At 39.7% G+C, this 144,179-nt stretch overlaps 3 protein-coding genes across 6 annotated transcripts; 2 read left to right on the top strand and 1 right to left on the bottom strand.

Moving 5' to 3' along the window:
• Nucleotides 1-45,915: 45,915 nt before the first annotated feature.
• On the bottom strand, nt 45,916-107,414 carry brf1b (BRF1 general transcription factor IIIB subunit b). 2 transcript variants are annotated; one of them, XM_083561955.1, is made up of 19 exons: nt 107,193-107,414; nt 106,232-106,442; nt 103,814-103,894; nt 102,503-102,676; nt 98,667-98,698; nt 97,074-97,146; nt 87,471-87,620; nt 81,392-81,485; nt 79,924-80,050; nt 79,760-79,799; nt 78,422-78,514; nt 77,904-78,206; nt 69,177-69,238; nt 68,863-68,944; nt 66,253-66,305; nt 65,408-65,676; nt 49,613-49,664; nt 48,044-48,218; nt 45,916-46,774 (listed from the first exon to the last, which is right to left on the bottom strand). In XM_083561955.1, exons 2-19 carry the CDS (start codon nt 106,413-106,415, stop codon nt 46,737-46,739), a joined length of 2,082 nt encoding a protein of 693 aa, XP_083418081.1. In that variant the 5' UTR covers nt 106,416-106,442; nt 107,193-107,414; the 3' UTR covers nt 45,916-46,736. The 2 variants fall into 2 exon arrangements, with proteins under 2 accessions (XP_083418081.1, XP_083418080.1); XM_083561954.1 differs by having other exon boundaries at nt 102,479-102,676; nt 107,193-107,376.
• On the top strand, nt 90,536-94,284 carry btbd6b (BTB (POZ) domain containing 6b). 3 transcript variants are annotated; one of them, XM_083561983.1, is made up of 5 exons: nt 90,536-90,789; nt 91,992-92,286; nt 92,374-92,464; nt 92,549-92,667; nt 92,789-94,284. In XM_083561983.1, exons 2-5 carry the CDS (start codon nt 92,081-92,083, stop codon nt 93,819-93,821), a joined length of 1,449 nt encoding a protein of 482 aa, XP_083418109.1. In that variant the 5' UTR covers nt 90,536-90,789; nt 91,992-92,080; the 3' UTR covers nt 93,822-94,284. The 3 variants fall into 3 exon arrangements, with proteins under 3 accessions (XP_083418109.1, XP_083418110.1, XP_083418108.1); XM_083561984.1 differs by having other exon boundaries at nt 90,538-91,128; XM_083561982.1 differs by lacking the exon at nt 90,536-90,789 and having other exon boundaries at nt 91,176-92,286.
• A 326-nt stretch (nt 107,415-107,740) lies between the features above and the next one.
• xrcc3 (X-ray repair complementing defective repair in Chinese hamster cells 3) lies at nt 107,741-112,835 on the top strand. Its single transcript, XM_083562015.1, has 7 exons — nt 107,741-108,005; nt 108,121-108,258; nt 109,288-109,500; nt 109,939-110,093; nt 111,377-111,589; nt 112,344-112,390; nt 112,472-112,835. Exons 1-7 carry the CDS (start codon nt 107,951-107,953, stop codon nt 112,770-112,772), a joined length of 1,122 nt encoding a protein of 373 aa, XP_083418141.1. The 5' UTR covers nt 107,741-107,950; the 3' UTR covers nt 112,773-112,835.
• Nucleotides 112,836-144,179: the final 31,344 nt, after the last annotated feature.

The raw sequence follows: 144,179 nt of genomic DNA, 5'->3' as shown, positions 1-144,179 counted from the left end.
GAGGCGAGATTGAGATGGTTTGGACATGTGCAGAGAAGGGACATGAATTATATTGGTAGAAAAATGCTGAAGATGGAGCCACCAGGTAGGAGGAAAAGAGGAAGGCCAAGGAGGAGGTTCATGGATGTGGTGAGGGAAGACATGCAGGTAGTTGGTGTAAAAGAGGCAGATATAGAGGACAGGGTGGTATGGAGACGGATGATCCGCTGTGGCGACCCCTAATGGGAGCAGCCGAAAGAAGAAGAAGAAGAAGATTGTGTTACATTAGCCTCACTAATACCATAGTTTGTGCTAAGCCTTCATAGTTTCCAGTTACATAGAAACTGTGTTCTCAACATTAGAACTTTTGAAATAATAAGAGTTTTATATTGTGGTGGGTCGTCTCTTATCCCAGAGATCCCTCATGTTGGTGTTACCTTCTGGTTCTCCCTTTTAGCTATGCTGCTATAGAAAGTCTTGCCGGAGTCCAAACTGCACAGTAACATTTACTTCCATACAACAATAAAGATACATAATAATCCATATCTTTCTCTTCCTGTCTCGAGAGAGAGAGAGAGAGAGAGAGAGAGAGAGAGAGAGAGAGAGAGAGAGAGAGAGAGAGAGAGAAAAGAGAGAGAGAGAGAGAGAGAGAGAGAGAGAGAGAAAGAGAGAGAGAGAGAGAGAGAGAGAGAGAGAGAGAGAGTTAAACATGCTCCTGAGGTTCCAGTGACCACTGTTCCTGCCCCTCTCTCCTCTGTGGATCTTCCCACTTTGTCCAGGCCTGCCTCTGGATGGTGTTCTCTTCAATTGGAGGCCACTCTGTGCAGCTTGGGATGGTTTCTTATCAATGCCTTGGGTGGTTCCATGAAATTCCAAAGTAATCACCATCACTGTACCCCGCAACATTGTATATATCTGCTATAAATGGACATTCGGTGCAACCCAGATGAGGATGGCTTCCCTCTTGAGTCCTCTCAAGGTTTCTTCCTTATGCCATCTCGGCTAGTTTTTCCTTGCCACAGTCGCCACCGGCTCACTCATCAGGGACAAACTTACACTTATAAAGAACATATTCACTTTTAATCACTACATTATCTGTGTAAAGCTGCTTTGAGACAATGTTCATTGTTAAAAGTGCTATACAAATAAAAATTAATTGAATTAAATTGAATTATATTCACTTTCTCACACATAATTATAAATGATATTGTGTGAGAAAGTGAACATACAACATTATAAATGATCAACTTCCTTTTTAATCTATAGTGTAAAATCAGACCATTTAAGATGAACATGTACACAGAGTTATGCCTGGCAAGTTTTATACATCAACAATGCTTACATGGCTTTAAGAATGCAGTTTGTTCCTCTCAAAATATCTCTATTAAAAATGAAAAAGGAACATTTTGTGCAGATCTTTGGAACTAATCTAATATTGAATCAAATAACCCTAACATGTGCAACATCATAGAAATAGCCTGTGGACAGACAAAACACCATGCATCTCTTACTATGTTGTCTCACATGGTGACTCAATGAGTGAGTGTAGCTAGCTTACGTCATCCATCTGTATTATTTATTATGACATGTTGCAACAGATGCTCCCTTAAATCACAGTTTGATAGCAGATGATGCTTCAGCTCTGACATATTGACATGTCCAAACCTTCTTTCTCCCTCTTTGAGAGCCTTTCAGAAGAAGTCCAAGTGTACTCTTCCAAATGTTTTTTTATTTGTTTAAAAAAAAAAATAATAATATATATATATATATATATATATATATATATATATATATATATATATATATATATATATATATATATACAGTGAGGAAAATAAGTATTTGAACACCCTGCTATTTTGCAAGTTCTCCCACTTAGAAATCATGGAGGAGTCTGAAATTGTCATCGTAGGTGCATGTCCACTGTGAGAGACATAATCTAAAAAAAAAAATCCAGAAATCACAATATATGATTTTTAAACTATTTATTTGTATGATACAGCTGCAAATAAGTATTTGAACACCTGTCTATCAGCTAGAATTCTGACCCTCAAAGACCTGTTAGTCTGCCTTTAAAATGTCCACCTCCACTACATTTATTTTCCTAAATTAGATGCACCTGTTTGAGGTCGTTAGCTGCATAAAGACACCTGTCCACCCCATACAATCAGTAAGAATCCAACTACTAACATGGCCAAGACCAAAGAGCTGTCCAAAGACACTAGAGACAAAATTGTACACCTCCACAAGGCTGGAAAGGGCTACGGGGAAATTGCCAAGCAGCTTGGTGAAAAAAGGTCCACTGTTGAAGCAATCATTAGAAAATGGAAGAAGCTAAACATGACTGTCAATCTCCCTCGGACTGGGGCTGCATGCAAGATCTCACCTCGTGGGGTCTCAATGATCCTAAAGAAGGTGAGAAATCAGCCCAGAACTACACGGGAGGAGCTGGTCAATGACCTGAAAAGAGCTGAGACCACCGTTTCCAAGGTTACTGTTGGTAATACACCAAGACGTCATTGTTTGAAATCATGCATGGCACGGAAGGTTCCCCTGCTTAAACCAGCACATGTCCGTGCCTGGACATGTGCTGGTTTAAGCAGGGGAACCTTCCGTGCCATGCATGACATGTCTTAAGTTTGCCAATGACCATTTGGATGATCCAGAGGAGTCATGGGAGAAAGTCATGTGGTCAGATGAGACCAAAATAGAACCTTTGGGTCATAATTCCACTAAACGTGTTTGGAGGAGGAAGAATGATGAGTACCATCCCAAGAACACCACCCTACTGTGAAGCATGGGGGTGGTAGCATCATGCTTTGGGGGTGTTTTTCTGCACATGGGACAGGGCGACTGCACTGTATTAAGGAGAGGATGACTGGGGCCATGTATTGCGAGATTTTGGGGAACAACCTCCTTCCCTCAGTTAGAGCATTAAAGATGGGTCGAGGCTGGGTCTTCCAACATGACAATGACCCAAAGCACACAGCCAGAATAACCAAGGAGTGGCTCTGTAAGAAGCATATCAAGGTTCTGGCGTGGCCTAGCCAGTCTCCAGACCTTAACCCAATAGAGAATCTTTGGAGGGAGCTCAAACTCCATGTTTCTCAGCGACAGGCCAGAAACCTGACTGATCTAGAGAAGATCTGTGTGGAGGAGTGGGCCAAAATCCCTCCTGCAGTGTGTGCAAACCTGGTGAAAAACTACAGGAAACGTTTGACCTCTGTAATTGCAAACAAAGGCTACTGTACCAAATATTAACATTGACTTTCTCAGGTGTTCAAATACTTATTTGCAGCTGTATCATACAAATAAATAGTTTAAAAAATCATATATTGTGTTTTCTGGATTTTTTTTTTAGATTATGTCTCTCACAGTGGACATGCACCTACGATGACAATTTCAGACTCCTCCATGATTTCTAAGTGGGAGAACTTGCAAAATAGCAGGGTGTTCAAATACTTATTTTCCTCACTGTATATATATATATACACATACATATATACAGTGGGGCAAAAACTGTACTGAAAGCACCCGATTTGTACTGACTGTAACTAACCTATATGTACTTACACTACCCGATCTGTACTCACAATACCCGTTCTGTACTGAAACTACCCGAATTGTTCTCACACTACCCGATCTGCCACACTACCCGATCTGCCAGACTACCCGATCTGTACTCACATTACCCAATCTCCCACACTACTCGATCTGTACTCACACTACCCGAAACTGTACTCACACGCACACTACCCGATCTGTACCCACACTACCTGATCTGTACTTACAATACACAATCTGTACTCACAATACACAATCTGTACTCACAATACACAATATGTACTCACAATACACAATATGTACTCACAATACACAATCTGTACTCACAATCACAATACCCGATCTGTACTCAGACTACCCGATATGTAATGAAACAACCCAATCTGTTCTCACACTACTCGATCTGTACTCACACTCACACTACCCGATCTGTCCTCACACAACACGATCTGCACTCACACTAAACGATCTGTCCTAACACTACCCGATCTGTACTCACACTCACACTACCCGATCTCTACTCACACTACTAGTTCTGTACCCACACAACCCAATCTGTACTCACACTCACACTGCTATTATAGTCATACGCATGCCCTCAAAACAACAGTCCCTAATCTTGAGAGAAAATGAAGGAAAACTAACTTTTAGGTATTTACAATTGCGCATAATGACAGTATACTCAGCTACAGACAGGCACTAAAAGCTGCTAGAGCTGAACACCTCAGCAAACTCATAGAAAACAACAAAAACAATCCCAGGTTCCTTTTCAGTACAGTAGCTACATTTACAACAAATCAGGTATGTAGGACTTTATAAAAAAAAATCTATAGTATTAGAAAAACAATTGTGGTCGGTCCAACCTCTGACAGCATCTCCTGACCCAATCTTACCTAAAACTCCACAACTACACTGCTTTACATATATAGGACAGGAAGTGCTGTATGATATTATTACCAAAGTTATATCAACAACATGTCCGTTAGATCCCATTCCAACTAATCTATTGAAGGAAGTGTTACTTACAGCTGGTGAGCCTCTTCTCAATATTATTATTAACTCCTCACTATCTTTAGGTCATGTCCCTAAATCCCTCAAGTTAGCAGTTATCAAGCCCCTCGTTAAGAAACCGAACTTGGATCCAAACACGCTATCAAATTACAGACCCATTTCAAAAACCCATTTCAGGGACTCAAATCCTGCAGTGCCAGACGTGTCCCCCTGCTTAAGCCAGTACATGTCCGGGCCCGTCTGAAGTTTGCTAGAGAGCATTTGGATGATCCAGAAGAGGATTGAAACTTCCTGATTTGTACTCACACTACCTGATCTGCCACACTACCCAATCTTTACTGAAACTACCTGATTTGTTTTCACACACCCCGATCTGTACTCACACTCACACTACCCGATTTGTACTGAAAATACCCAATTTGTACTTGCACTACCCGATCTGTACCCACACTACCCAATCTGTACCAAAACTACCCAATCTGCACTCGATCTGTTCTTACATTCACACTACCCGATCTGTACTCACATTTACACTACCCGATCTGTACCCACACTACACACTCTGTACTCACACTACCCAATCTGTACCGAAACTACCCGATCTGTACCCACACTACCCGATTTGTACTCACACTTCCCGATTTGCCACACTACCTGATCTGTACTAAAACTACCTGATTTGTATTCACACACCCTGATCTGTACTCACACTTACAGTACCCGATCTGTACCCACACTACTCACACTCACACTACCCAATCTGTACCCACAATACCCGCTCTGTACTCACACTACCCACTCTGTACCGAAACAACCCGATCTGTAATCACACTACCCGATCTGCCACACTTCCCGATCTGCCAGACTACCTGATTTGTACTCACACTACCCAATCTGTACTTACACTACCGATCTGTACTCACACTTACACTACCCGATCTGTACTCACACTACCCGATATGTACCGAAAATACTTCCTGATCTGCCAGACTACCCGATCTGTACTCACACTACCCAATCTGCCACACTACTCGATCTGTACTCACATTCACACTACCAGATAGTCATGTCCCCACACACACTACCCGATCTGTACCCACACTACCCGATCTGTACTTACACTACCCAATCTGTACTCACACTCACAATACCCGATTTGTACTCACACTACCCGATCTGCCACACTACCTGACCTGTACTGAAACTACTTGATTTGTACTCGCACTACCCGTTCTGTACCAACATTCACACTACGTGATCTGTGCTCACACTCACACTACCCGATTAATATCCACACTAACAGTACCTGATCTGTGCCGAAACTTACCAATCTGTAGTCACACTACGCGGTCTGTACTCACACTACTCTATCTGTACCAAAACTACCCAATTTGTACTCACACAACCAGATCTGTACTGAAAATACCCGATTTGTACTCACACTACCCGATCTGCACTACCCGATCTGTACTGAAACTACACGATTTGTACTGACTGAAACTACCCGATCTGTAGTCACACTACCCGATCAGTACTCACACTACCCAATCTGTGCTGAAACTACCCGATCTGTACTCAAAAAACCCTATCTGTACCAAAAATACCCAATTTGAACTCACACTACCCGATCTGCACACACACTTCCCAATCTGCACTCTCACTCACACTGCCCGATATGTACCCACACTCCCCGATCTGTACTGAAATGACCCGAATTGGACTGACTGAATCTACCCAATCTGTATTCACACTACCCGATCTGTGCCGAAACTACCCGAGCTGTACTCACACTGCCCGAGCTGTACTCACACTACCCTATCTTTACTGAAACTACCCAATTGGTAGTCACACTACCAGATCTGTACTGAAAATATCCGATTTGTTCTCACACTACCAGATCTGTACTAACTATAGTCGATTTGTACTTACACTACCCAATCTGTACTCACACTACCAAATCTGTACTAAAACTACCCGAAGTGTTTTTACACTACCTGATCTGTTCTGAAACTACCCGATTTGTTTTCACACTACCTGTTCTGCCACACTACCCCATCTGTACTGAAACTACCCGATTTAAAATCACACTACCCGATCTGCCACACCACCCTATCTGCCACACTACCTGATCTGTACTGAACCTACCCGATTTGTACTCACACTACCCGATCTGTACTCACACTCACACTACCCGATCTGTACCAACACTCACACTACCTGATCTGTACCCACACTACCTGATCTGTACTTACACTACCCGATCTGTACCCACACTACCTGATTTGTACTGAAACTACCCAATTTGAACTGACTAAAAATACCCGATCTGTAGTCACACTACCCAATTTGTACTCACACTACCAGATCTGTACTCCCACTACCCGATTTGCAATCTCACTCACACTACCTGATCTGTACTGAAACTACATGATCTGTACTGAAACTACCCGATATGTACTCACACCACCTAATCTGTACTAACTGTAGCCGATCTGTACCAAAATTACCCAAATTGTTCTCACACTACCTAATCTGTTCTGAAACTTCCCTAATTGTACTCACACTACCTAATCTGCCACACTACCCGATCAGTACTCACAATACCCGATCTGCCACATTACTCGATTTGTACTCACACTACCTGATCTCTACCGAAACTACCCGATCTGTAATCACACTACCCAATCTGCCACACTACCCAATCTGTACTCACACTCACACTACCCGATCTTTACGCACACTCACACTACGAGATGTTCACTCTCACTCACGCTACCCGATCTGTACTGAATCTACATGATCTGTACCCACACTACCTGATCTGAACTAACACTACCCGATTTGTACTCACACTACCAGATATGTACCAAAAAATAACCGATGTGTGCTCACAGTACCCAATCTGTACTCACACTACCCGATCTGCCACACTACCCGAACTGCCACACTACCCGATCTGCCACACTACCTAATCTGCCACACTACCCGATCAGTACTCACACTACCCGATTTGTACTTATACTACCTGATCTGTACTCACCCTCACACTACCCGATCTGTACCCACATCTCCCAGATCTGTACTCACACTACCCGCTCTGTACTCACACTACCCAATAGGTTCTGAAACTACCCGATCTGTACTCACACTCACAATACCCGATCTATCCTCACACTACCCGATCTGCACTCACACTACCCGATCTATCCTCACACTACCCGATCTGCACTCAAAATACCCGATCTGTTCTCACACTACCCAATCTGTTCTCACACTACCCAATCTGTTCTCACACTACCCAATCTGTTCTCACACTCACACTACCTGATCTGTACTCACACTACCCGATCTGTACTGAAACTACCCAATCTGTACTGAGTGAAACTACCTGATCTGTAGTCACACTACCCGATCTGTACTCACACTACCAGATATGTACTAAAAAATAACCGATGTGTGCTCACACTACCCGATCTGCCACACTACCCGATCTGCCACACTACCCGATCTGCCACACTACCCGATCTGCCACACTACCTAATCTGCCACACTACCCGATCAGTACTCACACTACCCGATTTGTACTTATACTACCTGATCTGTACTCACCCTCACACTACCCGATCTGTACCCACACTCCCAGATCTGTACTCACACTACCCGCTCTGTACTCACACTACCCAATAGGTTCTGAAACTACCCGATCTGTACTCACACTCACAATACCCGATCTATCCTCACACTACCCGATCTGCACTCACACTACCCGATCTATCCTCACACTACCCAATCTGCACTCAAAATACCCGATCTGTTCTCACACTACCCGATCTGTTCTCACACTACCCAATCTGTTCTCACACTACCCAATCTGTTCTCACACTACCCAATCTGTTCTCACACTCACACTACCTGATCTGTACTCACACTACCCGATCTGTACTGAAACTACCCAATCTGTACTGAGTGAAACTACCTGATCTGTAGTCACACTACCCGATCTGTACTCACACTTCTCAATCTGCAGTCTCACTCACACTACCTAATCTGTACAGACACTAGATGATCTGTACTGAAACTACCCGATTTGTGCACACACTAACCCATCTGTACTGAAACTACCCGATTTAAAATCACACTACCCGATCTGCCACACTACCCAATCTGCCACACTACCTGATCTGTACTGAAACTACCCGATTTGTACTCACACTACCCGATCTGTACTCACACTCACACTACCCGATCTGTACCAACACTCACACTACCTGATCTGTACCACCACTACCCGATCTGTACCCACACTACCCGATCTGTACTGAAACTACCTAATTTGAACTGAATGAAAATACCCGATCTGTAGTCACACTACACAATTTGTACTCACACTACCAGATCTGTACTCACACTACCCGATCTGCAATCTCACTCACACTACCTGATCTGTACTGAAACTACATGATCTGTACTGAAACTACCTGATATGTACTCACACCACCTGATCTGTACTAACTCTACCAGATTTGTACTTACAATACCGGATCTGTACTCACACTAGCTGATCTGTACCAATTGTATCTGTACTACCCAAATTGTTCTCACACTACCTAATCTGTTCTGAAAGTACCCAATTTGTACTCACACTTCCCGATCTGCCACACTACCTGATCTGTACTAAAAGTACCTGATCTGTACCAAAACTACCCGATCTGTAATCACACTACCCAATCTGCCACACTAACCAATCTGCCACACTACCCTTTCTGTACTCACACACACACTCAAACTACCCGATATGTACTCAAAGTCACACTACCCGATTTATACGCACACTACCCGTCTATACTCACACTCACACTATGCAATCTTCACTCTCACTCACGCTACCCGATCTGTACTGAATCTACATGATCTGTACCCACACTACCCGATCTGAACTAACACTACCCGATTTGTACTCACACTACCAGATATGTACTAAAAAAAATACCCGATCTGTACTCACACTACCCGATCTGTACTCACACTAGCCGATCTGTACCAAAACTACCCAAATTGTTCTCACACTACCTAATCTGTTCTGAAAGTACCCAATTTATACTCACACTTCCCGATCTGCCACACTACCTGATCTGTACTAAAAGTACCCGATTTGTATACACACTACCCGATCTTTACTGAAACGACCCGATTTGTACTCACACTACCCGATCTGCCACATTACTTGATTTGTACTCACACTACCTGATCTGTACCAAAACTACCCGATCTGTACTCACACTACCCGATTTGTACTTATACTACCTGATCTGTACTCACCCTCACACTACCCGATCTGTACCCACATCTCCCAGATCTGTACTCACACTACCCGCTCTGTACTCACACTACCCAATAGGTTCTGAAACTACCCGATCTGTACTCACACTCACAATACCCGATCTATCCTCACACTACCCGATCTGCACTCACACTACCCGATCTATCCTCACACTACCCGATCTGCACTCAAAATACCCGATCTGTTCTCACACTACCCAATCTGTTCTCACACTACCCAATCTGTTCTCACACTACCCAATCTGTTCTCACACTCACACTACCTGATCTGTACTCACACTACCCGATCTGTACTGAAACTACCCAATCTGTACTGAGTGAAACTACCTGATCTGTAGTCACACTACCCGATCTGTACTCACACTACCAGATATGTACTAAAAAATAACCGATGTGTGCTCACACTACCCGATCTGCCACACTACCCGATCTGCCACACTACCCGATCTGCCACACTACCCGATCTGCCACACTACCTAATCTGCCACACTACCCGATCAGTACTCACACTACCCGATTTGTACTTATACTACCTGATCTGTACTCACCCTCACACTACCCGATCTGTACCCACACTCCCAGATCTGTACTCACACTACCCGCTCTGTACTCACACTACCCAATAGGTTCTGAAACTACCCGATCTGTACTCACACTCACAATACCCGATCTATCCTCACACTACCCGATCTGCACTCACACTACCCGATCTATCCTCACACTACCCAATCTGCACTCAAAATACCCGATCTGTTCTCACACTACCCAATCTGTTCTCACACTACCCAATCTGTTCTCACACTACCCAATCTGTTCTCACACTCACACTACCTGATCTGTACTCACACTACCCGATCTGTACTGAAACTACCCAATCTGTACTGAGTGAAACTACCTGATCTGTAGTCACACTACCCGATCTGTACTCACACTTCTCAATCTGCAGTCTCACTCACACTACCTAATCTGTACAGACACTAGATGATCTGTACTGAAACTACCCGATTTGTGCACACACTAACCCATCTGTACTGAAACTACCCGATTTAAAATCACACTACCCGATCTGCCACACTACCCAATCTGCCACACTACCTGATCTGTACTGAAACTACCCGATTTGTACTCACACTACCCGATCTGTACTCACACTCACACTACCCGATCTGTACCAACACTCACACTACCTGATCTGTACCACCACTACCCGATCTGTACCCACACTACCCGATCTGTACTGAAACTACCTAATTTGAACTGAATGAAAATACCCGATCTGTAGTCACACTACACAATTTGTACTCACACTACCAGATCTGTACTCACACTACCCGATCTGCAATCTCACTCACACTACCTGATCTGTACTGAAACTACATGATCTGTACTGAAACTACCTGATATGTACTCACACCACCTGATCTGTACTAACTCTACCAGATTTGTACTTACAATACCGGATCTGTACTCACACTAGCTGATCTGTACCAATTGTATCTGTACTACCCAAATTGTTCTCACACTACCTAATCTGTTCTGAAAGTACCCAATTTGTACTCACACTTCCCGATCTGCCACACTACCTGATCTGTACTAAAAGTACCTGATCTGTACCAAAACTACCCGATCTGTAATCACACTACCCAATCTGCCACACTAACCAATCTGCCACACTACCCTTTCTGTACTCACACACACACTCAAACTACCCGATATGTACTCAAAGTCACACTACCCGATTTATACGCACACTACCCGTCTATACTCACACTCACACTATGCAATCTTCACTCTCACTCACGCTACCCGATCTGTACTGAATCTACATGATCTGTACCCACACTACCCGATCTGAACTAACACTACCCGATTTGTACTCACACTACCAGATATGTACTAAAAAAAATACCCGATCTGTACTCACACTACCCGATCTGTACTCACACTAGCCGATCTGTACCAAAACTACCCAAATTGTTCTCACACTACCTAATCTGTTCTGAAAGTACCCAATTTATACTCACACTTCCCGATCTGCCACACTACCTGATCTGTACTAAAAGTACCCGATTTGTATACACACTACCCGATCTTTACTGAAACGACCCGATTTGTACTCACACTACCCGATCTGCCACATTACTTGATTTGTACTCACACTACCTGATCTGTACCAAAACTACCCGATCTGTAATCACACTACCCAATCTGCCACACTAACCAATCTGCCACACTACCCTTTCTGTACTTACACACACTCAAACTACCCGATATGTACTCAAAGTCACACTACCCGATTTATACGCACACTACCCGTCTATACTCACACTCACACTACGCAAACTTCACTCTCACTCACGCTACCCGATCTGTACTGAATCTACATGATCTGTACCCACACTACCCGATCTGAACTAACACTACCCGATTTGTACTCACACTACCAGATATGTACTGAAAATACCCGATCTGTACTCACACTACCCGATCTGCCAGACTACACGATCTGTACTCACACTACCCAATCTGCCACTCTACCTAATCTGCCACACTACCCGATCAGTACTCACACTACCCGATCTGTACTGAAACTACCCGATTTGTACTTATACTACCTGATCTGTACTCACCCTCACACTACTCGATCTGTACTTACACTCACACTACACGATCTGTACCCACACTACCCGATCTGTACTCACACTACCCGATCTGTACTCACACTACCCGATAGGTTCTGAAACTACCTGATCTGTACTCACACTCACAATACCTGATCTGTACACACACTACCCAATATGTACTGAAACTACCTGATCTGTACTTACCTTCCTCGATCTGTACTCACACTCACAGTACCTGAACTATCCTCACACTACCCATTCTGCACTCACAATACCCGATCTGTTCTCACACTACCCGATCTGTACTCACACTACCCAATCTGTACCCACACTACCCGATCTGAACTGAAACTACCCAAACTGTACTAAGTGAAACTACCTTATCTGTAGTCACACTACCCGATCTGTACTCACACTACTCGATCTGCAGTCTCACTCACACTACCCGATCTGTACAGACAATAGATGATCTGTACTGAAACTAACCAATTTGTATTCACACTACCTGATCTGTACCAAAACTAACCAAATTGTGCACACACTACCTGATCTGTACTAAAACTATCCGATTTGTACTCACACTTCCCGAACTGCCACACTACCTGATCTGTACTAAAAGTACCCGATTTGTATACACACTACCCGATCTTTACTGAAACGACCCGATTTGTACTTACACTACCCAATCTGCCACACTACCCTGTCTGAACACACTCACACTACCCAATCTGTACCGACACTACCCGATCTGTACTCACAATCACACTACCCGATCTGTACCCACACTACCCAATCTGTAATCACACTACCCAATCTGTACTCACACTACCCGATCTGTACCAAACTACCCAATCTGTAATCACACTACCCGATCTGTACTCACACTACCTGATCTGTACCAAAACTACCCGATTTGTACTCACACTACCAGACCTGTACTGAAACTACCCGATCCGTACTCACACTACCCTATCTGCCACACTACCCGATCTGCCAGACTACACGATCTGTACCGACACTACCCGATCTGTACTCACAATCACACTACCCGATCTGTACCCACACTTTCCAATCTGCCACACTACCCAAATTGTTCTCACACTTCCCGATCTGTACTGAAACTACCCGATCTGCACTCACAATACCCGATCTGTTCTCACACTACCCGATCTGTACTTACACTCACACTACCAGATCTGTACCCACTACCCAAACTGTACTGAAACTACACAATCTGTACTAAGTGAAACTACCCAAGCTGTACTGAAACTACCTGATCTGCACTCACACTACCCGATCTGTCCTCACACTGCCCGATTGGCAATCTCACTCACACTACCTGATATGTACTGAAACTACATGATCTGTACTGAAACTACCTGTTCTTAACTAAAAATACCCAATCTGAACTCACACTACCCAATCTGTACTGACACACACTACACGATCTGTTCTGACACTTTCCGATCTGTACAGAAACTACCCGATCTGTACAGAAACTACCCGATCCGTACTCACTCTACCATATGATCTGTACTAAAACTACTCAATCAGTACTAACACTACCCGAACTGTACCCACACTGCCCGATCTGAACTTACACTACTCGATCTTTACCCACACTACCCAATCTGTAATCACACTACCCGATCTGAACTGACACTACCCCATCTGTACTGACACTACCCCATCTGTACTGAAACTTCCCAATCTGTACTCACACTACCCAAACTGTACTGAAACTACCCGATCTTTACTCACACTACCAGACCTGTACTGAAACTACCCGAACCGTACTCACACTACTCAAACTGCCACACTACCCGATCTGCCAGACTACACGATCTGTACTTACAATTCCTAATCTCCCACACTACCAAATCTGCAACACTACCCGATTTGTTCTTACACTACCCGATCTGTACTGAAACTACCGATTTCTACTCACACTACCCGATCTGTACTCACACTAACCTTTCTGTACTGAAACTACCCGATCTGTACTCACACTACCCGATCTGCACTCACACTGCCCGATCTGTCCTCACACTGCCCGATCGGCAATCTCACTCACACTACCTGATATGTACTAAAACTACATGATCTGTACTGAAACTACCTGTTCTGAATTAAAAACACCCCATCTGAACAGAACACTTCCCAATCTGTAATGACACTCACACTACCCAATCTGTGCTGACACACACTACACGATCTGTTCGGACATTTCCCGATCTGTACAAAAACTACCCGATCCGTACTCACACTACCATATCTATACTGATCTGTATTGAAACTGCTCAATCAGTACTAACACTACCGGAACTGTACCCACACTGCCCGATCTGAACTTACACTACTCTATCTTTACTCAACTACCCGATCGGTACTCACACTCACACTACCCGATCTGTACTGACACTACCCGATCTGTACTCACAGTACCTGATCTGTACTGACACTACTCCATCCATACTAACACTACCCTATCTGTACTCACACTACCTGATCTCAACTCACTCTACCCAATCTGTGCTGACACTGCCCGATCTGACCTGACACTACTTGATTCATACTGAAACTACACCATCGCTCACACACACAAACACAAACAGGCCGTCACACACAGGCAATCACACTACCCAATCTGTACTAACAATACCCGATCTATATTTTAAAAATTAAAACAAGCCATTAAGTTTTGAACACATTTTTTTTTTGAGAATAAAGGGTTAGGGTTTGGTTAAATATATAGTGGAGTACAAAGTACATATGAATTGAATCACAATTGCAGTTGAATAGAGAGTAAAGTGGCAATTTAGCACGGACGATTAAGGAGAATTTAATGTCACAAAGAAGACAAACTATTCGATTTCAAAACAAAAAATTTTACTCGATGATGATGATTTTAGCTTGAACCGGCAACCTTGTGGGGACCTGCTGACCTGTAAACCAACAATTTAACCACTGAGCAACCATTTCCTGATTTGCAAGCAGAAAATGGACCTAATGAACCAACATGGCTTCTTATCCATACTTCCTGACAATCCTACTTGTGTAAAACTATCAAAACCTAACTGCAAAATGTATTCCATTACAAGTTATGTCACCAATTCTAGTAAGACGATTAAAATGTAAAGTATGTGATCTGAACAAAACTTGAGTATTTAACTCATATTAAACATAGGCCAAACACGTCTTTGAAAAAAGACAAAGAAACAAAGCACTCATTTAAACAGCTCTCTTTAATAAACAAATAGATGTACAGTTTAATGTCACGAAGTAGACAAACTATTAGATTTCAAAAGAGAAATAAAAGTTTACTTTAGTGTTGTCAGGGTTTGAACCCCCGACCTTGTGGGGACCTGCTGATCGATAAACCAACACCGTAACCACTGAGTTACCACTACCCCAATGCAAGCAGTCAAGGGACCTAATAAACCAACATGGCTTCTTATCCATACTTTTACACCATTTACTTCTGTCTGGACTGAGGCAACTTCACCACAACCTGTGCTGTAAAGCCTTCCTTTCAAATACTACTTGTGTAAAACTATTGAAACCTTACTGCAAAACTTACTCCATTACAAGTTATAAGTCACCAATTTCAGTATTACCTAAGTAAAATGTAGAGTATGTGATTTGAACAGTACTTAAGTATTTAACTCATATTTAATGTAAACATAAGTCTTTGGAAATAGACTAAGTAATGAAGTAACCTTTTAAACAGGTCCACTCAATTAACAAATAGATGTACAGTTTAATGTCACAAAGTAGACAAACTATTAGATTTCGAAGGAGAAATTAAAATTTAACGTTGGTGATGCTGGGGCTTGAACGCCTGACTTTGTGGGGATCTGCTGATCAGTAAACCAACACCTTTATCACTGAGTTACCACTCCCAACTTGTACAAACAGTCAATTGTCCTAATGGACCAACATGGCTTCCTTTCCATACTTTAACACCATGTAATTCTGTCTGCACTGAGGCAACCTTGTGAGGTATTTAACTGACAATGCCACACTACATGATCTGCCACATTACCTGATCTGCTTCACTACCCAATCTGTACTCACACTACCCTATCTGTACTGAAACCACCTGATTTGTACTGACTGTAACCTTCCTATCTGTACTCACACTACCTGATCTGCACTCTCACTCACACTACCCGATCTGCCACACTACCCTATCTGTACTGAAACCATCTGCGTCGCTACCTGATTTGCGTCGCTACCCGATCTGTGGCGTTGCCTGATCTGCGTCGCTGTACGATCTGTACTCACAAAACCCGATCTGTACTCACAAAACCCGATCTGTACCCACACTACCCAATCTGTACAGAAACGACCCGATTTGTACTCACACTACCCCAATCTGTACTCACATTACCTGAACTGTACCAATATTACCCAATCTGTAATCACACTACCTGATCTGCCACACTTCCCGATCTGTACTAACATTACCCGATTTGTACTTACACTACCCGATCTGTACTCATACTACCCGATCTTTACTGACACTCACAATACCCAATCTTTACTCACACTCCTCAATATGCACTAAAACTACCCGATCTGTTCTTACACTACTCGATCTGTCCTCACACTCACACTACCCAATCTGTCCTCACACTACCCGATCTGTCCTCACACAACCCAATCTGTACTCACACTCACACTGCTATTATAGTCATACGCATGCCCTCAAAACAACAGTCCCTAATCTTGAGAGAAAATGAAGGAAAACTAACTTTTAGGTATTTACAATTGCGTATAATGACAGTATACTCAGCTACAGACAGGCACTAAAAGCTGCTAGAGCTGAACACCTCAGCAAACTCATAGAAAACAACAAAACCAATCCCAGGTTCCTTTTCAGTACAGTAGCTACATTTACAACAAATCAGGTATGTAGGACTTTATAAAAAAAAATCTATAGTATTAGAAAAACAATTGTGGTCGGTCCAACCTCTGACAGCATCTCCTGACCCAATCTTACCTAAAACTCCACAACTAGACTGCTTTACATATATAGGACAGGAAGCGCTGTATGATATTATTACCAAAGTTATATCAACAACATGTCCATTAGATCCCATTCCAACTAATCTATTGAAGGAAGTGTTACTTACAGCTGGTGAGCCTCTTCTCAATATTATTATTAACTCCTCACTATCTTTAGGTCATGTCCCTAAATCCCTCAAGTTAGCAGTTATCAAGCCCCTCGTTAAGAAAACGAACTTGGATCCAAACACGCTATCAAATTACAGACCCATTTCAAAAACCCATTTCAGGGACTCAAATCCTGCAGTGCCAGACGTGTCCCCCTGCTTAAGCCAGTACATGTCTGGGCCCGTCTGAAGTTTGCTAGAGAGCATTTGGATGATCCAGAAGAGGATTGGGAGAATGTCATATGGTCAGATGAAACCAAAATAGAACTTTTAGGTAAAAACTGAACTTGTCGTGTTTGGACGAGAAAGAATGCTGAGTTACATCGAAAGAACACCATACCTACTGTGAAGCATGGGGGTGGAAACATCATGCTTTGGGGCTGTTTTTCTGCAAATGGACCAGGACTACTGATCCGTATTAAGGAAAGAATGAATGGGGCCATGTTTTGTGAGATTTTGAGTGAAAACCTCCTTCCATCAGCAAGGGCATTGAAGATGAAACGTGGCTGGGTCTTTCAGCATGACAATGATCCCAAACATACCGCCCAGGCAACGAAGGAGTGGTTTCATAAGAAGCATTTCAAGGTCCTGGAGTGGCCTAGCCAGTCTCCAGATCTCAACCCCAAAGAAAATCTTTGGAGAGAGTTGAAAATACGTGTTGCCCAGCAACAGCCCCAAAACATCACTGCTCTAGAGGAGATCTGCATGGAGGAATGGGCCAAACTACCAGCAACAGTGTGTAAAAACCTTGTGGAGACTTACAGAAAATGTTTGATCTCTGTCATTGCCAACAAAGGGTATATAACAAAGTATTGAGATGAACTTTTGTTATTGACCAAATACTTATTTTCCACCATCATTTGCAAATAAATTCTTTACAAAAATTATTTATTTATTTATTTTTTTTTTAAATGATATATATTTCTGGGAAATGACTCACTTTTTTTGCTGAACTCATTACATTATCAATGCAATCCAATATAGTAGACTGGCAGAAGAAAATGTTTGCTCGGCCAATTGGCCAAACAATTACATCACCAAACAATATCAGCAAAGCATACAGTCCTCCAGGACACCGAATGATTATAAATCAAGAGCTATTAAACTAATATGAGAAACTAGATGACAAGTGTTTCAGATCTGAACTGTGTTACACCAAAGTAGCGGTCCTTCAAGCAAAGATCTAAGCGAATTTGGATCCAGATGTCTAAAGAGCATGCAGCAGGTTAATTCGTGGGGTGGACTTGGCTCTGGATGGTAGTGTTTGCACTTTACCCTCCTCCCTCTCTGTGATCTGTGTACTTCTGGCTTGATTGCTTTGTCATGTGCACTCCCACTCCCTGATCGATGCATGCATTTTTCATTTATCGTATGAAGTCACAGGCATTCATTATGAAAGGGATTTCTCCTGCATGACGGCTCACTCAAAATAATTACGAATCTCATTATGTTTTGCTTATAACTTAAGTTACAAATCATTACCTAAAAAGTCAATATTGATCTATGCTAGCTTATAAGGATAATAGTACCAGATGTTCAGAGCTATAAAGACACTGCATTTAGTGTCTTAATATCATTAACCTGTTTTAATAGCATTGCCCACACACACACACACACACACACACACACAAATGCTAGTTATGTTTTAGCAATTTATACAGAATTAAAGATTATTTTATTCATAATGTGAAAGCTTTATGCAAATAACTGGACATTTTTGTCATGCAACAATTATATCTGTATAAAAAACAATGATAGCCAGTGTTCATAATATAAATAGTCACCTTTAAGGTAAACATGTTGACAGAAAATAAGGATGTAAGAGTAAACTTTATTTGAGATGCTGAAGCGAAAATTAACTTATGGAGATGTGATTTACTGGTATTGCTTGGACTCAACTCTATTTAATCATAAGTTAGCGCATCTACATAGATTATCTGTACAAGCTAATTTAATATTTAGATTTCTTGTATATTTATTATACAAATTGATATATTGGTTTCAGAAACAGTAACGTAAAGGTGTTATTTTTGTAATATAGATCGGCATGTAATGCGGACATTTTTATATTTATTTTTGTTTATTTATATATATCTTTTTTATTGTTATTCTGACATTATTGATATCTGTTCTGTTTCTCGGTTAGCCACTTCTACATATTTAAATATTGGCCTGTTGAGACTTGCGCAAACAGGAGACGAAGAAACAGTTTACTTACGGTCATTCGTAGGCTTTTAAGAATAAAAACTTCTGTTACATTTTTAAGGTAACACAAGAAAAGTATGTACTGTATATGTTTGTATAGTTTTATATTTTATGACTAAAGAAGAACTTTTGCACGGACTCATTGGTTTTGTGACGATGTAAGAAAATATTCCCTGCGTTAATGTTTTAAAGAAAGGTAATCCAGGACCTTTTTTCTATATTATCTATCAAGCACACTGATCTCTTTTTGTCTCTCTCTGAAGCCTTTCACAAAACGATGCCTGACAGTCCTCTGAGTTTAGAAACTCTGTCTGTATCTTCCCTATCATCAACAGCTCCAATTTTATTTCAGACACATTTGTCCACCTTTCGCTTTTTTTTTTACCCTGAGGCCTCTCAGCCACTCGATTAGTCCAGCCATCAGTCACTCCCCCTGGAGCATCTGACCCAACAACTCAACTCTATACCCAGCATCACCGCACGCACACACACACACACACACACACACACACACACACACACACACACACAGACACACACACACTAGAGTTATATACCCATGCCAATCCTTAAAGGAAAAATCATCCCTTAATATTTTGTACAGTATATAATTATTATATGATATTCAGTGACATTTGGGATTTATTTATGTAATAGCTTTTTTCATGGACATAATACTCTATTCTCAGTTTTACCCACAATGCTATTCAGCTACCTGCTGATAGTGGAGCCAGAGGGATTATTTTATCTCTACCACAGGACTGGTCTGGTGGATGCTGGAACAAAAAAAAAATATTTGTGTGAGACACAGGCTTTCATGAATTCTTTAGTCGCTTGTTGAAATTTCCCAATAAATCTGCAAACTCCAGTCATCCAGAGATTTTACAGAGGAAAGAATTTGTAGCTGTGAATTACCAGTAGTGTAGTTTGTGGGTCTGACACAAAGCCTTAAGAAAAGTATAAATAAAATTTTATACTGCATTGTGCCAGTGTTTGGTTGTTAGATAAATTATAATAGAGTTAATAATTATACTGTGCACATGAGTATATTCAAGCCACCCATGTAACTTAAGGCAGCTACTCATGGTGGAGTTTATTGTCACTACAAATGAATACAATGAAAGCGACATCTTGGTAATGTAGCTTGTGGATGCAATTGACTAATGGTGTGTTCTATCGGATAAGAATTTATATACTTGAAGATGGCACTTTTTCTGTGACTGATTTGCCTCAGTAGCCAAACTAAACAATGCCTGACGGAGCTCCAGCATAAAACCATATTTTAATCTGGTCTGAAATTTACAAAAGATTAAGAATAAAATGTTTTTATTTATAGGGCCACCTCTCCATAACTTATAGTCCACACACTGTGCACAGGGCAACAAATCTCTACTGGGTCTATTTGATAAATTTCAAAAATGTACATTTTTTGCATGTAAATAACCATAGTCATCATTATTAAATGAAAACCTTGCTGACATTTTTTTATTTACTTTATAGTTTATCAAGGAGTAAATTTTGATGTACAAGTACTGTATGTACAACACACTTTTAAATTAATGTTGAATTAAACAAACATTCGATCAAAATCTTGCCAGAAAGTTCCCCATGCAGTCTGATTATAAACTTATAAAGTTTAAAATAAAATTAAAGTTTTAAATAAAGTTTTAAAAAGAAATCTGTTTTAGAGTGTGTCCAAGGCAAATAAGATGTAGATCACTGCGACATCGTATACACTACAACTGATTAGTGATTTAGAACATTGTGGCTATAAAAGTGTAAAAAGTGCTATGTTACAGTATAAAAAAAAAAAAAAAAAAAGGTTCTATGCAAAATTTCAATTAGGACTATTAATATATCAGTACTATGTCAATATACTCTTAAAAGCTATTTACATGCTTACTATACTTTTCTGTTACACTGTATAATTGCATTTCTTTTCTTTTCTTTCTTATCTTTTGTCCTTAGTTGACAGAATCAGTTTTGTCGATAAAAGTGTCACTAAAATCACAATGCAGTCTTATTCAATGTGGTGACAGATTATTCCTGGTGCCTGCATATCTCCTGTGACTTTGGGCATACAGGGGATGTGGGAACAAAAGAAGACAGACAGAGGGTAGGTGGACACTCGTGTTTTGGGGAGACTTGATCTGATTAGAGTGACAGTCAGTCCCACTGGAGCCAGGGCCTTTATGGGATCCACATGTGGGAGATGTGATGTCCCCACTACAGGCCAGATGGAGCAGTAGATCCATCAGTGCAGAGCTGGACAAGGTCGTTTTATTTCTCCTTGGGGAAAGGAAGTGCTGTCAGTTGTGGAGAGGGAGCAGGAAGGAAGAAGGAGTTTGACCACACTTTACCCTCAGATCTAGCTGTTTTTTCCTGAACAGCAGAAACTAGGATGTCTTGTGTGTCTACATACAAAATGCAGGGTATCGTTTATAGGAGTTAAACACCCAGCCACTGCAACATGCTTGTAGTTGTTTAATTTAAAGTAGCTTCATAAAACAAATGCTTTATTCATTAAATATAGCATTCAGTTTGGAGCATGGGTAATTTTCTATACAGAAAGATATGAAAACAAGCAATCAAACGTTTTTTTTTTTGTTTGTTTTGTTTTGTTTGAAATAGCATTTACTTTTTCCTGATCCACCCATTTCCACTGTCTTGTTTATGTTGCATGAATGTCTTATAGTGTTTGATACTTTGCCAAGGAGATCAAGCTCATTATGTTACACAGGCTTTCATGTTTATGTTAAAAGAAATCATATTAAATGGTTTCCTTTGTTTTATAAAGAAATGGAAATTGTTATTTATGTTCTACTTCCTGCTACATATGGTATATTACTGGCACGCCCAAAATATAATGTGAGGGAAAAGGACGACTACATCAATATATAGGACTATATTAACAATTTCTTTTAAACTGAAGGAGTGTGAGTTGGAAGTCAATTGCATGATTTTTATTACCATTTTATTTGTATCTCACTTTTAACAAATGGATTTTTGTCAAAAAAAACAAAAAAAAACAGCTTTACAGAAATATATATCGATTAATAATATGCATTTTTAATTAAAAAAATATATATATATAAGATTAGACTCAACAAAAGCAGCTAATTAGGTGTGCTTTAAACAGATACTGTATAAGGCTCAAAAGACAAAAGAAAAAGGACTTTAATGATAAACATGGACATGTCCTACACCTGTAGTGGTGCTGTATGAGGCTCACAAGACAGAAAAAGGACTTTAATTTATTCATCTTCAACAAAATCTATATTCTGGTGAGCATGTCTATAGTAGAAAACATTTATTTTTATCTTGGGAATGAGTAAGCTGTAGAGTAGTCATTACTGTGCAATTTATTATGATTTATACTAAAAATATAGATATTTCTATCTGGATTTTCTATCATAATTTGTTTCAAAATGGTCCATTTTAAAGGCAACACTTCAAGTGTATGAAGTCCAGTTCACTATACCACACTAACATTGTAGACCAGATTTTTGGTGTGGAAAAAAAAAAGAGTACATATACAGTACAAGCATAAGTAAAAGATATAACCATTGCTAAAGTGAAGTGATGGCATGAGATCATTCTTTGTGCCAGTGTTTATTTTTGGGTAACAAGCTGCTCAGTGGTGCAGTTACCCTCAAAGGATAAAAGTCATAAAAGGTGATTAAAGTGTGAAACTCGACTAATATTTCTAATGGAATAGATTCTGGTCTTTTCCTAAAACAGAACCACATTACATTTAGCAAAGGGACATCCGTCACATCGGACCTTACTATTTGAATGTGGTTTTACAAGTCTGTGGTGTCTTTTTTTCTAGCTTTTTTAACTGCAATAATGACAACAGATAAATGACTAGTTTTCACTGTGCATGCTAAACTTATATAGTATACAGTATAACCATTATCTGTGTCATAAAGCTCAACATCCAGATTATTTTCCGTAATCCTAATTTGATTTTAAATATGTCCTGAAATCGACTTATACCGGGCAAAAATAATATGCAGTTAAGAAAGAGCAATGTCAGTGTTCATGAAAATTTTTTAATCATTTATGCATTCATCTTCAGAAAGCACTTTACTGGTCAAGGCTGAGCCTATTCCAGGAACACAGGATGTAAGGCAGGTATACACCCTGAATGGGACAAGCGTCTGTTGGCCATCATATATACTGACATTCACACCTACAATTTTAGGTTTATTGGTTTTTCTACATGAAAAAGGGTCCAAAGGAAGTTCACAATGACCCCCACCAGCGGAGAAAACAAACTTGCAACACAAGCTGAACAAACAGCACCATGTCACCAGTGAGAGAAAACACCAGTCAGCACCTTGCGGGATACATGCATCATCGTGTGAGGCCTCTGTTCTTTACTTCCTGGACCTATGAAAGGATCTAAAAGGAGAAGAGGACAGGGGGTTGTGAGGAGGTTGTATCAGCGGGCAGCAGGATTAGAGGGTGGAGTTGTAGGGACTGCTGGCATTAGTCTGGCAGCTTGTCGTCGTGCCTGAAAGCAACCCCATATTGCTGCCTGGCAGTGTCTCGGCAGCAGACGGCAGCATGCAAACACACTCGCCACTCCACTCAAAGCAGACAGATGTCTTCATTATCATGAAGATTAGTAATGAAGGATATGGATTATGATCTGGCAGATACATTGGGAAAATACAGATGGATATTAAGAGGGGAACCCTCTAAAACATACAGTCGTTTGTCAGTGTTGCTGTGCTTTACGCTATTTAATGATATACTGATGACCACTGCAACCAAACACAGCCGAAAATTGTTTGGATAAATGGATAGGCTAGTTTTCTCTTCAAAATTTGTAGTTCATGAATTACTGTAGCAAACAGTGTGCCATATATAGTTTTTAGAAATCAGCAACAAAAGGAAACTATAACTTCACATGCTTTTACTTCCTGCTGATTGTAAAGTCACTGAAAAACAAAATTGCTAATCTTGTCGTTAAACCTATTAAAATAAAAAAAAAACACTTTGTACATTATTTTCTCAATGAAAATTACAGCCATCACTCAGGCCATCAATGGATGAGAAGAAACTACATCAAATGCAAGCCACAATTTGAAGCAAATACACATGATTGTGTTGATGCAATAAACCTGCTCCCTTGCTACCTTTTGGATTGTTCTGATATCATTTACCCAGCACCTGAGTCGCTGTCTCCCTGGTGACAGAGCAATAGGACCTTTTGCAGAGAGCAGCACAAAACAAATCAAACTGCCACCTGACAGCTCGCCACCTGCGATGAAAATGGCTTTCTGTTCTCCTCTCAAACCTGTACACAGCCTTGTCTGTCTGTGCCACTGAATTCCCAGTCTCCTCTGTCTAAGCTGCAATGACACCACTGCAGGGGAGAGACCATCTGCTTCTGCTGTCCTCCAGCAGCCCCAATTAATCGTCCACTGCCAATACACACCTTTACTGTCAGCAGAGAAAATCTGGAAACCACTGACCCTAACAGCGACACAGTTCAGCACAATTACTGATGCCAGTCAGTCGGCCACTATGTGATTCCCATGAGCTACTCACAGCATTAATGAGTGCTATCACAACCTGAGGACTCACTTTGACTAAAGACTAAAATGACCTTTCTGACTCTGCATATTCATATTACATACATAAAACCATTCTTTTACTAAGGTGAAAAAGAAGGTGCTGGATCATTATAAATAACTCCTAGACATACCAAAGTCAGTAGGTTCAGGCTATGCTCTTATTTATAGGTCTATCTGGTTTTGAGGTATTAAGGTTTAGATTAGAATTGTTACATTCGTTAAACAGGTAAATAATTAGAATAATTTAATCATAAACATAATAAGCTATTACAACTATGGCATTATGATTTCCTTTGCAGGCAGTTCATCTTAGCTTTCAGACTATTCATAAATGTAACAATTGCTTTGCTTCCACCAGTCTTTCACTTCTAATACTTTTTTTTTTTAATGGCGGTAATATAAAGACGCACTCACTCATGGATTTACAGCTAATGTGTTTCCATCATAAAAGGTTTTTTTTGTCTCTAATAATTACCAGGGAATTCTCAATTTCCTGGCAGCCTAGACATGAAAGATAACACTTGTTACTTTAGTAGGTTTGTTTGAAATATAACAAAAAAACAGCAGCTTTCACAGTTGAAGCTAACTATTTTCCCAACTAACAATATCATTTCCAAGAAATTATTGGTTTATAAATAATTTATTACTTGTAGTTTGTAGAATCTGTTTATATATTTATTTGTGAACGATTTCAAAGTATTATGTTCCTACAATCTTTATATTCTCACAATCTTTAAATAAATAAATATATATATATATACGTATACCGCATTTTTCGGACTATAATCCGCTACTTTTTTTCCACGTTTTGAACCCCGCGGCTTAAACAACGAAGCGGCTAATTTATGAATTTCTCCTGGGTTTTTCCCGGTTTTACAAACTTCAAGCCAAAAAACTGAGCCCCATAACATTAGACTAATGAAATTTCCGAACAAAAACGGAAAAACGCACCTCACCTGTGTTCTAATCTGCACGGCATTGAGAGAAAAAAAAGTTTTGTTTTTTTTAAACGCACGACGATGCCAAAAGATAAACTGCAGAGAGAAATAGTTGTGAAAGGAAGGAGGAAGACAGTGAACAATGACTGACTTAGTCGGCTACTGTTTAGATACAAGCTGTTGTAGCGCGTTGAGTCTGGGTGAAGGGAGAGCTCGCTAACTCCAGTTACAACAGAAATCATATAAGCACAGACAGGTTTCCAAAACTCGTGCTTTTTTATTTTTCTTGGCAACAGCATTACGGGTTAGTCAAAGAAACTTAGAAATGAGCATCAGAATATAATAAGGACATATTCCTCGGCCTTGCACACATGCAGTAATACCGGAAAAAATGCGGCGGCAGGCTATTCCCAAAATGCTGCTCTGCTCTTAACGGAGCCACAACATATTTCACCTGTTACACCGTGTAACAGACACTGTCTTTCATTAAAGCCTGTGTAAAGTTCATTAGTTTCAGTGTAGACATTATAGACAAGTGCAGCTTATTTATGTTTGAAATAAAAATCTTTGTCAAATTCAGTGGGTGTGGCTTATATATGGGTGCGCTTTATAGTCCGGAAATTACGTTGTGTATATATATATATATATATATATATATATATATATATATATATATATATATATATATATATATATATATATATATATTATATAATCGACAAGCTGCACATTGACTTCTCTAAAATATATTCACGTTTCATTTTTATAGAATTGTCCCTTAAGAAGATATACAGTACTAAAATAGTTGCTGAAATGTATGTATGTATGTATGTATGTATGTATGTATGGAAATGTATTTACTTTTGTGAGATAATGTATACAAACACACACACACCTCTCTCTCTCTCTCTCTCTCTCTCTCTCTCTCTCTCTCTCACACACACACACACACACACACACACACACACACACACACATATATATATATATATATATATATATATATATATATATATATATATATATATATATATATATATATATATATATATACACACATACATATACACACACACATGTATATATATATATATATTTTTTTTTTTATCACACTCAGTAAACGTATTGTTAGGCAGCAGGGATGTATTACTATTCTCAAAAAGCTTGCAACAAATCAAATATGCTATATCAGGCACTCAGCAAATAACACAAACAAACCATAAGAGGAAAAAAAAAATAGGGCACCAAATCTGAATAACAATATAGCATACAGACTGGCAAGAAGTCCACAGTAGATAATCTTCACACTGATGTGTTTGTGAGGACATCCTTAACTGATGGTGATTGAATACAGGTGCATGTGATAAGTGATGAGTTTCTGGTTGCTTGTTTGTCGTTAATGGGTCCATATTTGTAGGCCACATTGTGCGCTGATAAATATAGTGTAGTGACACATACAGTATATGTATGTGATGGTTAGATGGTCAGACACTTGTGGTTTTCTAAGATTTGTAGTAAGTAAATATCTGAGAATTGGTCACTACAGATTTTTGATTATTAAGTGTTATATAATTATTTCATATGTCTATTTTTTTCCTTTTCTATTCTATATGTGTATTTTTACAAGTTTAAAACAACATAACACAACAATCTAACAGAGTTGATAGAGAGTATGAATCTCAGTTCAGTCACTTAGCCACTTGCTAGTCATTATTATTAGCTATTAATATATACCAATATAGTATGGTGTGCCTGTTTCCAAGGACATAGCAAGGAAATAAATAGCTCAGAGTAAAATCTCATAATTAGTACAATGTGACATGAAAGCACTATAAATAGCTTGGTGTTCAATGAAAGCACACCACTCCTAACTCTAGTATGATGGTTCCCTTAGTCCAGACCCTTTTGGTACAGGTGGACAGAATGGGCAGAATGACAGTAAAAAAATTCCTATATGAGCAAGTGCTCTCATTCTCTCTCACTCGTGTGCTGCACAATACTGGTGAGCCAGATGGTGTCTGAAAAAAATTGTTCTGTAGTCCTGGAGACACAAGGGACCCTATTTCCAGCCAGTTTAGTTATTCCAAATAAAATGCCTAATGTTAGTTTACTGCTGATGATAATAATCTGCCTAGATTGCTATCTTGCTAACTCAGCACACATTTATGTACTGAATACAATAGTTAGGGTAATGTTAGCTCATCATTTTAGAAATTTACTGCTGCTTTTAATTAAAAATATTATAATATTTCAACTGACGATTAGATCTGAGGTAAACTTGCTAGGGGGTTCACACTGGCAAGCTAACTGATACGTTATTGCAGTGGTGTTTAGCTGTGGCTAGCTCAGTTGAATTGCTGCATTGTGTGGACATAAACTGTTAACTCTATGCCATGCTGAAGTAATAAAATCCAGGTAACCTCGTTTAATGGGAATATTAGAAATGATGTTTGTGTGTGACTGCTTGAGTTCGTGTTTCTTTAGTTCTATTTTTCATGGGTCTTCTGTATGTGTATCAATATTACTTTCACACAACATAAACTAAAGGAAAAAGCCAACCTGACTTAACAACTTGATGCAAATATCAAAGCGAAAAGCTGTCAATTTTACCAGATCTTGTGAATATTGGTAAACAGGCTCTCAATGATCAAATAGTAAAAAAAAAAAAAAGAAAACGGTCAGCATCATGAACACTCTTTCACTTCAACATAAATCACATCCTGCTATATTTCAACCCAAATAAAAACTCCATCAATAAATGGGTAAAGGAGGCCCAACAAACGTTTACAGCATGTGCAGGATCCTCATCCAGGTGCAGTAGCACACTGCATTTCGTTGCTGTGTACCTGTACAATGCAATGACAGATCGATCGATCGATCGATCGATCGATCGATCGATCTATCTATCTATCTATCTATCTATCTATCTATCTATCTATCTATCTATCTATCTATCTATCTATCTATCTATCTATCTATCTATCTATCTCTCTCTCTCTCTCTCTCTCTCTCTGTCTGTCTGTCTGTCTGTCTGTCTGTCTGTCTGTCTGTCTGTCTGTCTGTCTGTCTGCTTATGAACATGTCTATGATGACTCTATATTTCAGCCTAGACCTGCAAACACACCTGTAATATGCCCCCTGCAATCAAAATGCTTAAATGCTAGCTTACAGTGTTCCTAATTACTTGGAGGTGTGCAGACCTACCCAGTGATCAACAAACACTCACTCAGCCTCTGGCAAGCAGTTGCATTTAAAAGCAATATGAAAGTAACTGTGCAGGCATCAAAGTGTTTGTAATGTCTGTGCTACAGTAATTTGAAATGAAATTAAACTAAGCATTGAACAAGAATGTGGCTATGATTATTTATATATATATATATATATATATATATATATATATATATATATATATATATATATATATATATATATATATATATAAAGCAACTGAGCATCCATTGAGATCTGTGACTGATCTACACAGCTGTGAAAAAAGAGAATTAAAAGAGACATTTTTCACTGGACTGACAGAATAACTAGCAACTGTATATCAAACAGTATGACATAAAACTCATTGTTTGTACATGCCTATAAATATGCTTTATAATTGTTGTGAAGTGTCTAATCTACTTTAGTGTATTACATACTTTCAGATAATTGGCTTATGCTCTGGTAGCTGTCGTGATAATTAAACAGCCATTAAGTTTCTACAAAAGACTTTTCCAAAGCACAGAATAATAGCACAGAATAATGCTATAGTTATAATGAATATTACCTGCATTTCTAAAAGGTTACTGCAAAATACTTTTCCACACACACAGAACAATGTTTATATTTATAATAAATAGAATCTGCATTTCTGTAGCATGTGGTCTTTTTATGGTCATCTAAACGTTTGGAATTTCATCTGTCTTTTTAATGTTGTATTTCCCTGGTATGATTATAGCATGCTTTCTTCATCCTATATGGATTTTAAATAAATGAGTGTGAGGTCTCATGAATAATAGACCACCATTAATAAATATTGATAAGCACATTAATAGGATATATGTGTAAGCCAGATGGTTAGATAGGATAATATGAACATTGGATATGATCTTCATGAAGAATAAAATACACTATTCATAGGTCTTTTTGCATTCTGAATGAAGATGATCATTTATAAATTTTCAGAAACCATGTTGTAAATCTGGGGATTCTTCTTCTTTAAAATTGTATGTAATCCGAAAGATTTAGGATTTAAATTAGGATTTAAAATATTTCAACCGAAAATGCCAAATGTTCACTTTCTTGAATATGTCATAATCAGAACTCTACACTATTATTAGTGTACGAAAGGAACACTTCTATTATTAATTAAACAATGTGTGATATTGATCACGTTAACTGCTTTGTAGATCAGAGTTTTCTCATGTCTAATATCTTCTATTAAAGCATGTGCTCAGATGGCACTCTGAACACAAGCATTTTTTCGAAAATGTTCATAAGGTTTTGCACAACTTCTGGAGTCTGTCAGCTTGAATGCACACTACCATTAAAGCAAAAAAAGGAGAACATATGGAATAGTAATAAACTCTAAAATTTTATTCAATCTTTCAAAAATGTACTTCTCTCTAGTTCTTATATCGTATAATTTATAACAAAAATTGTTGTATAATTTATAATAGTTAAGATTTGTAACGTTAGATGGAGCAATTAAATGTAATTTAATCACAGACGATTACATTAGGATCACAATATCACCATAACATTCACTATGGTATGGTGATATTGTGATCCTAATGTATTTGTCAATAATCTCAACAAAATCAATAATCTCTTTTTATCTGGTTTCAGACTGATATATTTAGACTTCTAAATATATCATAAATCCAGATATTTCTAACGCTCTCTCTCTCTCTCTCTCTCTCTCTCTCTCTCTCTCTCTCTCTCTCTCTCTCTCTCTCTCTCTCTCTCTCTCTCTTAATATTGTGCCCATTTGTCTTGTCCAGCTCTCCCTAAAACCCCTACTCCCTACTCCCTGATGTGTGCTCCTTTGATTAAGCAGCATGTCTCTTCACCTGCACTTCATAAAGGCAAGTGATCTGATTTTTATTACCCAGCTTCATGTCAACACAAAGCCCAAAGTCAAAGTTCAAGCAAGGTCACAACCTCTTCTTGTTGCTTGGTCAGTTTGGACAGAGTATGACGGGCCCCACATGGTGTTGCCATGGAGCTAAATGATGTAGATCAAGAGAGTCAGACACTGAGCAAGGCTACTGAACACTCAGAAGCTCCAGGGAGGGAATAGAGGCTTCGTTGTAGCTTGTCCTCCTCAACGGGATCAAGTGACAAAGAAACGAGCGTGGAGCCACCTGCCGCGGGGGGGGGGGGGGGGGGGGGTGTTCCCTGTCCAGGCCCCTTAATCCATTAATGAATTCAATTAGGGCAGTGGCAGCCTCTGGCATAAAAGGTTGACTGATGTCCAGTAGTGACAGGACTTTTTGTCCTGAAAGACATGAAAACAATCAGCAACCCCAACACTGTCCACAAGCAACCTGCAGGAGACAACAATGTCTGAGCTGGACAAAGACCGCAAACAGGCTTAGTGTGAAACCTACACAGGTTTTACTATCTGAAACAAAATTCAAGAAAGAGACATTCCATACCATTAAATGTAATTATAAACAATAAGTAAAAGGCAGACTATATATTAAAATCTAAAAAGAATTCTTAGTTTTGGAAATAAAACCCTTTGAGACGTAAAACTATTGGGAAATTTTCAGCATTTCATGGTGGGCTAGCAGAGCATAGTTAATTATTTCCCCTATTTACCACACCTCAATGTGTTTACACAACTATTTTAATAATAATAAAAACAATGTTACAATCACGTTACATAAATGTTACAATATTTGCACGTGTTTGTGGACACCTGACCATAAGATTCATATTTGCTTTTTGAGGCTTTGTGCACAGAGCCATTATCATGCTGGAGCAGGTTTTGGTCTGCTAGTTTAAATGAAGAGAAAATGTAATGCTACCAAATCCAAAGACACCATAAATCTTTGTGCCTCCAATTTTTTGGGTAACAGTTTGGGGAGGAACCACATATGGCTGGAAATGCCAGGTGTCCCAATACTTTTGTCCATATAGTGTATGTTTATTGCTGGTGAGCTGACTTGCAGTGGAAAAGGAGAAATCCTTCATTGTAAAAAAATACTAAAAGAGACAAAAAAAAATCAGCCAGTCGCCTCTTGGCTTATCTGATGTACGACTGATCGTGTAGATAGAAAATAAATAAATAAATAAATAAATAAATAAATAAATGTGCATGAGTGACTGACAAAACTGATTATTTAAAGGCTGTGGTTTAGCAGTTTAGCAGCTTTCTTTATAAATGGAAGTGGAACATGTTGAGCGCTTAAATGCATAAGTATTAGAGTTATTATTAGTGTGATCATTTAATTCACTCCTGACAAGCATGTCTTTGATGGTTTTGTCACATCTGTAGAACTGTAAAGTTTTTAGATGATAATGATGAAGTGCAGACCAATTTGGCTGTGTTATGTAACATTTCTGTAGGGAGATGCCATTCTTACTGCATATGGAATGAATTCAGTATTTGGGAAGAACTGTACTGTAAGTAAAATGAAGTGCTTGTAGGTGTATACTGAGTGTGAGTTTCCACTGACAATTCTCAAACCGGAGTAATACTCCATGTAAAATCATAGAAAAAAGAAAATATCTATTCTTCAGTGCTTCAGGTGATATCAACAAAACACAACAGATTTCAATGTGTAGTCATTTTTTTTCTTTTTTTTCAGAAACCAGGTGGCAAAATAAGTATATTAAATTTTGTGTAGAACCACCTTCAGTCTTTAAAATCTACTAAAATTTGGGCACAATGTTCTTTACAGTATTGCCTCAGTTCAATGATTTTTGACGGCATTTGGTTTTTGCACAGCTCTCACTAAAGATCCTATTACATCATCCCAGTGGGGTTATGGTCTGAACTTTGACTTGGTCTTTTCAACGCCTTGGTTGTTTACGTCTTTAGCCATTCAGGTGTTGATAAATCGGTGTGTTTTTATCTCTACATTGGTCTCATCAGTCCAAAGAATGTTGCAGTATTATTATTACTGCAGGATTCTTTTTGGAGAGAAGGAGCTATTTCATAGCCATTCGTGAAAGCCATGCCTGTTCAGTCTTTTTCTAAATGTGCTCACATGAATATAAATATTGAATGTGCTCATAAAAGCCAGTAGGTCATATGAATGAGTTAATGAGTTTTTTTCTTATATCATTAAGCATTAAACAGTTGGACTGAATTTGCTGAGACGTCCACTCCTGGGAGAATTGGCACCTGACCTGAAGGCTTTTCACTTTGAACAAAAATTTTCTAAAGTTGTAATTTTTTTAATTGTTGGAAATGCCCTTACAAACCATCCCAAATTGATGATACCAATATCATGCCACGGTTAAAGTCATAGAGATCACACATGATCAGTGATAATAACACATGATAATATGAGTATTATTGTGAACATTAACTAAAGCTCTGCATAATCTGCATAATTTTATGCATTCTGCTTTTGCCATGACTTGCTGATTGGACTCAATTTTAACTCCATAAATCAGCAGTTGTACAGAAGATCCTGTACAGGAAAAATTTTTTCTTTTTTTCTATGATTTGTAAATTCGTAGAGGTGAGAGAAATTAACGGTTGGCACTCTTTAAGTGTGCTGGTAGAGTTTCAGAAATGCCAACAATGTAGCTGAGGAACAGCACATGTACTGTACATGTCCTCTGAATTCTTTGCAGAATTTCAAATAATTTAAACTGAAAGGTTTTCATACGTAGGTTGCATTTTAGTGCTCATGCATGATAGAAAGAAAGTATAATAGAATTGTGTCCCGCTGTACAGCAAATACAATGAGTGAATCTCATGCTGAAACAGTGGGTTTTCCCAATGACCTTGGTCCTCAGTGTCATACACTCAGTGTTCAATACATTAGTGAGGCTTAGAAAAGATTTTGAACTTTTCCATTAACCCCTAGAACCCACTATGGGTATTACAAGTCCACGAAATTTCATTGTTTATTAGAAATATACACTACTTCCAGCAGGACTGTTTCCCGAGGCTTAGGGTGTCATCAAAAACGTAAGGGCTGAGAGTTGATGGATGAGTGCTGATACCTAGGGAAATGAATTCTCTCTTGCAATATCAAGTGAGAAGCAGCTTTATAGCACTCCTCATTGCTCAGGGGGAACTGGCTCTTAACTCTGCCCTTAGTTATATCTTCAATTCTCATCGAACACAGGCCAGGAGCTGGCAGCTAGGGGTACGCCTTTGGAAAATGTAATGTCTTTTTCACTTGCATTTCCACCTACACTCGAACAATGTGTGTGCCTCATACATGCATGTATGGACAATTCTTTGATTTACCATCCGTCACTATTAAAAGTTTATAATGCTATGTGAATGTAGAGCCTACCACAGTGGCATAAAAAAACTTAAAAGCAAATGGCTATTTTAATATTTACAATGTATTCTAATGGCAATGGCAATTGAATGTAATATTTGTTTTAGTTTAGTCTTGATTTAGTCCTAAATTACCACAGCAATTTTAGTAAAAAAAAGTCTGAAATTTCTACAATAATAATAATAATAATAATAATAATAATAATAATAATAATAATAATAATAATAATACATTTCATTCATTTTTAATGGAATGCTTACTGAAGCTTTTCACTTTCTCCTCCAGCTTGGGCTGACCACCTACCAGCTGCCAAAACACAGGCCCAGATGGTCAGACTGGTACACTATTTTTGCAAGCTGGGAAGTATTTTTTTTGTTTCCCTATTACATGACTAAATTGACCAGTAAAAGTTTAAGAATTTCCAACTGCATTTCTGTCTTTTTTTTTTACCAGTAATTATAGAAGACATGCAGCAGTGTGTACACTATGCTCTTTTACTTCATTTCTCGTTGCAAAAATCTTAATATGCCTAAATCTCAGCTCATTTAAATTTCTCTGTGTAATCACCTTTGTAAAGTAAGCACACTGGGATGAAGGGGGCATAGAGTCTGTCCAGTCACCTGCTTGTGACATTTTTGTTTACATTAATTAAAGAAAATTATTACATTTCATTAAATATTTTGAGTAGAAGGGTGAACTATTTAGTTTTCTTTTGTTGTTTGTGAACATCCCTGCCTTCACTCTATGCACTTTGTACATAACAAATTGCATTGCACTACTAAAATATTAAGCACAAATACGCAAACATAAGCACAGTTAGAATAACATTCATACAGCTAGTAAGTCTAAGTGGCGTTCAAAAAATTGGTGATTTTTTAACGGTTGCATTACTCAAAGGGTACAAGTGCTACAGTTTATTATTTAAATGCATAAAGTCAGCAATTTTGGTGTAACTTTGCTGAGGGTAGCAGTTTTTCCACTGAAAGCAAACACATGAACATGATTGACAGGTAAGCCTCAATTGCTTTTTGGATGATGGTGTAAATAAGTTTTTCAAGTTATTTTTCAAGTTTGCAGAGCCCCTGTGCGTGCAGACAGACAGACCGTACTAGTTATACATCCAAATATGGATTTCTAGAAGGTCTGTCAGATAAGCTTTTTGTAGAACCAAGCATAACAGCACCAACAATGGTTGTAAAAAGAATAAATAGAATTCTTCTAGCACAGATTCTTGAAACAAACCAAACCATCAAACCAAACCATCGTTTTGAACTATTTTAAATTCTTGCTGTGCTAGAAGCTCTGCTAGAATCAAATTCAAGAGTCTGTGTATATCAGTGTCCATCATGTCCAGTAAATGCACAAAGAGAAATGCCATTAGATATAATCTCTGTTAGGCCATAGTTTGGCTAACATATCTGCTTGAAAAGGATCATCTAAAATACAATATCTGCAATAAAGAAAGCAAACCAGGTGGATTATTTACTCATCGTTTTTTCCCCTAAAACCCATTTGGATGTAACAATCAAATCTAAATGTATGAATCACACATAGTCCATCCAATTAAAGAACATATGCATAAAAGAACAGACACCAAATGTTAGTGTTTTTAACTTTGACCAGTTTTAAACCCTGTACTGTTTAAACTCTGACTGCACTTATTATTTTCCTATAATTTATACATAATCTATTAATGTTTCATCTCTTACATTATTCACTTTATTCAAAATACGCGGAAATGAAATCTAAGATGAAAAAAACTCGGGATTTAATTTCTCCCCAGTCCCTCACACAATCTCAAGTGTAATAAATGCAATCTGTGATTGACATGTTTTGTTCTCTCTTGTTTGGGTGCAGCTTTCAATCGCTGTCTTACAGAAACGCTCAAACCCGAGATGCGCAAAGCAGCCATCTGCTGCCACAGTCCACTGTCTGGGCTTTACAGCTCTCAGACTGCACTCTATCATCTGAGCGTGAAAAAGCCGATCCGTGGCGAAACACGGCAGAATGAACCGTCACAAAAGGGCTATTTGCACTCATCACAACATATTTGAGCGGACAGACATAAAAGTCATTAAATCGCAGTGTGCAGGGGCTGTTACGGATGCCTTTTGCCTAGACCAAAATTGAAATAGGCCATGAGCGATTTGTTCCAGTGTGATCGGCCTCCTCAGGGACAGAGAGGAGGGTAATGAATAGCTATGATGGGGAAAGGTATTAATCATGTGTAATCACGTCTAAAAGGTCCCCTGACTGGTAAAAATGGCACCCTTATGGCCCACACTTACAATCATCTATCAGCATTTGATTGTCTTGTGTTTATGTGTGTGGGTGTGTGTGCATGGGTGGGTTGGTGCATTATGGTCTGAAAAAGAATCTATAATTTTCACAACCAAATTTACCTGCTTTGATTTTTTTTTTTTCTCATTAGTGATTTTTAGAAAAATGATCTGCATTTGTGTATGTGCATGGCTATGTATACATGCTCATGTAGAGGCTTCTCCAACCTGATTGAAATCCTGATTCTTTTGTGTGTCATCACACAGCTGACTCTCCAACAATAAAGCTGATTCTTTGAATATTTGGCAGTCATGAATGCAGGTGTTAACCTGTCTGAGAAAAGAACTAACAAAAGACTAGCACAGAGAGCTCAAAATCCTGTAAATGGTACACAACACACACACACACTCAGGCTGACAAGCACAGCCCCTGTTCCTCAGACAGCAGCAGACGTCTTAGCTGTCCTAACCATTGATTTATTGACATGGCCTAAATTGAGCGAGACACATGTTGGCTCTACGCAATCAAGAAGCTGAGAGTGTTAAGTCAACACTAGAATGAGCGTCAATGCATTCTGACCCCTTCTACCACTGACCTGTTGGCTGTAGAGCTCTCTTTTCAGAGATATTTTCACACCGTGCCATTTATTTTATTTTCCCAAAGCACCTCAGTCTGACAAGGTCAAAGGAACTGCACACTTTAAATAGGAGAAACACAACTGGGTCTGACTGTTGAACAAAAATAAATAAATGCAATTACAGATTAAATCAAGTGTGTCTGGTATACAGTATACACAAACAGGAAGCAGAGCCACATGGATGTTTTCCACAGAAACAGATGCTGCATGGATGGTTTGATTAAGTCAACATAGCATCTTCCACTCGCAGAGTTACACCCATTGAACACTAGGACTACATTTATATAACAACAACCCAAATTCTTATCAGCGCCCAAGATCACCGTTTAATACAACATAATAATATTGAGAAGTTTTTGAGTAAGCGCTAATAGGCAGTTAGGAGTTTGCAGTCATCCAGCATGTATTCTATCAATCATTTGGAGCCATTTTAGACATTCAGCCCCTTTCCTCAACTGTTTTCAATACAGCAGGTGTGTTTCCCATCGTCACGTCATACTGTTTGAAATGAACACAGATGATTTAATATCAATAACCACAAAAACAAAACAAAAACACAAATGAACCCTGAAACTAGTGCTTTTAGCCATTGGATAAGCTGCACATATTTAATACACTGTATGCACTTACGCTTCATCTGTGCAAAGGATTTACATTTTATTCCAATTATATGCATTCCAACCTGGTAAAAAGATCTCCATTAACATTTGCTGCAGTTCACATGTTTGCTCACTATGTGCAATAACATCTCTGTGGAGCTTGGAATTGTGAATGAGGACTTGAAGGTGACAATGGCCACAATGGAACTGGAGTGGAATTTTCCACCTTTTTTTGTCTTTGGGATGAAAAAACATTTGCGATTCCGAAAAACAAACAAAAACTAAAACATTACACAGTTCCAAATAAATGTGGAATTATTTTACCCAAACGTGGTACACCTCTTATCTAAATATTTAAAAAAGATTTTTTTTTTGATAGCAGCCTCATTTCCGTATACACCCACATTCCAATGTTTTGTACATTTTGTTTTTATAAAAAAAAAAAAATATGTATAAGGATTAATCATGGAACCATTTATAGGACTGGGGTTTTTTTTTGTACAGTGACCTGCTCTGTTGCTGTAGAATGGCGCCAAAGAGAGACAGAGAGAGAGGACACTTCATGCAGCTCTTTTGGGAACCCTGTGTTGATGTGTAGATTGGATTTTAGGTGGCCATCCATCAGCACATCAACACTTCCATTTTGTGTGGTCTGCATAAATCTGTCCTCAGCCTCTCACTCCCCTGTCTTCTACATTATCCTCTGTCTTTCTCTTGCTCTCTGAGTCAGAGTCTCTGCAGACTGACATATGCAAGAAGAACAGCTGGTGCAGTGTTGTGCATGTTGAAACTGTTCCATAAAGCTAACTGGTAATGTATCAAAACATACTCATTCTCGCATGGAGAACGCCTACGCGTACGAACCGTATGTATTTTTCCACAAACACTGATATCAGGCTTTATCTCTAACTCTACAATGAAACAGAACAATAACACACCTACATTGGCAGGTGTGACTGATTTGAAACCAGTTCTAACAGCTTTTTCAACTGCTTTTTTAGATAAAGCATATATCAGAGGATCTATGACAAAAATTGCAAGCATGTGCTTACATCGTTTTCACCCTGCAAATGCAGTGAATTCATACTGCCTTCATTTAGAATTACAAGTGAATAATTACTCCATATTGGAAAATTGACTGCATTAGAGAGAGAGAGAGAGAGAGAGAGAGAGAGAGAGAGAGAGAGAGAGAGAGAGAGAGAGAGAGAGCAGGGGGAGCAGGGGGGGCTTTAAATACCCAGGAACATTGTGAGCTAAGATAAAATTAGACATTTAAACAGCATCATCATCCAATGCCAAGCTATAGAGTCAAGTAGAAAATTAGTTGTTTAATTTATAATCCCTATAAATATACACTGCCTGCATATGTATACACAGGAGCCGCTTCAAACCCCATCGCATCGAAACTCTGGAGTGGAAAGAATGTCAGATCAGCGAACAGGCACACGCCAGTTTTCCATAGCATGCGGGTGCCTCCTGTCACAGAGCGTCTGCATTGGAAATGCGAGAAAGGAGGCAAAGGGAATGGCGCAGCAGCAGATGGCTCGGAGATGGAGGGGGTTGTGGGTGGTGGGACTCTACCATTCTCAGGGGCTTTGTGACTCCTGTCTGCATTCCAATAGATCATTTGGATGGAGCCCCAGTGAGCTGCCTCACAACCTTCCCTATGCTCGTCCTCTTAATGGATCCAATATGCTGTGCTTCTCATTATGCATATCACCTCCTTTCACCTGTGTGTTACATGTCCACGGTCATTGTGTGCATTAGACGGTGAAGATGTTCTACATCCAAACACACCTTACCGATGAGGTCAACTCACTAAGCAATGAACACACAGTAACACCACAGCCCAGTCCCGAGAGAGAGATATATACTCTAAATAGTGAACAGAGCCCAATATTTTAAAATAAAATACCAAATACTTCAACTTTAAGTGTATCAAAATAAACTACAAAATAAAACAGCCAGACCACATATCAAAATAAATGAGTGTATTTTTGTATTTTATATGCCAGGCAGTCATTCATTGTATGCAAAATCAATGCCTTACTAAACTGCTACTTCAATCAGGGTACAATATTCAGTAATCAAATGTTTATTTATTAATCACTAGACACCTATTTGAAAACTGGCAGCCTGCACATTTCTTACCTTCACCACCAGTGCCCACCAATCAGAGGCCGCATTTTTATGACGTCATCATGTAGAATTCTTAGAAAGTATTTTACAACTACAATTTTAAAACTACAAAAATGCAAAAACACTAAAGTATTTTGATACAGAATTCGAAAGCCGTTTTCATCAACCCTATCAATTTCAAATGACAAAATCCTATTTTATATTTGAAATGCATGTATCATAAATACCGCCCATCCTTGTGCATGTGTGTGAGAGAGGGAAAGAGACAGAGAGCACGAGAGAGAGAGAGAGAGAGAGAGAGAGAGAGAGAGAGAGAGAGAGAGAGAGAGAGAGAGAGAGAATGAGAAATCAAAGCAGCTGTGAGGGTTTTGTGTGTTTATATTTACATTTATTTATTTGGCAGATGCTTTTATCCAAAGCGACCAAGTGAGAAGGAACACATTCCAAGCATGGAACTGTTAAAAAGAGCTGACAGTGACTGACTAAATTTCCACCAATTTAACAATAAAAAAAAAAAAAAAACAGTTGTGTGAAGAGAGTGAGTCGCAACCATATTCACAAGTTGGAATAAGTGCTGGTATTCAGCAGTAGTACAAAAATATTGTCACAAAGCAGTCAAGTAACAAAGCTAGGCACCACCAATTTCTCTGCATGAAGGGCTTTGTATGCGTGTGGAATCACGGCAGCTGTGAAGTGTAATATGTTATATTTACATTCATTCGTTTGGCAGATGCTTTTATCCAAAGCGATGAAGTGAGGACGAATACGATTCAAGCATGTATCTTTTGAAGAAGCTGACAGTGTCACTACTGCAAGCTCAAGACAGATGTGTAAAGGAAAGAAAGAGTAAGACACAGTACATGCTGGTACTGAGACGTATTACAATACAAAACAAAATGCCACAAAACAGCCAAATGCTTGTCACAAAGCTAGTCACTAATAAATCTACCATGCGCATGGCTATGTATGTGTGTAGAATCAGAGCAGATTACATTTATTCATTTGACAAATGCCTTTATGCACCAGGGCCAAGTGAGAAAGAAGCGGGAGCTGAGCGCACAGTAACCCCTGCACTCACACTAGCAAGTGACAAGTCGCTCATGTCGCTTGTAGTTTGTCTTTCGTTGGCGTGAAGCAAGTCATCCCGCGGCTGGGCACTGTCCAGAATTAACCAAGCAAGCTATTTCTACCAGGTATGTACACTCAGGGGCACCAAAAATCTCTGCTATGTTTTCCAGAGCTTTATTTCTCTTTGTAACATGTCTGCACAAATTTCATCAAAAGGTTGTATATGCACAATTAAGATAAAATCATGATTATAGTTTGTGGCAAGCCATGAATAACTTCTGGAAGGAACTGAAGCAAAAGGGAATTGAATTGACATTGGACCTCATGCGCCATAAAACCATTGGCAAGGAATCATTTAAGGCAGCTTCTAGTGTCAACTGTCGCTTTATTTAGCTTAGAATTGGTAAAATCTTACTTCATTTTGTTGTTTGCTGCTGTTGAAGAATTTGTGGCTTTGTGCACAAATTCATAAGAGCTGACAGCCTGACCCAATTCACAGTAAAAGAATGCTAACCTGCAATAATAACATTTATGCATGATATAAAATAATTAAATGCAGTGCCATCATTACATCTAGACTACATTCCAACCAGATCCTCCGTCAGCATTTTGTGCTTTGCCACACTGAATAATGAGGCTGTGAATTCAGATAGATTTTGGCATCATTTGGAATCTGAGCATAAATACTGTATAAGTGCTGCATGCATCAAGATAGAATAATATGCCCACCTAGATGGCTCCTGGAACTCAGGAGAATATTTTCCTTAAAGTTGAATGAGAGCTAAAGCAAGCCTTGAAAAGGACAACGATAAGGACTGCAATTGGAGAAACATTTCCCAGAATCAGGCCTTCTTTAGGCTTGCAGATCATAAATACATTTGAGGATAAGACATCAACTCTGTGACAAGCTTTCACCCATAAGATTACCAACCTTTTTGGATATTATGAATATCCAAAGAGAGTGACTTTTTGTGGAGAAATTTTTAGGTTGACCACCTAAAAAGTGCCTCAGAAAAAAGTTTAAAATAGATGAGATGAACAGATGTGAATTAATCAGTACTCTGACAGTATTAACATTCACAAGGACAAATATGATGAGAATGCAAACACTGCTGGACACTGAAAGCACAACACAAGATGAATGAAGGTTATGAAGAGTGTGTGCTGTGTTCACCTGATACTATATATATACACACACACACACACACACACACACACCGTATTTTTCACCGCTACTTTTTTTTCCCCACGTTTTGAACCCCGCGGCTTAAACAACGAAGCGGCTAATTTATGGATTTTTCCTGGGTTTTTCCCAGTTTCACAAACTTCAAGCCAAAAAAATGCGCGACATAACATTAGACCAACGAAATTTCCGAACGGAAACGAAAAACGCACCTCACCTGTGTTCTGAGCTGCACGGAATCGGGAGAATAAACTTCCACGGAAGGAGGAAGACAGTGAACAATGACTTTCTTGGTCGGCTACTGTTTAGATACAAGCCGTTGTAGCGCATTGAGTCTGGGTGAAGGGAGAGCTCACTAACTCCAGTTACAACAGAAATCATATAAGCACAGACAGGTTTCCAAAACTTATGCTTTTTTATTTTTCTTGGCAACAGCGTTACGGGTTAGTCAAAGAAACTTAAAAATCAGCATCAGAAAATAATAACATATTCCTCGGTCTTGCACACATGCAGTAATACCGGAAAATTCGGCGGCAGGCTATTCCCAAAATGCTGCTCTGCTCTTGAAGGAGCCACAACATATTTCACCTGTTACACCGTGTAACAGACACTGTCTTTCATTAAAGCCTGTGTAAAGTTTATTAGTTAGTTCATTAGTGTGTGTGTGTTTGTGTGTGTGTGTGTGTGTGTGTAGAATGATGATTTCAAATCCTGGATGTGTGGCACCTCATGCCACATCCATCACAAACCCTCCCCCTTTGTATATACTGATTCATAGGCTACACATTCTGTAACACCATGGCTGCTGAGAAAAGCTATCATTATTCAATTCATTCAAAATTCAATTCAATTTTCACTTTAATTGTATTTGTATAGACGTGGTCAAAAGGCAGTTTACAGAAATCCAGAGGTAGCTCTGAAATGAGCAAGTCTAGTATGACAGTGGCATGGAAAACTTCAGAGGAACCAGATTCAAAAGAGAATCCTTTCTCTACTGTATGAAACTCATGAATATGGGCATAAATATGGCAATAAAAAGAGAGGGCCAACAGAAAGGCATTCAAATAAGGACAAAAGTAACTAATCATTCAATTATTACAGAAGAAATGCTGGTGTATAAATAGACAGGCTGTTCTGTCCTCTCATGGCTATAAGCCATATGTATAAAAGCTGAGACCATTACGACTTTAGGCAGATTGAACGTTGTGCAGTACTTGAGATCGAGCAAGTTGGCTGGAACTCATTTAAAATGACACTTTCTCTGTATGACATTCTTGAAGTCTACGTTCAACTGGTGAAGTGTAGATTTATTTTTCTTCTCCGTTTTCATGTCAAACCATTTTCTTTTCACCTCACCTACAGTAATTCACACGTGTCACCTTTTCTACCATTTGTCTTTTCTATAGCTTGACCTTTTCGGGTGATGTCACAATGAAAAATACAGTATTTTTTTAGCATAAAAGTGGGTGAAATAAGTGCCACTTCTACCATTCTGCCTTTTCGTTCGGCATTTAGATAATATTTCATGTTCCTGGCTCTCATTAAATGCAAATAAGCTGTGCAACACAATTCACACTTTATGAGTAATCAACAGATGCACAATAGTATGATGGAAATCTGAAAATGTTCTAAAAGATTTTCCTTGTGAAAAAAATACATAATGTGTATGTAAGAAAAAAGCAAACTGGGTCACATACTCAAGTACATCCTGAAACTGAAATGACAACCAAGTAAATCAATTAGGCTGAATAATTAGGAAGACTCCCCTGATCCATGCCAGATGACTAAAAGTTGAAGTGACTGAGATGACCTTGCTGGGGGTGTTGCAGGGGAATTATGGGAAGAAACTAGAGCCTGGTCTTTAGTCCGTCAGAGGGAGGGGAAGCAGAGCGGACCGTGCTGTTTTGTTAAATCCAGTGTTTGAAGAACCTGATATAGTTGAAGTGTGCAAGAGTCAGCATCTGCTAACAAATAAAATCAGACTTGATTGGCAGGCAGCAGTGCTGCAGAGCCAGACCATTAGAGTGTCGTATTACCCAGCGGATTCATGGTTGGAGGCAGGCGGATTGACTGCATCTACTCTGTGAGCACCTGCACTATGAGGGAATCTGCCACATAAAAGGGTTTTAGACTACCATAACACTGCATACTTTACCATTACAGAAAGACGATAACAAGACGACACTTCAATATTATGTATATGCAATATTAGTATATTTTTTGCCTTTTAAACATTCAGGTTCTAATTCGATCCTAGAAATTATAAGAGACATAAGGGATTTGCTACCGGGTGGATTTTCACAAAATGAGCTTGTTTTTTGAGATCGGCCTCAGGTGTACATTCTGATAATAAAACTGGAATGATGTATAGAAGTCTAAGGGACTGCTTATGTTACTCATCAAGCAATCCGGTGATGCGAGATGACGGCGATATCACAAGGAAAACAGAGTGCTCGCCATCTGCTGCCCTCTCACGCACATGCACATGCACATGCGCGTGCGCACACACACACACACACACACACACACACACACACACACACACACGCACTCGCTCACACACATGCACACCTGAGGGTCTGTAAGTGAGCTCACGTTGCACAATGACAGATTTGTCAGCGCTTGCATGTCTTCAAGATGAAAAAAAAAAGAGAGAGAAATGGGAGACCTGCATTAAAAGGCAACCGGCATAATACGGGCTATGGCTCAGGTATAACAAAGGCTCTTTACATGTTACAATACCCTATTTAGACACTGACATCTTTAAGAAAAAAACTAAAGCCACGACATTAAATATCTCAACATAAGAATGAGGAACTTTGCTCGGTATTGCTGGTCCAGTTATAGATTTTTTTTTACATGAACAATAAAATCTCGAGTAGTGGGTGAATACACTGTTTTGTTCCCTCATGGAAATTGTGAATTTAATTACACCTACGAATGTTCTCAGGCAACCAGCTGTTCATCACTGAACCCTGTAAGGATTTTCTTATGAAATGTAATATTAGTTTAAAAGGTTTCACCATAGATTACAGAATAAAACAACAGGAGAATATCACAAGAACAAACACAGTGATGTATAGTATATTACATCAGTGTAAGAACTAAAAAACTTACATGGAATGAAAACATTGCATTTTTTATTTAAAACAAAGCAAGTGACATTGCTTCAAGAGAGATTATGTACATTTATACACATTTACACAAATGCGAACTGATCTGCTAACATGATGGCACTATTATGTGGTAAAACAACTGACATAAAATTACACAAATGACAAAAATAAATCTATTGTTAACATTTTTTCCTCAATATACAGTATATAACATCTCCTACAAGAGCACCGTTGAACATTTATAAAACGATTGCTATCAAACGAGAAACATCAAAAACAACTTTTTCATTGTTCAGTGTAAGTGTGAATAAAATGATGATGGTAATAAAATCCATCATTTATCATACAAACATCACCTGAATGGGCTTACTGGCTACATAAATATACATTGATCCTAAAGCTGCATCACTGACATAAATAGATACACAACACCTCGTTAGTTTTTTTTTCTTAGCATGTGTATGGATTTATAAAAAGCTTCCCCCATAAGTAATTACAATCATTCACATCTGAACATGTGCATCATAGTCCAATTCACAAAATCGACATTTCTGGTCTTCAGTCATGTGAATCCCACATGTCTCTCACACACACACACACACACACACACACACACACACACACACACACACACACTCTTCTCTCTATTGTCTCATGCTACAGGAGTTGAACAAGTCCAGTGATGCATGAATGTCCCTTCATGGGAATGACAACAGCACACGTCCCCATGTCCTGTTTTCGCCCTCTCCTTTCTCTATATGGGAAGAAGACATCACTCACAGGCTGATGAAATCATGGCCGATGAGAAGACAAACACGGTGTGCTAAAAAACTTCCTCCTCTTCGCCTTCGCAACCATATTCTGGGAATAGAAGGAAAGTTCTTGAATTGAATTTGAGAACTCATGAGTAAAAAAGTCCAAATTAAATCTGGCCCTACGTATATATATGCTAAATTGGCACTAAAAATCCATAAATATTGTAAATAAGCTTTTGTTTATTGTACTGTAGCTTTTATTTTTAATCATATGTGCTGTTTTATGATGTGTTGATGTCATACTGAGCTGCAAAGCAACTTTCTAATGTGGACAATAAAGTCATTTTCTCTCCGATTGTATTAGAGACTTCATCCTTGGTATCGGGCTGGTGGGTGGGAATTAGCAGAAGACCATATTAGGCAGAAAATGGAGGAGGGGAGGTGATCTACGTATTTAATAGGATTGTCGTAGTCAAACTTAAAAAGCAAAACTGGATTTTGGGTCACTATGGCATTTGAGCCATCTCTATGGGAAAAATCATACTGTTTGCTTAATATGCAATTTTAAAATCTGTACTTTCATCCAATTTTGTGTGAACGTGAATGAACGTGCAGTTTTAATGACTAAATCACATAATAATATTTGTGTGGCAAGTTTGAGGCTGCTCAAATCACATCATAGGTACAAATTCTAGTACAAATGATGTAAATATTAAACCATAAACTATTATTCGGCATACATGCAAGTTGTGTACCCAAAGGTACCCATTTCCCAAATTAAAAAGACTTAAATGGCATTGAATTTTCGATTATTTTCTTTTCCGGATTAACTGCAGCGCTCTATATGCTGCCTATTCGACATGTGATATGCTTTTGCACACTTAATTCGATTAATCAAGTGGGTTTGCAGGTGCATTGCTAACTCTCAAATGTCTCCATTAGACAAATTATGACAGAAACCAGAGGGGTCCTTTCCTTGGCCTTGATCTTGGTTTCACTTGTATTCGAACTCTAAGTCTGTGTCACCTTTTGACCTCAGGTTTGTCTAAACTATTCAAGGTCTTGGGTTTCTCTATTCAACAAAGGTCTTGATTTCAGCCCTGGGATCTATGCATTACAGTCTGCATAGGGAAAGTGAAAAATAGTTACATTACTACCTCAAATGTTAAAGGTCTACTGACTATACCTAGGCAATTGCTAGTTAAATTGATTTATATCATTTAAATCTATTTAAACAATCCACCAACGCTGACTTCTATCAATACAAACCACTTTATATATTTAATTCTACCTTGAAATTGAACTGACAGAAATTATGATCATTAACTCCAGATTCTTAAACCAAACTGCTGAATCTGTTTGTTACCATACTGACCATTCCCTCCCATAAGCTTCATAGCACTGATGCAGGGCTCCTCCACCTCTTCGTCGTCCTCTTCCTCAGTGGGCTCCTCATATGCCACAGGGCCACTCTCTATGACTGCAGGAGGAGTAGGTGCAGGAGGAGTTTCAGGGGTTACTGGAGGGGGCATCAGAGCATTGGGCTGCATCTAAAAATTACAGGAGAGAGAATAGCTTATGTTGATTTTCTGACATGCTTGTATTGACCTTCAACAAACCTTGCATTAATCAATGATGGGCTGAGGCCAATTTCATTCAGCGCCCTGAGAAAACTAAAATCAATGACAGAGAGCAAGGTAGTAATAAAGTGTAGAAAGGAAACAAATGGAAAAACTGGATCGCTGCCAAGTATGTGGTAAATATGTATTCAGTATTGACAGAAAAGAAATTTAGGGAGAGAAAGTTTTAAAAAGAGGAATAAAGAATCTGTGAAAGAGGAATCACTGCCCAGGGATGTGAGAGGCCTAATTAATTATCATGTAGAAAAGTAAAGATGAGTATGGAAGTATAAGCTAATTATAGCTGGCATATGTGGCATAAGGGTCCTCCCCAGGCCGTGTCTCTCTCTCTAGGACTGGTGGCAGCAGCAGCAGGGTTCTGCTGATAGTGGCAGCGAAAAACCCTTGCACAGCTTCAGAAGCGGCCCCTCTGCTGGCCTCAAAGAGAGCTGACGCTCTGCACTGGGTCAGACCCCGACTGAGTTAACCCTATCTTGGGTTGATCAAACAGAGAATCTTGGCAGCTACAGAATCTCTGGGACTCATTAAATTTTACATGAAAAGAATGCGCATGGCAAATAATCTAGGTGAATAATTTAGAGACTAAAATAAAACTGATGTGAAACTTTAATCTTTGTGCTAGATATAGTAACGGCAACAGTAAAAGGACTCTGTTTGCCTCGTATGTTGCAGCGCCCTTGGAGGCATGACATTTTCTTCCACTGTGTACAGGCATATCACTGTAACAAAGTTGACATGACAACTTCAGGAAACACAATAATAAATATATTTGAGCGCTTCTCATAGTGACACATACTACATTTACATTTTTTCCCCCCTAGACCTTTCCTTGGGTTGGAGAGAGCAGTCAGATAAATGCTCCTGATTGTTTGTTGATGGTGACTCCTTTCCGATTGCCTCACAGGAACACATGCAGTTATGTAACACCGATTCATTTAGCTGTCTTTCTTCCGCCAATCAGAACAGCCACTCCACAACAACCAGGACAGGACCGGGAGGTTGCCTAGCGACGGCCCAGTTGACCCCCGCCAGCATTCTGTGTGTGTGTGTGTGTGTGTGTGTGTGTGCTCTTTCTCTATGCCTTCCTACCTCTCCCCCCTTTTCTCCCTCTCATTTTATTTCTCTCACAATACAGATTTAGACTTTAAAACAGATTAAGGAGATCCTAATCGGAGCATGCTCAAACGCACTTAGAGTCTCAGAAGCAAACAACAAAGCAATTAAACAAACACCCTGTGACAGTAGATCCTGACTTCAGAATAAATACGACTGATTGTTTTCTGTCAGTCACAATAGTTCCTCACCTGTGTAGCTGCTCTTTTCTTCTTGTGATTTGACGCAATGAGGGGGCGGAGCCTAAAAGAGTGCAGAGAAACAAAGAAAAAAAATGATCAGATTATAGCCAGGAATGAACATGTGCAGGGACACATTTGATTCGGTGTTAAACCACGTTGCTATCTTGCATCCACTCTGTTACATTTATTGAATTTAGCCAGATAGCTATAATAACACACTATGCATGTGAACATTTTAGCACTAGAGCTCTGAAACATCCCACGGAAACAGACTGGAACAAATATTCAGATTCCGTCCCAAACCGGACTGGACGCATGAAATGAGCAGCATGAGCAGCAGTGGATTGGGTTTCTCCTCCCAGGCTGTGCACCCCTCTCAAAAAACTTTTTTGAATCATTCTGTCTCATCCCTTCCTCCTCCTGCACTGCAGATTATTCAAGCCTAGCACTTTGTTAAGCTCAAGAGCTAAACCATTGGGTGAAAAAGACATCCCCTGGCACAGATGAAATACTTGCTTACATTTGCAAGGAATCGGATTTCAACATCAAACATCCTGCTCTATTTAAGGATAAAATTAAAGAGACTGTTATGAAAAGCTAATTAGTCTAGAGGGAGAAGGGAAGCAGGAATTGACAGAACAATCATGGAGAAAATGACCTTGATTGGTGCCTGTGCTGCTCCTGTGTGTGCAGAGCAGATAGATCTTGAGAGGCTCAGAAGAGAACACACAATTCATGTCTCATTTAGAACAGTCCAAATACATGAAGCCTTAATAGAACTAGTGAAGGCTTGTAGCACAACGCAGGAGCAGACGGTAAAGCAATTCTGTGAATCTAATTTAGAGCAGCAATGATGGGGGGGGGAAAAAAAAAAACACTGTGAGCTTCAACAACAATTTACATTGAACTTAAAAAGCATTGTAAAGTGCACCTGGACCAATTTATTATATGTTTAAATGTCACGCACAATTAAGGATTACACACCACCGTCACACATTTCTCTTCCAAAAACAAATGGGAATTAAATAGGGAAGAGCTGAAAAGGGAATGGAAGAGAGAAGAGAATGCCTGCCATGTAGCAATCAGCCACACTGACACGTTTCTGGAAAAAAGGTTGGCAGGTTTGTAATGCAACATTCTGAGATAGCCTGCTATATTTAAAAACAACTGGTTAACACATTTGTAACATGGGGAAAACATAGGGCTGAAGGCCAACAATGAGAGAACAAATAGACCATAAATATACTTCAAACAGAAAAGAAGATAAAATTGCATCTGACGTTTGAGCTTATCGTGTCCTTAACCCTGCTTGGGTTCATTCCAAACGCTAACCAGCACATCTACTTCTTAAAATGATAATTCCTCATAAATCGTACAAACACTCATCCACTTGTTCTTGAGAAATCAAGCTCAGGACAATTTTGGATGGATGGACAAAAGGGTGGACAGACAACCTGAAAGCATAAACACCTAGTGGAGGAGAAATAAATACAGGAAAAATGTCGGCGAAAACTGCAGACGCATGGAATAATTATATAAAATAGTTCGAAACATAAAGTCCATTTAAACTATTATACGCGGGATTTGTTACAGGGAGCATCCTGTGTTAGCAGTATACAAACCAAATATTAGCAGTATTCCAATGTTCCTGATTTTGAATTTTGAAAATTCAAAATGGCCAAATGCCATATTCATCTCTCTTCATTTACTCACATCCTAACAACAGCATAAGCCTGGGCAGTGACTGGGCCTCCCTGCTGAGTTCTCCCAGAGGACTTGTGAGAGTGCTTTCCTGGCTGATAAACGAAAGTGCCAGTAATTAATCAGCTTAAGGAGAGGAGGAGGATGACGAGATGCAGACTGAGGGCTTGCTGTTTGCCGAGCAGAGGAGCTTCCATTTCCTTGTGATTCATTAAGTGTGCCAGCTAGCACCAGCCATCTGCCAGATACAAGACAAGCTAAGTCTGGCCAGGCTACTCTGTGAAGTGCGGGTGGTGTGTGAAACTCTGGTGCCGATCCCTACCGTAGCAGTGGCTTTAGGGTTACCCAACAGAAAGCTGAAAAACTTTTAGATTGAGGCCTGGATCCGCTAGTGGGCTGCGGCTATTACAATTACTTCGCGTGAGCAAGCGACAGCAGGCAGCTGGCCTCTGGGCAGAATGTGGAGAATATCTATCGACTGGTTCTGCTCAGAGGGAGTCAGAAGTGTATACAATTTCTTGGCACTGGACTTGTGAGCTAACCCATGAAAAAGTAAGTAGGAGTACCACCCAAATGCACTGCACATTACATGGGAGTGGAAAGGCTAAGTGATTGCTTTCAATTATTTTTCTAGTGACCTTCCATTCCATATAGCAAGGCAGCGATGGAAGAATCGATAACAATCCGACTGAGTCCACAAAATCATAACGGGATCTGAAAAAGCCTGAAATTCAGCGAGAGCATCTGCCAATGCAATCAAACTCTGATTTGCTGTGATTAATCCCATTTTTCTATTCACTTCTCACAACTATATTTGTGGCTACCTTCAATAACTCCATATACAAAGTTCTCTGTTAATCTGTCTTTTTACTACAAACTGTCCCGAGATAGAAGTCATTTTCGAAGAAGCGTAAAAAAAAAAAAACTAGCAAAAGGTGCAACATTAGTGATTGTATCTTAAACCTCTAGTTGAATAGGGCCCTTATTGTACACCTTAAAAATATGTAATTCTTTGCCAAATCACTTGGCATTTAGATCAAATACTCTATGTACAGTATAGCAGTACACTGTGAAGACCATGACAGCACATTGTGAGAAAGGTCAGAGAGCTTCGAGTACAGGTAATGCTAAAACACATTACAGAGCCAAAATTACCAGACAGACAGAATCAAGCATGGCTGGGCAGCTCAGTAACCAAAAAGAAAAAACAATAACATCCACCCAGTATCCAGCAAATGTTCTTTTATGTGCTTAATGGAGCGAGGCCACTGAAGCAAGATGTTTGTTCTGGGAGTATAAAGCCACTGCAATTCTTAAGAAATGAAAGACTAAGTGTGTTGTGTTTGAATGGCATCTTGGGGCAAGGCTTTAAATGTGACTACTGAACTCTGAACCTTCACTATACACGCGCTCTATTGTTGTGTTTTTTTATTTTCTTGTGCCGGCAGGGTTTGGCTGAAGCTGAGCACATCCGCACGTGAACCCCCACAATCCCTGTGGGCTGGCAACTCACACCAAACAGAGCCAACCAGGAGTGACATCCCATATAGCATCCTTTGCCAGCTCCCATGTGGTTGGTCTGCAGGTTTTTTTTTGCCAGTGTGGATGCATTAACAACATTTCTGCTAGGTGTGAATGACAATGGAGTGTAAAGGACACCTTGGCAAATCAGAGTTACTCAAAATGTTCTTGTGAAGCATGCAAAGGTCATGCTTAAAGGAAAACCTTGTTTAATTTGAACTAAGACCACTTTGAACTGTGCTTTTAAAATAGTATTATATTTCATTAGATAATTAAGCAGGTCCCCATCGACTTCAGTTCAAAGACAATCTTTGCTATAGGGAGAGGGTTCAAATTAATGAACAAAAAAGACTACAAAGATCGAATGGATTATCGTTTGCTCAACAAAGCCAGGCAGAATTCCACATGGGTTAGCTAAATATTCCATGTTATCCCATGTAATGCCAGGAAAGAAACCCACAATAAAAACAACATGCACCATCTGGCAATTGTTGTCATTCTACAATTTATTTAAACCATAAGACATCGAATGCAACCAATAAAAAGATATTCAAAATAAAATGTGAGTGAAGTAACATCTTTATTAATAGCAAATTACAGTAAACATATTAAAAGCTTATTCGCATGTGTTGCACCGAACAGTCACAGCGAGTGCAGAACACTTGCTTGATGGGTCGTTCTAGTGTGTGCATGGGGAGAGGGTGGGGGAGTCTGAGGCGCCAACCTGATGCCAAACTGCCTGCTTGCCCCCACCCTTAGACAGATGGCAGATGAGCTGGATAATGGAGTGAACTCACGCAAGATAAATTTATCAACTTAACAATCAATCCCCGTGTTGCCATATCATCAATGATTTTCCACACGGCCACAGAATCGGCAAGACACAACAAGAGATGGCAGAATGACATGTAAATAATACGGCATTATTAAGTAGTCTTCTACACAAGCACATAACTGACTATAGATCTACAAATGGCAGGGCTTTTACATGAGTGCACTGTTTGTACACAGCTAAATATTTTCTCCATGCAGCAAAGAATGTCACAAAGTCTTGTGTCACATTAACCACAAAGCAAACAATAATATTACAGTCGATCGGCCAACAATGCAGTCAGCATCATTGGGTCACTGTAGAAAAGAGTTCAAATTCAAGGTCAAGCTCTTCCAAACTTTCTAGCTTTATAGGTAGATTAACACTTTTAAGTGGCTCTTGCTGTGAGCTCATAAAGCTTGGCACAGCTGCACCGTTTTTTTTTTGTGGATGTGCTCCGTACCCCTGCGGGGCCCATTTTGCCATTCAGTCAATAAGGCACATCAATGAAATCTGACAGGAGGAAGTAATAATTCTGTTGATCCAATACCGCATGTCAGATGAGACTGCATGAATACAGAATGGGTCTAAATGCAGACTGAAAGAGACACTAAAATGGCAGATCATCATTTGTTAAATGGGACAGTCTTTAAGCAATATATAGGGGATTCTTTTGCAATGCAAGGCTTATATTTCGTGAATCAAAAAACTGACTAGGCTAGAACAAGAACTAATAAGCATATATTAAATGTGTGCTTTTTAAATTCTAGTCTCCTACATCTTAAGGCTGGTCCTTATGGTTTTAAAGTCACACAAACAGCATAGCTAGTCACTAAATGTGTACATCTCACAATACAAATATGTGCACAAAAATAAATATCCCTCTCATTTTCATTATAATTTAATGTATTCAAGCTAAAAATCATTTAGAATTGTAGGAATTGGTAAATTCTTGTACATACACTATTGCGAGATACACTAGTATTGGGAAACCTGACTTTCCTGCCATATGTGGTTCTTCTCCAAACTGTTACAACAAAAGTAAAAAAATTGTGTAAAATATTGCGTTCACTCTTACTTGGACACCCAAACCTTTTCCAGCATGACAACATGTTTACATGGTTTGGAGAGGAAGATCTTGAGTGGCCTGCTCTAGAGCTCTGATCTCAACCCTAATGAACACCTTTGGGATAAAATGGAACACTGACTGCACCCCAGGTCTCCTCACCTACATCATTACCTGACTTTACTAACACCCTTGTAGCTGATGAACACAAATGTCCACAAGCACACTCCACAATCTAGTGCAACATCTTCCCAGAAAAGTGGAGGGAATTATAAGAGCAAATTGGGAATAAATGTGAAATGAGACGCTCAAAAAGCACATACCATCCTTATAACCATGTGTCCGCAAACCTTTGCTGATATAATGTATATTAAACCGTGTGTGCTATCTAAATCGCTCCATCCTGATGGGTAGTTCTACTATCCTACTGCTGGTTCCTATTGTTTTAAAGTCACAAAAACATCATACAGTAGCTAGTCACAAAATGTATACCAAACATCGCACAATATAAAGATATATATATATATCGTTTTTATGCAGTGTTAGAATAAACGAAAAATGTGTTCTGCTGTTTACTTAACAGGATTGAAGTGTTCAGCATACCAAAAGACAACACTGAATTTTAACATCTAGCACTTTATACCCCTTTACGGCATCGAGAATATCACCAGCTGCAAGCAGGAACGAATAAACGACGCTAAAATATACAGCGGTTCACAGGTTTGAAGGTGAGAGTTTGTGGGGAATCATATCACTCTTTATCACTCCTACTGGTCACATCACTCTCACGTGCTTTTCACGAGCGTAAAGTAAAAAAAAAAAAAAATAAATAAAAAACTATTTTTTGCATCAAAACACCTCCAGTTTCACATTGTGATAAATGCTTGGGCCCCTGTGGAGGTAGTTCACCGAATCTTTGTACAAATGAATGCTTTCAGGCCACATTGTCACGTCGCTGCTGGTGTGAACGCAAAGGAATAATAATACTTCAAAAATATCTTACTGAGCATTTCAGAAGAACCTAGCAGAGAACAGTGGGGCCGTGGTTTTGCATGCTGCAGGAAGGAGCTTTCAGATAAGCAGAGCAGGATATAATGGAATTCTCATGAGCTTTTGCTCAGGACACACCCATGTGATGTATGAGATATACTGTAGCGAGCGAGTGCAGCCGTCATTTCTTTCCCACATCAAGAGTCGTCTGGCTCGACTAAAACATAATAAAGGTCAATCATGAGCAATTCAAAAGTACTGTACTTTGCACTGTGGAAGTAGAACGACTGGATGAGACAGCCTTCAGACACAGATCGCTGATCATGCTCACGCCGCGCACACACACACAGAGAGTAGGGGATGGGAGGTTAAAGCGCCAAACGCAGACCAAAGAAAGCTCGCTTACATCGCATGAAGTCATTAAACATTCAGCTTGCACCCTCAGTTCCAGTACGATGAAGAAGATATTGGAAGGATGCATACATTACGAGCTATGTGAGCTCCACACCTCCTGGTGTGAAGACATCTTATCACACGTCCTGCAGACCACTGAGGAAACACCCCCCCCCCCCAGGGTCTGGAGGCTAAAGGAGGATGCTTGATGGGTAAGATCCAGGGTAGGGAGGGAAAAGGTGATTATCCTCCTGCTATCTTCCTCTCCAGTGGTTCAGCAGGAAGGAAGTACTGAGGGGGGGTGTCCTCCAATGTTATGATTATGCCTAGCTTCAACGTCTGCAAACTCAATCTTCTCACAGGATGCCTTCTGAGTGAAATGGGCAGACTGTGGCCCTATGATGCCCATCTCACCGTACTGACATGGACGTGATGCAGTAGACATTACATAGCGTTACATAGCAGTTTATACGATTTATTCATTTCCCATCAATTTTCTGCTGGCAAAGCATCCACAATGCTTCCAGATGAATCAAGTGGCAATTTATAGTTATATTTTACATGTGCTGAAAAAGAGCGTGTCTTTTGCTTCAGTTTTCTTTGTACATGCTTCATGGTCTCAATTAAAAAAAAAGCAGCACATCACACATTTTGCAGTGTATTGCCTCCGGTTGTGTTTCAGGCTGCTTCCTAAGGCAGTAATGTATGCAAATCTAAATTAAGTGAAAAGTCGATCTGCCACAGTACATGGAATAAAGTTTGTTGTCACCTGACCATAAGACTTTGCTTTTTGAACATCCCATTCCACCATAATATAATAACTATAATCCCATATTATTATAATAACCTCCAATCCAGATATTTCACTAGATTTTGGAGTGTGCTTGTGGAGATTTCTGCTTATTCAGCTACATGGGTGTGGTGGGTGAGGAAGCCTGGGGTGCAGTCAGCGTTCAAATTAATCTCAAAGGTGTTCAATAGGGTTGAGCTCATTGCAAGCCACTTAAGATCTACCACTTCAACCATATCTTTATGAATTTTGCTTTATGCACAGGGGAATTGTCATGCTGGGGCAGTTTTGGTCCTCTAGGTGGAGTGAAGGAAAAATGTAATGCTACTGCATCCAAGGACATCCTATACAATTGTCTGTCTCTGACTAGAGTTGGGAAGTAATAAAGTACAAATACTTAGTTACTGTACTTAAGTAGATTTTTCTGGTATCAATACTTTACACTATTTATTTTTCGGACAACTTTTTACTTTCACTCACTAAATTTTTTTTACACAAAAATCTGTGCTTTCTACTTCTTACATTTCAAACCCAGACTCGTTACTTTAGTTTTAATCCATTTGGTGACATGATCAATATTTTTTCTTCTCATTGCGCCGTTTTCTGCCCACCAACCCATTTCTTGTCATTGTGCAGCTTTTTCAATCCACAGCTGGACATTATTTCCTGGCTCTTACACACCACAGGTGTAGATTAGTGTAAACATGACTGAGAACAGAGACATTCCTGATCACCTGATCATCATCATCTTTTCTTTGTTTATGTTCTATATGATGGTTGTTCAGCCTGAATACATTCATTAGATTACAACTTTTTACATATGTTTGTATTAATATATTAATATGATGTGAGGTCCAGTTACCAGCATGACACTGAAACAGGTAGTTTTAATGGCTACTTGTCAGAACCCAAACTTCTTTACTTTAACTTGAGTGAAAAAGTGTCTTTTAAAAACATGAGTATCTGTACGTCTGCTTGAGTGAATAATGTGTGTACTTTTGTCATATCTGCCTCTGACACTGTGGTAACAGTTTGGAGAAGAATCACATATGGCTAGAAAGGTGTCTCAATACTTTTATCCATACAGTGTACATGTGAAAACTGCATTGGATTAATAAACTGAATGTGACCTCATACAGTCATAATGCTTAGACAGAATACTCTGATATGGTCAGTACAGATTGATGGTATTAATTATTAAACCAGTTCAACAAAGCATGGAAATCATTGTGCCACATCTCATATGCTTGAAATGTGCAGACTACATCTGGTGTAGTGCTTTACTTAACTGTTAATTCAATTTTCCCCCAGCATCTAAACAAAGTACTGATCGAGGTTATATATAAGAGCCAAGATGCACACTTCCCATGACTTTTCCCAGACTTTGATAAGCTGCAGTGTCACATAAACCAAACCTTTTAAGTAGATGCTGTGAGTGTAGACACACAGTGATTCACAGAGGCATCGTTAAATGTCTAAAAAAAAAACCACGCGCTATCTTTCTCTCTTTGAAGCAGGACAATTAACGTGTTGCTCTGGATGTGCAGGGATACATGTAGAGCAGAGCTGAATAAAAGACCGATCATGAAAAACGTGGACTGAAAATGCCGCCACCTGCCAAAAAAAGGCTGAGATCCGCTGGCTCTCAATCGTACGCTGACACACATACATTCAAAAACATGCACTACAGGGACTGTTAAAACCACCCTGTCTTCGAGTGAACAAACAGTGTGGGGGAGTAAATATGCCCTAAACTGATCACACAAAGAATCTGACATGATGCAGGGTAGCTGCAAAGGAAGTACCAATTTTCTCTTCGTGTGTGGCTGTGCAGCTTCGAAACTGCACTTCGCTGTCATCATGATGCCCTTTGTTGCATTTGGTCCGAACAACAACGAAAACCCAAAGCGCAGAAGAGTATAGAGGATCCTTCTTACCACCTCCGCTCATGTCAGCGAACGTATGCGTTCTTGATGCCACCAGGAGACATAAGCCTCCATTAACAGACAAGGTCTAGCCTGGCTTAGTGGAGAAAGAGAGTGGGAGAGGGCTCCTGCTGAGACAGCTTGAGCAATGTGAAATGTGACTGACTCAACCTCCCTCAGCACCTAAAGAGCAGATGGAACAGCGAGCCGAGAAAGCTCAAAGGGTTTTACAAGATGGCCATTTGATGCTGCAGTGCTAACTGTCCGCTACGCGCCTAACCTGCTGCTGAACCAAGCCATTTAATCAGTGCTGAGCGGTGGAGGAATATGTACTTTAAATTGAATCGCATAAGTGAAATCAAAATAAACATTGGGGATCCCACAAAGCATTAATGAAATACAATTTTCTAGTCATTAGCCAGAATTTATTGTTTCACAAATAATCCATTTAGGGGCTTGTAAAGTTGCTTATATGTTGCTTTCATTACCTGATTAGCTTTTTGACAATCGGGTCATTAGTCACCATATAACAAATTTACAATCTACAGGTTTATATTCCCCTGAGAATCCTGCTTTAAAAAAGTGCCACATTCAGCTGTTATGAAGGACGCAGTTCCCATCAGCAGGCAGTGGCTCCCTGACTCCTACCATCATGCGTCCTCCAGACTAGCAGACCACATCCCACTCCCACTAATAAATCACATCCCTACACAATAGAAGACTCTATTGTCAGGGATTCACCCTGCCACGCCCCCCTCTGTAGCTGTCAGGGATTCACCCTGCCACGCCCCCGTCTGTAGCTGTCAGAGATCCACCCTGCCACGCCCCCCTCGATAGCAGTCACGCTGCTTCCCAAGATTACCGACAGCTGTGGCTCATGAAAGATCAGACTACATAAACTCACGTTCTTGAGTCACAGGCTGTCGGTCGTTATATTGTATCGGCGAGTATGTGGCTGTTAACATTTCCCGGTTTCCTTCCGAACGAGCCAAGATTGCCCTCTGTATTTCCCTCCTGTCTGGAGAAGTTCTTGCCAAAGCCAGCTCACTATGGAGCGCCAAAGGGGGCAAATTCGGCTCACTCGCCGAATTCAGCGGGCTGCTTCTGGGGAAGTTGGGGATAGAGGTGGTGGATCTCCACTACAGTCCCCTTGAGGAGGAAGGTGCTCCATTCCAAGGTTCTAAAGAGCACGCGGCTCCGTGCCGGATCTCCCATGAGCCTGCAGCTCAGCCCCAATGTTTTGATGAGAGGGCCTGTTTTCATCTCAGGGTCTCTACCAGCGTGCTGCTGTGTTCCGGGGTTCTCGTGGACGCACCACACCATCTCCGAGCGTCGGCGAGCACACCATGCCGTCACAGAGCTTCTACAGGCGTGCCGCTCTGTTCCGAGGTTCCCGTGGGCATGCCACGCCGCCACAGTGTCTCCAGGAGCGTGCTTTCCCGCCACAGTGTCTCCAGGAGCGTGCTTTCCCGCCACAGTGTCTCCAGGAGCGTGCTTTCCCGCCACAGTGTCTTCACGAGAGCGCCGCGCCGCCACAGAGTCTTCACGAGAGCGCCGCGCCGCCACAGAGTCTTCACGAGAGCGCCGCGCCGCCACAGAGTCTTCACGAGAGCGCCGCGCCGCCACAGAGTCTTCACGAGAACGCCGCGCCGCCACAGAGTCTTCACGAGAGCGCCGCGCCGCCACTGAGTCTTCACGAGAGCGCCGCGCCGCCACAGTGTCTTTACGAGAGCGCCGCGCCGCCACAGAGTCTTCACGAGAGCGCCGCGCTGCCACAGAGTCTTCACGAGAGCGCCGCGCCGCCACAGAGTCTTCACGAGAGCGCCGCGCCGACACCTCCGGTCACAGAAGGCGAAGTGACTCCTCCGAGTCCCTTTCCAGACGACGCCACATCCCAGAGCCCCTTCCAAGGCGACATCTCGCCCACGGAAAGCTCGGCTCCGCCCCAGGTCCCTCAAGAGACCTCGGCTCCGCCCCAGGTCCCTCAAGAGAGCTCGGCTCCGCCCCAGGTCCCTCAAGAGACCTCGGCTCCGCCCCAGGTCCCTCAAGAGAGCTCGGCTCCGCCCCAGGTCCCTCAAGAGAGCTCGGCTCCGCCCCAGGTCCCTCAAGAGTGCTCCGCCCAGCTTCTGGCTCCTCCCGAGAGCTCGTCTCCGCTCCAGGCTCCTCCCGAGAGCTCGTCTCCGCTTCAGTGTCCCAAAGAGAGCTCCACTGATGTCGTGGACCTCCAGGCGAGCCCTTCTCCGCTCGTGGATCTCCAGGCAGGCTTCACCTCATTTCCAGGCTGCTCAGTAGGCTCCGATCTGCTCCTAAGGGTCCCAAGGAGCGCCCCTACGCCCAGGGGTTTCCCTGTGCACTCACCCCGGCTCCAGGACTGCGAAAGGGAAGTTGAACCGCTGCCCCCGGGTTCCACCGACGGCGACGGCTCACCCCACAGTCCCGCAGAAGGCGACGGCTCGTGTCCAGCGCCCGCAGAAGGCGACGGCTCGTCTCCAGCGCCCGCAGAAGGCGACGGCTCGTCTCCAGCGCCCGCAGAAGGCGACGGCTCGTCTCCAGCGCCCGCAGAAGGCGACGGCTCGTCTCCAGCGCCCGCAGAAGGCGACGGCTCGCCCCCGGGCTCCGCAGAAGGCGACGTTTCGCCCCCGGGCTCCGCAGAAGGCGAAGTTTCGCCCCCGGGCTCCGCAGAAGGCGACGTTTCGCCCCCGGGCTCCGCACAGGCGACGTTTCGCCCCCGGGCTCCGCAGAAGGCGGCGTCTCGACCCCGGGCTCCGCAGAAGGCGACGTCTCGCCCCCGGGGTCCGCAGAAGGCGACGTCTCGCCCCTGGGCTCCGCAGAAGGGGACGTCTCGCCCCCGGGCTCCGCAGAAGGCGACGTCTCACCCCCGGGCTCCGCAGAAGGCGACGTCTCACCCCCGGGTCCTCTTCAGGGCGAAGGATCGCATCCAGGCTCCACGCAGGGCGAAGGATCGCATCCAAGCTCCACGCAGGGCGAAGGATTGCATCCAAGCTCCACGGAGGGCGACGTCTCGCCCCCAGGTCCTCTTCAGGACGACGGATCGCCCACAGGATCCCCGCATGGCGACGTCGGTCCTCCAGGTCCCTCTGACGGCGACGTCGGTCCTCCAGGTCCCTCTGACGGCGACGTCGGTCCTCCAGGTCCCTCTGACGGCGATGTCGGTCCTCCAGGTCCCTCTGACGGCGACGTCGGTCCTCCAGGTCCCTCTGACAGCGACGTCGGTCCTCCAGGTCCCTCAGAGGGTGGTACGACGTTCCTGGTCTCCGCCCGGGACGTCCTCCACTCCCCGGTCATTGTCATGGTTGGCGTCCAGTTCCGGTTCCCCGCCATGGAGATCGCTCCGGCTTCAATCCCCGCCAGGGGCTTTACTCAGCCTCCCGTCAGCACCGAGGGCGTGGCTCCGTTCCGGATCCTCCTGCAAGGTGTTGTTCCATGCCGGCTCTCCGCAGAGGATGCTCACCAGGCCTCCGTTGCTCCCAGGCGTCTAAGGAGGCCTTCCTCGGAGTGCCCTGGCCCGCCTGGCATAGGTGGGTTTTGGGGCGTCAGGTGTCGCCCCTGGATGGGGGGGTACTGTCAGGGATTCACCCTGCCACGCCCCCCTCTGTAGCTGTCAGGGATTCACCCTGCCACGCCCCCGTCTGTAGCTGTCAGAGATCCACCCTGCCACGCCCCCCTCGATAGCAGTCACGCTGCTTCCCAAGATTACCGACAGCTGTGGCTCATGAAAGATCAGACTACATAAACTCACGTTCTTGAGTCACAGGCTGTCGGTCGTTATATTGTCAAGATGGACAATCGCGTGGCTGCTCGACCGCCGGCTGTATATGCGAATTCCACTTCCGACTTGGATTACTCATTGCCGAAGGCTTTATGGATTATGCTTGGGACATTCAAACTCATAGCGGACAACGCGTATCGAGCGGATGTCTTTGTTTGTTGTTTTCAACGGCTTATGAGTGTTTTTGTGTTGTACGGTTGTTGAAATAAAAGGACAATGATCGGACTATATCGGCTTCCGCGTCTGCAGCCTGACATCTATGTTGTGAAATCTGGTCCGAAGTCTTTTGGGTCAGAGGCGAGGCATGAAATCACCACGAGAAAAAAGAAATGGCCTGGACATTAGGCATGACCACAAAACCTTTAGTTTAGCTAGTTAAGCTAGTTACAAGCAACACTCTACTAGTGTCCCTTCATTTTTTAAATCCATGCTAATCTGGATTTCTTTCTGCCCCTTCCAAGAGGAATTTTCTTGCACATTATCCTTTTCATGCTGGCTATAGAGGTTTTGTTGAGGGGAGGGCAAAGCCTTTAGAGACATAATCTGTCACAGTCTCAAAGGCCACGCTGTCTGTCTCTGGCTCAACATGACCAGACTGGAAGAAACCCAGTCACCCTTCTTTCTGCTATGGTTACTAGGGAAGTTGCTTCAAGGACCTGGTGACGTAGAGCTTCACCACATTAACCAATGGGCCATGTTCCACTATTGGTTGCTTGGAAATGATGTCTGTGTTTAATGACTGAAAGCTTATTGCTGAATCTGCTGTTATGGAGAGATGAGTGGCCAAACCCATAACACACGATGAGCAGTGCTGGAGAAAAAGCTCGAGTTGACTGGAAACAATGACATTAGCTGTAGTAAATGTTGCATTTCCACTGAGAATAAGCAGCCTCTTTAACAAGCCTGGGAAATGCATCAGGATAACTCTGTACTTTGGTCATTCAGAGCTCTGTCAAGCGACATCAATCCCATGTGAATGTAATTGCAAAGCAAACACACGTTTTTCTGGCCTTAGTCTAATATATGCTTCTATCTTGTTATTAGGTAAGAAAGCTACAAATAGCATAGCATTTAAAACTCTCAGCTGTGTTACTCTGGCTGTGATTTCAAAGCAGGAGGAGGTACTGTAACATCAAGATCAGACAAGCTTCACACAGCACTCTGGGAGGAGACACGTCTGAATGCGTTGTCATTCACTTTGAGTTACGTGCATAGAGGACCCATAAGCAGGTCCTCCTGCCTCAACAAGTTCAAATTTGCACTTCAAAAGTTGAACTCTGTGACTACTAAAGGCTCAGAACCTTTACAGCACATAGATGGAGGACTGAAAGACAAAAAGGAAGCAAAAGAAAGAAAAAATGCAGTTCTCTTCCTGGAGAAGTGCTTTTCCTATCTCTGTTAGTATGGAGGTCATGTAGTGGGCTTGGTTTGGCAGCCTGTGTGTGTGTGTGTGTGTGTGTGTGTGTGTGTGTGTGTGTGGGTGATAGATGATGGAGTTAAAACAGTGTGTCTGCTTCCTTGCTGCACCAACAGAGAGGTGTGGGGTCATTCAGTTTAAGGAACCATGTAAGGAACGATTTGTATATACAAAAACAGATTTTGTCTCTTTGCTCATAGTCTGCTGAATAAACACTCAAAATAAATAAGCAAAGGTTAAGAAAAGTAATTTATTAACATGAAGTTGATGCAAATTAGATTCTTGAGTGGCAGATACGAAGTAAGAGGTTTAAGCTCTTTCAACACTTTATTCTTGCCAAGGCAAAAAAAATGAAGAAAATAGTTTGTGTTTTGTTAGTAAACACTGTCTGGTATAAGAAATTAAAGCACTAAGGCCAAATTGCCCCCCCCCCCCCCACGACAGCTCATTAAATGTTTTCCCATGCTCCAGCAGCAAATGAAACGTTTTCACTCAACCAAAGCTGTAACTAAATTAGAGTTTATTGTCAAATTTGTTCCACGTGCCATCCGTGACATTATTTAATACTTTTTAATAAGCCTCAGCCAGTCAGTAACGGGGACTAAATTGATTTTGCATTATATCTGTTTTTAATAGCGAAAATGTTTTTTGTTTTTTTGGACAAAGAACTTGTATTAAAACCCCAAAGCAGGAATTGATCAATATTAATTAGCTACAGAAAAGAAATTCTGAAAAAAAAAAAATTGGTTAATAAATATAAAAAATATTTCGAGAGGTGTTTTTCTATGTATCGTTTACTGTATTCTAGCATGAAATGTAGAATGAAATTAATTGCTTCTGCAAAATGACCTCTACGGCAGTTCATATTTATGATTCTCCTTGACAAAAATGAAATTAGTAAAACATTATTTATAAAACAAACCTAAAAAATATCAAAATTTCACACAAGAACTAAAAGTCTGTCTGATGCAGATTCATTACTTTTCTTACAGAGACATTTTGGAGCTCCAGAGAACTATTAATTGGAGAAGAAACAAGTTCAGAGAAAGCACCGCAGGGTGCCAGGTGACAGCAAACAGAAAAGACTGGCAAAGAATTGATGACGAGGCCTCTCCTGGTGGAAAAGACTCTGAAGGTCAGCCAAAGCGAGACAAAATTATATAGACGAACCAGGAAAAAAGTATCCTATCAAGGACTGTGAGAACCTTTCGATCTTCTTTTGTCAGAGGTACAAAAGAGGTTTTTCTGAACTTGAAAGAAAAAAGCTGCACCGCTATAGAAGGGCAGTTGCAGACAATAAGGGAAAGCTCCTTCAGTACAAATGAAGCCATTACTGCATAAAACAGCAATCACTAAACAGCTTGCTTGGTTGAAAGGAAACTCTCGATGTTAATTCTCACCTTTTCCCCATAAGGCTGGCAGGCTTGGCCAGACCCAGATTGCTCTTGTTGGGCTGTTTCTTGCGGCGGGTGAGCTTCTTACGTCCAGGGACCATAGCAGACACTTCCTCTGTTGTATGTGCCGGGCTGCTGCTGCCTTTGCTGTTCAGGTCTCGCAGTACATCGTAATTGATTTTGCTCGAAATCTTCTTTTGTTCCAACATCTTCTCTATTGCTTCTCCTGCAGTGCTGGCCCGAATAGGCTCTCGGCGTTTGGACGATTTCTTTGGCTGTCCAGTCGCAAAGAGAGAGAAATTAGACAAGCTGGGAAGGACAAAGCTCAGAACTGAAAAATATATAAAGAATCAGTACTGAAAAGCTGCTCTGCTCTACTCTGACTTACTAAAACACAGATATGTGTTACACCTTTGCCAAGCATAGATAAGGTTCTAAATTCAAAACATATATTTATTCACAGAAATTACCTCCACACTGTCCCTCGTGGGACCAGCGGAAAATTACGTGAACCTCATACATGGCCGAATGCAGCCTTTAGAAGTGATTCAGCTTGTCAATCATCTAATTTTATCATATAAATTTTATCTAAAAAAATAAACAGAGTTTATGTCTGAGAGCGGAGCAAATCCCAGACCGCTCTGACTTCTGTGGGCCTGGTTCTCAGCATCATATTAGAGGTCCAGGGGTCCGAATATTGACATAAAGAGGTTAAGTGAACACAGCACAGGGAGTCTGAGCGGAAACCAGAGGTGCAGCTTGGTTCAAATGGAACGTGTGTAGATCCCAGTGACAGGGATATGTTTAAGAACCCAGGGACAAGGACCTTGGATTACTGTTGACACACTCACCTTCTCCTTATAAATTCCTTGCTCTTTCTCCCTAGCTATCCTCTCTTCTTTTTCTGAAAAGACCAGAACAAATATAAATCAGAGGATTTGTTGGAGACTTAAAGAAAAAAATAAAGTTAGGAGACATTACACTATAATAAGAGTAGATACAGTAATAAATGATGTATTTATATTCCTTAAAGAAAATAACAGGCAGTAATCCATCTAAACCACCAAAATGTTTAATTTTCATTTCTTTTCTAATTTTAAATTTCTCATTTAGAAAAACATTTTTTGGAGCATTAGTCTTGTTATAGCACTGTATGTACACTGATCAGAAATAACTTTATGACCACTGACAGGTGAAGTGATTAACACTATTTCTTAATCATGGCAATTGTTAGTGAGTGGGATCAAAGTTGACGTGTTAGAAGCAGGAAAAATGGGAAAGCATAAGGGGTTTGCTAAGGGTCAAATTGTGGTGTTTAGACGACTGGGTCAGAGCAAAACTGAAGCTCTTGTGGGATGTTCCCAGTCTGCAGTGGTCAGTATCTAATAAAAGTGCTCCAATGAAGGAAAAGTGCTAAACCGGGCGGTCAAGACTCATTCATGCATGTGGGGAGTGAAGACTGGTCCGTGTGGTCCGATCCAACAAACGAGCTCCTGTAGCTCAAATTGCTGAAGAAGTTAATGCTGTTAATGCTCGATGGGTCAGAACTGTTTTAGCAGCAAAAAGGGGGACCAACACAATATTAAGGAGGTGGTCATAATGTTATGTCAGTGTATTAAGTATTATACAACGGTTAGTTCTGGACCATGTGACTATATTTACTATAACCTCTGTTGCTAGTTCCAAACCGTTATTAGAGTAGTGTTAGTGATATCATCAGTGGAAAAATAAAACCAAAAACTTTTGGTTATTCTGAATGTCAACATTAAGTAAATACCTACAGCACTCACCTAGCAAGCTTGATATTTCTTAAGAATGAAATGATATATAAAATATACACCGATTTGTTGGCATTGTTATTGGATAAAAAAAAGGTTATAAGAATGGCAATTTATTAAGGTAACATCCCACACATTTTTAATATAATCACATTTATCCTAAGCACATTAAATAACCTTTAATGTGTTTTTCTATAACGCTGGATGAAATCAGAAAATACACTGCAAAGTATCTGATACCACTCAATCTATCTAAATCCTCTGAGGTTCCAGGTCAACCCATCTATAATAAACTCTCCATTTCAGCGCACTCCACGCATTTTATATTTATTTAATAATTTAGACCTTTAGAATCACACTTTTTTTTTGGCAAAATGTTTTTTTTTTCCTTTGACCATTAACCCGTGTTTCTGTCGAAGTTCCAGTAGTGTATAAACTCCAGATGTTTATTTTTATGGTCAGATAAAAGAAAAAAATCTTTCTTCTAGCATGCCTTCCCAACAGATTGCTGGAATGTCTAACTCTGGTCTGGTTGTTTTGAACTGCTTAATTAATCCGTGGGTATGAACATTTTAGGGAATGTAGACATTTTTATAGCCGCTGAATTATGTATGAAGGTCAACACACGTTCAGCTTATTACATTTGTGCACTCTTTAATTGTCCACGTGCCGATTTACGACTAACAGAATTTGGCCTCTGAGTCACCACGTATTTATACGCCAATGAAACAGGATATTACGACTGACCAATGATTTGAACATGATTTAATTCTATTCATAAACTATTCCATTGTCAATATTTGTGAAACATTCACTATATGGACAAAAGGTTGTGGACACCTGACCCTAAAATTCGTATGTGCTTTTTAAACATCCCATTCCACATTTAGTCTGTTATAATCTCCATTCTTCTGGGAAGATGAATGAACACTAGATTCTGGAGTGTACTCAGGAAGATTTGTGCTCATTCAGCCACAAATCTGAGTAATGTCAGGTATGTCAGGTAGTAATGCCTGGGGTGTTCAAATATAACCCAAGAGTGTTCAATAGAGATGCGGTCGGAGATCTATAGCAGGCCACTCCAGCGCTTCCACTCCAACCCATGTCAACTATAAAGTCATGAAGTTCGCTTTGTGCACAGGGGCATTCTCAAAATTTAATGCTACCATCTCCAAAGACATCCTAAAGATTTCTGTGCCTCCACCTTTGTGGTATCAGTTCGAGGAAGAACAAAATATTCAATGCATATTTAATGCAGTTTTTTCCTACGATGAATTCAGTCCAATCGATTATTAGATTATGATGAAAATGATCAAGTTTGCTCAAAGCATTTGCTTTGACAGCAGGATACACTCATATATGCCATAAAAAGGCTTTCTGCTACTCCTACAGGGATGTACTGAATTAACCTTAAGTGTAATGAAGCAGGTTTTATCTAAGATTTATTCATGTTTGAATACTTGAAGAAAGGAAAATCCTGAAATTTGATTTGCAATTTGCTCACAGGTACTCGCTCACTTTTCCAAATGGGCAACAAATCCTTTCACTTCATTAAGCTCTATTTTTATTCCAGAAGTTCCCCTTCTCTGGGCGTCGCACCCGCTGGGTTGATAGCCATCTGTACTGCGATAATCGAGTGAGTGTTAATGAATGTGTTAAGCACGTCTTTTTTGTTCCCCTTACCTTTCTGCTCCCTTAGATACTCTTCATTTTGCATCATCCACAGCTTCGTCTTAGCCTGCACCTCCTTCTCATTGAGAATGTACTGCACCGGGGAGAGCACACAGTTGATAAGGGGTAATGCTAAACATCAAGACTGCAAGATCTCAAATCGTTCTCTAATGAGCTGATTAACACGGAGAGCGTTCAGGCAAACAGCTTTGTGAACATGCATTACAGCATCACCGTCTAACAGGCTGCTTAGAGACAGGAGTGGCAATGGGAATGTTTCATGTGATATTGAAAAGATCTCTTTCATTTCTCTTCATAAGACAAACCTTTTCGATCTCGTCCTCATCGATGCCTTCCAGATTAAGCTCGCCATTATCTGACTTGTCCTCTGCAGGCAGATAAGAAAGAAAAAAAAACGGCATGCATTAGTTAATGCCCTAAAGAAACATGAACTCATTTGAAATTCTACTGCATGATTTGTTATTCTGCTTCATTTGCTATTTTATAATTAACATTGCTCACAATGATGTATTGCATCATGATCACTTATGATGCTACTCTAACAGTTACTTATGCTAAATCCCCTTCCACTAAGCAGCTCTCTTTCAACATCTATGGAATGCCATTTTAGTCACAATTACCTCAATATAGCGACAATATAAATAATAAAATGACTAAATGCAACAATACACCTATTAATGAGTCAACAACTGAAATAATACTGAACTCATTATTTTATTATTTCATCAAAAACATCTTCATGAAGAATTTAGCCACATTTTACAGTTTCCTATTTAATATTAATAGCATGCATGTATCAAAATACTTCATTTCTTAATACAAGTAGCCATGATATAAAATATATAAACCTGTTGTAAAATAATCTTCAGCTGGTTATAGAAATCTGCTTCATGTTAGGTTGAATCACACTACCCTGCTGTTGTAGTTTCCTTTAGCAGCACAACACCGCCATGTTACATTAGCTGATGTTTTAATAATGACATAGAGACTAATACTTCTTGTAGTTTCACCGTCCTAGATTTAATAAATATGTGACCATGCAGTGTAACCTCGGGCGAATATGATTAGAGGTTAGCTGATTGTCAATTTATGTTCGGCAAGCATAAAGAGGACAGATCATGGGCTAACCTCAATCCTTTAAAGCAGTACCAACTTTACCCTTTTGCAAGGCACAAGTGAAAGGTATCACTGGGCAGATGACAGATGACATTTATAAAAAAAAATAAAAAATAAAAAAAAGCAGGCAGCGTCTGTTTATCTGGTCTTCTGGGCAAGCTTTTCCATTAACCCGGCAAATGCCCTGGAGCATGATTTGGTGATTATCACCAGGCCACATGAGCAGGGAAGATAATTCAGCCTAATGCCTAATTTTTAAATGAAACAGAATCATCTTCTTGCTTGGCTGGAGGCCGGGGAAGACAACAAAAGAGTGGAAGACACCGAATTCCAGTCCTAATTAGACCTCCATTTCATTAAGTAGCAGCATCACTTATGTGCAGCTCTGTCAATAACACATGCTCCTGCCAGCTCTGTTCGGTAATTACCCGTCATAGACATTATTATTATTATTATAATTATTCAACATCTATAATGGGGGAATCTGAAAAAAAAAATAAATAAACATTTCCTACAGTCTCATATGAACAAAAACCTTGTAACTAAATGCATCTGAATGACCAGAATGCACTTGTAAGCTAATTTTAGATCACCGATTTACTGTTTAAAGAATTGGGGAAGCCACAAATCAATGATCCCTGAACGATCACGGTGGATTGTTTAACCCTGTTGGAAACTGATCCAATCCAGCATCGGGCAAATACCAACGGTATGTAACTGAATTGGTGCACCCACACAAATATCCCTGTGCATTGTATTGAGGATATCGCCACTACAGAAGAATCATATTCAAAACCTGTGCAACCTGCATGTGGAAGAAGAAAATAATTCCTATAATTAGATTTCTACCTGCAGTCAAAATGATACAGAGCTAATCTCCGGTGAAGAAACTGCAGTTCAGCCCCGCACGGCACATTCGGTTTAAGCAGGTGAGTCTTTTCTGTGACAGAAAAGGCTTCTTCCCTGATAATTAAGAACGGCGAGAGGAGCATGAGGGGCCGACCTGCGATATTGCTGTGAATTAAATGAGTCTCTGCAGATCAGGATTTCTGCAGATGTTCATTATCTAAACTAGGAGTTGCTTGGACTATGACCGACACCACACACACACACACACACACACACACACACACACACACACACACACAAAAGACTAGAAAGAAAGCAGCAGCTCCTAAGAAGAACTGATTTTACATGTGGGATGAAGACAGAAATTGGGTCAGAGTCTGTCAGAAAACGTATATTTCCTTTCTTGCTTGCGTCGAGTCGGAGACGTTTTACATTCTGACTGTAAGAGACTAGAGACACACCGAAAAAAAGCTGTCAAAAGCCTGCAGTTGTTCTTTGAACACAGGCACGCAATCTTAATCTAACACTTCTAATAAAACAGCCTGAAACTTCCAAAACACACTATCAGGAATATCTCACCGGAAATCCGCCAGTGTCAGCTAAAGGTCCTGCTCTTGTGCAGTACGGCTACAGTACTGTCAATGCAGATCCATTCGACACTCCACTGTCTGCATACATTTTCACTTTTGTAACATGATAAGCACTGTGCAATGTTATCAGCACCTACAGCTTCCTTGACACAGCAGAGCGAGTCATTATCAGCTGCTGTCGGACTCTGACAAGGTTAAAGGTGAGGAATGATTCCTGAAACCATATTTTAACAAACAAGATGCTCACTGTGATGATTGAGGTGAAAATTTGACCTAATTTATTCAAACCAGGCCAATAAACCCATTAAAAGGGTGATGAAATCAGTGGACAAGTATGAGGCCTGGGGTACATGAGGTCAAAGCTTTATAGCAGGCCCCTTAAGATATTTCACACCAACCTATGTATGACGTCATGAAGCTGGCATTGAACACATGGGCATTGTCATACCGGAACAGACTTTGCTCTCCTAGTTTAAGTGAGGGGAAAATGTATTGCTACTGCATCCAAAGACAATTGTGTACCTCCAAGGTTGTGGTTACAGTTTGGAGAAGAGCCACATATGACTGGAAAAGTCAGGTGCCCTGTTAATGTTGTCTATTTAGTGTATGTTTAAGTTACAACTAACACACGCTGCTTTGAAAACCATTGTCTGCTGGAATTCACAAACCACTGCCGAAGCTCCCCACGTGCATCAATGAGCCTCGGCTGGCTGTCGTAGCCGGTTCACCACTGTTCCTTTCTTGGAGCACTGTTGATAGACCAGTCGTCTAGACACCACAATTTGGCCCTTGTCAGACTCGCACAAATCCTTACACTTGCCCATTTTTCCTGCTTCTGAAACGCCAACTTTGAGGATAAAATGTTCACTTCCTGCCTAAAACATCCCTCCCACTAACAGGTGCCATGATGAAGAGATAATGTGTTATTAACGTCACCTGGCAGTGGTCATAATGTTATAATGTCATAAATGTATATAAGGACACAGGGTTTGATTAGCATTTAAAAATGACAGACGGTCTTTTCGGAATCAGAAACATGCAGTAACACTGAAGAACCTGCTGTACATAATAGTCAACTTCTTAAAACAGAGTGAAGACAGACTATAATAATATTGATTGATTACTATAACACTGACACCTCATAGCTACAACGGCCAAGACTTGCTTTTCCTGATGGCGTGTACAGTATGTGCATTGTTAGAGCACATTTGCTAGATTATGATCATATGTTTGTTGTATATAATGAAATTACTCTCTATATGTAATTTAAATGCATTAGCCACACCTTAGTCAGCTTCTAAGCTACTAAAAGATCCTGGGTAGAAAGGTAGAGCTTTTAGTTCTGCAAAAAAAAAAATATATATATATATATATATATATATATATATATATATATATATATATATATATATATATATATATATATGTATATATATATTTATAAATTGTCCACATTCCTTCCACTCATTTTTAACACCTCAGATTTTTTTCTGTAGGTAAGCAAATTTCTCATATATTTAAAAAATGTCTGTCTTTGACAAGCTGTCAGTGGCAACCTTACTCAAGCATGGCCTGGTGCACGCACGCCGGAGTACGCAACAGGGCTTGCCGCGGCTGTCACATATCAAACTCGACAGAGCAAATCACCGCAGCTCCTTACAGCAACTGCACAGCCACTGCTGAGAGAACAGAATGAAGGAAACAGCACGGTACAATTAGGCTTCTTTTCTGCAGCAGATTACAGTTAACCGGGGGCTGCTGAATAGCATCCATACTCACAAACCTGAAGGTCCTCCACATGCCTCCACAGCAGCCTCGTGGAGTGGGAGTAACCTGGAGAAATGCAGCCATCATTACAACAAGCAGTGGGAACGGCTGAATTAGGCCCATAACCATGTCATTTTTTTCTGCTGTATGTAATACAAAGTTACACAAGAAGAGACAGAAAACTGCTACTTGCAGCTGGGGGATATGTTTACACAACAGCAAACATGCTGTGCATGAGAAGACATGGAGAAGAAACTCCAAAGATGGAAGCTTGAATCATGGAAATTCAGCATGTTTATTATTATTTTTTTTTTTTGAAGAGCCTAATATGCCTGTGAACTGTAAACTAGCATAATTCAAATTGCATAATGAGTCATGTGAATCATTTATGCAAATAAACAAGATAAGTTTGATGCGAAATGACACAGAGATAAACTAGGCACTCAGGCTAAGCGCTTCTGCTGAAACACAGAAATTAGCCTACTCAGAAAGTCGCTATTTATAGCACTGGTTGGGAAAGAAATAAAAACAACGATAGAGTGATACAAATACAATAAAATCTCAAGCTCATATCAAAACGGATCATGAAATCTACAGTTAAAGCACAGGCTTTAGTCTGGGATTCTGCAATATAGCAGTCCGACCTTACAAACCCCCTTCCACCCTCGCTGCTCGTTCCCACTGTTTGTGCTGTAGAGCCAAAAGGGTATATGAGATAAAATGTGTGTAAATGTCACGGCTTGGCTACTGCATACTGTTTATCAAAATCCATCCTCGGAGAAAAAGGCAATGTACTCACACACACACACACACACACACACACACACACACACACACACACACACACACACACACACACACACACACACACACATACCAGTGTCCCAGCAGTACACTATATCCCTATGTCTGTGAGGAACTATTAATATCCACAGTTCTTTTTTTTAACAACACTTCCACTCTGGTGCAGAAAAATGATGGCTAACATATTTTCATGTCTGTCAATTATTCTAGCGCATGTCTTCCACCACTGGCTGGTAAAACTGGCAACCTTTTTTTTTTTTGGAAGAAAAAAAAAACACTTCTCCGCGACGATGATGGAGTTTACAAATACTGGTGAGATATTTAAATGGTGTCACTGATTCAACCATACAGGAAACATGATTAGAAACCAAGCACCACCTTTCTAACATTAGTTTGCTAAATAATAGCAGCTACATAAGGGGAACTTCAGAATACTGCTGTAATGGGATCAAGAGGGAGAAAAACTAATTCTCAGTATCCCTCAGCAAATTTACATTGTCAATCATTTCAATCCACCCCTAAAAAGTTAAGCATTGCGAAGGACTTAGGAGGGTTTAGCTGTTTTTAGTTATTTATTTACTTTTTTTTCTCAGAAATCCCCATGCTGAATGTCATCCTCTGAATGTTTACAGAATCTAGCTGTCATCTCCGGTGACACGTTCTCCATTCCTTGGCTGCACTTTCTCTTTCTGCCTCTCCCTTTACCTCAGGCCATGGGTCCATCACTCTGAATCATGTGCAGCTGCCAGCATTCATGGCAGCCAATAGACTGGTATTTTACCCACAAAGGCACGAGAAGAGGTAGCCCAGGCTTTTGGCAAGAAAAGCGCATCCACCAAATGAGGTAGATGAAGTGTATGTGTGTGTGTGTGTGTGTGTGTGTGTGTGTGTGTGTGTGTGTGTGTGTGTGTGTGTGTGTTGGGGGGGGGGGATCGCAGAGTCACGCTCACTCAGCAGAAGGATGAAACTGCACAGCACTACGATTTGTGAAACCTGTCAGACGCAAGAGCTTCAGCGTCTAAAAGCTGCAGCTACAATTCCCTTACGGAAACAACAGGCCGATGCCGGAATAATATTGTAAAATCAATGCGAGTGCCGAAATGACTCTTGCAGCTTGGTCGCTTCTGGTAACTGCTGATCTGATGAACAGATAATGCGCATTGAATGCGTTCTGCGGTCTAAACTGTGCCGAGGATTACTGTCTTTGGACGCACTCCGTATCCAAATGCCCTCTGATTTCAATTATTTGTCAAGAATTTGATGTGTGAGTTTTTCCTATCAGTCTGCACTGCATTTTAGAAGGCAGGGTTCAATGAAGGTTCTTAGAACCGTAACTAAATGACCTAGAGAAGGATTTACTCAATACTTGTTACTGGGGTTTTGGACATATTCACGCATGACGATGCCTCGTTTAGACCCATTATACTCATTAATATATCAAACAAGATCTGATGTTTGGAGGTAAAAAAAACTATTTTGATTACATGAGCATGAACTACTTACAACCCTTTTCTGGGCTAAAAGTGTCCTGCCAGTCAGAAATCGAGCTGCTTAAAATAGACACTGATGAGAAGAAGGGAAGGAGGCTATGGGACTAAGAGTGCTTTCTTCCTTGCTGTGCTTGTGATGAAGGGTGTGAAAGACAGACAGAGAGAAAGAGTGAGAAAAAAAAAGAGAGAGAGGGAGAGAAAGTGGAGTGCCACACACTGCTGTTTGTTCTGTCACTCTCACTTTCAAAAATTCACACAGGCAGATTTAAACGCTCCCTTTTCCAATCCTCAGCTCACACTTTCTCCACCTGTGTCTATCTACCATTTTCACTTTCTCCAATCTTAACAATGCGACAGTCAGTCTCTATTTCCTGACCTTTTTTTTTTCCACAATCCTTATCCATGCTCTGCAGGTGAAACTCTCTCCCCCCACCATCTCTTCATGATAATCCACACAAATCATTATGCAAGTGTCTGCGAGAGCCGAGATTTTGCAGTCTGCTGCGCATTTTGTTATTATTGTTGTGAGGAGGTGGATTCGTTCCTGCGGAGGAGATGGCAATAAAGCTGTGTTTACCAGAGACTCTAAGAGGCTTTTGCTACTGCAAAGTCATCAGCCTCCCCTTTACAAAGGACGATAAATGATGGGGAATAATATTGGCTTGCAGCCACTCAGTGAAAATCCCATAAACTCCCTTCGTCACCGGCATCAGCAGATAGTTCCAGTCTGTATCACAGCTGTGCACCTTCGTCACGCCTCTTATAACAGCCCCGGGGGCGACCAGCAAAGAGTCAATACCAAAATCCAGGTCAATGACAGGGCAAAGATCAATGGCGGGGTCAAAAGGCAGAAAGAGAATAGTGTGAATTTGAACGGCCTGCAGGTGCTGAGTGCTGAGACCAACACAGTATTGCTTGGCTAAGCAGACTGAATAGGATTTTTAGGTGTCAGCAAAGAGCGCATTAATAAATGATGGATATATCAACACTTTAGAGCCCTCTTTCCAAACATCACATCAGCCATAAGCACATTACTTCAAGGTTAATGTTCTTTGAGCAGAACATGCTTTTAATTACAATCCTAACTAAGTCAAGATCAATTTCATTGATGTTTTGTGTATCAATACTAGCTAATGTGCTGTACTTATTAGTGTACTGACACTAATCACGCGAAATACACGCAAGCCCGGCATGACTGAAAAGCAAAAGACCTGTATGATGTGTTAAATATTTAATCCTCCAGCACCATGCATTTCTTCTGTTCATTTTTTTAGTATTTTTTTTCTGATGCACTTTTTCCACTTATTTATTTTTCATAATAAATACAATTATGTAATTTTCTGTAAAGCTGCTTTGAGACAATGTCTGTTGTGAAAAGCGCTATACAAATAAACTTGACTTGACTTGACTTGACAATGCTCGTCCAAAAAAAAAAAAAAAAAGTCTCCACCTGGAGACTACTAACCACTACTAACCACTATTTAATAATTTTTCAATCAAGTCAATCAAGTCTGTAGCCCATTCATGATACAAAATGTTAAATTATAGTTTTTATGCCAGGCTTTTTGGTTATTGTTACAGATGGAACAGATAGAGAATTTGCTAAAATAAAATAAAAAATGCATCCCTTATATGCTATCATTGTTATTACTTAAGATTTAAGACAACTCTAAAAAGAATATGTGGTAATACTTGAGGAAAAAAGACTTTATTTCAGTCCTGAGAGTCCTGCCTGAAGGACTATAGGTCGGTCAAATCAGTAGAGAGTGCATTGATTAGCTGTATTGATTAGGCTAATTCCTGCTTCCAGTGGTTTTGACTTTCCCACACTGTGAAGGACTGTAAAATTAACTCTAATTGTTTTCAAGAAATGCAGACCATTTGCCTCCAGACGTTCCTGACGATTACGTCTGAATGAAAACTGAAGCACTAAATAAAATGGAAAAAAAACTCGTTTAAGAAGTGAGAGAAATAAATGATACATATTAGATGAAGCCAAGGTAAAGCAGTTAAATGCAGACTACCAGAACAAATCCAGAAGAAGTACCCATGTTTTGTAAATGTGAGCAATGTACAATAAAAAGCTAATACTAAATAAAAAAAGAAATGCTTGTCAAACATGAACTACTGTACACTGTACATAGTCATATCAAAAGAAAGTTTACGAGTTGTAATATATAACATTATTTCGCATTAATTGTTTCGGATTATGACTCTATCTCTAATGAGCTTGGGGTTCTCTATTTATCATGAAGCATACAATGGGGACAACAAAACAAATTAACAGAGCGTTTTGTGACTAGTGCAGCTGTAGGTCATCTTATCCATCATAATCAAATTAGTCTTTAAAAACAGTTACATAACTCAAAAAAAAAAAAAACACCACATGTAGGACACTAATACTTCATCCACTCACCATCCTCCCCCTTGTCTGTCAGGCAATGGCGGATAGAGTCTGTGAGGCCAAGGCTGGCAGCACTAGGAAGTGGCCCAAGCAGTGAAGTCAGTGGCACATGAGTGGAGCCACTGGGCAGCTCTGCTGTTTCTTTACCCTGCTCCTGTGCCTTTGTGCCCCCCTGAGGTCCCTGCGCCAGTTCAGGTAACACCTGGTTCATGAAGTCCTCATGGAGGTGCTGAGCTGCCGCCTCCATCTCCTCATCTTCCGTGTCCTCATCTCCTGCCAGGTCCGACCCCAGAGACACACTGCCATCGCTGGTGTCTAACAAAGAGACAGGAGGGATTTGCAAATGTAATCATGAGGAGCAAATATACTTCCTCTTCAAGTTAATTTACAACTGATTGCGGCTACCAAATGACACATTAATTACAACTAAATAAACAAACAGTTTGTAATACTTGAAATAAAAACAAAATACTTAAAAATATATATTAAAATTTACAGAAATAAACACCCAAACTCAGCGAACACAGTACCTTCTTGCACATACATGGCATAGATTCCTCTCAGTTTAGGCCTGCTGTTCTCCAGTTCAGTCTCGATCTCATCCCGATAGGAACTGATCTCACCTAGAGACAAGCAAATGCACCGCATCTCAATTACAACACTGCCTCTGGCAAACTACACCACTTCTCGAATTAACTCAAACCATAGCATTGTACTTTTTCCCAACATGATCTTGAAGGCATTTGAAATACTATGGAGCATGTAATTAATGTTTAATGGTCAAATTCAGATTTGCCTAATTAAATTCTAAAGTTGAGGGCATGCAGAGAGGCACTATGCACCCGATTTTCGGGGCTCTTAAAACGAATTATCTGTGTGTAATTCACGTCTACATGTTTCCATAGAATCTACAGAGTTGGTTTTCAGCATCTATACCACTGGCAGGAGCGTTTGTTTATGCATTTCTGAAAGAAAACGCAGACTGAAGACGGAAATAGTATAAAGGGGAACTAAATCTGTTTAACGCGTTTATTGGGATGTTTAACATGCACACTGCACATAAGACTGGTGTCCACATATTTTTGGCTGTATGGTGTAATACTATATTAAATAAAAGCAATAGAAAAAATACACAAAAAAATCTAGAAGATTGAAATAAGTACGAGGGAAAAAATCCAATAAGAACAAGCACTTAATCCAGTGAATTTTATTTTACATCTTGCTTATATTCTTTTATATCGTACTTCAAAAGCTGAGTTCACAAACTCATGAAGCTGATGAAATCCTAATGCACGTGCAGTTTTTATTAAAAATAATGTCAATGTTTTTTATTTAACTTGATGCTCTTCCTTTTAAAATAATGTGCCTATTAATGTATGTCATATTTATGTTTTAATACTGTCTGTAATTCACAAATTTCACAATAACATATGTATGTACATCACAGTGGTGCTCAACTTTATGCTGTTCCTCACCTGTCCATTCCAAATGCATAAAATACAACCCCCCACCCCGCCTCACACACACACACACACACACACACACACACACACACACACACACACACACACACACACACACACACACACACACACACACACTACATTCTTATGCATCTTCTGAAGTCTTTCAGTCTGCCAGTCTATTTTACATTTTAGAGCCGATGCTGAACACAGCTCTGAATATTGCCCTAAAAGCCTAACTGATGTAACGTGCTTCTTCATCCCATTGTTCTCATAGAATATTAAAATGCTTCTTCAAGCAAAAAAATTGAAATAGTCAGATACTGCTGAGAACAAGCTGAAAAAGGGCCTGACTTCAGAAAATGTACAAAACACAAATTCTATTTTTCAGCTGCGATAACTAACCTTGATATTCATCAAGCTTCTTGGCAAGCTCCTGTTCCAACTGGGGAAAAAAACAAGAAACGAATTTGTATCTTGTTAAAAATTTGCTGCGAAATTGAACAAGATACAAAAAATAGAAATGTGTCATGGGCATAAAGTACACCAGGAGCTATGCAAAACTCAACCTGCATGATCTTTAACTTCTTTTGACCAGCAACAAAAGAAGGGGGATCACACTCCTCCTCCAGGTCCACTCGCATGAACTCATCAATGGTCAGGTGACTGGTGGGTGTGTCCTCAAACTCTGTTAGCCTAAAAAGAGATCATGTAAATTATGGTAAAATTACAGGCATCCAGTTTTTCCAAAGACTTCATAATCGTGTACAGTATTCCTATCAGAACTGTGGTTTGGTGCACTGAATGTGCAGAACTGACTGAAAGAAAAAAAAAGGCCTTAAATCACAATGCTGTGGGATGCAAATTGGATACACTCTTATTAACAATGCTACACCTAATCTCTTATACAGTAGCAGGAGTGTATTAAATAATTGTTACATTTCCATCACAGAATCACCAAAGGTTAAATGCTGCTACTTTAAATGATGGTGTTTCTATAGCATTTATTCTTCACTCACTGAAAATAAAACAAAGTATCGGAATATTCTATGTACATTCTGGCATCATGCAAGCAACCTTATATAGCATTTTTATATATTAGTTCTTTCATTTAATTTTACCTTTTGCTATATAACTCTTAGTGCTCATGTGGGACCAACACCATGAAACATTCTGATGTCACCGGCGAGGCCAAAATCAACAAATCAGATTGCAGTTCTACAGGTAATATATTAATGAGGAAATGATCAGTAGTGGATGAAGTACACAAACCATGCACTCTGTTCACCCAGTAAAAGTAAAAGTGCATCCTTTAAACTTTTACTTGAGTAAAAGTACAAAAGTATGTCTTGTTATTATTTGTGTCACAAGGCTTAATCAACTCAGTTTATGTGAAAATAATCTAATGTTACTCTAAACACAACAATCTATTAATACAATTAAATTAATGAGTCAAACACTGATTGATTTCTATAAAAAATGATCATGAGTACAAAACCTTCTTTTCATCCACAAAAATCACGCAAATAAGGAAACAGGTGTTGTGTCAAGTTCGAGTCAGGAGTTTCTTCCATTATTTATTCCTCTTAAAATGTTCTGCTTGCTGTTGAACTGATGCTGTATGTTGGTGATAAGTAGATGCCACCAAGCGCCAATCCAAACAAGTTCAGAACAGAGCGCGTGCTCTGCGCTGATTGGTGGATTGCTGCGTGTTTGACCAGTCAAGTTTTCATCCAATTAAAAAATTAAATTCAAATATTATCCAATTAATATCCAATTAAAATATTTGACATTGAAATGTAGTGACGTTCAAATAAAAGTCTCTCCAAATTGAAAAAACACTTTAGTAAAGTACAGATACGTGAAAAAGTAACGAATTAAAGCACATCAGCGAGAAAACCAAAGAAAAACAAAAGAGAAAAAAAAAATCCATCAACCAGGTTTTCTTCACTCATACTACTGTACATCTCAATACGAATATTCCTAAACATGCAACACTAAAAGAAACCCACTCATACATAAAGCTGGGTCACCTACCTCTTTCTGAGAGTCGCCTCGCATACTTTCACCACGCCAATGACCTCCTTCACCGTGCGGCGGAATTCATGCATGCGGGCCGCCACCAACAGAGCTGCAAGAATAAAATGTCATCCATTTCCTATAATAAATCTGCTCAGGTAATAAGGAGACATTTCTTGAGTGTGGCAGCACCTGAACATGGCAAAAATATAGAGCACATGAACACAAAAACAAGCTTGTACAAGTCACCTTGGGTCGTCTGCCAGCGTTTAAGCTCAGTGCCCATAACTGCTTTATGCAGCATTTCACAAACACTTCAATAAAAGTTTCATTGCTAACTTTATGCAACCAGCACCCACCTGTTTAGAGATAACTATAGAAGAAAAAGAAAGAAAGTCTTTGTTTCTTGGGAAAAAGTTCGGTTTCGGAACAGCAAGCTTTGAATTTAAAAAAGCATTGAATTTGAAAGAAAAGTAACATTTACCCGTAAGAAATTCATTACTGGAGTATTTACAAGAAAAAGAAGGGTGCGATGGCTTAAATCGTGATTTGAAGACCGTGAAGCAGAGCTTATATCATTCACAAGCTGCCAAAACATGTCTTTGTGCCAGTCTATTAAACAGTTGACTATCTAACACTAGTTTGAAGAAAAAAATCACTGAACACTCATTTTAAAGATACAAAAGTATAGCAGGTGTCAGTAGGCTATAATCCCATATTTAACACAGTGGTAAAAAAAGAGCAAGATGGCATAATACAGAAGTACCGTATTTTTTGGACTATAAGCCGCTACTTTTTTCCCACGTTTTGAACCCCGCGGCTTAAACAACGAAGCGGCTAATTTATGGATTTTTCCGGGGTTTTTCCCGGTTTCACAAACTTCAAGCCAAAAAACTGAGCCCCATATCATTAGACTAATGAAATTGCCGAACGGGTTCAGGTGAACCAATGAAACTCTTTATATTAAATCAGATGCGCTCCCACTGAATCGTGACCACATCATAAATATGGATGAGGTTCCTCTGACGTTTGACCTGCCGACCACTCGGACTGTAAACAGGAAATGCAAATCATTCGTCACGCTGAAAACAACCGGGCATGAAAAAACGCACTTCACCCGTGTTCTGAACTGCACGTCATCAGGAGAAAAGCTTCACCGATGGTGATTTTTAAACGCACAACGATGCCAAAAGATAAACTCCAGAGAGAAATAGTTGTGAAAGGAAGGAGGAAGACAGTGAACAATGACTTTCTTGGTAGGCTACTGTTTAGATACAAGCCGTGTAACAGACACTGTCTTTCGTTAAAGCCTGTGTAAAGTTCATTAGTTTCAGTGTAGACACATGCGGCTTATTTATGTTCAAAATAAAAATCTTTGTCAAATTCAGTGGGTGCGGCTTATATTTGGGTGCGTTTAATAGTCCGGAAATTACGGTATGTGTGAAAAATGATTAAGGTGGTAAACTCCAACTGCATTCGCTTCATAAAAACTGGGACCTCAAGGTTCATTTAGGCGTTTTCTGATTACGAGACTGTAAATGCAGGATGGAAATATTCTGACCATCAGATTAATATAAATATGATTTACTGTTGTAGATGATCAAATACAGTTTATTAGCTGGAAAGAGCAGGCTTTTATTTAAGCTGCCTTCCTCACACTGGGTTTATTTGTATTAAAGTGGCACTGTTACAATTCACTGCTGTGCATTTAAAGACATGCTGAGAAAACACAAATATGAGTGAGTGACTACAGAATAGCCGGTCACTTTTTTGGCATTCAATTTGGTGAAGAGCACAAACTTAACAAGCTTTATACACTGTGTGCACAATTATTAGGCAAGTTGTATTTTTGAGGATTAATTTTGTTATTGTACAACTACAGTGCTCTTGGTCAATCCACAATGTTAACAAACCCTCAAACCTGAACATTTAAGTAGTAAAACTGAAGTGTTGGCTTTCTAAAGAGAATATCTACATGCACACCATTATAAGGCAACTATTAGTGTGCAGAATTATTATGCAACTAATTGAAAAACAAAGATTTTCCCATCTCACTTGTTTATTTGCACCTGTTAAAGTGAGAATAATAAACAAACTCAAAATGTACAAATAAACATTTCTGAAATATCAAAAAGAAAACCTCAGTGACCAATATAGCGACCCTTCTTTTCGATAACAGTCACAAGCCTTCCATTCACGGAGTCAGTCAGTTTCTTGATCTGGTCAGAATCAACTTTTTGTGCAGCCGCAACCAGGGCTCCCAGACACTGTTCAGAGAGATGTCACGCCCCAATATCTTAGATATTTCGAGAGTGCCGCATCCCTGTGAAAGACTTTTTACAATTTTTTTTACTTTTCAGAGTCAGTTAAATCTCTGTTTTGGCCCATTTTTCCTGAGGCGTCGAATCTGCCTGATAATTATGCACACCTTAATATAGGGTGTTGATCTCCATAAGCCACACCCTCCCTCATTACACAAATACACATCACCTGATATGCATTAAATCCAATAAGCATTCAAGGACTTGGAAATTATGGATAAAATGATATGGTCAAAATAATCATTTGCATAATAATTGTGCACACAGTGTATAACCGGCTATAAAATATGGACCAAAATACACACCTTTACAAACAGATTCTCACTCTAAAGTTTAGTAGACGATGACGCAGATGATGTGACAAAAGGGCCAAAACAATGGCACTGGAATGGGCTATTTACATGGTTGAATGTTTTTAATTAACCCTTCACATTAACTCTAGATTTTTCAACAGTTCGCCTTTGATTAAAAATTGTTTCCCTGAACACAGCGAATGATGAATAATGAATACAATTCCTGAACCTTTGGATGTTGCAAAATAGAATGTAAGCTATTGAAAGACAGAATAGAGATGTATGGAAACAGTTTGTTTCCTGTTCGGGGGTGAGGGCATCTTGCTGATGGCAGAGTGCAACGCTTAAATGCTGACCTTCAGATGGATGGCCAAGGGGTCTGTGCAGCAAAACAGAATGTGCAGAGCTTTGCGTTTAGGTGTGTTATGCAACACAACAACTCATTTTAGCTCCCATATCAAACACAGTATGGGTTTGCTTCACGGTCTGGTAAAAACATTCAGCATATCTTTATCACTTGGAATTTCATGGAGGTTCTGATTTGTGAGGCATATTTTTTATGGCAAACTTTGTTCAGTCTACTGTGGAATAAATTTTTTTACCATTGCAAAATTTACCCATCTGTCTATCTGTATTCTTTTCTATCAAAAAAGGGTTTGTTCCTTTCCTCATCTACCAGCCAACAGTGACAATGTATGTTTTTGAAAGCTTGAGGAAATGTTAAACATTACAGAGCCTGAGGAAAAAGAATCTACCCGGAATGGCTTGCATTTTAATCCTTATAATCAACCTGTGATCTTCTGTGCCATTCAGAGATTCAATTTGAAATAAAATTGTGAATTGACCTTTGAAGGTTAAACTTATTTCCTTTAAATGTTAGTGTAGATCCACTATGGACCGGATTTTAAACACTACACACAATTCAATTCAAGCACCAGCTCTACATGGGATAAGTGGATCAGTGGATAAAATGTTGTATGTTGTTCTGATTGAAATGTCATGGGTTCAAATCCCAGCACCCCCCAAGCTGTCAATGCTGGGCCCTCGACTAAGGCCCTTAACTGTGCTCAGCTGTGTAACTGAGACAACTGTAAATAGCTCTGGATAAGATCTGCCAAATGCGATAAATGTAATGTAGGCACATTTACAATAAGCACATATGGACTTTTGGTTCTGTGCTCAGTGGTTAGGACATTGGACTTCTGATTGAAAGGTTGTGAGTTAGAATTTTAGCACCCCCAAGTTGGCACTGTTGGGCCCTTGAGCAAGGCCCATAACCGTTGAGTACTCAGCCTAAGCCTAACCCTAGATATAAAATATTTATAAGTTGCTCTGCAAAAGGAAATCTGCTCACTTCATCACTGCCTCACTACCAGACACACTGGACCCATTACAGTTCAAGTACCTCCAGAACCATTCTACTGAGGACGCCATTGCACATCTCATCCACACTACGATGAGCCACCTGTACTACAGAAATGGGAATTATACAAAGGTGCTGTTTGTGGACTACAGTTCAGCATTTAACACCATAATTCCCTCCACACTCACCTCTAAGTTGGAGGTCCTGGGACTTAGCCTGCCGCTGTGTCAATGGATCTCTAACCTTCTGACAGACAGACCACAAGCCGTACAGGTGGGAAAACACACCTCATCCACACTCACCCTCAGCACTGGAGCTCCCCAGGGTTGTGTTCTGAGCCCTCTGCTGTACTCACTGTACACATATGACTGTGTGGCCACTTCCAACTCTACAACCATCATTAAGTTTGCTGACGACACTGTTGTGGTGGGCCTGATCTCCAACAACGACGAGACAGCCTACCTACAGGAGGTTAAAAACCTGGAGAGATGGTGCCAGGAGAACAACCTTCTCCTGAACGTCAGCAAGACTAAGGAATTGAAAGTGGATTTCAGCACGAAGCAGAAGCGGTCATACAAACCGCTAAACATCAACGGGACCCCAGTGGAGAGAGTAAACAGTTTCCGGTACCTAGGTGTTCACATCACACAGGACCTGTCTTGGTCCTGTCACACTAACACCCTGGTGAAGAAAGCCCGGCAGCATCTGTACCTTCTGAGACGCTTAAGGGACTTTAAACTACCATCTCAGGTGCTTAAGACTTTTTACACTTGCACCATTGAGAGCCTTCTGACGGGTAGCATCACTTCCTGGTTCGGGAACAGCACCATGCAGGACAGGCGAGCCCTCCAGAGGTGGTGCGTTCAGCTGAACGTACCATCCACACTGAGCTCCCTGACCTGCAGGACATCTACAGCACGTGGTGCCGGACCAGAGCCAGAAAGATTGTGAAGGACCTCAGCCATCCCAACAATGAACTCTTTTCTTTGTTGCGTTCAGGGAAACGCTTCCGCTCCCTGAAAGCAAACACAGAGAGAATGAGGAGGAGCTTCTTCCCGCAGGCCATTTGGAGTTTGAATCAGGAAACACTCAGGATCTAAAAACTGGCCCACTATCTCCATCATCACACTTCTTCTCTGCACAAATTTTTATTTTCGCACTACGACATTTTAAACTCTGGGCTGTCAGTTTAGCTCTGGACTTGCACAGCACTTTATACTTTATACCACACCACAACGCACACGGACACTTTAAGGACAATCACATAAACCACCTTAAATTGATTAGTGATTTACTGTATACTGCCATAAGCATACCTCGTATATACACCTTTTTTCTCATATATATATATAGTTTTATACTTTATTTATCTGCCTTCTTTTTCTTGGTTTATTTTTTTACTTTTTTCTCCCCATCCTACTCCCTCATGCCGGACAGTCGTAAAAAGCATTTCACTGCATGTCGTACCCTGTATGTATGTATGTGTATGTGACAAATAAAATTTGATTTGATTTGATTTATAGTTCTGATTCTGGATGCAACTTTGAACATTGTTTAGGTAATTAAATAAATGAGTAACTGTGATTCTAAACAATGTAATAACAGTAAACGTTGAATAAAGATGTAAATAGCTAGCTACGATTTTGACACAGACCAAACAGTTTCATTACATTTGGTTTCATACTTATCAGGAGAAACAATAACAGCATAGTTATGGTTTCCAACAAAAGGAGGTCCTTCACACCATGTTAGTTATTATGAGTTTTTCTGCTGCCTTTTCACCAGACAACAGATGTTTGTTTTGTCCATAGGGGATAATACCATGTTTGAGGTGTTTTACGACCAGTACTTTTCGTCTTTCTTTGAAATGCTGCCTACAGATGCACATGCTGCCTTTCACCAAATGTTCACCTTCATCCAAGTAAACAGCACAAAGACATTTTTTTCTCCCAAGCACTTCGGTGAGAAACGAGTAAAGTTTCGAAATGCTGCTACTTCACTAAATTTCCAATATATATATATATATATATATATATATATATATATATATATATATATATATATATATATATATATATATATATATATATATATATACTGTCACTAGCATCAAACATTACCTGCACCACAGAGTCCAGACGGTCTGCGTCCTGTGTGCATCCAGTCTCTTTTCATCCTCTGGAGCAGTCTCAGTGCAGTCATAGACACTTCATGGGTTTTCTCTCCGAACTCCAACATGTGTGCAAAGCGGGGAATATACAAGCATGGATCTGAAAAAAACCCAAAACACACACATCAACAATATTAGCGGTTCATATTATGCAATAGTCCGACAAAAAAAAGTGCTGTTCCCACGCTAATAATAAACAAATCTATAAGTACTAGTGTGTAAAGCATTTAAAGTCTAGTAATAGCATTTAAAGTAAATTTGCTTTGACATTTGCTTAAGCCCTGTTCAGAATAATTGCGGGGAAATATAATTATTATTACTGGAGTATCTCTGGGATTTAAATCCTGTTTAAAATTCGTCCTGTCAGTAAATGTTTTACAGATGTGCACATGCCTGCGAAAGACTACAGCATTCTGTGTTTAACCATCTCTGAAATTACCAGCAGAAAAAAAACCCACAGGTAATAGAATATAAAGATTGAATTATATACAGTGGTTAAAAAGGTTTTGCACTTTTCTATAGAGTAAGAATGATCCAGGAAGTGCTCTTTTCTATTCTCTCTGGCCAAAATGAAATCAAATAAAGTACTGTCTGAGTTTAAAACACTGAACCCAATAAAATACAGAAATTGTTTGAAAGGACATGTCAGAGAAGTAGTGCTTCTGGGGGTTTGAGGTAAGATATTAAGTTTCTAGAACAGTTATATCATAGCCATGCATGCTTCGTGAAGGCACATCCATCTCTGGGATTTATGCAGACATCACAGGTCCTGTGCTAATTGATCAAAATTTGGCTAGAGACATCTAACATTACTAAATATACTTTTTGGATGCCATTTCTAGTCTCTGGATTTTCTCTCTCTCTCACACAAATTATTAAATCAGTAAAAGTATATCCCTATAGCTACTCCTACAGGGGTTTTTGTGAGTCACAAAGGACATCTCTTTATGGCTCTCCTTGACATAAGGGGCAAATGTTAAACCTGCTTCTCTATAGGGAGTATGCGATGTGTTCTGGTTCTGAGACACTCTGTTGAAACAAACATCCCTAACTTCCACCTACTTCAAAGTCCTTGAATAAACTCACTCTGCTGGCCCAGTAAAAAACACGTCACTGACTGCTGTCCTAATAACAGTAAAAGGAGTTCAGCCCACAGAACCAGGCAGGCACTGTCGAAAGGAAATAATATATGGACTCCACCTGTGTGTGAAAGGAAAAAAAAAAGGCACGGAAATCCCCCAGGACTGCGCATGTCATGAGCCTTTCCTATCTTATGGCCAATTTTCTACTGAATTATCATATTAATTACGTGAAATATAACAATGAAGGGACTGACCTTTCTGTGCCATCTGTATAACAGTCAACTGCTATCTGACAAGTCGCTGACAAGATTTTGTACTGGGATATGATACAGATTAGAACTAATGCCAGGATCTGAAATCTTTACTTGATGTGGACTACAGAGATTGTTATGACAGATAAACCAATGTAATGGGACAGAAGGGACTGTAGCATTAGAAGAAAAAGAAAGTTGAAGTTGAAGTCATAGTGTCCTGGCTGAAGAAAAATACATTTATGAGCGTCGGTGAGAGCTGTGAAGAAGAAGCTAACCGAGACTCAGGCTAAAAGGGAATCTTAAAATCTCCATGCTGTCTATCACTACTACTTAGGATCTCATGGAGGTTCCATACAGATGAGGAAAATCTACTATTTATCTTTTTTTTCACTGTTTTTTCTTACGTCTTTATTTTATTTCTGGATAAGGGCGTATGCTGAATGACGTGAATGTAAATGTAAATCTGTCATTTAAATCCCAAAGAAGATCATAACTGATTTCAAACAAAACTGTATAAACTAGTGTGCTGGACATCTTTACAGTGCTGGATGCCACTCAGCAATAAACAGCAAAGTGTCTTATATTCAATTTTTGAATGGTTATTATTCCTATCCTGGTTCCTATTCCGATTTGTTAAACTGTACATATAAAAACATGACAGAATTCAACCTTTCTTACTAAAATGATTCTCTGTGTACACAATCCAAGTTTTCCATATTTGAAAAAACTGATATCCAGGCTCTTAGTGTTAAGCAATACCAAATATGGAGTAAGTTCCTGACCTGCTCTGCAAGCCTAAATTGTTTATCTATATAAAGTTAGATTGTGGTATATCTCGATTGGGGCATGCTGTAAGCAAACCTCCGTCCCATGTTCACTTCAAAAGTCACTTGCGTTCAAGCCAAAACAAATTATAAATATAAAAATAATCAGGGCCATCTTAGTCCTAATTCAGCCTAATTCAAATACTGCCTATGTTTAAAATGTGTGCAACATACTGTATTATGCATGATTATAAATGACACGAAACTTCCAAGGTTTTCATTTAAAAACATGATATTATTAAACTCCATATGATACCGCGATTAATCGGATTTATACCACAGCGATGTGGAGTTCTTAAATCTGATTGGTTAGCAGGCTGTAACACTGGATGCAAAGCCACAGGTTTACACAATTGTGTAACACATTATCATTTTTATAGTGACAACTTGTCCAGAAGGATATACATAAACTAAGACTAATAGTAAGCAAAAGAATGTGCTCTAACAACAAGAAATCGAACTACACGCCGATAAAAGGCGTTGTATGTCCTTTAACATACTCAAATGTCGTTGTTTTGCAAATTGCTGTGGAATAATGGGAATAAAACAAACTGGTCCTGGTTACACCACAATGTTGTTGATCGGTTTTTCTTTAGCAGCGTGTTTTGTCGTGTTTTACTCCTGCTGCTTTTGTAAATAGTTACACTATCAATCCAATAAATTATGACCAGTGCTGTCGTACATGTAACGACTCTTTAATAATATAGTAATAACGTGAATGGGGATGAGAACGCCTAACAATCGTGCGTAAACAAATAAATGCAAACACGTGATTTCTTGAGAATGTGTTGGTTTTTGGTTTTTTTTGCAGATACGTGCATTATCAACAAGTCTGTCCGTCAAAACACTTGTTATGTAGATGTGTATAATAAGACTAAAAAGCCGCTTAGCCCTGACTCGCTTTGGATAAAGTGCTCCTGATCCATTTTGTAACGCCGGGGCCCTCTGTTGGAAAGCCGGGAAAGCGATGTGGGAACAGGACGGAAGCCCAACCCCCTCTCCCACAGTAAGCTCCGGATTTAACATGGCTTCTGGCTGCGATCGGGCGTCCACAGAGCAAACCTGAATGCATTTCCTTCTCACCTGCGCTTTTGCTTCTGCTTTCTAAGGTAACGAAATGACAAAAAACTCTACATCAGCACAGTTTCTCTCGGGTCTGCTGGTGGGCTCAATCACCAGATCTTCACTTCCGACTAGTCAGTGTTACTGAATGAGTGTGTGTGTGTGTGTGTGTGTGTGTGTGTAAGATAGAGAGAGAGAGAGATCATCTCTGGTGCCACTTTCTGCTTTCTTCTTATGTAGGCATCATAGCGCTGTGTGTATATACAGTGTATAGTCGTCAGTTTGGTCTGGTACTTGGGAGTATCTGGTGCACTTCTGCTGCAGATGTTTATTCATCCCAGTCAGGAAACGATGAAGCGTCTAAGTATCGGGACTTCACAGGCAAGGTTAGCAAACTATACAATTCAATGTGTTGTTAAAGTGGTGAATGAGCCCGTACTGGATTACTGCACTGGGTTTGATGGTTGCGATGACTAGTTTTAAAGTTACTTAGTCAATGATACAAAACCTGGAGCTGGCGTTTATTATAAACACGCCGTATCTTTGTGCGTTTTTGTGCGTTGTGTATGTAATAGAGCGCGTTCCGGATTATGTTTTTCTCCTATAAGAATAGAAATAAAGCCGCGGTGTAAATGGTGTAAATGGTGACGTGCGCCTACATTGTCAACAAATCCCGCAAGGGGTTAAAGGGCTGCGCTTCGGAGAATATTATGGCGAAAATGGGCGGGCGCGTGTGCGGTGGGCGGCGCTTCGGGGGCGCTGACGTAGGCGGCGTGCGGAAACCCCATTGGCTGACGCGCGGCTGGGCGTCCGCGTCCGCGACACAAAACGAGCTGCTTACTACGCGGCGGAGGAAACAGTGGGGGATGCGCTCAGAGCCGCGCGCGGTCAGCGAATCCGCTCGGGTCTCTAATGACCGATCAGACGAGACCATAGACAGAGGATGCGGTGATGGCAGCACGGTCAACAAACCGGGCATGGATGTGGATTCGGTAACGGGATGTTTTCTCAATGAGAGAGGGAAGAGCACTCGGTTGGGAATAATGCATTGTAGATCCGCTGCGCTGTTGCCCCAAATAGAGCGGTGTTTTGGCACACTCAGTCCCGTGTAAATCACAGGGCTCCACTCGCTCCACCTTGCCTTTCAATTACTCCACACACTCGTGGATTTGCTCTCTGATGCCAACACCCCCGGACTGCCTGTATGGCCGGATCATGAAGTTGTTGACGTTTTTTCTTTTGCTTCCAGAGAGCCTGAAAAGGACTAGAAAAAGTGGGAAGCAGCCAGGCAAGTTGCCAGCATGCTATGAAATCGTGACTTTGTCCTTGAAGAAGAAGATGGCTGCAGAGCTCTACCCTGCCAGCATAAACACCAACCTACCGAACAGTAACAGCACGGCGGTGACACCTGCCAACAAAAAGAGTATCGTCCAAGTGTCCCAGACAGCGACCACTCTGACTGCCACCGCCGCACAGCAGAACCTCAACAACAACAACGTCGAGACTGCCAGCTGGCAATCCACTCATCCCACACTCCGAGAGAGGTAAATCCACACCCGGTGACTCTGGTTTCTTTGACATGTCCCTGTTTGTTTGGCCGGACCTTCTAACATCATCGTCTCTCTTTCCAGGAACGCTCTGATGTTTAATAACGAACTCATGGCAGATGTTTATTTCATCGTGGGTCGCCCCGGCGAGTCCCAGAAAGTGCCTGCGCACAAGGTGAATTAAGCGCTCATGATTTTGGACTAACCAACACGGAAAGTGTCTGTTTCACTGATTTAATTCAATGTTCTGTTCTTTCAGTATGTCCTGGCAGTGGGGAGTTCGGTGTTTGGTGCCATGTTTTATGGGGATCTCGCTGAGGGCAAATCTGAGATTCATATTCCTGATGTGGAGCCTGCTGCTTTTTTAATCCTGCTAAAGTAAGCCATATAACTGATAACTGAAATCGTTAGCTTTTTTCATATTAGGTGATAAGCCAATTAGTATCAATTATTTAATAACAGCTTTGATTAAGTCTGTTTTCCGATCCTCTCCCTGCAGATACCTGTATAGTGATGAGATTGAACTGGAGGCAGACACCGTGCTGGCCACTCTGTATGCTGCCAAGAAGTATATTGTGCCTGCCCTGGCCAAGGCCTGCGTCAACTTTTTGGAGACCAGCCTGGAGGCCAAGAATGCCTGCGTACTGCTGTCTCAGAGCCGGCTTTTCGAGGAGCCTGAGCTCACACAGCGCTGCTGGGAAGTCATCGATGCCCAGGCCGAGCTGGCTCTCCGCTCTGAAGGCTTCTGTGAAATTGACCTGCAGACCCTGGAGATCATTCTGAAGCGGGAGACGCTCAACACCAGGGAGGCTGTGGTCTTCCAGGCTGTCCTGGAATGGGCCGTGGCCGAGTGCAAACGACAAGGACTTGGGCCAACAGCTCGAAACAAGAGAGCAGTGATGGGAAAGGTCCTGTACTTGGTGCGCATCCCCACTATGACCCTGCAGGAGTTTGCAGATGGAGCGGCGCAGTCAGATGTGCTGACTCTGGAAGAGACTCATGACATTTTCCTGTGGTATACGGCAGCCAATAAGCCCAAGTTGGACTTTCCGTTGACGCAAAGGAAAGGGCTGACGCCGCAGCGCTGCCACCGGTTCCAGTCCTCAGCTTACCGCAGCAACCAGTGGCGCTACCGTGGACGTTGCGACAGCATCCAGTTTGCTGTGGACAAGCGAATCTTTATCGCTGGGCTAGGCCTGTATGGCTCCAGTGGCGGAAAGGCCGAGTACAGTGTTAAAATTGAACTGAAGCGCCAAGGGGTCATCCTGGCCCAAAATCTGACTAAGTTTATTTCAGATGGTTCTAGCAATACCTTCTCAGTGTGGTTCGAGCATCCAGTTCAGGTGGAGCAAGATGCTTTCTACACAGTCAGTGCGGTGTTGGATGGTAATGAGCTCAGCTACTTTGGACAAGAGGGAATGACAGAAGTGCAGTGTGGGAAAGTGACCTTTCAGTTTCAGTGCTCTTCAGACAGTACGAATGGCACTGGTGTGCAGGGGGGACAGATCCCAGAGCTGGTCTTCTACGCATGAAAGGTGTGAGCACAGCGACACTGAAGTGCATTCCGCCCACTGTATTTAGATGCAATGAACACAAGGGGGAGTACAGGGTCCCGAGACACTTTTGCCTTCTTTTCAGTGTAGCAGTGGAGGACAGTCAAACGACAGCCTGTTTATAAAACAGACTCTTCTCTGACAAAGCTTGAGTGAAAGAATACTCCTCTGCTTTATTTATTGAGAAAAGTATATTTGATTTAATTATTGATGCTGCAGCATGCAGACATAGAAATTAGATAAATAAATAAATCTATATATTAACAAAGAAATCGATGTATTGCACTCCTGGTGGCATGTTACCACTAGTGTGTTTTTTTTTGTTTTTGTTTTTGTTTTTTTTTGTACATAACCTGAATTTAATTTGTTTACAGCTTGATGAAATGTCTTGTATTAGTGTGCAGCTTACTAAACTGCAGCTCATAAATTTTTGTGACTCAAACTGAACAGTGGATTGCCCTCCTTATTGTTTGAATGGTATTGTGTAATAACTGGAATGTAAAACCCACCAATCTGTACTGAGGAAGTTTAAAAATAGATGCAGACACATTAGCATAAACGATGACAAGGAAATATTAGAATTTGGACACAGATGATTTCATACACAACTCAAAAAACAGCCACACCAAACCTGAACTGTATTAGTAAGACAACTATCGCTATATAGTACAGAAATATCTCTATAACCCACATTAGGATAAGCTTTGCCTTGCCAGGCTGCAGGGGCAACTGAATAGGGAGATTGTTTCAATTGAGCCCAAAGAATTTGCTGTGCTGTCGTTTGCATTCTAATCGAGGACTTGGTGAATGCACAGCAGATGCAGGATGGTAAAACGGCAGATTTTTTTTGACAGACAAGCAGCTGAATATGAAATCGAAACACGTGGAAAGTGTTTAATCAGTCTGATTGCTGAAATTTTACCATGTACATTATGCTTTGATATATCTAAGGAACAAAAGACGTTTTCTATCCCTAATAAGATAAGAAGCAAAAAACAAAAAGCTTGGTTCAGAATGATTGCATTATGGAACCAAATTGATTTAAGACATGATGGTACCCCCTGTGTACCCTAAACCAACTCTGTTCATATAATTTCCTTTAAACAGATGGGTCATTTATATTCAGTCAAGTCTGTGCACCTTATATACAGTGATGTGAAAAAGTGTTTGTCCTGATTTCTTATTTTTTTGCATGTTTGTCACACTTTAATGTTTCAGATCATCAAACTAATTTAAATATTAGTAAAAGATAACACAAGTGAACACAACATGCAGTTTTTAAATTAAGGTTTTTATTATTGAGGGAAAACAAAATCCAAAACTACATGGTCCTGTGTGAAAAAGTGTGGTTTATCACACCTGAGTTCATTTTCTCTAGCCGCCACACCCAGGCCTGATTACTGCCACACCTGTTCACAATCAAGAAATCTCTAAAATAGGTCCTGCCTGATAAAATGAAGTAAACCAAAAGATCTTTAAAAGCTAGACATCATGCAGAGATCCAAAGAAATTCAGAAACAAATGAGAGAAAGTAATAGAGATCTATCAGTCTGGAAAAGGTTATAAAGCCATTTCTAAGGCTTTGGGACTCCAGTAAACCACAGTGAGAGCCATTATTCACAAATGGCAAAAATATTAAACAGTGGAGAACCTTCCCAGGAGTGGCCGGCCGACCAAAATTACCCAAGGATCACAGCGACGACTCATCCAAGAGATCACAAAAGACCCCACAACAACATCCAAAGAACTGCAGGCTTCACTTGCCTCAGTTAAGGTCAGTGTTCATGACTCCACCTTAAGAAAGAGACTGGGCAAAAATGGTCTGCATGGCAGAATTCCAAGAATAAACCTGCTGCTGAGCAAAAAGAACATAAAGGCTCGTCTTAGTTTTGCCAGAAAACATCTTGATATTCCCCAAGACTTTTGGAGACACACCAGCAAGTCCACCTCTGAATGGCTGAAGAAAAACAAAATGAAGACTTTGGAGTGGCCTAGTCAAAGTCCTGACCTGAATCCTATTGAGATGCTGTGGCATGACCTTAAAAAGGCGGTACATGCCGAAAACCCTTCAATGTGGCTGAATTACAACAATTCTGCATAGATGAGTGACCAAAATTCCTCCACAGCGCTGTAACAGACTCACGGCAAGTTATCGCAAACGCTTAAATGCAGTTGTTGCTGCTAAGGGTGGCGCAACCAGTTATTAGGGGCAAACACTTTTTCACACAGGGCCATGTAGTTTTGGATTTTGTTTTCCCTCAATGATAATAACCTTTTACCTTAAAAAAAATAAAATTTTATATTATATATATATATATATATATATATATATATATATATATATATATATATATATATATATATATATATATATATATATATATATATTAGGGCTGTCAATTGACTAAAGTATTTAATTGCAATTAATCTAACGATTGTCATGATTTAACTCGTGATTCATCGCAACTTAATCGCACACCGTTATTTGTTCTTACTGTGCAAATGTATGTTTATTATTAGTAAAACCAAACTCAACATAGAGTATGAGGACAAAATATTTTTGTAAATGTTTTAAAGTAACTATGGTGTTTTAAATTCCGTTAATCATCAGGACACCAAACTTAACTTTTGCTATGTTTCCACACGGACGCTTTTAATTGCCGGATGTGTGTATCATGGCGGATTTTGGTGATTGATTTGAGACAAACAAATCATGCGGATGGTCCGCTGTGGCGACCCCTAATGGGAGAAGCCGAAAAAAAGTTAAATTTGAGACAAACAAATCAGCAAACAAATCAGTAAATCAGTAAAACAAATGTTTAGTGTTCAAAATATATATATGTATTTTTTTAGTTTATTTTTTAGTAAAGAAAGGACGTCATAAATAAATGTGTGTTGCGTTAAAGGTTCTAATTTTGCCTTTATTTATATTTTTTGTAAAATTTTCCAAACAGAAATGCATGCCACGTTAATCGTGCGTTAATAAAATGAGTGCAGTTAAAATAAAAAAACTTTAATTTTGACGGCCCTAATATATGTATATATATATATATATATATATATATATATATATATATATATATATATATATATATATATATATATATATATATATATATATAAACTGAGTTATAGATATACAATTAATAATATCTCACCATAACACTTTGAAATGTATTAATTATAAGTACCACCTCTTCTGCAGTAAGAAATAATAAAATCCAACTTTACCGACAGCAGGCGCATTGATGCAGAGCTCTCTGGCCAACAGCAGAAAAGTCTTTCCCAGGATATACACATTCACCTGAGAATATAATATATTGAGCACACAAGTCTTTACATAAATACTGTAAGTTTTTTTTTAAGTTTTAAATATTATACCTGTGCATTTATTACTAAGTATGCATGGATGTGATATAATGCAGTATTCCAATTCTTTCATTTACTGTATACATGTCATAGTAGGGTCTTTAGTGTACTCTAAACCACAATATGCACTCTGTGTACTATGTTCACTTTCTCTGGGTATGACCAGTTATACAGTATGTTTAGAGCACTTTGGCCAACACAGTAAAGTAAAGAGGTCAAGCCCTCAGCAGCAGGTCTCTAGTTAGCCTGGCAGGCCCAGCAGGGTGCGGTGCTCTCACAGCCGGGTGTGGCTGCACTTGCTTAGGATTCATTGCATATTTCAGCTTTGCTGTAAGCCACCCTCCTAACATCTCGACAGTGCCAGACAGGGTTCAAGGGTCCATACTCCCTGGACAGCTGCAGGAGTATAAATAAGTGCAACACCAGCTGTGTAGCTCTGAAATGCCTCCCCCTGGAACCACTGTCGGTTTGTTACAGTGTAGAATGCAGGATTGATTCGGTAAACAGACATTTGCTATTAAAATTATTTGTAGTTTATTTGTAGTTGGAAAACACTGAGTGCCAACTCAGTCCTCTGTGCACTATTCACTGCATAGCCCCAATGGAAGATGACATTTACTTAAAAAAAAAAAAAATTAAATACTGCTCCTCGAAATATTATTTTACAAATATTTTTTCTGCTAAAACTTAAAAGCAGTCAACGGCCTGGCAGGTGGCTTTAGCTAGGTGGAACAGCTGTTATCAGGAACAGGGTTTTTTTAGTTTAGTTTAATTTCATATTTTCCCTTTTAGTTTAATATCTACTACTGTTCTAGGGAGTAAAGAATATATATATGAAAAAATAATTTTGTCACCCTACTGTATATATAAACACTCCATATGACTCCACAAGACCTCTAATACTATATAAAGGGGTATACTAGGGCCAAAAACTGTGAGGTTCCCTGGTGGTCTAGCGGTTAGGATGCGGTGTCTCACGGCTGCGGCCCGGGTTTAACCCCCGGTCAGGGACCCAGCCACTCTTAGTGCCGGTCCCAAGCCCGGATAAATGGGGAGGGTTGCGTTAGGAAGGGCATCCAGCGTAAAAACATGTGCCAAATCAAACATGCGGAGGATCCGCTGTGGTGACCCCTAACGGGAGAAGCCAAAAGAAAGTTTTTACTAGGTCCAAAAACTGTACGTATCAAAGTAACATCCACATGAATGCTAGAAGCTAAGCTGCTAAGATGTGGTTGGACAAAATATATAAAACATCTGGCATTCCGATGAACCACATTTCAAGTCGGTTTTTAAAAGACTGTATAACAAATTACCTTCGTATTCTGTGAAACCTATATAATAATATCTTGAGTTTGTACTTCATAATCTTGTGGTGTGTGTAATCTAAAGGCGTATCAGCTGCCTACAGTGTAGTCTAAGTGGAAATGAAATGCTTATAAAAATGTGAAAGCCAACCTGTAAAAGATCGCTCAGGTCCAGGAGCATATCTGCAGATGAGTTAAGGAAGGATAGATTTAAAAACAGATTTAGATACTACAAACATGAGAAGACATGCAGTGCTCCTGATCAAGAGCTGACAAGTTTAATTCCTTTAAGATGACGTCACTGACTTTCTTTACACAGTCATTAATGCAAAGCTGTTATAATTAACTGAGTTTGTTAATTGCCACATTGGATTATGGTGTAATTTAGTTTGATCATTTCGAAATCAACACCTCGCCCTCTGAGGCCTGGGGCAAACTATTATTCTTACATTGAGGAAGGATTCTCCCTGTTTGTCTGCCCCAGCTCACCTGTGCTGCGTACATAAAAAAAATACATTTACCTGTGGCAGGTCTCCATGGTGATTAATGCCTTCTAATGACATTAGGGAGAGATTAGTGGCAATGAAAGTGAAAGGCTAATCCTGTCTTATCAAGAAATAGCGAAGGTGATCAGTCGGGCTGTAATTACACTGGCGATCTTGATAAGGATAACGTACTGCGGTAAGTTGTTGATTAGAGCGACCAACAGAATTCTGCATAACGTTTAGGCAAATACAGGGAGCTAGATACCTTCTGCAGAGTTTAGATATGGGTTTGGGCTTATCAGCCATTTATGCACAGTAAAGTCTGAAATGCAACCGTGGCCTTTGCTAAGGCTGCACTTAGCTGAGGTTAAGCCGTTCTCTTGAATAAGCCCTTCCCAGGCCCCAGGGGCAGGCAGCCTCACCCGATGAAAACAGATCCAGCACTCTGCTTCATCACAACAGCTCAGGGATACTGGGCATTGCGTGCATGTGAGCATGTGCATGTGTATGATGTAACACTGAGCAGGTGTGCATCGGAAGAATAGGAAGGCTTGTTGCCATTGTGTAATAAATTTGAAAGGCTTTTTCCATAAAAAGAATAAAGCAGCTTGACTGAGAATGAAGAAAACATATATACTGTATATAGAGGATGATCTTCTTGACTATGGGCCATCAGTCAGACACTATTCTCTAAATATTATAATAAACTCATTTATATTCAAACTCATTACTATAAAGGTTATACATTCCTTTTATATAACTTTTGTTTTTGCCCTTGAATGCCTATTAAAAGATCTATATAGATCAATCAATTTTAAGTCCAAAGAAAGTGCAAAGTATATAGTAATGCATATAGAATAGAGTTCATACTACATACAATGCATGTAAAAATTCTACACCCTTTATAACATTGTAAAATATGAATCGTAGGTACAAAAAAACTTTAGATCTTTTTCAAGCAAAGAAAAAAAAGGAAACAAATGTACAATATCTTGGGGTTACATGTGTGCATATTCATTTATAAGGGTCATGTGACTATGTTTAGAATAAACTAATCACATTCACACTCCGGTTCAACAGTAAATATAATAAACTATAAACTTTCATCAAGGACAAGATGCTACTGATAAGCCTACACTAGCATTGAAGAAGCTCCAGAAATATCCGGCAAGTATCTGGCGAATATTCACAACATGGAATCCGACATATAATTTGGATAAATGTTTGGTGTAAAAACCATTGCTGCAAAAATCACCATACTTATGGTGAAGCATGGTGGGGGTTGGATCAATGCTATGAGGCTGCTTCTCTTTAGCTGGGAATGGGCCTCTAGTCAAGATAGAGAGGATTTTATTTTGTATTATATTTTTTTTACATTGATAGTTCCAAACACTAATATATTTTGACACAAAAACCTAAAGGCTTTTTGTTAAATGTCAACATCTTTGACCCTTCTAAAGTGGAGCTTAAATGTAATTTTTAGGCAGAAAAAAGTCAGAAAAAGTTCGGCTTGTGAGAAAATGGCTTGTTCATAGCTATTATAACACTGTTGCAAATTGTTCCACAACATGAATTGTCATTTTTAGATAAACCACTGCCATATAACAAAAATGGCTTCATCACTCCACATTGTTGTGGATTGTTTTCCTATAAGATCATAGTGTTAGGTCTTTTATTCCTTACTTATAGGTGAAGGACTGGATGTTGTAACCCTGTGGTGCATTAGAGAGAAGACCACCACTGTGATCATTCCTGAGAGGAAAGAGAGTTCTAAAACTGAACAGATGGTCTGTGCACCATAGTTTACTCAGCAGAACGACTCGGAATAATCATAATCCTGTCGCACTCATCCCTCAGGCTCTCCATAGGACATAATGTTTTTATCGATGGAACATCTTCCGTTATCATTAAAAAACCAAACCGGTATATTTTCAAGCAAATCTCTATCTAGTGCATCTGTAGTATACTTTCAAGTACCTCAAAAAATATTTTTGATAAATAATGATAAATGAAAAAAAAAAAAAAAACCTGCTTACTTGAAACTCAATTACAATGAAAGCCTAAGGGCAGATGGTGCAGTCAATGGATTTTCACATAAAACATTTCATTATGCTACACTCGTGTATCCATCAAATTTATCGGTAAATGAAGCTCTAAATCTAATTTAATCTCATTTAAGAGCAAATAATTGGCTGTTACAGATTACCAACATAGTCGATGTGGATAAAATTACAAATGGAAGTGTTTTGTTTTCCACCTGATGATGCGTGGAGACAACAACATTTTAAAGATAGCTTTTCTTCTATTACAATACAGATGTCAAACTTGTGGCCTGGAGGCAAAACACACAGCAGTGACTCATTTTATTGAGCCTGCTCAAAAATAACACAAACATTTTCACATTATCAAGAATTTACATCAGATTCCTCGGTCTAGTGAACACCTGTCTAAGCTAGCATTTCATAGGGCTGTAATGCTGGTAAAAATAGATATGCTCCTATCTACTGTTTAATGAAAATTCGAAAGTGTTGGCTTTTACTGTCATTCGATGACAAAACATACACGCTGTCATTGAAAAAAAAGTTGCCAAGGAGAACAGAAGAATAAAGACAAGGGATTGTGGACATCACACTCATATGTGCTTGTTGAACATCCCATTGCACAGATATCAGATAAGGAGACATGCACTTGATGTTCCAGTTCATCTAGCACAGTGGTGGATGAAGCACACGAACCATGTACTTCAGTTAACGTAGAAATACAGTAGGTCAAATATTACTTCAGTAAAAGTAAAGTGCTCCCTTTAAACTATCCCTTGTCCAAAGTACTATTATTAGTATTTATTATGTCTATAATGTTCCCTTTAAAATTTTTGGTTTATTTGCTTAATCAATTTATGTGAAAAGAATCTAATGTTACATCCTTTTACAAATGTGTGCCTTAAATTTGTTTTAAGTTTGTCAAGTGCCCTAATACTTTTGGCCATATCGAGTATGTTCTCAGCAAAAAACGCATTTTATTCTACTGTCAGAACCTGGGGTATTGGTAAAAGTACATACAATGCTAAAAATAAAAAAAAAATAGACTTAGATTATGTTTTTTCAAGCGATCACAAAAATTCTGATGTGGTCCCAGCCGAATCGGAGTCGGACTACACAAGGGTAGCTTCGGAAATGACATTCTCTAATGCCTTTCTCATTCTTAGACCTTCATTAGTAGTTATGAATTCATGTTGTGACATATTTTAAACATTTATTGACTGAATTCGAGAAGCGCCCTCAGGGATTCATAACACGTTAAGTACGTTTCACTTCAAGGAATTTTTATATGCTAAAGATTTAGGTTTAGGTTGAAAAGTGCCATCCTGTGTGTCCTATTTGTAGTTTATTTAAAAGGGTTTGGAAGCGAATTGGAAACTGATCCGCATAAAGCTCAAAACCTGGCAACTCTTGAAGTATGATTCGGATGAAAAGAATACAAATCATGGCAAGAATAAGGATACGGGGAGTCCCCTCTGTCCGGCACACCAGATACAAGCAGGCAGCTATGACGTGGGCCATCTTGCGTCCTCTTGTCAGATGCTTGCTCACCACCATCTTGAAGAAGTTGAAGGCTGTGTCTAGGCAGTGCTGGTTTAGCTGCAGCTGGCTGCCCAGGCTGTGTATTTGCCGTTTCCCTAGAGACAGGACACACACACATGTACATGAGTTCAGTCAAACACAGGAGCACACGCACACGCACATACACACACATTGAAGCATGACTTCACATGCAGGTGTTTAGTTTTTTTTTTTTTCCAGTAGCACTGATGTCATGAGAGGCACATCTGGACAGGCTCCCCTGAGCTTCTGGGCAGAGAGACAGCTGTTTTGGTCCCAGGAGTGAGACCATATGCAACCTTGTCTCGCTTTCTCTCAGGATGTTCGCGTGTTTGTGCTCACACTCACCCTAATTCATTTGACACATCTAATATATCAGTCCACAAGAATCCCACAGCATGGTGGAGTGTGTTTAGTTTATTTAAAGTAGCATTTAAACGTATGGTGCACAATCTGGTCAGTAATTCGTTTTGCATATGCTTCTTCCCAAAAAAAATTACAAAAATAAAAAAGTCCTCCAAAGCGTCTGTCCCTGGCAGAAGGAATCCGGTATCATACACAAGCATTAAGCAGATGTGGACTGAACAGAGACAGATGAAGAGGTGGATTCCATGCCTCAGCTCCCCAGTGTAGCATCAACATGCCAAACACCAAAAATAACCCAGAAAGCTTTGAAGAGCTTAATCCTTCTTTTCTACAGCCACTGTTTGCTGACCCCTTGCTCTTGTGTGTTCACACTTCTCAGGCCAGCTAGAGCACTGAGTGATTTTCATGCTGCACGTGCCACAGGATTAGCGGGGCTCAGTACCGCAGTAACCTGGACACATGCGAACATAGCAGGAGGATTACATCACCACAATGGAGTAAATTTGGCATCCTGGGAATTTCTTTCTCACTCGCTCTCGAGTTTTTTTAGTGAAGCAAAGTTCTCATATTACTTTGGTTATACTTAATAAATATCACACATGGGTTTAGCTTGCACTTTGGAGAAAAATTTGTCTTAGAAAAGGCCATGGTTGTCCTGTTCACAGCTTTTCCCATCTGGGCCGTGGATCTCTCCACCTTCTGTAGAGCTCCCATTGAGTTGAATGGTGATGTTCAGAGTGAAGCACTTTATTGTAAAGCAGAATAATTTACTGTGAAAACTTATGGCCTGTATAAACATTAAAAACCAATAAAAAAAAGTTTTAATGACTAAAAGACTAAATGCTCACCATTCTGAAGTGTCTGAGCACGTGACTCTTTCCCAAGACTTGTGTGGAAGCCGGTTCCAAGAACTGGGGTTTTCGCAGGACCTGCAGCGGAAAATTGCAGAAAGAAAAAAAAGCCACATGTCCTGGTTTATCAGAGAGCCGTCCAAACCACTTCCAGAAACAGAGCCACCTTCCTGTTTAGTTTGTGGCTTTTTATTTACATGCATCACAACATTTTTTATTTATAATAGGACATCCTAAAGCAGCTTTTGTAAGAATTCAGGTTGTCCAGGTTAAGGATGGACTGTAACTATGGGCCATGCAACAGCACAATTCAGAGTTAACTGTGCTTTTACACTGACTCCATCTAGTGGCCATTAGCAAGACAAACAGGGAATGCTGGAGAATATTTTGGGTATAACAGAACCTTGGTCATATGTAGTGATCAATGGCAGGAAATAATATTGGAAAAAAAATGGGGATGTGGTTCAATTTGAAATACATATAACATTAATAAAGTAAAATTCGCTCAATAGTAGTAGTAATAGTAGAAGTGTTAGAACTAGCAGCAGTAGAAGAAGAATTTTGCTCCAATAGATCTAATGTGTTCACCTTTTGGCGCACATTCATGTTTCATGACCCATTCTTTTTTTCTGTTAATATGCAAATTTACAAGCGCTACAAAAAACTAGTACTGAATTAGTGGTTTATACAGAATTTGGGAGAACATAACGTGAACCGTGTTGAAGGCTATTTACAGACGGAAATGTCAGCACCTAAAAACATGACTGAAGACATGGATCATTTACTAATGTTCAATGCAGACACTCTGCGTAATAAGCTGGAAACCAGGAAAGTCATTCTTACTTCAGAAGAAGTCTTTTCTCCATTTGCTTTTCTTTGATGTATTTGATAAGATTAAAGCTGCTGATGCGGCTGATGCCGAGCATCAAGGTTTTCTAAAAGATTGAGTGCTAGTATTTACACAAAACATGACAACACCCCCCCTCCACATCAGCACCACCCCCACCGCCACCACCCGAAACAACTAACAAAAAGAAACCTATACATGATATGATTAGCAAAGCAAACAGAAATCTCTAATAAGTGTTAAAAACACTCATATAAGTCGAGGTATAACTGTCATAATAGTAATAATAATAATAATAATAATAATAATAATAATAATAATGTTAATTATTAATAATAATAATAATAATAATAATAATAATAATAATAATAATAATAATAACATTACTGAGCTGTATCCCTATTTATTACCCACACTATCTATACTGTCTCACATTGTCTGTATTGTCTTGTCTTGTATAGTCTGTTTTTGTCTTGTCTTGTCTGTTTTGTCATGTATAGTGTTATTTATGTCTGTACTTTTTAGAGTCACTAACAGCTGGAAACAAATTCCTTGTGTGTGTCAACACACTTGGCCAATAAACCTGATTCTGATTCTGATGTTAGCCAGATCAAAGCCAATGCCTTTACCAAAAAACAAAAAAAAACAAAGCGTTTAATCTTTTAGTGCTGCCATTAGCTTTTCATTGGCAACATTAAATACGTAAATAAATGATAAACCCCTATTGTATATTAGCAAACAAATATATCGTGTTATTAATCTGATGTATGGGGTTTGGGGAGATTTTTGTACAACTGCCACATCAATATTCAAAAGAAAAAAATATAGCCTTTTTTACTGCATCTGTAAAAATTGTTTATGTAAAAGCTACACTGAGATAGAGGACTACATATTGCACTACCAACACACAGACTGTCTGACAGCTTATAGTAAGCATACTAACATTTTCTACATGAAAAACTGTTGCTAGACTGGAGTAATTCAGACAGCAAAATATCTCAGTACTGTTATACTAAATATCAGCACTCTTGGAAAAGTGCTTATCCAATCAAATTATTTCATTAACCTCAAATCAATATCTGAATTAAAAGGGACACAAGTTAGCAGGTGAAATTAAATGGACTTGACCCAACAGGTAACAATCTTATGATCGATTATCCTGTATAATAAAAACAATCCACTGAGTTAAAATAGAAAAGTCACACATGGAGATGCAGGGGATTGAACCCTGGACCTCATACATGCAAAGCATGCGCTCTACCACTGAGCTACATCCCCAAGTGCAAAACACCACTTAGAGTACAGTGTTCAATTCTCACATCTGATTGGTTGCCAAATAATGTGTTAATGGTCAGGAAAATATGAATTTATTCTAAATGTTTTCTCTTCGCAACAGTCGGAAAAAAAAAAACGGTAACTGTTTATAATGGTTTAAATATAAGCAGTAAGAGGAACTAATTAGATCTGCAAACATTCCACAACATAAGAAACGATTATAAGTTGTGAGCGTCGTTGATTATTTTCCAATAACAGAGTGTGTCGTTGGAACACATCGAGCACTGACGTACCATCGGCAGACACGAACTGTCCGATAGCAGAAGCTCCTCCACCACTGTTCTCCACAAACTGCACCTCAGACACGATGATGTTGTCCTCAAGCACAGAGCCGCAGGTGGTGCACACAGCACTTCCACGCGCCTGGTCTAGGTCTATATCATCTCCACCACAGTTCTTACAGCGCCTGCTACTCATCCTGAGTACTCAGAGATCCTGGTACACCTGAAAAGGAAGAAAAGAACATGCTTTTGAAAAAAAATAATAATAATTATATATATATATATATATATATATATATATATATATATATATATATATATATATATATATATATATTTGACAATATTTCATTATAGATTAGGGAACCTACACACACAACAGGTCCTTATACATATAAATGCTGGATTAAGTAAAAATATTGTGAACATTTTATTGGTATCAATGCAACACAATAAAGCAATGAATATTTATTTAGAGATAAGAAATTGATTTTTTGTTATAACTCTTTATAAAGGATTTACACATGCAGCGCCTGAGACTCGAACCCGGGCCGCGTCGCTCTCCGGTCTACCGCACTGTTCCGCTCAGCTACCGGACATAACAGCCTACCGCTTGTCTATACACTAAAGTATTACAGTTATCGCTGCTCCAGCTAGACTTTTTAAATCCTATTTTTATTATTTATGTTTATTATTATAGTATTATGATGTTCATTTGTTTGTGCTGCGTCTGCTTTAGTGTATGGAAAACATAGCCATATTTATGTAAAGCTAGCTCCAAGTTTCAGAAGTTAATCTCCACTCAGAAACTTGTTATAAAGATCAGATTTTTTTTCCCCCACTACCATATTTTCTTGTTTATCAATCCAACGCTCGCTCAAGTCTCTCCCGGTTTACCTGCTTGTTTTTTTCCCCCTCCTAGCTTGCTAATGTTACATGCAGTGATGCTCTCCTAGGCTAGTTAGCCACTCACCAAGCACAAAAGTAAACGCTACAAAGCAGTGCCTTCGACAGACTTTATTAACAACCGAGATATCCGTTATGATATTCCATCTTGCAAATAATAAATAAATAAACAAACCAATAAATCAATAAAAACAAAAACCGCTGTAACACTGTTTCACTGTCAGGTGAAATCGCCTCGCAATCTGATCAAGATGGAGCGCTAAAAATGTGCCTGGGTGGGGGTGTTCGCGAAAATACAACAAACGCTTCGCTTACACCGAACTACTTTTTCATTTGTTTCACATTATTGTTTAATTAGATTCGTTAGTAATATTTGGTTGGGGGAATTATTTCATATGTATGTTCTCGTAAACTAACATTCATTCATTCAAAAGCACACCCCTATACTGGAGCATACCATTATCAAGGCCTTTCATAGTTAAAAACTAACCCGCGCTCTTTTCTGGTTGAGTTTGAGCTTCATTATGGACTGTGATATACCAGTATTCTTACATAAAAAATGTTTCCTAATCTATTTTAGTACATTTTTTGGTATAAGTGTAATTATATATGTATTGTTTTACATAGCACTCTGAAATTGTTTTACTTACAGGAACCTTTATTTTGGCGGGTATTCGAAGTTTTAATCTTAACCAGGAAATAGTGTTCAAGACCAGGCGCGGGAATTTTTTTATGACAATGTTATTGTAATAATGATATAAAACCTATGAGGTCTGTAACTAAATGTGATCAGCTTCAGACTTTAAGACCGAGTCATGAGATACAATGGATTGGGATAAACTTGAACTGAGCCCAAAGATTATTCATGCTTTAAGAAGAGGTACAGAAATGATATGGGATAATGGTGTATATTATTATTATTATTATTAATCACCTGTATTGAACTGTATAACAGGATATGAGTTTATTTATTTGCACTAAAAAATTTTCCCCAGCCAATGTGAACTCGGCGAAAAAGATCCTGAGTCTGCCAGCTTCTGATCTCCAGAGGCTCCTTCAGCTGTCCAGCTCTGAAGTGCAGCTGGTGCTCCATGCAGTTTCTAGACTTTTCCGCTCAGTGCCTCCTGTTACAGGTAAATACACCGGCTTTTAGAGCAGAGTGTCAGATCAAACCTGGTTTATTAATAAGACCAGATTAGAAACTTTTTCTGCACAAACAGAAAATGTTATTTGTTCTGTCTGACATACATATCCCCTTTTTGTCTCCCATCCCCCTCGTCTGTCCTACATACTTCTCGTCTGTCCTACATAACCCGTGACTGTCTGACATAACCCTTGTCTAACTTACATAGGAGAATGTCTGTCTCACATTCTCCTTTCTGTCCCACATCCTCTTGTCCATCCATTATACCCTTGTCTGTCTCACATCCTTCTGTCTGTTTCACATCCCCCTGTCTGTCCTACATCTTCTCATCTGTCCTACATACCCAATGTCTGTCATTAATACCCCCGGTCTGTCTTACATCCTCCTGTCTGTCCCACAGTATACCATTGTGTTGTTGAATTCTCAAAAAAAATAAAAGATAAAAAAAAAGGTAAATTGACATTGTCCCAAAGCAGCTTTACAGAGATAAATAAGTTATCAAATCTTTTTCTTTCAGCTTCTCCCATTAGGGGTCGCCACAGCGGGACATCCGTCTCCATACCCCCCTGTCCTCTACATCTGCCTTTTTCAACCCAACTACCTGCATGTCTTTCCTCACCACATCCATTAACCTCCTTCCTCTTTTCCTCCTTCCTGGTGACTCTATTCTTAGCATTCTCCTACCGATATACCCCATGTCCCTTTATTTGCACAAAATAAATTCTTTAATAAAAAACACAAAATCTTTTTTCATAAACTATCAGTTCGAAGCCAATGCCCCTGACTGAGCTAACTCAAATTACAAATGCCAGTAAGTGAGAAAACTCAAATCTCAAGACAGGAATCTTATAGCTACATCATACATCCTACATCTCCAGCACTTAAATATATGAGCGAGCATGTCTTAATGTATATGCAAAAGTTAAAATTGCATCGGCAGAAAGCTTTGGTAGGGTGTCTGAATAATTAGGACATTTTTATTGTATTTTTTAAAAATATTCTCACATGTCCTTTACAGCTTTACAGCTTACACTTGGAGAATTTCCATCTTTGGAGCCTGGACACAGGCTTTCATTCGCTTGTCCTGTTTTGGATGAGCTCTTGTCTGGTGGTCTTCCCCTGCATGGGATAACCGAGTTAGCAGGAGAGAGTGCTGCTGGAAAGACCCAGTTTGGTCTGCAGCTCTCCTTGTCTGTACAGTATTCACGTGAGCATGGAGGACTCGGAGCAGGTAAGGCTGGAACTGAGGCTGTATTTATAATGTAGTATTTATTTGGTTTTACATATGGCTGAATAATAATGGCTACATTGCTAATTACTAACAATTTACTATAATGGTGGTGGTTAAAAGCTTAAAGTTACTGCTAATCCTGGAGTTTCACATATGTTGGGATAATTTTCCTCAATAATTAAATGACCAGGTCTAATTTTTGCATCATTTGTTTACTTGGGTTTTCTTTGTTGGCTTTAAGGACTTTAAAAAAGAAATCTGCTTTTGGTCATATTTATGCTGACTTGTAGAATATTTTAAAGGGTTCACAGATTTACAAGCACTTGAAATGTTGCTTACTTACTGACCAGGCCTGGTCTTCTTACTACAAATCATTGTTAGGTTCATTTATCAGTGGAAGATTTGACAGAAATATGTTTGACTGTAATCCATGAACAGGAGCTGTATATATCTGCACTGAAGATCCTTTTCCCATTAAACGCTTGAGGCAGCTAATTACCCAGCAGTCTCGCCTTCGCCCAAATATTCCACCGGCTCTGATCCGCTCCATCCGCTTCAGTGACAACATCTACATCGAACACACTGCAGATCTTGTAAGAGGAGCTCACACATCCCTAAAAAACACACTAAAAAGTTTTTCAGCATTTGTATGGGGAACAAGATGACAATAGAACACATGATGTATAAGCATTAACTACTGCATAAAACACTGCCTGCTTTTATTTCCCATAAAGAAGCATAGTAATATAATTCTGTACATCATCAGAACACTGTCTGCTTCTACACTTCACATTTGTTTGTGTAAACGTATTGTATTTTATTTACAATATCCATAATAAAGCTTATCATGGCTTTATTACCTATGATACAACACTAGCTTTAATATGTGAAGAAAAAGAGAACTTTTTTGTTTGTGCATGTTCTTCTGTATGTACAACAGTGGAGGGCCATCAGGGCCAACAAGGCCTTCTGTGCTGGAGTGCTTCTCTATCAGAATCACTGAATCACGTTTAAATAATTTTTTTTCCATGCTTATGAATGAAATTATTCCCAATAGTCTATTCTCACATTTTTTATAGCGTTTCTCTTTCGGGTGTCTGTTCACTTCAGTTTCTGGAGTTTCTCTTCAGACAGATTTCAGCCGTTATACATCACATGTATCAACGGAATCTGCCTCGAGCCTTCAGAATGAACAGTGTGGGAAGCTGGACCTTAGAATACATGCTGTTTAAAGCTGTAATTTAAGAGATTTTGATTCGGTTGCACAGGGGCCATGTAGCAGGCATGCAGTCATGTCAGCCTTTCCACGTCCTTCGATTGGATGGTTGGAGAGCAGCCTAGTCAGAGCTATCACCACATTTGTCTGGCTGTGAAAGCTGTTGTTTTTTTTTTTTGTTTTTTTTCCTTTCATTCCACAATGGCTGACAGAGGAGAAGAAATCGACTTTGTTGCAGATATACTAACAAGGACATTTCCAAGATGGACTTACCAAGAAAAGCTGGACATCTTGAGGAAAGGTCTGGCAAAGCACTTTAAAACAGTAAGCTTTTTCATGAAGCATATATGCGTTTTTCTTTACTTTAGAATTTGCACAAAAACACACAATTCGCTATCATTTAAAATCCCCAGGAAAACTGTAATGCACAAAAAAAAGCACAAAAATGCTCCAACGTCGTTTTATGAAGAAAATATTGATGATTCTGATAGAGATGGTGTATGCGGGCCTGTCTGTGGTGCAGCGCTCTGTTCTACTCTGTCTCTGTATAATATCGATGGGTTCTATATCGTCATAATGATGGTATTTAGAGATGGATAGATCCAGAGCACTGAAGGCCTAGGTGTGAAATGCAGCGTCTGTCTGTCTGTATGTCTACAGGAGGCCCTGCAGACGTGTGTGACGCAGCGAGTGCGCACGCTGCTCGAGCGAGGTCTCGTGCGCCTCATCGTGGTGGACTCGGTGGCTGCTCTGTTTCGTAGCGAGTTCCAGGCTGATGAGGCCATAGAGAGAGCACGTCACCTACTGGCCTTCTCCGCCACGCTACATCGACTCAGCCATACATATAGTGTACCTGTTTTCTGCATTAATCAGGTCTCTCGCTCTTTCTCTCTCTCTCTCACACACAAACACTTACACACAGATTTGTGTAGTATAAAAGTCACACGTTCTACTTTTCATTGCGTAGTATAAATTGATCTAAACATCTATATACAGTCAAGTACACCTTCTTTGAATTGTAAGCTTTTATCTATCAGGACATATTAAACATTATTTGATTCTTAGCATATTACACCAAGTCAATCCATGTGTGATAAACTAAGTACACCGTGTGATTCAATAGCTTGTAGAACAATCTTTAGCCGTAATTATGTTCATGGGGCGCAGTAGCGCTGGGAACAAAGGCGCTCGGTTACTGATCAGAAGATCAGGGTTCCAATCTGCCACTCTTGGGCCCTTGAGAAAGGCCCTTAAACCTCTGTGCTCCAGGGGCGTCGTATAATGGCTAATCCTGCGCTCTGACCCTAACTTCCAAGCAAGCTGTGATATGCGAAGAAAGATTTTCTTCTATTTTCTATCTTTCTGCATGACATTCTTAGTCAACTATCATTGTGAAGGAATATTTGGCTTACTCTTCTTCACCTGACCATTCAGTTAGCAGCACCTAGCGACATAGCCGGGAAAGCGGTCAGTTTTTCACTGTGGCATTTTTCATTATGTAGATCAGAAAGGCAGGTTCAGTTATTGGATTTTAAATTACACCTTTAATTGCACATCGAAGACACAATATTGACTACTGAAAATTTAGGCTTAGAGAAATTCCATAATCGTTACTCTTCTTTACTAGGTGTCAGATGTTGTGGACGGGCCAAACCCAGGCCGCTGTGATTACGGGTGAGTAATACCTGCGATATTGATCCTTTTGCTGAATGTCACTTAAGCGTAAGCTGAAAGCTTGTGTTTGTGCTCCTTCAGGCTGGTAGACAGTAAGCTGCTCCCTGCCCTAGGTATTATTTGGGCCAATCAGGTGATGGTGCGTCTCATGCTGAGGAGACAGGAAGGCTGTTTAAGATCAGGGGAGCAGACCAGCGCTGCCCGCAAATTAGAGGTGGTTTTTTCTCCTCATCTGGCTCGAGCGAGCTGCCTGTGTGGAGTCTGGGAGGAAGGTGTTCGAGGAATCGCACAAGAAGGAGAGGTCAAATCTTCTCCTGGCATCACAGAGCAAAGAAAGAAAGATTTTCAGGAGCCGACAGACTCTATTAATCAAACAGCCTAATAATTACAAAACCTGTTTCCACAGCATTAGTATGATTATATATTAAATGATTTTGTAAATACACTGACCAGGCAAAACATTATGATGTTATAACATTAAGACTAGTGAAGTGAATAACACTGATTATGTTGGGCAAGTGTAAGGATTTTGCAAGGTTAATAAGGGCCAAATTGTGATGATTAGACGACTGGGTCAGAGCATCTCCAAAACTGCAGCTCTTGTTGGATGTTCCTGGTCTGCAGTGGTCAGTATCTATAAAAAGTGGTCCAAGAAAGGAACAGTGGTGAACAGGGTCATGGGTGGCCTAGGCTCATGGTGGTCCGTGTGGTCTGATCCAACAGATGAGCTTCTGTAACTCAAATTGCTGAAGACATTAATGCTCAATGGGTCAGAACTGTTTTGGCAGCGAAAGATGGACCAACACAATTTTAAGGAGGTGGTCATAATGTTATGCCTGATTGATGTATGTCTGATTTAGTCAGTAAACTACTTTTTACCTTTAGTTTTCAGTATAATTCACTAAAAATCTGTTTGATGATGAGGAAAGCTCCACACTGTTAGTTTTGTTGAAAGGTGTGTGGACACTTTTTTTTTTTGGGGGGGGGGGGGGGTTAAAATATTTTCACGTGAAAATGTGCTAAAATATATATTTAATACTGAACAGCAGAGGGCGCTCCGAGACCATGAACCCCATTCACTGCATCAATCCAAACCAGAGTAGGATGTTATAGATTATCTGCTGTACTCAGGTTATTTGTTTCCTCCTGCATAATTGCTGAAATGGGTAAACAGCACTCAACCTGCTCAATGATCAATGCCACAGCAGTCACTGTGACTTCTATTTGAAAACATGGTTCCCCTGGGACGCACAGCAGACAGTCCTTGGAATTACTGTGTTCTAGAGAATGATAAATCACTCAGCCATCCCCTCGAAAAGACTATTACATTCCATTGGTCTTTTATAGAATTTATGTATATGAGAGGAAGAGGTCATAAAGGGTCAGTCTCTCTCCCTGATCCTGATACTGCGTGTGGGTGGAATGAAGGATGGATCGTGATGGACTGTTCTAGGTAGCAGCTGCCAATCTAACACTCAGCCTATTAGGCAGCAGCTGAGTGATCCATTTTTCCCTTTGGGAGTGGGGGAGTGGGGTTTGATTCAGCATTGTGCTCAGTGCAGGTCACAGAAATAAAAAAATCACCTTCAGTCAACCTACACTACTGGTTTCGGAGTGTGTGTGTGTAGGTGTGTTTTTGTTGATGTACATAGATTTTGTTCCATGTGAGAAATAAGAACAACTCTTAATGGGAGTTATTTTCTTGTAGTTTCTTGTTCACTCTGTTTTTTTAAATTGGCTAATTATAAACTGACTGCTCAGTGAGATACCAGTATCATTAAAACACAGTCAACTGAATCATATCCTGTTTACATTATTATTATTATTATTATTATTATTATTTGTACCTCCAATCCCTATTCTCTCTTAGACTTCTGCTTGCATACAATGTGCCTGAATACGTTTCTTTATATCTGAAAAACACATTGATAGTATTGCATTCAGTTTACATTTTTCTGTTTACAAATACATTTTCAGTAGTGTACACTCATTTGAAGTGTTACATAAAGATCTGTTGTTTTGGTACATGCCAGTTTGTATACTGTTAAAGACATTGCTCATAGGCAGAGCTTCCAATAATACAATCGCACATTTTTCCCCCGCACACGTTTACTAATAAATGTTTTTACATCCATTCAGTCATATTTAGTGTGCGTGGAATAGAAGTGTAGAAATATTCTGATGCAGGTTTTAGGTTTCACTGCCATAATATTGATGATTTTTGCTTGTATCTCAGCTTCCCTTTTGGATTCTCCGTATAACTTATTCTTAGGCATGTTCCAGATATAGCGTTTTGATTTTGCAGTGGCTGCCTCATATATACTCTGCGTGTGTGTGTGTGTGTGTGTGTGTGTGTGTGTGTGTGTGTGTGTGTGTGTGTGTGTGTGTGTGTGTGTGTGTGTACCCCAGATATAACATTGACATTATAACATTATGACTTGATTATCTCTTCATCATGGTGCCTGTTAGTAGGTGGGATATATTAGGCAGCAAGTGAACATTTTGTCCTCAAAGTTGACAAGGGCCAAATTGTGACGTCTAGACGACTGGGTCAGAGCATCACCATAACTGCAGCTCTTGTGGGATGTTCCTGGTCTGCAGTGGTCAGTATCTATTAGAAGTGGTCCAAGGAAGGAACCGTGCTGAATTGGCAACAGGGTCATGGGCAACCAAGTGTGATCCGATCGAACAAACAAGCTCATGTAGCCCAAATTGCTGAAGAAGTTAATGCTGTTAATGCTCGATGGGTCAGAACTGTTTTAGCAGCAAAAGGGGAACCAACACAATATTAAAGAGGTGGTCATAATGTTATGCCTAATGCCCTGATGCAATATTAACACCTTTGGGATGAGTAGGAACACTGACTGCACCCCAGAACTCCTTACCCTACATCAGTACCTGACTTTACTAACACCCTTGTGGCTGAACAAGCACAAATCTCTACAAACACTAAAAAACAATTAGAACAAGCTCCACATTGACCACTTCAAAATATATCCAAGTTTCCATAGTATTGAGAAGATAAACATACTAATATGTTTGCTGAAATGGAGGGGCTGGTGTTCATTATAATGGCAAATATAATATATATATATATATATATATATATATATATATATATATATATATATATATATATATATATATATATATATATATATATATATATATTATCAGTGACCTTGCTATTGTACTGAACAGTGGTATTAAAAAATTCTGGCACAGTGTAGCACTGCTATTTGCTATTACTTTAATTTATACAATCAATAAATTGTGGAGGGTCTTATAACAGCAAGCAGAGCAAGCACACAAACATGCACACACTCATATACCCGGCCTCTTCTCTTTCTAGCCTTCGCCATTGCCATGGTGACAGTCACATGGTTTGGCTGTCCCAGATTACTTAACCCACCCCACTGAGCAAAGCAACTCTACATTGTACTGCAAAAATGAACCCATTCCCCTCTCATCACTCTTTTACACACACACACACACACACACACACACACACACACACACACACACACACACACACACACACACACACACACACCTCCTTTGAACTGTTTACTGCTGTAGTTAATAAAAAAGCTTATGTAATGCCCATGGTCTATACAATAGGAGCAGTCAGGCAAACCAAATATAGATACTCGTCAGCATCCATAAGTTCCCCAGGCTTCAAGATGTCTTGCAGGCTAAAACATTGTATATAAGAGTGCAGACTTATATAGCAGCCCAAAGCTGTGAGGACAGAAGGAAGACTAGGAGAAGGGGGTTGCAGGCTGGCTTTTAGTATGCATCCTGCATCCTCTCATCTCTCTGCTTCATTCACCCTTTCTGAATGTGCGGTACAGGACAGAGATGAGAGCCCTTTGCAGAAAACGATGTGTGTGTATGTGTTTGTGTTTTATTAAGCAGCTGGATATATTTATATAAACTACAAGAATTTGAAATAAAGCTTAGTGTTGTATAACTACAATCATGTTTAAAAGCACATGATGGCTTTGAAATGGCATGTTTCCAGGGTATTAAATCTCTGGAATAAAAAAAGTGCTGTTTTGAAAGCATCCAGTGTTTACATGATAAACTGATACCTTCTGCTGTGCATGGCAAAGCTCATGTTTACGATAAAGATGCCTTTCATGCCATATTATCTAATCTAATCTAGTCTAAATATTAGAAATGAACCTTACTCAAATGACTGCGGATGTCCCATTGTCAATCTTCTCACCACCCCACTGCTATGTTCTCTTCACTGACTTCCTGTAGCTGCCTGCATGAGATTTAAAATTCTGATGCTTGACTACAAAGTCAAAAACAGACCAGCTTCTCCCTACCTCACGGCACTTATCTCACCCTGCACTGCATAACACTCCCTCCGATCCTTAACTACTTTTTAGGGTACAGGGAAGACAAGACTTTTTTCTGTTCTGGCACCAAACTTCCACTTGATGTCCAAAGAGCAGTCTTTAGCGGTCTTCAGACGACATCTAAAGACCTCCCTCTTCCAGCAATACTTAAATTAGCATTTCTCCTTTAAAAAATAAACTCTATTTTCTCTCCCAACAGAGTTTTGATTCTATTCGGTGTCCTAATGTACCAGCATTAGAATGTATTTATTAATGGAGACTTCAAAGTTCTTTTGTAAACAGGCCAAACACCATAATTGTAAATGTGTAATGTAATTTTAGGATCTATCTCCAAGCACAATACACATTTTGCAGCCCAGACTAGAATTCTTCTCAAAAGAACTTCTGTCACTCTTCTATGACTGATCCTTGTTTTGTCCTTCTGAAGTCAATTTAACATTCACCAGTGCAGCTGCAGAAACAGAAGCCTAATAGTGGAGATCTGATCACACCACAATACCAGTAACCTTGTATATTCAATTAATTGATCCTTCTTTCGATTTTGGATGCTGTGCAGTTCAACCCCATTATTGATTCATAGGCAAAAGCCAAGAAAACGTTTGCCATGTCAGCTACACAAGGACGGGACTCATGACGTCACCTGAGCTGTTGATGAAGCAGCATCACAGGGGGTGTGGTAAAAACTGCGCAGAGGATGAAATGCCATGTTCATCTCCAGCATGCTTACACTCTATCATTGCTTATAAAAGCACTGCAGACAAAGACTGTAAAATTGCTTTATGGAAAACATTTAAAAAAAAAAGCGTTTAATGAGCTACAAGCATTCAAAATAGGCTCCAAGCTGTTTGCATGCACTGTCTAGGACTAAAAAAGCTATTTGACTTCATGTTGAAAGGCTAATGAGATTCAAATAGAAAAACATCAGACTGTATGTTGTTAATTCTCGGTCTCCACTCGGTCCTGCCCTGTATGTGTAACATTCCCTCTGGTCTGCAAACTCATGCTGTCTCATAAAAGCTTCTTTTGAACCCACCTTGGACATGTGATCATTTTAAATAAAAAACACAAAGCTGATCTCAGATCAGCATAGGATAAAAGCCTGACTGAAATTGTTGGCATATGGAAGGGTTCCAGATACACAGTAGTCCTATTCAACTTCAGCACAAAAGCAGGCCACTCCGAAACAGGAGGCTCTGACTATCAGGACTCGATTGCCTCTTTATACTCGTTTAGAAAGCTTTTGTGTTTTCGTCGTTCATTGAAGAGCTACCTCAATGACCCGGAGAATTACTGTAAGATGATGTCATGATCTCTGCCGCCCAAACCAATACCTCCTTCTCCCAATATGTTTCGAGTACTATGCAAAAATGAAAGAAATGAAAATCCATTCTTGATACATTTTAATACAAGAACATTTTAGTAATTGAACAAATTAATTAAATGTCGAGCGTGTTAAATGATTCCATGGTTATGCATGAAAGATGTTTCATGGTTGCCAAAAATAATTTTCTGTTCTACTCAAACACAGAAAGCATATGTCTAGCAAGATCTTCGTGTACACATTTCAGGCCAACACACAAGCACACACATACCGGGCTGTCTGGCAGATCAGGACGTAACGCTCAGAATGTTTTAGGAAGAATCCTAAATGAGCCAGGAGCATTGTGCTGAGGAGGCATCTCCATGACGACGAGAAGCCAGGCTAGACCAAATCAATCAACAGCACCAGATGGGGCAACTGGAGGGGAAAAAAACATGTGCGGGTATGTGTGTGCGTGAATTGTATGGTTTGTGATAAAGGTGGGGGTAAGAGTCCATTCTGAATGAACATATCCTAATTAGATCGGTCTCAGTCATCAAGAGAGGTCAAAGAGAAAGTGAACCACTTCTGGGTTTACAACTCAAAAACTACAAACATTTAAGGTAAAAATTAATGAATAAATAAAGACTAAGATATATAGTGCAGAGTGCAGATTACTATTGGGTATTATTTTACACTGCTTAAACTGATGAATTTACCAGTACTACTCTAGAATTAGAATCAAGTGGGATTCACAATGATGTGTTAAATCATTACCTCTCAGCTGCAGTGTCATTGCTTTTATCTTAAACTTGACTTTCATGCATGTTTCCTCCCTCCTCCTAAATAGATATACTACATTGTCCCTTGGCAATGTGAATTACTGTGTGAAAATGTCTGTCTGTTGTGCATCGCTCTACACTGGCATCTTATCCAGGGTGTTTTCCTGCCTTGTGAACCGTGTTCCCATGGTAGACATCAGATCGAATATAAGCATTATCCGGATACAGCAGATACTGCTTCTGAACAAATAAATGTGAAACTAATTACAGAGACAAATCACATGTAGGGAAAAGTTAAAGAAATCAATATACTCATACAACCCCAATTTAATAGATGTTGGGACACTGTGTAATTTGTAAATAAAAACAGAATGCAATGATTTGCAAATCTCATAAACGCAGAATCTATTCACAATAAAGCATAATATAACATATTAATAATAAAAAAAAAACATCAAATGTTTAAATTAATGAAATATACAATTTGAAGGAGAGAAATGTTGGAAATTTTTTATTTGATAGCTGCAGCACGTCTCCAAAAAGTGGGCAACAAAAGTCTGGAAAAGGTAAGTGTTATTAAAATTAAACATTTTGCAACAAATTTGAGACTCTCAGATGTAAAAATGGGCAAAGCTTCAAACAATTTCAGAATAAATTAAATCTGGAGAAATCTCTGTGCACAAGGGACAATAGTGAAAAATCAAAAACGGATTTTGTGTAATCTTTGGGCCCTCAGGTGCCACTGCAATGTTTAAAACTGTAATGATTTTGTAATAGAAATCCACCTACAAATGCAGGTTAAATCGCTATCATGCAAAGGAAAAGGCATGCCTGAACATGATCCAGAAACGTCACCATTCTCTCTGGGCCAAAGGAAAACTGTTCTGTGGTCAGATGAATCTAAATGTCTATTTTTTTTTTGGAAACCATTGACACCACCTCCTCCGGACTAAAGAGGAGAGGGCCCATCTTGTTTGTTGGTATATACAGCTTTTAAAGCAACAAATGCTTCCATCCAAAAATATGTCTAAAAGGCAATGCTAACTGCATACTGCATTAATTACAATGGCATTTAATGTAGTTATATTTTTTTGGAAGAATCTGGGTTCTAAACTGGCCTGCCTACAGTCTAGACATTTAACCGTTTGAAAACATTTGGCGCATCATGAAACAAAATATATAACAACCCAGAACTATAGAGCAGCTAGAATCCAGTATAAGACAAATAAGGACAAAAGTCCTTTCCTAAAACTTCAGCAACTGGTCTTCTCAGTTCCCAGATGTATACAGCCAGAAGTCATGATGCTACACACTGGTAAACATGGCCTTGTCGCAACTTTTTTTGAGACCTGCAGCAATCAAATTAAAATGACCATCTTTTTCCTTAAAATAGAATCTAATTTAATGTAGAGCCAATACTGGACCAACACCAAAATATTAAATATCGAATTATTTCCTATTGCTTCCAAATGACTACAATGTCTAGTATAATATGGGGTGCTGAACAGTACTTATTGCAGTAAACACACAGGATTGTGTACTTCTGGGGTTTTGGTTTTAGATCTATTGTTCATTAATTTCACTAATCCTCTTATGGCACAGAATCGGGTATCTTAAAACCATACACATCTAAGACCATCTGTGTGTTGTGTGAAGGTTATAGCTGGAGGACGAGTGCCTCAGTGTTGTCCAGATGGAGTTGTCATATCTCGTGTAAACGCCTGCACTGCTGTATCTATGCAAGTCTGCTGCATTAACATCAGTGCAATAGGAAAATGCGAACAAATTGAAGATCACGCTGGATTTAAATGACAAAGCACAGACAGCACACGCATAGAAATGGCACACCTACTGCTATTAAACCTGACAAAGAGCTGCAACCGCTCAGGTCTAGTCGGCAAAACAACTAATCTCTATTAATGAAAGATCTATTTTGTGTATTCATTATGGCAAGGTTTTGCCTACTGTGATGATACTACAAATATTTCCCTTCTGTTGTATTTTTGTTGTAAACTTTACTTGACATCAACTACTCCTGTCTACTTTCTGCATGACATCAGGTGATGTATTAAGCCCAATGATTTGATATGTTAGAAAATAATTTGTTCAAAGGCAAAAGATGAGGTTCTTCTTGTCTGATCACCTCTGGTGCAGAGCATTTGTCACTCTTCAAACATGGATTATTAAATCCGTAATTTCTGGTTTATTCAATCTGTATAGAAAGTGAAATATGACAATCTGCAAATAGGATGATATGTCAATCAAGCCAACTTTGCTGTCATTCAGGTAAGACATCAGATTTCACCTTGCGTTTCACACAGAAACACAGTGATCGAAAGCCCAACATTGAGGAAGAATAAAAAAAAAAATATTGACAATATTAATAAAAGCAATCCATGTACTTGACCTTTACAGGAAATCACTTGACCTTTTTTCAACCATTGACTGGGGAATGAATCTAAATTATTTATGGGCAATTTATTCCAGACTATAAGTGCAATAAATGTCCAGGCATGTAGGTTCCTCAATGATTTCTAGCATCAGTGAAAACTAGAAGGGCAGGCAGGGTGAGCAGTGCCTGTTCAGCCATTTAAAATGTGATCGATATCAGACTGAGAAGAGTGACAATGTACCAGTCGCATGTTAGTTCGGCCCATTGAACAGGACCTGATTTTTGGTCCTGGTCCTCAGGACAGAGTCAGCATTACAGACAGAACTAGAATTAAGGCCAGTTTACAGGCTACATAAAGCCAGAACTAGATAGAACATCCTCTACCAAATTCTGTACACACTGACAAAATATACAGACACTACGAAGCATGCTTCACAAGCTCATGCTTCCTTCCTCATTTTGTCTAGTTTGCTCATTAGGGAGCTACAGCTACATCGGGATTTCTTGAATGCTGCATTGTGACAATGTGTTTTGGTCAACGTCCCTTTGGTCAAAGGTTATGAATGAATGAAACAAAATGATTAACCCCACATTTAACCTTTGCATTTGTACAATTCCTGTAGATTTGTTGTCCTTTAGAGCAAGGGGAAATAATTATTCAACTCAGTAACAATTTGTATTTATCATGTTTTCAAATGTAGACAACATGTTGAAATAACTCAGTAAAACAATGCAAAATCATGACAACGCAAATGTGAAATACAGACAGACGAATGGGGGATGATCAAACAGGCTAACACACAGACAGAAAGACAAGTCTTTGTGTCTGGAGTTGAAGCGTCTGGGTGAGAGAGAGAGACACTTAGGCGAGAGAGAGAGAGAGAGAGAGAGAGAGAGAGAGAGAGAGAGAGAGAGAGAGAGAGAGAGAGAGAGAGAGAGAGAGAGAGAGAGAGAGAGAGAGAGAGAGAGAGAGAGAGAGAGAGAGAGAGAGAGAGAGAGAGAGAGAGCAGCTCCACTCTTCACTAATAGCACAAAGTGAACAAGCTGGCTGAAGAAATCGAGTCAAATCAATTCAGGGTTGACTTTGATATATACCATCCCTTCCTTCTACTGTGAACACGATATGATTTCCCACAAAATCATGTTGAGTTAATAAACTTGTAAGTCGATAAAAGACCCGATATGCATAGAAAATGTACTTCTGTAATAACGCATTGCACATTTTCACATGCTTTAGGTTTCAGTGTTCGGTTTTTGTGAAAAATATCTACTAATAATTGAGCTGATATTTATGAGAGATATAGAATCAAACTACTAACATGATACAGTATATATTTTTTTATTCATAGACAGGGCATGCTTTTTTATTTTATATGCTTTTATATAAAGCTGCTATTATTGAGCACTCTATACTGTCATATAGCTCAAATTCATAAGGAAAAATAGCACATGCATGTAAGCAGGTTACATTTAATACATCATTAATACTTACATACAATGTTGAAGTGACCAGTATAGAATTTAATAAAGCCAAGTTGGGTAGGTTATTTTTAAACATTCTTTACTGTTGAGCTGATTAGATGTTTATTTTATATTGTAACAGAGTTGTTTTTTTCTTGCTTACCTGTAAATACAGCAGTGAGTACATCTGCATAAAATCTGTGGTCAAATAATATTATATATTGATTTTACTTTTTTATTTACAGCATTCAGAAGACATTATCTTCATCATTATCTAATTGACTTGCAGTCAGATTAGTTCACTAATTCAGCTACTAAGAACCTTTAAGCTAAAATCCTACTGAAAAATATTTCATTGAGGACAACATTAAAGAAAACACACAAGGCAAGATTAATATTATTAGTTCTTATTAATTAATTAATTAATTAATTAATTAATTAATTAATTAATTAATTAAATATTTTTTTTGCAAGAAAGGGGTGCAGAGTGGTGGTATGTTAAATGTTTTTACACAAAGACTCTTGAAAGACTTGATGTTACAGAGCTAGAAAAATGTCTGGATTACAGTATGTAGGTAAGATTCAGCTACTGTCTCTCAGTGTAACAGCATCACTGTAGTTTGTGTAACAGGATCATATTATATACCATTTTTTTAATTCATTCAATGAGCAATTTATCCACTCCAGGCACAATTAATAGGAACACATACACTTATACAAGCAATGTGTTACAATGCGTCCTGTTTTTTTCATCGGTATAAAATATTATTGCTAACTAGCATACTTAAATGCCTCGTAACAACACGGCAAAAGGTCAATCTGTTATAGCATTCCCAAGCACTAGTCCTTTCATCACAGGCACAGGTCTGTTTCACACACATTTAGATTCTTGCAGTCAAATTGATTTCTGAAATAGATTTTACCTAATCACATATCTGCAGGCTGTATAGCATATCTGTGTATTTGAACTACACTGGGTGCACTGGACCTTGCTAAACACAATCCAGATGGTGACAGGCTTTGACGGAGGGAGCTCAGCAGGGTGGGCTCATGCTTATGTGTTTCATCTGCGATTATCTGTCATTTTCCTCCATGCATCCTCTAACAGCACTGATTCACCCGGGCCTCTCAGTCACTCTTTATCAACCCCCACCCCCTGTTTTTCCACCTCCTTCTCCTCACTCTCCCTCTCATCACCATACACTCCCCCAATTGTGTTATTCCCTCTCTATGTCTGCACAGCACTAAATAATTCTTCCTCACCTCTCTGGTGAAGGTCTCTGAGAGCTGTGGAGATGAACAGATAGAGAGGTAGAGAATAAAGTTGGACATAAAATGTGTGTGCATTGCTGTGATGAAAGTGGTGACATTATAAAATCCCGGAGAAAATGAAAAGTCTATGAAAGTGCAATCATCACTTTTATATAATGGATAACTTAATTGTATTACAGAACTTCTGTACATTTGTGCAATTCATACAACTGTGACCACAAACTGGTGAAATAATTGCTTGTCATGCTTTCTCACTTGGTCCTGTTTGCCATTTGTAATATTATCCTCGTTAGACTGGCATATGGAGAGTCAGGTGAAGAGGACTGTTTTAGTCCTGAGCTCAGGTTACTCAGTTCAAAACCTCATTCTCTTTGTGTAGATTTTCCTCTAAATTCTTAATTCTTCTCAGCTTCCAAAACATGCAAGGAATTGCTTAAACGTGAAAGTTATCTTAATAGGCTCTTAATCCACCATTACACTAATGTGGATAAAGTGATCATGAAGAAGAACAAATAAATCTATTGTCATTATAAATTCTAACATTTGATTGAACTTCCAGTAGCTATTTTATTCAGGATCATGTTGGATCTGAAGTCTAGGTACATCCTGGTACACTGGGTGCAAGGTGGGAGAATGTCCACCGCAGGCCACCATTCAGGCATAATATTATGACCACCTGCTTAATATTGTTTTGGTTAAATTTTTGTTGTCAAAACAGTCCTTACCCATTGAGCATTAACATCATTAACTTCATCGGCAATTTGAGCTACAGGAGCTCGTCTGTTGGATCGACCACACGGGTCAGTATTCACTCTCCACGTGCATCAATGAGCCTCGGCTTCCAATAACGCTGTCGCCGGTTCACCACTGTTCCTTGGACCACTTTTGATAGATACTGAGCACTGCAGACCAGGAACATCCAACAAGAGCTGAAGTTTTGGAGATGCTCTGACGCAGTTGTCAAATCCTTACGAAATTTTTCTTTCTTCTAACACATTAACTTTGAGGTAAAAATATCCCCTTGCTGCTTAATATATCCCTACCACTAATAGGTGCTATGATGAAGAGAGAATCAGTGTTATTTACTTACCAGTCATAATGTTGTAATACGATAATATTATGCCTGATTGGTCTATATTAACAAGTTTTAACACACATATATTCACAACTGCAGGCATGAGGGAATTTTTTTTTTTTTTTATATATATCACCAACTACTGAAACCATCTTAATCATTGTGGTGATAAAAGAGAAATGGATGAGTAAAACATATTTGGGAACTCCTAAAAATTAGAAAGGCACATTATTGTAGATTTCTGTTAGATCTAAACTAAAAGCAAATTAATATACACTTCTCTGACTGTGTTGCCATAAATCATCAAGTTACAAGCAATGCAGACTGATGAACGGCTTACTTGAGTTGTATTTCATGTACAGTCTGCTATTCTGCAGTGACCCTGTGTGTTATTAGTTGCTGCAAGGCAAATAAAAAGGCACCCCACTGGCAGTCCATCTGCACACACTGAAATCTATGCCATCTCCACAATTACACACACACACACACACACACACACACACACACACACACACACACACACACACACACACACACACACACACACAGCTCAAACTCAACACGGCCTCTGTGAATCCTGCCAGAGTGTGACATCAAATGAGACAATCACTCTCAGAGAGCACAGTCTGCTTGCACATGGAACTGTGTCATGATTGTAGCAGTGGTGGTAGAAATGACTACCTCACTCCAAAGCTAACAGCTAGCACTGCAGTGTTAATACTATCTCCCTGTTGCAAACTCCCATTAGAGTACCCATGACAAGCCATTTCAGTGGAGCCATGTCAAATGTAACTGGCTCTAAGTGTAGAGGTGTTAATGATTCCATCTCCAGCAGAGAAAGTGACACAAAGATATAAAGTGAGCATTGAGAAATCATGTAGATGGGAAATTATTTAAACAAGTTTATAACCGATGAGAATATGTAAAAATATAAATGTAGAAATATTAGAATTTATATATAACTCACTGTCCAACTGCATTGTAAGTTCTCTAATATGACTTAAAGTATAGACCCCGATAGAAGAAGAGATAATTCAGTGCATTTATGTTAACCAATTTACCAAGTCAAGCCAGGGGTAAGTCATGTGGCTCTCAAGGCCAATACTGTTCTCACAATGACGTATGTAATCATTATATCAAAATAAGACGTTAACCATAAGGGTCCAAATGTAATCTAAAACATAAGTTGTGCCAGTGCAATCCTTTCAGGATTAGTGTTTAAAAGATAAGACGTAGAGATGTGTAAAGCTGGGACAATTTGCAAAGTATGGGAGCTACTCTGTAGGAGAGACCACTTTGCACTTAATCATGTTAAATGCACAGATGGAGAAAGAGGAGAGCCACTGATACAAAACCAAGGACAGAAGAGAGAGAGATATCTGCTTCATTTTATTCAGCAAGAATCAAGTCAATATAAAAATAAAACCATAACAAATCTATCTTTTATGTTTTTCAGGGAGAATTGAAATGAAATCGGAAATGAATGCTATAGACTTGTGAAAATAGATGTAGACCCAGATGAGGGTGAGGGGAGGGGGATGTGAATCATGACATGGCAATATTTTAATGTAACCAGGCATATAAATTAATATTGTCAAACAAAAACAAAGACAAAGGCTAATTTTATGTTGTCCAGGGTTTCCTTAAGAGTGCAAAGTTACTGTGTGCCCAGTGGGAACTAAGATTAGTGAGGCAGACACATGCTCTCTCAGTCCAAGTCAGCTTTGCCAAAAGCAGATTATGGATTACTTGTGTGCTGCCACATGACCAGCAGTCTTATTTGTAAAGCAAAGCATTAGGCATCATGAAAATGATGGGACCTTGGCATTATTCTATATGTACATATTAAATGAAGTCCATAAATATTCAGATATTTCGGCAGTCTACAACACTGGATATTAAAAATATCAACAATGCATATGAGCATTTACATCCATACTGGGTGAACTGTGTAGCACTTACAGGAACTCTTAATGATCTGAAGCATCATATCATGAGATAATATGTAGTTGCCAATGACACTGCTTCCTTTTTATTGAAGATGTGACTGGGATAACTGGGATGAAAACTGAAGAGTAATACATCTATGTTACCTGTTCAGATTCAAAATGCTTTAAAACCCATTGGAAAGTGCCTTGTAGTACAGATGGACAATCATACCCAAGATATTTTAAAGGTAAAGAATCTTTAAGAAGATGTTCAGCAATGGACCAAGTCCATGACCTGACCTGAATCCAATTGAACATGCAGTTCACTCGCTAAAGGCAAAATGCCCCAAGAACAAGCATGAACTGGAGACACCAGATAAAACCCTTTAGTCAAAATCTTACAGGGTATCTCCAACAGCGTCTGGTGATATTTATTGTTGCAGATTCCAGGCAGTCGCTGGCTGAAAAAGCATTGGCAAACTAGAATAAACATTTTATTCAGTTTATGTGTCCAATATGTTTTGGTCCCTTGAGGCCATATTAATTATTTAATCTTATTTTCTTAATCTCAACTTCAATATACATGTCGAAATAATCGTTGTCGGTGTCCAGATATTTATGAACCAGAATTAATGTAATATCTGTCCAGCTGGTTATGAAATATTACAAAATATTGTGTTGATGATGATAATGATGGTGATGTTGACAATGATAAAGATGATAATGCTGATGATGAAGATAGTTAGAGGAAGTTAAATACACACAGTGCGTACTCCATAATACACTGTGATTTTTCTGTGGTGTGTTTCGGCACGGCTCTGAACTGTAGAAAGGATTGATTTAAGCAGACAAGTTCAAGGTGAAAGAGAGCAGTAAAGTCTTTTGGCCAAGGCAAGTGCTTTTTTACTTTCAGAAAGCTTAATCTACTTTACACTTTCACTATCAAGGTCAAGTCAGACTCTTTCTGTTTGCTTTTGTGTGACTGTGCATGTCTCTCTCTCTCTCTCTCTCTCTCTCTCTGTGTGTGTGTGTGTGTGTGTGTGTGTGTGTGTGTGTGTGTGTGTGTGTGTGTGTGTGTGTGTGTGTGTGCCTCATGTTTAATTTAATTTTAATTAGGATTTTCATTTAATTTGTACAATTCATGAGCAGAAGTGATCTGGGAGTCCTTTAATTAGAAAATCCAGCTTTCTAATGATCTATTATAGAGAGCAATGTTTCTCAAGTGATGACAGTGTTCTAATTTTTTCATTTTTCTTATTTGATTACAGAGAGGAAAGTCACAATTCACCATCATTAAATTTACTATATTTATGATTGAGTTTTTAGTCATTAGAATATTTTAATGATTATTGGAATAGAATCTCAAAATACTTAGTAAAGTATTAACTTATATGTATGTCAGGAATGTATACATATACTAATACTAATGTATGTTAGGAATAGAAAATGGTTTAACATTGTAAATACAACATTGCTATTTAGTACAAAGGGACAAGACAGACACATATACACACAAACATGCACAAAAAAAATTGCTGTTTTGGAAAAATTCCTGCTAAATCATTCAGTATTTACAATTAATTTACGCAAACCTACTGTACTGTTTGATGCTGTAGTGTCACGTGTCTACAGTCTGACTGTCTTGTGTTGTTTTTACACTAAATGTTGCATATTTGTGCTTTATGTTGTGTCGTAGTTTGTTTTTTTTATGTAGCACCTTGGTCCTGAAGGAAACATTGTTTGGTTTCACTGTGTACTGTACTCTATATTGTTGGATTGACAATAACAGCGTACTTGACCTGTCTTGACTTGATTAGCTGTATATTTTTAAATAATGTTCATGAAATAAATATGTGTAGAAGCTATTAATGGAAAGTTAAAGGAAGCCATGGACATGACACTTGGTAAATCCCTTGATAAATGGCATTCGTAAAAAAGCCTACAGAACAGCTTGATAATATTATTAATGTGGATATCTAATATTATTTAACAGGCTGGATAATTCCAAAGCACACTTTATGAAGACATTCAGCTCACACTTGGCCTGCCGTGAATCCTTCTGAAACAGGAAGCCAGTCTGCCTCAGACAGAGAAGTGACGGGAGGAAAGGTCAAAGCAGATTGTATCAACTGTGCTATAGGTCTTAAATGTCACAGATAGGAGAGCTATAAACCACTGACTTATACTCTTGCAAGCACATTATGGCACAGACTGATTAATTTGTCTTCTTGGTTGGGATCAGGGACGGCCTATGCTGACGTGTACTCTGTGTATCTCTAACAAAGAGAGTGTTGTGCACTTAACCAGCATATACTCAAAGATAAAAGGAGCTAGAAATATGATAGACTTAAAAAAAAGTTGCTAGTTGCATTATTCTCAAACTTTAAAATTAACGTTAAATTCAGAAAGACACTCGAGTTAAGAAAAATTCTTGAAGCTGTACAAAAAACTCTAAAGAATTCATAGCGACAGCGTTAGCCATTAGCCACTTCCTGGTTTGCCGCTAACGCTGGCGCTATGGATTCTTTCGTTTTTTTTCATGCATGTACAGAATAAAACTTATTTCTGGTACTAAGTAACAAGCCACATTGACACTGTGCTAACACTGTTGCTAAATCATGACCTGATCAAAAGTATGTGGACACCAATTTCAGCATGACAATTCCAAGGTCTGGTATGTACATTGGTAAGGTGGTCTTTAATAAACACCTCTGGGATTAACTGAAATGCCGAATGAGCAGCAGGCCACCTCACCTGGCACAAGTCTCTGACCTCATTAATGCTATTGTCATTGAATGAGCACAAAACTCCACAGACTTGCTCCAAATTCTCATGAAAAGCCTTACCGGAAGAGTAAAAGTTAATTTAACAGCAAAAAGGAAATAAAATCTGTAACCAGATATTCAACAAACACATGTAAGTGTTATAGTTCTGTGTCCACAGACCTTTGTTTATTTAGTATGCCTTATATGCATTTATGAATAATTAGACAAAATCAAAGTTGTCTTTGTTAAATGTCTCTAATGAATGTTAACAACATTGCTGGAAATGCAAGAACCATGCCATTTTACAGAATTGGGAAATAATGAAGTACAAATTCTTTATTACTGTACTTAAGTAGATTTTTTTCTGGAATCAGTACTGTACTGTACTACTGTACACTATTCTTTTTTTACTTTTTACTTTCACTCATTATATTTTTTACACAAATATCTGTACTTTCTACTTCTTACATTTTTAAACCAGGCTCATTACTTTAGTTTTAATCTATTTGTTGACATGATCAATATTTTTCCTCTCACTGTGTGCCGTTTTCAGCCTGTTAACCGATTTCTTGTCATTGCGTGGCTTTTTCAATCTACAAATGGTGCATCATTTCCCAGCTCTCACACACCACAGGTGTAGGTTAGTTTATGAAATTAACATTGAGCAGGGCAGGGCAGGGCAACAAGAAGTATGGGGGTAATGTGGATGAGACAAAGGGAGTCAGTGGTGTAAACATGACTGAAAACACAAACATTCCTGATCACCTGATCATCATAATTTCTCTGCTCGTGTTCTATATGGTGGATCTTCAGCCTGAATACATTCATTAGATAACAACATTCGAAATTTGTTTGTATTAATATATTAATATGATGTGAGATCCAGTTACCAGTGTGACACTAAAACAGGTAGTAGTAACGTAGTTACATGTACTTCTTACTTAAGTACATGTCAGAGCCCAAACTTTTTTACTGTAGAGTGAAACTCTATCCTTGAGTGAAAAAGTGTAGTCAATACTTCAACTTTTACCAGAGTCTTTTAAAACATGGGTATTTGTACTTCTGCTTGAGTGAAGGATGTGTGTACTTTTGTCATCTCTGCTATTTTAAAATAGAAAAAAGTAATTGCAGAAACTGCAGCTTATTTCCTCGTTAGCCAAATAGCTGATATCTCGGAATGACCAATTATTTTGTATCTGTGATACATCCTTTGTATGTCTTATTAAGTCATATGATATTGTGTTCTCCTCCTCAGTGCCTCTTAGTAATCACTTTCTGTTTTGATAATAAATCTAGTATTGGAACACAAACTGTTATGTCGTTAAGTGTTTCACTTACATATCTTATCTGAAACATATCTGTAATACTGTGTTTAATAAGATATAATGTGTATTTTTGTATAATATTATTAGTATTATTTGTGCTTCTGTAACAACAACAGCTCAAGTATTAGTAGGAGAATCAAGGATATCCTAATATTCCCTCCCCCCTCTTGTCCACTGTTAGTTTTCTTAAAAAATGTTTTCTTATTTCTTGTTAGAACAATGTTCTTTTAAGCAAAATTTGAACACATATCATGACTTGTGAAAATTCAATATTATACATGATATATTTTGGCAAATCACACTTACTATTCAAATAACTGGGTGGTGGCAGCACACAGTTTGGTATGTGCATTTGTGTGATCTTTTGGTTGAAATTGCCACATTACTAATACAAATATGGTGTATTTTGTTACTTAAAAGGATGATACTGTGTGTGCTCAGATCCAGACCTGAACATTAGTTACTATCTGTGCATTTCTTTTTTATGTATGTCTGTGGATTTCCATCTGCCTGCCAAAACATGACATCAGACAATAAATAAATATTAAACAGTATAAATGATTAATCACCTCTTGGGTCAGAAAAAGGTGCAGAATAAAATAAAGTTTCATCTGTACAGAGGTTCTGGGTTAGTTCATTTGTTTGTAAGATTGTCATATCCAGTGCCCCTGTCATATCTAATGTCCCTAAATGACTGACTACACAGTTATAAGTAAGCAGGACAACACACAGTTAATGTAATTTTGGCAAGAAATAATGTAGATCATTTTGTATGTATATATTTTAATAGTGCTATATTAAATAAAAAAATCATTTGCAACAATCAATTTTTCTTTTCACTCCAATTGTCCAGTAGCATTTTTTTTTTCAATGAGATCAGTATTCTAAGGTTTCAGTTTGTTATAGATAATATTTGCCACTGGTTGCACTCTCAGAATAGCTTTAATAATCATGTGTTTTCCTGTTTCCTTTTGTGTTGTGCAATACACTTATAAGCATTTATTTTGAACTTGAGGTAGGCGGTCTCAACTGTGCGAAGAAAGTATATAAACTTCCCTGATTTACTGAGAAAAACATTGTTCATTCCTTTTTAATCCTTGCCACATAAGTTATTTATTCATGGCAGCATGTCCATTCAGTCCACTTTTTTATTTTATTTCTCGCATTTACAGACTTTCACAGATGCAGCGGTAAAGTGTATGAACCAAAAACATTGTCCAGTGATTGATGCAGAGCAGGAGTCAATATCAGAGCTGGACCTCAGGAGAGACAATAGTGATATTTCATCTGTCCTCTAAACATGTTTGCCTCCAAACTAAATTTTATCAAGGCCTTCTTCTGTCTCACGTGTTATGTTTGTTTGTTATTGCTGGGGTGAAGGTGGATCCGGTCTAATAATGAGAATATTTATGGTACAGGAAATAAGCATTAATCCTGTTTCAGGACTCAGTACATAAACAGGTCTAGGATCCTGTCCAAAGGTGCATGAACCGCATCAACATGATGAAATTCGGTTTCCGGTGATTTCTGAAAGTAGGAAAAATCTTAATGACAGTGACTGAGGTGCTGAGCGTGTTGCCGTGGTAACAGGGCAGCCGTTACAAAAGAAGTCTGACAGCTTGTTCAATGCAGGCATGGCCACAGGCAGCAGGTCGCCTGGCAACAGGGCTGAGAAGACAGAGGACCATGGCACGACCCTGGCCACCCAACCCAATCAACCAGGAGACAGAAAATCAGCAGGACCTAAGAGTTTGGATGAAACTGTCAAGAACAAAGTTCTCAGTATTAGATCATCTAGTTGGCAAGACTTTAAAAAGACATCACTATTAAATATGAAAGACTAATTTCTGACACTTAATGACTGTGTCATCCTTACACTACTAGACCGATCTTTATGTTTTGCAAAAAGACTGCACCTGTGTCTGTGGTGTTACCAGAGGTGGCAAAAGTACACACATCCTTTACTTGAGTAGAAGTACAGATACTCGTGTTTTAAAATACTCGGGTAAAAGTTAAAGTACTGATTATACCTTTTTACTTAAGTGAAAGTAAAGAAGTCTTGGCTCTGATATGTACTTAAGTAAAAAGTAGTTATTACTGCTACCTGTTTTAGCTGTTAACTGGACCTCACATCATAGATAGATATAGATAGATGGATGGATGGATGGATGGATGGATGGATGGATGGATGGATGAATGAATGAATGAATGAATGAATGAATGAATGATAGCCTAGTGGGTTAATGTCAGGGTCCCCACAAGGATGAGTTTGAGAGTTTGATTCCTGGTCAAGCTGGTTGCTGTGTTGGTAAATAAACCAACATTTATTTCTTGATTTCCTGGTCTTTAATGAAAGATAACTCCACCAAATAAAAGGCTTCTGTGGTAGCTCAGTGGGTTAAAGCTTGTGCCTGAACATGTCCTACATGCCTTCTTTCTTACTGCGCTGGCATGAAACAAAGTATGAACCCTCCAAAAAGCACACATGCTTTTTAGCAGTGGTCGCTCAGTGGTTTAAGGCTTGTGCCTCATCTAAACATGATTCCAAGTCTGATCTCTTCCATGGTTGAGTGGGTTAAGGCTGGTGCCTCGCTGATGGTGGGGATCAGGGTTTGAATCCTGCTTTCTGCCTGCTAGTTGCGATGTAGGTTATGTTCCATCTTTCTTTAGCTTTATATTCTTGTGTTGATGGTTTAAAGGTAGATAGACCTGCTCTAAACAACCTTCCTGGCCTGTCTTCCCTGATGGTTCAGTGGGTTAAATCAGGTTTCTTGCTTTTGGTGGGGTTCAGGGTTCGAATCCTGCTTTCTGTCTGCCAGTCACGATCAGGATTCACTTCCTACATCTTTCTTTAGCGATATATTTTTGTTTTTAATGGGTTGAAAAGAAAGATAGACCTGCTCTAAACAAGCTTTCTAGTCTGTCCTCAACAATGGTTCAACGGGTTAAGGTTGGTATCTCGCTGGTAGTGGGGATCATGGTTCGAATCCTGTTTTTTTCCTGTTATTTACAATGTGGGTTCAACTTGTGTTACTTACATCTGTATTCGCTTCCTACATCTTTCTTTACCGTTAAATTCTTGTGTTGATGGTTTAAAAAGAATGATAGACCTGCTCTAATCAAGCTTCCCCATCCTGTTTTTTTCTGATGGCTTAGTGGGTTAAGGCTGGTACTTTGCTAATGTTGGTGGTCAGGGTTCAAACCTGGCTTTCTGTCTGCTAGTCATGAGGTAGGTTAAATTCCTGATTCCTACATATTCATATTCTTGTTTTGATGGGTTAAAAAGAAAGATAGACCTGCTCTAAACAAACTTCCCAGCTTGTCCTTCCTGATAGTTTAGGGGGGTAATGCTGGTACCTTGCTAATGGTGTGAATCAGGGTTCGAATCCTGCTTTGTCATCTGCTAGTCACGTCATGGGTTTGCCTCCTATGTCTGTCTTTAGCGTTGTGTTGATGGTTTGAAAGAAAAGATAGACCTGCTCTAAACAATTGTCGCAGCAGGTCCTTCCTGATGGTTCAGTGGGTTAAGACTGGTATTTCGCTGTTGGAGGGGTTCAGGGTTCGAATCCTTGTTTCTGTCTGGTCTGAATTTCTTGCTTTGAAGCCTGAAACAAACGATAAACCCCCCAAAAAAAGAAGGTGTGTTGTGGGACTTGATGGCTTTGTGATAAAAACCTTGCTTCTGAGCTCAGAGGTTGCTGGTTCGAATCTGGCTTGTCCCCACACTGGGTACGCTGTGTGGAAAGTAGTGTCTGGTGAGCAATGAGGTAGTTGACTGTAAACAAAGGCTGTGAAGACCTGCTGCTTCACAGCCTCAGAAAAAGTAAGGGTGATGGGTTTTTGACAGACTTTTTCCCTATTTATGCCTATACTTTTTTGAACGTTTTTGCTTCATAACCTCCTGTTTTCAGCTACTCAGACACCGGGGGGGGGCAGATGCCCGGATATTGCCCCCCTGCTTCAGGATACGCCCTCCGAAACCACATCCAACCTTCCACGCAGCCATTTCTGACACCTTCCTTACTACGGCAACCAGAACCTTCCGCACTCTTAACTTTGAGCCCTGGCCGGGGTTTGAACCGGCAACCTCTCAACCCAGAGGTAAAGCTCTTCCAATTGAGCCACAGGATCTCCTGCAAGAACCTGATTTTTAGGACCTTTTCTGGTTCTTTTTTAAAACTTTTTATTTTAAACAACTTAAAGGAAATGTAAGGGGTAGGAATCGAACCGGGTGAGTCAAATAGCAGCGACCACTTCCCTGACCATTACACCAACACAGGGAGAGGCAAACAAGCCTTTGCTTATTGGACTCTTCGCTTTTCTATAGTTAGGAGACCAGTGTTTTCTCTTAGATCATGATGGTAGAGGGTCAAAACTTCTCGTTCCTGTACATTCTCTCAGTAACTCGAAGTCTATGAGAAGTGACTCAGGTACAAGAACCACATCTCCAACACCTGCACCACTGATATACCATGATTTGCCAGCAACCAATTTTAATGATCTTTCATTGTTCTGTTTTTAAAAACTTCTTATAATGTTCAATATGAAACTAGAGGTAAGAATCGAACCAGGGAAGTCTTTCATCATAGATCACTAATGGCATTACTTTAAAACTCAAAACTTTGTTAGACATGTAAATAAGCAGGAAAGACAGAGACAAAGACAAAGAGACACAGACACAGCTTTAGAAAGAGTGAGAAACAAATAGAGAGACAGCAAGAGAGAGACATATACAGTGAGACAGAGACATTTACTAAAAGAGACACAGGGACAATTACATAGAGAAAATAGAGAGACAAAGATAGCGAGATATAGCCACTTCCTGTTGGAAGTGTTTATCCCGAGCAACTCTTAATGATCTCATTTACTAAATGAGCAGTAGTGAGTTAAGGGTTTGCTCAGGTGCCCAAAACTGGCAGCTTGGAGGTGTTAAACATGTATCATATGTACAGCATGTGATATATATGTAAGCATATGTACAGTGATTAAATATAAAGGCTATACCAGTGCAGAGACGTGTGGACATCATTTGGAGCCTTTGCTATGTTTCCACACGGACAGTTAATGAGGTGATACCGAAGAAAATGCACCTCTTCAAGTCAAGTCAGGAAGCTTATATATATATATATATATATATATATATATATATATATATATATATATATATATATATATATATATATATATATATATATATATATAATTATAGACATTTTACAGATTTGAATGATGTATTGTTTTTATCTGTACGATCAATAAAGACAGTAATTTAAGTTTGTGTCACCATTATGAGGGAAAAACCCACAAAACGCTACCCAGAGGGTTAATTATGAGAATCATGGCGGATTTTGGTGTTTGATTTGAGACTCAGAAATAAAACAAAAGTTTACTGATTAAAAATATTTTTATCTGGAGTTAATTTATTTATTTTATATCTAAGTAAAGAAAGGAAAACATTTCGTGTCGTTTAAAATAATTTTAATTTTGACAGCCATATAAAATATATATATATAAATACAAAACGAATTAAAAATGTTGTTACCTAATGAATGTGTCCAGGCTGAAGATCCACATATAGAACACAAAAAAGCAGAGAAAAGATGATGATGATCATGAATGTGTCTGTTCTCAGTCATGTTTATATCACTGACTCCCTCTGTCTTATCCACATTAACCCCAAACTTCTTACTGCCTTCTGTGGTGAGTGAGAGTCCGTACTTTATACACCAGTGGATTGAACGTGCAGTAACAGGAAATCGGTTGTTCGGCTGAAATCGGCGCGCATTGAAAATAAAAAAATTATATTTCACCAAATCAATGGATTAAAACTAAAGTAACGAGTCTGTTTTGAAAATGTAAGAAGTAAAAAGTACAGATATTTGTGTAAAAATGTAACGAGTAAAAGTAAAATGTTGTCTGAAAAATAAATAGTGGAGTAAAGTACTGATACCAGAAAAATCTACTTAAGTACAGTAACGAAGTATTTGTACTCCGTTACTTCCTACCTCTGGGTGTTACCATGTATGACCTTTTGTAAGATATACAGAGAACTGGCTGCAGAAATTTCTTTACTCCCTCCCTCTGAGCTCGACTCAGCCTCATAAATAAATGAGGCTGGCAGTGCAGCTCAGACAACAGTGCTACAAACTCACACAGCTCCCTGCAGCACAGCATAGGATTTATAGTCTGAATATAAAGCACACCAGCTCCAAGAGACAAGCTATTGACTAGTCGTATGAAGATTACTGTTTTGTATGCTATAGACATCCAGTTCTGTCCGACTGCTGTTTCATTCTTTACAGGTGATATACAGTACAGTTATACAGTGTGCTATATTCCAGTCGGTCTCACACAGGCTGTGCTGCACCATTGCCTTGAAAAAGCTCAGCACTCAAAGTTGACAACTTAATAGTATCGAAAGACAGAAGAGAATAGATGATGTGGAAGAGAAGATCAGTGCAGAGGGAATAGCTAGTGCAGGTTTTGAAGAGGAAGAGCAGCATGTGGCTGGGTGCACCGCATCCCTCGTCTTCAAGAGTGCTTTTCATTTTAAATGCCATTTGAAGGGCGAAGGTGGTACAGAGATCCAGAAAGACACCACAGTGGTCAGACACGTAAAAGGAAGGAGAGCAAAGAGAAAAACAAGCCTGCAAAATCCCACTTGGAAGTTTATCATTTACTCATTATTGCTCAATGTGACTCATGTACACTCTCTAATGCCATGACTATTAATTATTAGATAAGAAACACTTCATTTTGTTCAAACAACATGTGTTTAAGTGTCAACAATCATTTGGGATAACTAGCACTAGCATGGGGAAGTGGTAGCTTAGTGGTTAAGGCTCTGAGTTCAAATCCTACAACAACAAACTGCCACTACTGGGCAAGTGAGCAAGGCCTTTAACTCTATTGTTGCTCAGTTGTATGAATGAGATATATAAGTACCCAGATTAATACAATGCCGCTGTTGTTATTATTATTATGTATATAGAGTAGTAATGTAGCTATTTATTGGCACCAGTCTAATGAGCACTAGTAATACAGGCCAGTGTGTGTGTGTGTGTGTGTGTGTGTGTGTGTGTGTGTGTGTGTGCGTGTGTGTATGTAACTGGCAAAGAATATATATAAATTTAACAGAACAGTCAGCCAGAGGAAAGAGGATGGGGACAGAGGACACAGAAAGAGGGTGATTTTAAAGTTCAAGTACTGAGCATGCTCCCTGCGAGCCGTGCAAAGGTGCATTGTAGGAGACTGCAGCATTGCAGCATAACTGCAGTGGCTCCTCATTTTTCACTGAATGGCACACACACACACACACACACACACACACACACACACACACACACACACACACACACACACTCAGACTTAGATGTCTTTCTCAAATTTAAGATGGATGATTAGGAATGTATAGAGCGGATGTATTTTTGTAAGTAAGTAAAGAATCCTGCTGAAATTGGCAGGAGCAAACTGTCACTTGCACACACCAGGCGGTCAAGAATGCCTGAATCATTTATGAATCAGGACTAACGGTATGAGGCAGCACCCCACTGCAGTTTGTAATCTGTTTACACAGGATCACGAGCCATCTGTGTCCTCTAGCACACTTCTCTGACAGAATGCAACCCAACTTATTGCATGACACAGCAATGGAGGAGAAGCCAATGTGATATAATCATAAAAAAAAAAAACAGTAATGAGCAGAAGGCTATGCAATGATATGAGCAGAGCGAAAATGGAAACAGGAGGCACGAGCTTGCAGGGCAGCATATATCTTCCTTGCCGCTGTGCAGTTTTTACTGATCAATATCATCTGACAGGTTCCTCCACTGCTTCTTTCTTACCCCCACTTCAGCAGCCTAAGGTAGAACATGCAGAAGGCCCATGCACTACTAATGAATGCGATTGCCCCACCAGTGAGAGACTTTCAAACAGGTTCCAGAGAGGTACTTCATGCCTTCATAAATAGACAGCAAACCATAAAAACGTAAGCCTTTGTGTTTGCTCTTCATCAATGGCTCTTTGAAGTACTCAGTACATTGGCATTAATTTGTGGCAGGCACTGGTGGCAGATAAGAGACACTTCTAACAAGATGCTTGCTATGAATGATGAACACTGAAAAACCATTGCAGACACAGTTTGCTGCCATTACAATGCCGAACATAAATGTCTTGGCACTATGTTACCATGTGCAGCCATCTTACCCAGTGGAGTCCAAGTGGCTTTGTTTAACCTGTTGCTGGGTTTCAACCTTCTTAAAGGTTAAACAAAGACACTGTTTAAACTCATTCAGAATAACCATTCTGTAGATACTCAACATGATCTAAACTCTCATAATAATATTTTTTTATTATATAAAATATATATAAATATTATATAAAACATGCTTATTTTTGAATATTTATTTAAGGATTCAGAGGTGTCAGTGTTTTACAATGGTCATTAGGTTTTCTGCCATGGGAGAATGTTCAGGACTTTATAGTTACATGTTATTATGAAACAAAGATGAGCTGGATTTTGATTATAGCTGCTGTTAAGTAAGTGATAACAGGGACTAATTTGTTTAAATGCAAATGTAAACAAATATAAATTTAATGTTGGTCTTGAATTAGTTCAACATTTGAAAGTTTTCTTTATTAAATATAAAATATAAGAAATTTTTCATGTTGTTACAGTCTTCCTGGCATCAACAGGTTTTATCCCTGCTCCCAATAATACAACAGAAGGAGGACTGGCTACTCTTAATTGTGTGCATGTGTGAACATATGAGTACATGGTGTTCATTGGTCCAACCTTGTCCTGAGTTCCTGTAATGGGCTCCAGAACCATCATGACCCTGACTGGGATACAACAGTTACTAAAGATGAGCAAATATCAACAACAAACAAGAACCAATAGACCTTATATGGCCAAATGTATATCAGCATTTGACAATATGTGCTTTTGTGTGGCATGTGTTCATATGTGCTTGTTTTATGTGCAACAGTCATTCCAGAGCTCCTATGCTGTTGTTCACTCTTCTTGGGAGGATTTACACTACACATTTTTTATATTTTTATTATATATGCAGTTAATTTTTTTTTTTTTACATTCAGCCATAAAAGTGTTAGTGGTGTCACACACTGATTTCAGACAAGGAATTCTAGTTCTTTCCAAATGTAGTCAGTGAGGTTGAGGTCAGGGCTCCATTTCTTACACTCCAAAATTGACAAACCATGTGTTTATGGATCTTTGTGCACACATTGCCATTCTGGAACATATTTGGGGCTCTTAGTTCTATTGGTGGGAAATTGTAATGCTACATCATATATAGACAGTGACCTTTACTATGTGGCATTATAGTAATTATATGAAATAACTGCTATTACCAATTACACCAATGTATACTGGTTTAATGTACAGGACGCATATGCAGAGTATTTTTTATCTATATACATAAATATCAGGTCGGTCACAGCACTCAGTGAACTCCCAGCAGACCAAATATGGCCTCCATGGACTATAATCACCACATCACACATGTACTCTCAGTCACCCAACGCCAGACTATACACAACTGTGCTTACACCCCCACACACACACACACACACACACACACAAACACACACACAAACACACACACACACACACACACACACACACACACACACACACACACACACACACACACACACACACACACAAACTGCAACCTTAAAAATAATTAGACTTAATTAATTCACTTGCAAAGCATACACTTTTACATTTAAAAAATACATTCGTTTTTAAATATAGTTTAAATCATGTGGGAAAATTATTTGGCAGTCGCAGTGGGGGAAAATGTAATTTATCCTTTGGTTTGTAATATGAAGAAATGCCCCATTTGAATAAGCAAACCAAATACTAGATGCTAGAGACTTTAAATGGTGGAGGGAAATACTGGAGAGGCACGATAATCCTGGGGCACGAGGTAAGTAAAGTGCCAGCGGCAGACACAGCGGGGCTTGAGGCAAACTGCCACCGGGTAGAATACCTTGGAGGTCAGGAAAGGACAACGAAGCGAGGAGCGAGCCTCCAGGTGAGTGCCCCAAGCACTTTCTGGCCGACGTGATGAGGCGGAGCAACACCATCTGCGGAGGTCTGAGGCAGAGTGACACCGTCTGCGGAGGTCTGAGGCAGAGGGACACCGTCTGCGGAGGTCTGAGGCAGAGCGACGCCCTCTGCGGAGGTCTGAAGCGGCGCGACGCCCTCTGCGGAGGTCTGAGGCGGAGCGACGCCCTCTGCGGAGGTCTGAGGTGGAGCGACGCCCTCTGCGGAGGTCTGAAGCGGCGTGATGCCCTCTGCGGAGGTCTGAGGTGGAGCGACGCCCTCTGCGGAGGTCTGAGGCGGCGCGACGCCCTCTGCGGAGGTCTGAGGCGGAGCGACGCCCTCTGCGGAGGTCTGAGGCGGAGCAACGCCCTCTGCGGAGGTCTGAAGCGGCGCAATGCCCTCTGCGGAGGTCTGAGGTGGAGCGAAGCCCTCTGCGGAGGTCTGAAGCGGCGCAATGCCCTCTGCGGAGGTCGGGCGAAAACCTTGGAGAAACCCAGGGGTGGAGCAACGTAATCAGCAATGATTGGGTGCTCGGCGGGACTCTGGAGCGGAGTGGCGCCCTCGGCGGGACTTTGGAGCGGAGCGTCTTATTTAGTCTTATTGTGACTTATTTATGTCTTATTTAGACATTAGCACTGTTTGCCTGCAAAACCGCTAGTTCATCATGTTTGTTGATCACCTGACCCTATGCCTGATACTGATCTTGAATCCGCCTATCATTTTAGATTTGTGTGCCTGTGTTTCATTAAAACCCAATTTTCCTGAGCTTTCTCAAGTGCCATTTTTATAATACATTATATATAGCAGCTATTCATAGTCACTCACCTAAATACAGATTAAATAAAAGAAACTGGAAATAGAAATACAGAAAACACCTAGGAATTTCATTTTTGCAGTCAAGACGTAGTGTGCACATTGTGTGTGATAAATAAGGACGTATTTAAAAAGTACAATACAGCAAGAAATTGATCCAGATGATAATGAGTGCCAAGCTTTGTGAGCTGAAGCACAAAACATCAATTCAGAACTAAGAGGAAGCTCTAGAGAGAGTCTTTTTCCTGTTCTAGCACATTTGAACCAGCTCAAGGCCTTGATAATTAGCTGAAGATTTGAACCAAAGGTAGTGTTTATCTGTCTTCTGTGTGAGAAAACAAAACTGTTGAGACCATCAGCAGCTCTGCCAGATAGCAGATGATGCTCAGCCAAATGTGATTTAGACACATAAGGGATAGAAATGGCAACAACAAGTCTATTGTGAGCCAAGCCCATGTAGCCTAAGAGTAAACAGTCACATTTAAGCTTTTTGTAAAATTAGAACTAAAAATATGGCCCAATCCCATATCCACACATATCCAACAGTTTTGCAGAATCTCAATTTTAAACCAAAAGTGGCTGGCAAGTTTTGGTCTTTCTCCTGCCTGTGCTAGAAGGCAGACTCTGTGAGTTCATTGCCATAATTGTATGTGGGCCAGATGAAAGTGGTAATTATGGGATGGCACTAGGCCATATCTCATTATCTATCTGGGTCATTACCATGAGTACCGAGCTGAGATTTCAGATTTATCATTTGATGCAAGGGTCCTCACTCTGACATCTCCTTTGGGTTTAATATGCAGAAAATACCTCAAGTGGACTTAATATCAATTTTCTGGGCACATGACCCCAAATAGACATTTACATTTTCTGTGTCCCCAAGCTGTGGCATTTTGTTTTTTCTTTGTTATTGGTTGTTATGCTTATAAATTTATATTTGTATTCATAGTTTTAAAGTATGTTTCGTTGTTAGTTTCTTTTACTTGTGTTTTTCCACTGACTCAGGTTCACAGTGTTGCCAAGAAACTAGTAGAGGGACTGTGGATGGACGGATACATTTGTCCATTGTTATTGCTGAACTCCTACACTAGTGCAGTGTGTCAGGAAAATAGACTAAAATAGCACATGCACTCTTGGTTAAAATATGGCTTGTTTTAGTGAGACTCACTGCATATAACTTAACAGAAAACAAACAAGCAAACAAGAAAGTTGTGAGTTTTTATAATGACCCAATTGGCAAATCAAGAAATCCTACATCAGGTCAGAAAACTATAGGCTCCATGTTGGTGCTATATTTTAGACAAAATAACTAAATGTGGGTTTCCATTAGTCCTGAAGTAGGTGAAATGTAGGTGAAAAGTGACCAATGAAATGAAATTGAATTGAAGCACAAAAAGAGCAGAAATATAAAATACCATAAAAACCATTGTCTACCAGGTTAAAGGCACTGAAACCTAAATCCATTCAACAAAATAGGATATACAGTGTTTGGCATTATTTCCATACATAGATATATAGTTACAGTGCCCAGAAAACACATTAGAAGAACCCCAAAACATCCCATTACCCAACAGTAAGACAATCCTGAGAGTCCTGACAGAGCCTGACTGTGCAGCATTCTAGGTTTTAAAAGGTTCTGAGATGCAGTGGTCAAGGCCACAGTCTGCAGAAGAATGCTGCAGCAGAAGATACTGTAGGTCTGGTGAAGTAAGATTAAAGCCACCTGTGATTGTGTAAATCGTGTCTAGCAGTGGATTTATACTAGATAAAGAGACAGCACAGGACCTTCTCACAGACATAGCATAAACACCACAGCTCTTCTGCTGTAACAAATTCTAACAAAGTCTATTGGTCTGATCCGCTGACACAGCCATTGTTGGGGTCTATCTTCCTTTCTGACTAAGAAAGATATATGAGCTTCTGATCCCTTACGATACATAAAAATGTGTTAATTCCTAAGTTCTGTAAAGCTGCTTTGAGACAATGTTAATTGTAAAAAGCGCTATAGAAATAAACTTGAACTTGAACATAGAAATGTGCCATTTGCAAAGTAATTTACACCAGTAATATACAGAGCGCTATCAAATATCTTGAGCTACTTTCTACAAGCACAAATAATTGAAAAGCTGTATATTTCAGTTGTAATTAAGTATCTACAAAAGAAAAGAGTATTAATAAAATCTGAGTGATTTGCCCACCTATACATGAATACATCCAGCAGTTTAATCCATTTAATA

Source organism: Silurus aristotelis, assembly GCF_946808225.1.
Source record: "Silurus aristotelis genome assembly, chromosome: 15".
In the NCBI taxonomy this organism is placed as follows: domain Eukaryota; kingdom Metazoa; phylum Chordata; class Actinopteri; order Siluriformes; family Siluridae; genus Silurus; species Silurus aristotelis.
The sequence above is the reverse complement of the archived record's forward strand: the minus strand, read 5'-3'. Positions and strand labels throughout refer to the sequence as shown.

What these genes read in the sequence shown, in the direction of transcription:
- btbd6b (XM_083561982.1), top strand. Translation starts at nt 91,922, where the DNA reads ATGCCAACACCCCCGGACTGCCTGTATGGCCGGATCATGAAGTTGTTG. An exon ending in CATCCCACACTCCGAGAGAG is followed by an intron (nt 92,287 to 92,373) that starts GTAAATCCACAC and finishes CTCTCTTTCCAG; the next exon opens with GAACGCTCTGATGTTTAATA. An exon ending in GCTTTTTTAATCCTGCTAAA is followed by an intron (nt 92,668 to 92,788) that starts GTAAGCCATATA and finishes CTCTCCCTGCAG; the next exon opens with ATACCTGTATAGTGATGAGA.
- brf1b (XM_083561954.1), bottom strand. Translation starts at nt 106,415, where the DNA reads ATGAGTAGCAGGCGCTGTAAGAACTGTGGTGGAGATGATATAGACCTA. An exon ending in CATCAATGCGCCTGCTGTCG is followed by an intron (nt 87,621 to 97,073) that starts GTAAAGTTGGAT and finishes GGTTTTTTTCAG; the next exon opens with ATCCATGCTTGTATATTCCC. An exon ending in AGAAAAGAGCAGCTACACAG is followed by an intron (nt 48,219 to 49,612) that starts GTGAGGAACTAT and finishes TGTAATTTTTAG; the next exon opens with ATGCAGCCCAATGCTCTGAT.
- xrcc3 (XM_083562015.1), top strand. Translation starts at nt 107,951, where the DNA reads ATGGATTGGGATAAACTTGAACTGAGCCCAAAGATTATTCATGCTTTA. An exon ending in CTCAGTGCCTCCTGTTACAG is followed by an intron (nt 108,259 to 109,287) that starts GTAAATACACCG and finishes TGTCCTTTACAG; the next exon opens with CTTTACAGCTTACACTTGGA. An exon ending in GCATGGAGGACTCGGAGCAG is followed by an intron (nt 109,501 to 109,938) that starts GTAAGGCTGGAA and finishes ATCCATGAACAG; the next exon opens with GAGCTGTATATATCTGCACT.